Source organism: Paramisgurnus dabryanus, chromosome 8, assembly GCF_030506205.2.
Source record: "Paramisgurnus dabryanus chromosome 8, PD_genome_1.1, whole genome shotgun sequence".
In the NCBI taxonomy this organism is placed as follows: Eukaryota; Metazoa; Chordata; class Actinopteri; order Cypriniformes; family Cobitidae; genus Paramisgurnus; species Paramisgurnus dabryanus.
Genome location: NC_133344.1, coordinates 23781999 through 23888661, shown reverse-complemented (window position 1 = coordinate 23888661; position 106663 = coordinate 23781999). Strand labels below are relative to the sequence as shown.

General features: G+C 38.6%; 6 protein-coding genes across 10 annotated transcripts; 1 reads left to right on the top strand and 5 right to left on the bottom strand.

Annotated features, from left to right (window-relative positions):
• Positions 1–7785: 7785 nt before the first annotated feature.
• exo5 (exonuclease 5) lies at positions 7786–12059 on the bottom strand. Its single transcript, XM_065281081.2, has 6 exons — positions 11762–12059; positions 11543–11633; positions 11126–11370; positions 10920–11024; positions 10645–10817; positions 7786–10323 (listed from the first exon to the last, which is right to left on the bottom strand). Exons 1-6 carry the CDS (start codon positions 11874–11876, stop codon positions 9862–9864), a joined length of 1191 nt encoding a protein of 396 aa, XP_065137153.1. The 5' UTR covers positions 11877–12059; the 3' UTR covers positions 7786–9861.
• Positions 12060–13471: 1412 nt separating this feature from the next.
• On the bottom strand, positions 13472–15154 carry rflnb (refilin B). The gene is made up of 3 exons (XM_065281080.1): positions 14576–15154; positions 14388–14461; positions 13472–14301 (listed from the first exon to the last, which is right to left on the bottom strand). Exons 1-3 carry the CDS (start codon positions 14762–14764, stop codon positions 13986–13988), a joined length of 579 nt encoding a protein of 192 aa, XP_065137152.1. The 5' UTR covers positions 14765–15154; the 3' UTR covers positions 13472–13985.
• Positions 15155–16979: 1825 nt separating this feature from the next.
• Positions 16980–45453, bottom strand: vps53 (VPS53 subunit of GARP complex). 2 transcript variants are annotated; one of them, XM_065281078.1, is made up of 22 exons: positions 45294–45453; positions 44661–44741; positions 43076–43125; positions 42935–43001; positions 35971–36057; positions 35548–35663; positions 35314–35433; positions 31162–31240; positions 30935–31078; positions 30713–30855; positions 29643–29784; positions 28936–29034; positions 28206–28300; positions 26465–26707; positions 25933–26080; positions 25766–25848; positions 25582–25660; positions 25292–25440; positions 24862–24931; positions 24152–24289; positions 20437–20541; positions 16980–18617 (listed from the first exon to the last, which is right to left on the bottom strand). In XM_065281078.1, the coding sequence occupies exons 1-22, from the start codon at positions 45378–45380 to the stop codon at positions 18444–18446; spliced, it is 2499 nt and encodes an 832-aa protein (XP_065137150.1). In that variant the 5' UTR covers positions 45381–45453; the 3' UTR covers positions 16980–18443. The 2 variants fall into 2 exon arrangements, with proteins under 2 accessions (XP_065137150.1, XP_065137151.1); XM_065281079.1 differs by having other exon boundaries at positions 28936–29031.
• A 432-nt stretch (positions 45454–45885) lies between these two features.
• On the top strand, positions 45886–51051 carry slc35f2l (info solute carrier family 35 member F2, like). The gene is made up of 8 exons (XM_065279972.2): positions 45886–45986; positions 46089–46264; positions 46551–46678; positions 46776–46935; positions 47055–47211; positions 47301–47353; positions 50314–50468; positions 50598–51051. Exons 1-8 carry the CDS (start codon positions 45910–45912, stop codon positions 50838–50840), a joined length of 1149 nt encoding a protein of 382 aa, XP_065136044.1. The 5' UTR covers positions 45886–45909; the 3' UTR covers positions 50841–51051.
• Positions 51052–52089: 1038 nt separating this feature from the next.
• Positions 52090–74539, bottom strand: mnta (MAX network transcriptional repressor a). Its single transcript, XM_065281077.2, has 6 exons — positions 74258–74539; positions 69558–70116; positions 69392–69433; positions 69076–69187; positions 55332–55524; positions 52090–55243 (listed from the first exon to the last, which is right to left on the bottom strand). Exons 1-6 carry the CDS (start codon positions 74328–74330, stop codon positions 54465–54467), a joined length of 1758 nt encoding a protein of 585 aa, XP_065137149.1. The 5' UTR covers positions 74331–74539; the 3' UTR covers positions 52090–54464.
• A 3072-nt stretch (positions 74540–77611) lies between these two features.
• Positions 77612–106372, bottom strand: mettl16 (methyltransferase 16, N6-methyladenosine). 4 transcript variants are annotated; one of them, XM_065281074.2, is made up of 10 exons: positions 106244–106372; positions 105803–105943; positions 91904–92091; positions 87581–87721; positions 87346–87458; positions 87059–87201; positions 84812–84881; positions 83735–83824; positions 79197–79370; positions 77612–78286 (listed from the first exon to the last, which is right to left on the bottom strand). In XM_065281074.2, the coding sequence occupies exons 2-10, from the start codon at positions 105928–105930 to the stop codon at positions 77774–77776; spliced, it is 1560 nt and encodes a 519-aa protein (XP_065137146.1). In that variant the 5' UTR covers positions 105931–105943; positions 106244–106372; the 3' UTR covers positions 77612–77773. The 4 variants fall into 4 exon arrangements, with proteins under 4 accessions (XP_065137146.1, XP_065137147.1, XP_065137148.1 ...); XM_065281075.2 differs by having other exon boundaries at positions 106189–106363; XM_065281076.2 differs by having other exon boundaries at positions 106295–106362.
• Between the last annotated feature and the right edge of the window lie 291 nt (positions 106373–106663).

Here is a 106663-nt window from a genome sequence, read left to right as displayed (position 1 = left end):
CCGCTTCGTGAATACAACCAGTCAATCACGTGGACCACAGCTCCGCCAAATGTGTTTGCATGTCTTGTCCAAAGAAGTGGATTTTATTCAGAAGTAGAGTTTTTTGCTAAAAAAAAACCTTGCGTGCACTTTTTTGCAGCTGATGACAGTCAAGTTTGTTAATTAAGAATAAAATCGCTAAAGTGACATTTGTAAAAAGGCATTTCAATTACAGACAAATAACCTTTTCATTGGCTTAAAAATTACTTAATAATTTTTATCTTTAAATAGTTTCATTGTAACAGTTCAGTTTACATGCTTAGCTAAGGCCTAGCTGTTTATTCTGCAACTAGTTCAATTCACATTTGCTGGTACATCGATTTCAACCAGGAAAATTATATTTTGTTTCTGCTTTAAAGAATATTCACTCTGTGTAGTGTGTGCTGATATACAATCCAAGACTACAGAAGATCTCAGTTTATCTCAGACCGCAGTTATATTGAGGAGAAAAGCTTTTAACTTGATTTAACAGACTATCAAAGTTCAGTAGTTTCCCAGTGTTGTAGGAAGGAAGCTACAGGACTTACGTTAAACGGCATGGTGCCTGCCAAAAGAATAATCACTACATTCATCTCCCTGGCCTTTCTACCAAGAAACTGACGTCACTTCAAATATTCTATTCCCTCATTTGACAGTGAAGTGGATTTCTAAAAATACCCTCAACGAAGACATCCCCATGTATACAACACGTACAACACTGCATACGTGAAGCACAACACGCTTAGATTTCCAGTACAGTACATCCTAATCTCACTCTCCCTATCTGAGACAAAATCCTTTGTCTGCGTAATATGCTTGTCTACCTGAAGGTGTGACACAGTGAGCCTCTTATATTATTATGATTCTTACACAAACAGTGACATAAATATTGCTACACAATGTTAGAGGAAATCTAAAAAAAGTCCCACATAAAATCATCCTACAGATTGTAAAGAATATTCTGTGAAAATAACCCTATTTTTTTGTGTTGTCTGAGTAATGTCATCTTAAAGACTGAAGCAAACTTTAATGCTTCAAATAATTTGATTATAAGACTTTCCCTCTGAGTTCACAGATATGGTTACATATTTGTTTCGCTACATTTGACATGCTTAAAAAAATCTGGCCCTCACATATGTAACGAACCCCATACACACAAACACCACCTTCCGCTAAGAGTTGTTATGGGAAACTTTGCATGGCCATCTAAATATAAAATAGGACACATCTATGACATCATAGTACTGATGTTAAACAACTCTCACCAGGCCACTAATACCATCTGCCCGATCCCACTAATCAGAGCTGAGATACTAACAGGTGAATTCTGTAACAGAGCTCATTAGCACCGAACACCATCTGCTTCTCTTACTTCCTGTATATTCCTGATGCTCAGGGAATAAATAGCAACCCCTATACCCTTCAGGATAGGGTGACAGACAAAGGCTGCTTTGACAGAGACATGCTACGTGCACACTCATCCACATGTACTACCACATGATGAGAGATAAACGGGTCTTTTTGTTTTAATCACAGCTGAATGGAACATTATGTGTGATTACTGATATGGTATTTTTTGCTGCTAGACAGATGATAGCTAGATAGCTTGCTTTCTTCCACTCAGAGGGCACTATGGAGCAAGATAGTGCATTCGATCATGGCAGTAATTGCATAAGTGCTGGCTGCTGCCACGGACTCATGCTGTTATAATGGGATGGAAAGCAGCGCCTAATGCACTATAGAAAGACTATAAAACTGCATATGAGTCTCTATATGCAGACACTTCCCAACAACCTTAGATGAGGTGTTAATGTTTATATGCAGATGGTTACTGGGAATTGTTTTTGCCTCCTTTATTATTCCGTATAGGCCAACAGAAAAGAAACTGGGGACATGACCCAAGGGCCACAAGAGTGCCTGCATGCATGGGCAGGGGCAAATGCGTTACCCATTAAATTGCTTACCGTATATAAACCTTTGCACTCAATCATTTCACTGAAATTCATTAGCATTCCCAGAAACATTGTTGTCTTTGAAAGACACAAACACTATTTCACTGGGAAATAATGGCCATCTTTATGGTGTTTGAAAGGTCTGCATACTTGGCTCTTGTACTTGACTGAGACGTTTTTCCCCCCTTTACTGTTAAGTGCTATAGAAATTTATCCGTGATCTGTATCTTTAATGAAGAGTATTTGTGAAACTCAGATGCAAAATCCCCTTACTCAACCTCTGTCAAAATGATGATATTGACCGAATGCTCTTGTATCAAATACCTTCGCTTCAAATGTGCCTAATCCCGGCCTTGGTCCCTAATGAATGGTTACGTTTCTTTATTTTTAAACTTTGACTTTAAAGGATTAGTCCACTTTCTTAAAAAAATCCAGATAATTTACTTACCACCATGTCATCCAAAATGTTGATGTCGAGAAGAAATTATGTTTTTTGAGGAAAACATTTCAGGATTTTTTATTTTAATGGACTTTAATGGACCCCAACACTTAACAGTTTTAATGCAGTTTAAAATTGCAGTTTCAAAGGACTCTAAACGATTTTAAAAATGCACTTTTAAACCACAACTTCTCTTTTTCCTCCGGCTGTGTGACGAGCCAGCGCGACCTCACGTAAATGCGCAATGACGTCGAAAGGTCACATGTTACATATATGAAACGCACATTTGCAGACCATTTTAAACAATAAATTGATACAAAGACATTAATTAGTATCATTCGAAATACAACAACATCGGAACGGTCCTCTTTCTCTACACTTGTAAACACTGGGGGGTAGTTTCGCATAAGTCATCCATGACCTCTTGACGTGATGACGTATTACGTGAGGTAGAAGTTGTGCTTTAAAAGTGCATTTTTTTTCTTGCCAAAAATGACAATCATTTCGCTAGAAAAGACCCTTATGCCTCATTTGGGATCATTTAGAGTCCTTTGAAACGGCAATTTAAAACTGCATTAAAACTGTTAAGTGTTGGGGTCCATTAAAGTCCATTAAAATGAGAAAACTCCTGGAATGTTTTCCTCAAAAAACATAATTTCTTCTCGACATCAACATTTTGGATGATATGGTGGTGAGTAAATTATCTGGATTTTTTTAAGAAATTAGACTAATCCTTTAATTATTTGCAATGTTTCAAGTTACATCTTATAGTGATTTTAAATTGGTTACTATGTTTTGCAGCGAAAGACAATAAAATTTGTTAATAAATGACCAAATAAGAGACATTTGTGAAAATAAAACATTTCAAGACTAATAACCTTTTTATTGCCATTAAAGGGAAATTACTGAACCCAAACATAAGAGCCTGATTAAAAAAAACATTATTTACAAGAAAACATGTCAGAAGCAGGGTTTTGGCTGGCTTCATATGTTTTTTCTACCGTTGTTACATGAAATGCCAAATTTGTTGAATTGACAGAGCATGTGGATCGCTATACAAACAGCATGCTAAATATAGCAAATTAATTCATATCTTCTTATCTTGTGGGAATATGCAAATGCCAAAAAATATATGCGTGTGTGTGTGTGTGTGTGTGTGTGTGTGTGTGTGTGTGTGTGTGTGTGTGTGTGTGTGCGTTGACCTCAGGGTAAATTGCACTTGCCACTGCTAAAAGAAGAATTGTACAATAATATTGCTAAACATCGCACTAATAGCAAATATAAATGTATTTTTGCTCTTTAAATGAGAGATAAGCTGTTCATAAGGTGACTTAAATTTTTAATATTACGGTTCTGTCCTGGCTCTTTTATCATATTCTGCAGTGAGTGACCTACTTAATGAGCTACGCTGTACGTCTTTCTGTAGTGTGTATGTATGACTGAGATAAGGCCGTGTTACATGGCTTTCTGCCCAGCAGGTCACTGTCAACTGCCATTTCATTAACCAAGCGCATTCTGAACAGCTCAATGAATCACTTTGAAGCACATAAGCTTGCATCAGCACGCACACATGTGTGCACTAATGTGTGCATATTCACTTGCTTTCTCTTACCAAAACACACACAATCTGCTCTTTTCTCTGTTATTGCTTCCTACGCTGTTTAAATTGGACTTAATTCAGTTATATTTTACATTAGCAAAAAGATGCTTCAAAGCAGGCTGCTGTTTTTCTACAGGCTGCACTCTCTCTCCCTTATAGCACCATACAAAAAAAGTGATAACTCCCCTTTGCTTTTCACTTTACAGAAAGGGAGAAAAATTACTCTACAACATGTGCACACAATCAAATCTGCAGTGTTTAAAGAGCTCTTGCATGAACCTTAATGCCAGTAATGGCTCTTGCCTTCTGCCAAAAACTGTGAAATAGTGAATTAGGCCATTGTTTATATCCGGACACATTATAAAGGGCATATCAAATGACATGAATGCATTTAAAGCTCATCTTAGATAACTACATGTCCATGAATGGGTAGGATAGTGGAGATTTTTATTGCAGGTGTCGTTTTAACCTTTCTCAAAGTAACAATAAATGCATTTATGCTAATACTGATAAATAATTTTTACACATAATTCTGCACTTCATCTTCTCAACAGATGGGCTTTGAGGTAGGCTATTATTATAAGGTACAGCATGTGCTATTGGCTAGGCCTATTTAAAAAGGAGAAGGAGCTACTCAATATATCACACGGCATCTTCCTGTTTCAGTGGAAATTACGTCAATGCATTGAACAAAGCTATGCATTTGGGTCTTTTAACTTCATAAGAAAAGTAGCATTTGTAAACGTATGATGTTAGACTTATGGATTTTCTAAGTTTGACTGAACACTTTTGTCTTCATTTTATATTTAGGTATATGCGTTATCATGTCTTATGTATCTAATACAGACATTTGTATTTTTTTAAAGGTTGAATAACTATATTTTAACTTCAACTGGCCTGTGGCTTGATTAAAGGTTATGAATGATAAAGATAATGTATTACCACAGCAGTTTCGCAATGCTTGGCTCTGTTGAGATTATCTGTGACAACTTGGTATTGCTGCAGTTATTTGGTTTTGAAGCTGTTGCTTTAGTTCACAATAAAATCACATAATTGTTAAAAGATGAGAAATGGTTTGGTTTGCACAGACTTCATATTCCATAGCTACACTTGAATCATCACATAACACTCTGTAGCTGTAGAGGTGCACACATTTCCAAACACAGACCAATACTTTGCTATCAAAAAAAAAAAACCCGATGACGTCAGTGTTATTGGATCCTACCTCCCAGTATGGAGTGGGCCTCTGAGATCACGGCACATTCCAGAACTCTGAGTCCAGCCGCAGTGTAGCAGAGATCCATGGGATTAAAGAGTCAGAGCTTGAGACTTTTTGACTGATGATGACACTGATATTAGGGTTGTTGACAGCTGGTGGTAGTGTTGAAGAACTTTCTTCTGTTTTGCTTCGGTTTGGTAAAGGGGCCCATTTGTTCCAGACCACAATGGAAAGGGTGGAGACCCATGCTAGATCAGTTACACTCTTGCAGCAACGCTGTCGCTTGTACCTTATAATGTTTATTTATCATTTAGCCAATTTTTTTTATTTTGTACAAACCAGCAGTTCCTTACACTGTCAGAAAAAAATAGTCAAAAATGGTCCCACGGCTAGGGACCATTTATCACCATATTTCTGGCAATGTAAGAAAAAAGATGGTGTAGTGAACTTTGTTTACAGATAAAACTTAAAGGGGACGTGTCACAAGACTTTTTTAAGATATAAAAAAAATCTTTGGTTTCCACAGAGTACACATGTGAAGTTTTATCTCAAATACCATATAGATCATTTTTTGTAGCATGTTAAAATTGAAACTTTGTAGGTGTGAGCAAATGTGCTGTTTTGGGTGTGTCCTTTAAAGGGACAGTAAGTAGGATTTTAAGTGTTTTATTAATCAAAATCAATGTCTTTATTCATAAATATGTCCTCGTTGGTCTCAAATAACCTCTGCCAGTGATCTGACTTTTCTTTGTAAGCTTAGAATTTCTTCTCTTTACTTACAGGTAAGTCCAAGGAGGCATCCATATCATTCCGCCATACTGTTAAACTATAATAGCAGAGAGGGACAAAAATTCAAACACTGATCACAATGATGGTGGTTTGTGCTGTCAATTATCTCTCTTTCTCTCTGCACTAAATGGCTGTGCCATGGTTGGATAGTGCAGATTAATGGACGGTATTATTGTAATAGGTCTCCTTATGACATCATAAAGAAAGCCAAATTTCAATGACCTATTTTTTTTACATGCTTGTAGAGAATGGTTTACCAAAACTAAGTTACTGGGTTGATCTGTTTCACATTTTCTAAGTTGGTAGAAGACTGGGGACCCAATTATAGCACTTAAACATGGAAAAAGGCAGATTTTCATGCCATGGTCCCTTTAAGAACATGCCCATGTCATACTTTTTACAATATCTTAAAAAAATCATTATAATTTACTTACCCCAATGCCATCCAAAATGTTGATGTCTTTCTTTGTTCAGTTGAGAAGAAATTACGTTTTTTTGAGAAAACATTCCAGAATTTTTTACAATATAATAGACTTTATCGGACAGTTTACTGTTTAAATTCAGTTTAAAATTGCAGTTTCAACATAGCTTCAAAGGGCTCTAAACGAATTCAAACGAAGCATAAGGGTCTTATCTTGCAAAATGATTGTCATTCTTGGAAAGAAAAAGAAAAATATGCACTTTTAAATCACAACTTCTCGTCACCATGCGTGACGCGCCAGAGCGATCTCACGTAATTGCATACTCACGTCGAAAGGTCACGGGTCACTATGTGAAACGCACATTTGCAGACCATTTTAAACAAAAACAAAAATAACATGGAATAACAAGAATAACATCGGAACAGTCCTCTTTTGCCACACTTGTAAATAGTGGGGTGGTAGTTTCGCATACATCATGCGTATCATATGATGTCATGGTGCATTTACAGGGGTTGCGGTGGCGCCTCACACAGCTGGTGCAAGACGAGTAGTTGTGGTTTAAAAGTGTCTAGCCAAAAATCAAAATAATTTTGCTAAATAAGACCATTATGCCTTAGTTGGGATTGTTTAGAGCCTTTTGAATCTGCATTGAAAACGCTATTTTAAACTTTATTTAAAAATGTATACTGTTGGGGTCTAATATATGTGAGAAAAATCCTGGAATGTTTTTCTTAAAAGATGTAATTTCATCTCGACTGACCAAGAAAGACATCAACATTTTAAAAGACATTGGGGTACGTAAATTTTCTGGATATTTTTTTAAGAAAATGGAAAAATCCTTTAAACCTTTTTTTGCATTATTGTGACATTACTTATATAACAGTTGAAAGTAATATGAAAAAGCTTTTCATTAAAGTGGGGTTGTTTCGTGGAAAGGCTTTAGATTAATCCAGCACTAGGCCTTGGCTATATTTGGCCATTTAAATAGCTTTTAGAATCAAACCTTACAAAAACAATACTGGCGTGCAACTTGAGACAAAATAATGGCACTGAATAAGATATGTCAGTATAAGGTGTTTTTAAATAAAGGCAGGCCAAAAATGCATTTTAGTCTGGGACTAGGATAAGCCCTGTCCAGGAAACCGCCCCAGTATGTTTTGCATAATCCAAAAATCTCATAGAAAGGTTACATGCTTATTTGTCATAAAAATGCAAAAAAATTCTCACGACTTAAGGAGTAAAATGTAACCTGGACATGTTTTTGTGAGATTGAACTGCGTGTGATAATGCAAGAATGAATTACCTACCAATGTTGTCTAAAGTAATGACATTTATTAATATTTCCATTTGAAAATGATTCCAAAGACAATGTTGAAACAACGTATTATTATTTGCACTGGCTTTCGTGCTTTGTTTCCTCACACAATCTTCCTATAAGTTTACACACAATTTCACCCGTTTCCTCACCTGAAAGGTAAAGAACAAGGGCTTTTAACTTAATGTTTGCACCTTAATGCAACCACTGTGCAGGGCCCCTTTACTGTGCGTCTATTGATCAGGGCAAAGAGGAACTGAATTTGGAAACAAGCGAGCAAGACAAACAAAGCATAAGGCACATTACTATTGCATGGCCACTCTATCTTAGAGGTGAAAGTTTGCAGATGCTGAAGTTAAGTGCTGTAGCATTTTACCGGCTGTGTGGGAGTGCTTTTAAGAGCCTTGAATGAGGATCATTAGCGCCTGAGCGACATCATCAGACGGACTGGATTGCAGGTTTGTACGGTCATGCTGTTAAGATGGCACGCTTTAATGCAACAATGAGCAAATACAGTGGACAGCCCTTATCGACCCGCAGACCGGTGCAGACCTTTACAATCTAATAACAGTCTGCCTTCAGCCTCACTGGTTTATGATGCATGAATATGGGGGAAAACATTACAGCAGTTTTTTACAGTGAAGTTAACTTGATTATGAGGTGAGCAATAAGAAAAAGAAAATTTCCATCATGTTAATTCATTATTGAAATAAACATGCCTCTTACACCACAGAAACACATTTGCATACATAAGGGATAACTCTATCTAGCAGTATTAGAAGTTTAAACATTTGTGCATTGCAGAACTAAGTAAGCTGTATTTGTATGTGTGTGTGATATGACGTCAGATGGGAAGGACCCTGAGGGAGTGTGTGGTCTCTTTTAAATGCCAGATGTGTCATAGTCCCACACTGTACCATACTGATAACAAGAACATGTTTAAGAGGTCTGTGCCCATACTCCAGATTAAATGTAAAAGCCCAAATAAACAGGATATGGTTTTTGACTCTGTATATCAACACAAGCTAATCATAATGGAATATCAGCAAATCAAAACGTGTCATTTACAGCCTTGGCTAAACATTATAACTTTTATGATTTAATTTCAGTAATTCATGTTTGAAATAGTTTTAAGAAAGAGCAACGCTGATATTGTCTCTTTATATTTATTATACTGGTTAGCATATTAAGCCACGAGCCAAATGTGGCTCAATAGCGCCGTCTTATGGACAAATATTATAATGTACATCATTTTTAAACGATTATAAGACTTCCTATTAGCGAAGTAGCCTACACAGGTAGTGTATTAAAATTATGACCCTGTCTGTCTGTAAAATTCAGGCTCAATGTAATTTTACTGAGTATTAAAGTTGATTTTAGTCATTAAATTCACTTTAAATTCAGTGTGTGACATGACCTTGCTCAGTCAATATTAAATATATCAAGGTTATATTTTAACAAAATGTTCTTTACATGATGTAGAAAACAGTAATCACAAAAAATGTCTTTATACCTGCGCTTTCACAGACTGGATCATAATTGTGTATGCAATTATGAAGAAAACTTTTAACCTGGTTTTGGTCTAACCAACATTTCATAATATAAAAATATATAAAACTTTACAATGCTAATATATCACACATAAAAATATAAAAATTAGGGGAGCACCGATATATCAGCTGATGATCCTTGCTATGCTTCTCAACGGTGAAATGCCGCTACATCCAAAAGCCAGAGGGCGCTCTCGTGCAGAAACTCAATAATATGCACTGTAGACGAAGAACCATACACACGCAGCCCTAGGAAATGGCTCAAGGATATATTTATATTGCTGTTCTTCAAACTTTTTCAGGTATTTTCATGATAATAAAGAATATGTATGATTATGATGATTATGATTGGCGAGTGTTGCTTTCTCAAACGCATGTTATAAACGACTCAAACTAACAGTGATTTCAGATCAATAAGACTTACTGATCAAGAGCCATAGTAGATGAAATAGCTGTGAATAATATCAGCTGTGCGTTTTAGAATAGTTATCGCCCACGCATTATTAGTGTATATCGGCATTTATCGGTGCACCCCTAATAAAAATCAATCAAGAACATCAGTTAACCCCAGCTGCTTTTTGATTAGATATTTGTAATCTATTCTTTACCCAATCACAGGTCTGCTCATAAAGGCAGGATCTACATTTCCAGGCATCCTCTATGTCGACTCCTTTGGGTTCCCTCTGGCCTGTCCAGTATTCCAGATAACCCTTTAGATCCACCCGCAGTTGGGCTTCGTCAAAAGGAACGACTCTGATTCCGATGGATCCCTTAGAACCTTGATGATAGTATTCCAGCTGAAGCAAATCAATGCATGGAAGATCACAGCATGTCATAGTTAATAAAAAGGCATCCACCGCATCCTCAAAAGTAGCCACGTGATACCCAATCTTTTTAGCATGGGCCTGGACCCCTGCTCCGAGCACCTGGTGTGAACGTAGTTTAAGGTGATCTAGAATGTGGTCTTTCTTTACTTCTCCTCTGACCAATCCATCGAATAGTAATTTATACAGGGCAACCTGAATAACAAATATGCATTCATACGCATTAATATATATGTATAAAGAACATAAATGCACCTTTTTGGATACAATGTATACCCAAAGGTATGAGGACTGTTTTAATATTAGTAAAGACAAATCTAATGCAATGACCCTCATTACCAAACAATGGTTTCTGAATAAAAGAAATCTAACATCTAGTTAAGACGTGGAGCTGTTTTAGAAGCTACTACCGTTATGCATGTTGCTTTGAAAGTACCAAACACATGGGTGTTGTGATCAGATGACCACATAAATGTTAAAGAGAAAATAAATAAATCCAACCTATAAATAACTCACCTGAAAGCAGTTGACTTTATCTTGTGCTGAGCTAGGCATGGAATGCTGTTTGCGAGTTTTAAGCTCATTTAGGACGAGCTCCCCCTTCTGGTTATACATCAGCTCATCAATGACCCCCATTATAAAGACACCTTCCTGCACACCAAACACAGGGAACTCTCGCACACATTTTCCTGACAAGCAAAACAGGACAAAAATAATTACAAATGCATGTTTGTGAATGTTTATAGCTTATGTTAAGAAACCAAAATGTTTTTCATACTCGATCAACACACCTGTTTCTAATAGTGGAATCATGTTTAACATGTTGAGAAGTTTGAGAGCTTCTGCATCTTCTCTGGTCCGGATATCTACATGGATAACATCCTGTATCTCAAGTTCTGAGGAGTAGAATGGCATGAATTGTGGATTACTGAATATACACACATATATTATGTTGCAATATGCACCATTAAATAAAAAAAACAGTTTATTAATCTACCTCTTGACAAATGAATGTCTATTCCCATCTGGACCTCAGCACATTGCATTTCTTTTCTCTTTACATGTGGCTTCAAAATATTGTATACGGTCTTCATCTCACACCATGACTGGTCACAGAGGAGGGTCACACTTAGATGTCGTTTTGAGAAGCGTTGCATTGGATTCAAGCTGTCTTCATGAAGACTCTTTCTCTTTAAACCCCTCACATCACCAGTTTGATGCCCTGAAGACTCTTTAGTACAGCTAGAAAACACCAAAGTATGTGACAAAAGACATTTATAAATTGTGGCACTGGCAAAAGTTGTGGTGTCCAGACATACCATGCACAACTGTTCAATGAGACATTTATAAATGTCTCATTGAACAGTTGTGCATGGTATGTCTGGACACCACAACTTTTGCCTAAAGGACTTACTCGTGCATTGATGTGGAAGACTCACATGGGCTGTCAAAACCCACCATGGATTGTTTACCATCAGTTTTGTCAACAAGGGCCTGTTGAGAGTCTGAAGACATACAACATCTTACATGCTATATTGTGTCAGGAAGTACATAAATAAACACAACAAGCACACACAACTTCCGCTGAATTCTGTTGACAAAAACCAAACAATGAAAATAACACAATGTTTACCGATGCTTTGTAGCTCGGTTGAAATGTCAAGAAGTTCTGAGTCACTGAAATCATCCCAATCATCATCGAGCTGCTGCTGCTGCTGCTGCTGCTGCTGTGATCCAGACGCATCCATTTCGAAACGAAACTCACCACCAGAACCTTTCAACTCATTCTTATCTTCATGCCAATAATTCGGAAAATGCTGCCGTCGTGTTCATATCATAAACACGCCCGTAGTTTTATCAGCTGTTTACAGCACCCTTTAATGCATTCGTAATATTTCGTACGACATGCTCGAACATAACACAGCGATGCTCCGCCCCCTTTAACGTCTTAACTATGATGTATTCGATTGGCTGATGCTCACCAAAGACCCGCCTATTTTTACCTTTTTTTTCAACTTTATATTCCCATTTACACAAATTGTACATATTTAAAATTAGGAATATCATGTACATATTGCAATAAAGTTTTAAATAGTATTCTATACATTTTAAAATTTTCATAGTTTAAAAAAAAAAATTTCTTACGTCTCTACTATGTTTTAAATCTGTAAAGCTATATTGCAACAATGTTAAATTGTGAAAGCGCCCTTGAAATAAATTTGAATTAAACTGAACAATATAATTGTAAATTAAACTTAAATTTTCACAAATTATAATTAATTTAACAAATTCATTTATTCTACTACAACAATTTTACGATGACAGAAGAATAAAGACGAGTCCAATTGACAATGACGTACATTTTAGATAGCTTGTATCTGTTGTAGGAGCATCTTAAGCGCACCAAAAAATAAATGCTAAAATGTCTTATCTGTAGCCAAACCCAATAATCACTCAGTCAGATCCAAGAACAAGTTTCTTGTGGGTGTGTGGTAGTGCTGGCTCAGTAGAATATTTTTTTATTATCCGTGATCTCAGACAGTATTCACTTACACCTCTGAGGGGCGCTCGAGAACAATGAAAGTTTGTAGTTCATTTGGTTCAACACCTTAAAAGCGTACATGACTGTTTACAAAGACGCAAACATTAAACTCAATGCACACTAAAAATAAATCCAACACTTTAAATCCAATCACTTTAAAATGAATTTATTTCATTTTAACAGTTACTTGCTGTCTTAAAAGAATCGCAGTGAGAATAATTAAAACAATATAAAATAATTTAAATAATTATTCTATATTGTTTTAAAATTATTAAAACAACACCACAACTACAAAAACAGTTGCAATGATTATGCCTCTCTACCAATGACTGCGCAGATGAAAAATTAATAACAAATAAAAACCAACAGGAAATAAATAGTAGAATAAAAGTCCCACTGATAAACAGACATTTAGACTGAAGTGCTGTTTGAAAGTTATTTACATTATAATTTATTTCAAATACTGGTCTACAAAACCTCAGTCTGCAGTATTGGGTTCATTTCTAATGCAAACCCAACTATTTAGTTTTCCTTCACAAGTAAATGATAACGATGAAATCTTTACAACTTCCTAAAACCAAGTAAAGAAAAGCATAAATATGTCCAAAAGAAGACTTACAGTAGTAAAAATATGCAGATAAGGTTAGGTTCAGATGGAGTTAATGATTCAAATATTTCTACATGGATATACCCATTACCCTTGTGCAAACATACCCAAATACCCTGTCTGTTAAGAAAAATACATGTGAACTCTTTCATATACTGTAGGTCTCAGTGAAATACAAGCATGTCATTTGTGAAAAAAAAAAATTGTATTAAAGCTCCACCTTCGTAACTAAACCCAAATATGCTTTATTATTCTATAACTGAATTAATGAAGGGGTCTACTTTCCCCACATCCCTCTGTGACAAACTATGTGTGAGAAATAAATCTAACCTTTCAAAGCAGTGATGGTCCAAAATCAGCACAGAATATCAGAAACATCTAACCATTAAATAACCAACCACACTAGTACATACAATTAAAAACCATTCAATTAACCACGTTATACCACAACAGAGCATTGATGAAGCAAACCATGAAAACCTCTGCATGCCGCTCTTAAAAACAAAAGCAACACAGTTGCTTACTTTCTTCAACCTTAAAAAAACCCTTTAAAAAAAATGCAAGTCTTTCTTGGGAACCCCTTTCCAACTGGCAACAATTTAAGTCCAAGTTTCCTTTTTTGTCTCCTGGGACTCACAATGAATGCAGGCGGTGGTTTATAATTGGTACATATGGGCGTAATGTCAGGCACAAATACCCGTCTGTCTTTCAAAGACCAGCCTTGCAGTCAGACGCCTGCAGCTCTACAGCAGAAAAGAAGCGCTTGGCCAGCTTGTGCCCATCATAGTTGAGCTGGGTGGTGTAGAAGGTCCGGGTGTGTTTGGGGTACACAATAGTGGTGCTTTGGTAGCGTTGCACCCTCTGACGGGGCTGAAACTCGAGCTGGGTCTTGTAATGTCTCCAGGTGCTTTGAGGCAGGGCCAAAATTGTCTGGCTGCACATCTCCAACCCCAGACCTCTGGGTTGCAGGGTCACATCCTGGATGAAGTGTCGATCTGAGTCATAACGCACTGATGATGTATATCTGTTTAACAACACATGTAACATGTTAATAAATAACCCATGACCAAAAGCGAAACACTTAAATCATGTGGCAGAGTAAAATATCACCTTATTTCTTTTGATGGAAGAAGATCTAGTTCAATGCCCTCTCCATAGGACAATGCATGCAATTTAACAGGAACCTGCAATATATACAGTTAAGGCATAAATGTATTCCCAAAACAAGGACAGACCACAGTTATAGTTAAAAAGATGCATCAGTGTTTGAATAAATAGCATTAAAGATTTTCACATACCACAGCTGACTCTCTGCTTTCATCCTCAGTAATAGGGGTGACAGTCCCGGTGCCCTGCAGTAACCAAACACTTGGACTCGGGCTCGGAGGCAAACCAGAGTCCGGACTGTCAAGAGGCCGATCAGCTTTGAAATTCATATCCAGCGGATCGTCATCAGACACATGCTGTAAGTTAAGCCTCCCCACCATTGCTTTTTAAAGTCGCTCCACAAAAAACGCACGACAAACTTGATGCACGTTCCACACACAAATGTATCTAATAAAATGTAATAATGTACAAATCTTGAGGTCCAAAAGTGATCCAAATATTTTGTATAAAGCAAAACAGCTGTGAGGTGCTGTGTGGATAATCCGTGTCGTGGCGCTCCCGTTTCCTCCTCGAGACTTTGAAATGCAGACCTGAAGAAGCTGCTGAGTGTGATCGTTGTCTTCAAGTTCAAATAAGTTTATGAAAAGAAGAGGAAATCACCTTTACTTCACATTTCAGCGTTTTCAGTCATCGGAGAAGGAATGTGGGTCTCAACACTTGCCAGCCTACTTGCATTCACAACTGTTCACTCTCAAAGTCGTTCATTGTTTTACAAGCAACCGCACGTAGGGGAACGCCTACCAAACTGCCTCTCACTGCTGATTGGAGGACCAATTAGAGAGAACCACAAGCCCCTCCCTTTCAAGTGTCAAACACGTTTAAAATCAAACATATAATTACAGTCCCAGTATGTTAGTTTTTGGACTTTTTGTATGTTGGTTGGTGGTGTTAAGAATATAACCAGTGTGTTCAAAGCAAACCATTCAAAACTTACAGCCGCTCACTTACGCCAAATACTGATTGATGATTTTTATGACATCACTTTTGCACTTCAGCTTCTCATCAGACTCCAGGCTGACGCTCACCAATAAGGTTAGGAAATTGCTTATAAATTGGTTCATTACATTTATCCAGTGAAACAAGTAGTCTCAAAATTCTTTAAAGACATGGTTACTTTTATTTTTTGAAGTATAATGTATAAAACATTTATTTCATCAATGTATATTTACTCTTTTTGGATTGATGTGGAATACTTGATATTTAAACTCACAAAATAAAAAAATGGTTATCTGGTAAGGATATTTTTTGTATTATAAAAATCAACTGTGTGGAGGACTTGTTGATCAACTTATTGATTATATATATGTATACCTTTTTTTAAATATTTTATTTTATTGATTTATTATAAAATATCCCCATGTTGTTGTTTATTTATTTTTTATTCTTCCTTTGATTTGATCCATTGGTAGATATTTTGAATGTAATAATAAGTACATTGTGATCCTCTTATATGTATGCAATTTTCTTGTTCCTAAATAAATAAAAAGATTCCAGGCTGACAATGATGATTGTGTTATTACTTTCTAAGCATTTAATAAAAAAGGGTTAAGAAGTAAACTAATTGCTATTTTTAAGTCGGCTTTAAAGTCACAATAAAAATGTTATTAAAAACTTTTTTTTTTAATATTGTGGTATTTTTACAAATTACTTATCTGTGAGCTTCATTATTTTAAAAAAATTAAAGTACCCATAATCTTTAATGAAAAAAATTCTCCCCTCCTCGAAATGATCTCTCTTCAAATCACGAGGAACTGCGAGAGGATGGGGCTCAGGAAAAGATTGCAGCGATTAGCAAATAGCAATGACCCAACTTCCAACCATGCAATCAATTTTCAATAGACAAAAGTCCCACCCTACCTTTTTTCTCTTTTTTTTTCTACTTCTATTTTATTGTGATTTTAATAAAATATTGGCTATTTTGAATGGGGGACTTAATGTCCCAAATCAGTTTGAGTGGAAAGTCAGTAAAACTAAATGGTAATGCTGCGTTCCAGGCAACCTGCAACCCCCGTAAATCACGACTTCAAAACCACGACTCACGACTCTGAACTGGGAGTACATCGATCTAGTATCAGTTCACGGGTGGGAAGTCACGGGTTTGACTCCCGTTCCAGTGCACTTTCACAGGTAGAAGGTTGTAAAAACATGGGTTACAGGCTGCCTGGAACGCATACTCCCAGTTCAGAGTCATGGTTTTGAAGTAGTAATTCACGGGCTCAAAAACCTGCCTGGAACGCAGCATAACACTACAATAATGTTAAAGGCGGGGTGCATGATTTTTGAATAACACTTTGGAGAAGGGAGGCGGGCCGAGTACCAAAACACACTTGTAGCCAATCAGCAGTAAGGTGCGTGTCTACTAACCAACATCGTTGCCTGGGTTGCGTATGTGTGGGGCGGGTCTATCAAAAGAAGGTCCAGATTCATGCACCCCGCCTTTAACATTAATATGAACAAACAATGAGCAAAACTTCTATATATAATACATTTTTCATGTATTTCATCTTTATCAAATACCTGAAATAACCAACAAAATAGTTGTCAGACATTTATTGACAAGAATTTGTTTTTGCAGTGGTTTTAAAAAAAGTTACTTTTATATTAACATAAGGCAGGAATGTTTGCATTAAAAGCAGTTGAACACATTAATCATCAAACTTATTGTTAGTGATAGTTCACCCAAAAATGAATATACTGTCATCATTACTCACCCTCAAAACCTGAGATTTGTTCTGCTGATCACAAAGGAAGATTTATTTTTTAGCAATTCCTCGTAACCAGTTTTGGAGCACCACTGACTTCCATGTTTTTTCCTCCTAGGTTTTTCTTCAAACAAACATTCATTAAAATATCTACCTATGTGTTCAGCAGAACAAAAACTTTGAGACAACTTGAGGGTTAGTAGTGAATGATGACAGTTTTTATATTTGGGTGAACTATCCCTTTAATATAATTGCAATCTTATTAACCCATTCTCAACATATAAATCATACATTCATTCAATGTTCTGGCTGTGAAAAGCACAGCAGGTGAGGTCTGTTAACAAATACAAAAACAAGTGCAGAGCAATAATGATCAAGGACAAACTTATAAGAACAAAACCATAAAACGACCGTATAAAGATTCCAATATCCATTGAAATATGTTATTATATGCTATATAATAAATTAGCCAAACACTTATGACAAAACAAACAGCTGAACAGGAGATGACTTACAAAGAAATAAAAATGAATCATCATCTTATGCATTTCAATATTTTCCAATGAACTACAGTTATTGTTAGCAGAGAATATTCAGGAAAGTGCGACTGGTAAATATTTCTTTTTTTACAGCTCCTGCAGAGTTACAACATCTACCACATTACTTCTTTTGACGCAAACCTGGGAAAGTATTTTAAAAGCCAAAACAACTGGTTTGTCATTTTAGCGGGAGACAGGAAATCCCAAGCTCCTTGTTGTGAAGTCCCCAAGACTTAACCTGGAGACCTTGTAATATGTGAACTCCCATTTCGCACATAGTGAGTGGACAATTACACAACGTTGGTTTTAAATCACTTTTTAATGTTTGGAAATCCCTCTCCAGAAGACTTTGTGCTAGAGAACCAGCAGGTTATTTATCCGGCCCACCCTGTCCTTTGTATTTGCTTCAAGTGCAAACATAAAACAAAGTTATTGACATACACTGTGAAAGGCATAGCTTTTAGTGTTGTAAAATGGAGCAGAGAAAGCCATAATCACTCATTCATGCCACCAATATGCTGCAGTTATAGGAAATATCTTAATGCATTGAAGGCTCACAGTCACTCACTTCATAAAAATGTATACCTCCAAACTAAACACTGATCATCAGTAAGAGAACATAAATACAAACAGGTGATAGTAATATTTACACATTATTTTCATGTTTAGCATTAAAGTGTACACATTTTCTCACACCTTGATGTTTAGCAGAAATGCAGAAGGGTGTGTAAACTGAAGTGAATAAGGCTCACGCTGATTCATTGAATTCTATTTTTGATGAGCTTTTCCAGTCTGCGGATGCGTGAGGATTCTTGTTCAGGGGTTGGGGCACTGAAAGACATTGATGAACCACCATCCGGTCCTGAAGGAGGAGTGGGCAACCTCTGTCTGAAAAGCTCCAACATAGTACTCTGCTCGCTCCGTTTCAGACCCTTTACATAAAAGTAGAGAGATTAGATATGTGCTGCGTCCTAAATCGCATATTGTGACAGTATGTTCTGAATTAGATGAATTGCCAACTGTTTTATTATTAAAACTGTATGTTCTACAATCACCTAAAGGATTATTAGGAACACCATACTAATACTGTGTTTTACCCCCTTTCGCCTTCAGAACTGCCTTAATTCTACAAGGCATTGATTCAACAAGGTGCTGAACGCATTCTTTAGAAATGTTGGCCCATATTGATAGGATAGCATCTTGGAGTTAATGGAGATTTGTGGGATGCACATCCAGGGCACGAAGCTCCCGTTCCACCACATCCCAAAGATGCTCTTTTGGGTTGAGATCTGGTCACTGTGGGGGCCATTTTAGTACAGTGAACTCATTGTCATGTTCAAGAAACCAATTTGAAATGATTCGAGCTTTGTGACATGATGCATTATCCTGCTGGAAGTAGCCATCAGAGGATGGGTACATGGTGGTCATAAAGGGATGGACATGGTCAGAAACAATGCTCAGGTAGGCTGTGGCATTTAAACCATGCCCAATTGGCACAAAGGGGCCTAAAGTGTGCCAAGAAAACATCCTCCACACCATTGCACCACCACCACCAGCCTGAACAGTGGTCACAAGGCATGATCCATGTTCTTATTCTGTTTATGCCAAATTCTGACTTTTTCGAGACTCATCAGACCAGGCAACATTTTTCCAGTCTTCAACTGTCCAATTTTGGTAAGCAAATTATAGCCTCTTTTTCCTATTTGTAGTGGAGATGAGTGGTACCCGGTGGGGTCTTCTGCTCTTGTAGTCCATCCGCCTCAAGGTTGTGCGTGTTGTGGCTTCACAAATGCTTTGCTGCATACCTCGGTTGTAACGAGTGGTTATTTCAGTCAAAGTTGCTCTTCTGTTAAATCAGTCGGCCCATTCTCCTCTGACCTATAGCATCAACAAGGCATTTTCGCCCACAGGACTGCCGCATACTGGATGTTTTTTCCTTTTCACACCATTCTTTTCAAACCCTAGAAATGGTTGTGCGTGAAAATCCCAGTAACTGAGCAGATTGTGAAATAGTCAGACCGGCCCGTCTGGCACCAACAATGCCATGCTCAAAATTACCTTAATCACCTTTCTTTCCCATTCTGACATTCAGTTTGGAGTTCAGGAGATTGTCTTGACCAGGAACACTCCTAAATGCATTGAAGCATCTGCCATGTGATTGGTTGATTAGATAATTGCAGTAATGAAAAATTGAACAGATGTTCCTAATAATCCTTTATGTGAGTGTATATAGTAATTATATAGTATGTGTGAGTGCATTCGGACATATTACATCCGCCATGTTTTCACTTTGACCAATGACATAATCAAAACATCTGCAACCATAATTAACTTATGAGTTGTTTAACAAGTAAATCAAGAAGAATACATTTCTTGGTACCTACATCTCTTAAAGAGGCACCTAGTTCATAGATGTCTAGTATTTTTATCATCACTTTTTTTAAATTTGGCGTAGGTGATTTCGATTGCAGCTACTTTTATTAAGGTACCCACAATCCCCATCACACGCTGTCTGTGATCCCTGGAGGATTTAAACATTTTTAGTGATTTGGTTCAATCATACTGAACTAATTTAACCAATTCCTTGAAAATAACCTATTCAAAAGAACAATTCACTCCATTCTCGCAAACTTTGTCTCCACATGAAAGCATTATTTAGTCCATTCCATATTTTAGAGAAGAGCATAATTAGAAAAATTGGCTAAATTCTCTGAAAACTCCAAACGTCAAGAAAATGTAAACCAGGCTCACCTTCATATCTAAAATCTTCTGGAAAGTCTCAGGATTGCTGTCAGCAAGGAGCTTGATGTAGTTGTCCACGAAGACCACTGACGGCTCATGAGGGGCCATGACCACCTGAGAGGTGAAGTGAAATAAGTTTTGATAATCTATAATTGGGCTCTCTGAACATCAAAACATTCCCAAATGAGTCCCACTGTGGAACGCACCATAAACTAAGACCAAAACTTGAAGTGTCTATTTAAGGCTCACATTTAACAGGGCAATTACGCCAGGCTTGAATGAATCTGAATTAGCCTCACCGGTAATTTTTCGGGTCTATAATAAGAGAGTCTCGATTGAGCAGTAAAAAGAGGTTAAATGGGCTACAGGCCTGCGCTGTGAATCAATTTTGTTTCGCTCCAAGGGTGGGAGAATTGTGACTATTTAGATTTGTAACACAAGGCAGAGGAACACATGGTTGACAGATACGGTTGGGAAATTAAGAGTCAACCTAAACGGCATCTCTTCATACAATACTCATTAACCTTTCCTGTTTTCTCACTATGCTTATAAAGAGCCATGATATGCAAAGGCTAAAATGAAGATGGACGTGGAACACTTCGGATCGTCTTGAATTCTGAACGTTCCTTCCTTACCACAGACTGATTTATTTAGCGACTGTCCTGGAGACAGTCCAAAGAAAAACCTTGAAGAGGCTTGTTGCAGTTACCTCATAAATGAGAAAGAGAAAATATATAGAGAGAGGGAGACAGAGGGATATATAAGGGGAAGAAAGTCTGTCTTTCCGTTCATTTCCAAAAAAGAGCCACAATGGGGGTTGGGGGTTTAAGAGAGTGTGGAAAACAGCCACGTCTCACAGGCAGCAGCATGCTTGGCTAGCACTACCTCTTCCAGCTTCACATCTCTCTGAGGTTTGGGCCATAGATGGGCAGGAATCCATTCCCGGCAAAAATACAGCCATCTTTAACAAATTACGCTCCGTGTTTACCCTGTAACGAGCATCATGTGGACAACCAATCAGCCACCAGCAATGAAGGTCACATTTCGACCATAAACTTGCTATTCACTGATGTAACTCATCAAGCATTGAGAAAAAGCGATGACACAGCGGGACTGAGGTCGCAAACGACTATGCTTTTGTTCATGCTATGAATACTACCAAAAATAATATACCAATAATCAGAACACTTGACGAAATGTTAATTCCCTCCTCATTTTTTAAGTTGATTTGGACAAAATTGTCTCCTAAATAAATAATGATGTAAATGATGCTGAAGCAAAAGAACACGTTGAAATATAGCTGATTTGTCTTTGAACTGCTTTACCAAGAACTGCTGATATAGATGGAAGTAATTACCTTTGAGGCACCTGAAGCCCTAGAAACATTAAATGCTAACCAGATTTTGAAGACCCCATATATGCAGGTCAAGATCAAAGCCGGGTTCATGTTATGCAGCCCTTCAACTGTCCGAAAACAGGCAATGCATGTAAACATGCATTTTAGGTCATTGGCCATACGCTCATACTGCATTAAGATGCAAAACCCTCTAAGTGCGTCTGACATGTTTTGTTGTTTCGTAAATTAGCATTTTTTCAGGCTCTTATGTTTAGTTTTGGTAATTTCACTTTAAAGGTGCAAAGAATGCATTGAAATTATATATTAAATCTGTTCTCTGATACATACATACTGTAGTATGTGGCTTTATTAAGTGCCAAAAATTTTCAGAAATGTTTTAACATGTCCATTTACAACCCTGGGATTTGTCCCTAGAATGAAATCGTCTATTATTACCTTTTTTGAAAGGGTCATGAATAATAATGTTGGGCTCTGCTCTGATTGGCTGTTTCTCAGAGCAGCTCCTTTCAGTAGCTCTGTGTTGTTTGGAAATTGTTAATGGACGTTTCTGAGTGGTAAGTTCCTGTTTTTTTTAGTATGGACCTGCAAAACGTAACTGTAACGTCAATAGTAAAACTTCAGCCTAAACACAAACATAAAGCATTAACTAGCATAGCGCTAACTCAGCAGTCCCAACTTTGTAACAACATTGTACTTAATTCAATTTGTAATTTAATGTTGGGGCGTACATCTCAACTATAACATCACAATACATTATACGGCATCTGTTACTCTTTTCCCGCCAAGAGCAAACGCTTCCCTGCCAACGAGCAGTTTTTCCGACAATCCGTATTTCCACTATTATCTACCAGGTGGCGCTTTTTGCCCAGAAGTATTCCCTTAAGGCAGTGGTTTTCAAACTTTTTCAATGCGTGCCCCACCCTTGTGTACAGTGCATTCCTTCGCGGCCCCCCACAAAGAAAATTTATGACAAATGTGTTCTAAAACATAACATTTATATTAAACAAAACATATTAAATTATACCAAGTAGTGCTGCTGGCTAGTAGCCTTTTTTTTAAGGTTTCATCAAACAAAATTCATGATAAATTAATTTATTTCATAAAATGACAAAACTTGGGCCCCCCTGGCACCATCTTGCGGTGGCCCACAGTTTGAGAACCACTGCCTTAGGGCATACTAAGGGAATACGTTATAAGTTTACTGAATTTGAGGAATAAGTTTAAACTTCTGTCCACTTAGAAGAATTTGCTGAAAAATTGTTGTGGGGCTTAACAGATTCTGCCAACAAACCATTATTTCTCTTTGGCCTTAGGGTTAAGCAGATTTAAATGAAAGTATTTGATGAATGTATAAAATGTGCAGAACGTATTCAGTCAATATCAATATCTATTTTGACGCCGTTTAGTGGCTTTTGCATCTGAGCTCTACATGTCCAATGTCTCGTAATATTTAGCTGATGTATTTGTGAAAAGATCAACAAATGCCTATTTTGAGAGTCCACGTAGTGTAAAATGCATGAAAGATTGTATCACCTTAACTAATAAGACTGCATTGCTCAACGTGCTCCATAAATCAGGTCATGAGGTGTTACTGACTGGCCCCTGTTTTCCTATTGTGTTTTCTCTTGTTGTAAATGGTCCTTGCATGATCTTGCACAATTAGAACTGATCCCTGGTTAAACATTAGGGGGATTACAGAAGAATTCCAGGCAGTTAAAGACCAGGAGCAGGAAAGCCCTGGAGAGGCTAATAAAAGCCTGTGAAGCATGGGTAGGGCTGGAGACAAGGGTCAGGGAGAATAAGGTGGGTCTGGAGATCAGGGAGAGGAAGATTCACAAAGGCACACGCCATTGTCTTCTACATTCCTTACTGCTTAGTATCCGTCCAGTCATCACATTAAAGGGGACATATCATTAAACAGGATTTTCTCTCATAAAAGTTGCATGTAGACATACTCAGATTCTCAGTTCTCTCCAACTAGCCTGTATGTGGTCTTAAAATTTGGGATTTATTGAGAAAGTTTAATTTAAAGCAACACATATGTCACAATTCTAAATGCATATATAAAGCTGTTTGCAGGGAATATTAAAGTGTGGTTTCCATGTAAGCAGCATTACTCTGCTAGGGCTTCAGGCAGGACAGCCAAGGCATGTGAACACTTCCTGTCTCTGGGAGAACGCTCATTAAACCAGACGCACACAGCTCGGTAAATAACTCCAACCGAGCGCTGGACCATGCAAAGCTTTATGAGCAGATGATCATTAAAGACTTTCCTGTATTGAACTTCTCAACAGGCAAACCTGGTTAAAATATAATCCGAGAAAATTCTCTGACATTTAAGGCCCTGAATGCACATGAGGTTCCCACCTTGAGGATCATCTCTGCCCGAGTCATTCCCTTAACCACTATCTTGGTGTAACTTGCCGGGGCTTTACGGACCACCTGAGAGCCGATGGAAGGGAGGTCTAGCAAAACTGTCTTAAGTGAATGAGTGTCCAGTAAAAGCTATTTGGGACAACAAAAAAGGACATATATTAATACATTGCATATTTCATACAAAATTATCAATAGGCATGCAAGTCCTTAAAGGAACAAACCACTTTTGTGTAAAAAGTTATACATTCGATCGTTACAGTTTTGGAATCCATTCAGCTGATCTCCGGGTCTGGCGGTACCACTTTTAGCTTAGCTTAGCATAATCCATTGAATCGGATTAGACCATTAACATTGCACTCAAAAATGACCAAAGATATTCAATATTTTTCCTATTTAAAACTTGACTCTTCCGTATAGTTACATCGTGTACCAAGACCGACAGAAAATTATAAGTTTTAGTTTTAAATAGAAAAAATATTGAAACTCTTTCATTCTGTCATTTTTGAGTGCGATGCTAATGGTCTAATCAGATTCAATGGATTATGCTAAGCTATGCTAAAAAGTGGTACCACCAGACTCAGAGATTGGCTGAATGGATTCCAAAACAGTAAAAATCACATGTTTAACTCTAGGGGAGCTGGAAAATGAGCGTAAAAAAGTGGAGTGCCCCTTTAAGACCACCAAGATGAATCTCCAGGTACCTGCTCTGCTCCAACCATGCTTATGGGCTTACACCTAAACAGGTGGTTGATGAACTTTGGAATGAAGGAGCTGAAATGAATGAATGAAAAAAACAGTCAGCAAGAGTTTGAATAAAAAAAAATAATAATAGTACACAATGACTTGATAAAATAAATAGTGAACTCATTTATTTAAATACATTCATATGTAAGGCACAAGCAAAAGACTTTTCCCCCAACCCCACATTCACACTACACAGCATCACTTTAGAAAAATATGTCCTTCATATAAAATTTGATCAGATATTTCATAATATTAGCCTTATTATTTTATCATTTATTTCTCCTCATCAATTGTTTAAAGCACCACCTTGCTTGGAAACGCACCCGACAAACATCAAACACCAAACTATTTGCCTTATGCCGATGAGCTAGTAGCACAGATACTGACTTGGTAAATTTAATGCAGAACTGGGTGAAGTATTTGCGTGTGGAAGCCAGGTTGTCTCTGATGATGGGCACGTTTTGTTTGATGTGCATGATTACAGAGGTCACATAAGGGCTTTGGTCTCCCACATGTTCCACACTCTGCCACGGCATCTGCACAAACATACAAACGAAACCGAGTTCAAAGTCTGGTTGAAGCCAATGTATATTAAAAGACACATTCTCAAACACTTAGAGCTTCATGACAGTTTAATAGGATCATGTGTGCCTCTTCTGGGCAGTTTTAAAGGTTACCTTGCTCATAGCTGTGAGGGCTGGATCACACGCAGCATCCAGGTCCTGAACCAAGAGCTGGATACTGTTGGAGATAACGCTGCCAAACATACAGTGTCATGGGAAAATAACAAACAGACCAGTTTTTACTTCAGTAAATAGGTTTTAGCCTTTAGTTCATGATAAAGGTGCGACTGGTATTTACGTGCTAAAGGTATCCATCTCCCCAGTTAAGTTGATTCTTTCAATTAGAGATTTGTCCACCTTCTCTTTAAGTTTCTCCTCCAGCTGTGGACATAACATACAAATTTAGCAGCACTGAATACATTTACAGATTGATTTGTAAGATGTGAGTGCGTCTTTCATGCGAACCTGTTGCGTGGTAGCCAGGCAGTATTCAGCCGTGCTGAGGATACTGCAGATGAGGCAGAGCTCCTCTGTGGTGAACTTAGCCACTTCTGAGCCTTCTTTCTCCTTAAGCAAGCTGCTGATGGTCAGACCACCACTATTTGTGCTGGTCCTGCACGCAAACGAACACAAACACGGTTACCAAAGCACCCCGACTCACCCTGCGGCCCTCCACCACCCTCCCTGTTTAAAGAGTGCATGGAAACCACAAGACAACTTCTCCTAAACAAAGCCCCTTTTTTAAACTCCCAAAGACAATACTGAGTAAACTACACAAGGCGACGGGTGGGGATTTTTCTTCCTTTGAAGAGCGGCACGGAGAAACTTCACAAATGTTCATACAGAGACGACCACTCTCTCTCTCCTCTCCAGCAACACCACAGTTTTAACAACCCCAGCGTTTTGGGTGGATCAAAAATCCAACCATAACAAGGGAGGAAGAGGAAAAGAGCCACGTGAGACACAGTCAGGTGGCCCGCCGCAGGCCTCGACTTACTTGGGTAGGTTTCCAGAGAGGATCTTCCAGGCGTATTCACGCAGATACTTTTGAAAGATGGTGGTCAGAGCGATCATGGGTTCTCCGGTGCTCAGTTGTGAACACTGGACCATGCACTTCTTGTAGTACACAAACAGATCAGCGCAGCTGGGAAGCACAGCACCACCCTCATCTGTGCCCGATTTAGGGGGACCCTGCGACCGGAAATCTGCTACAAAACGATCTATCAGCTCTCCAAGATTCCTAAGATGGGAACAGAAACATTTAGGATAGTTTGTCTACCAGAGGGAGAAAAAAAGCATGGAGCTGATGATTCACAAATATAATATATTGCAACTTTTTCAAAATGGCTTCTACCATATAACTAAACGTGACTGGAATCATAAACTTTTTCACTAAACAGAATGACGGTAAACAGTCCCTCTCTCTCTCAGCGATGAGTAATCAGATAGACACTAAACCCAAGAGAAGAATGTGGACACTTTCGTGCCAGACAGGTCAGTCTGGAGTTTTATAATGGCAGTCATTGTTAACAGAAAGGTCACTCTGCTTTGGGCCGTGCCAACAGTGCATTACACGGGCCAGAGAAGGGCCTAAACAAAAAGAGAATTATTTGGGAGTCCCATGGGTGAGAGAGGAGGACAAGAGGAAAGACCTAGAAAATAAGAAACAAGTGTAAAGAAGGTGAAGAGCCCTTTGAAGTTGTCTGCTGCATCTGTGGTAAAAGCTATGCGAGGCATTTCTGCCTCAGTGGCGAGGAGAGACACAAGAGAACTGCTGAAAAGGGGGCACAGAAAAGGGAACATCATAAACCAAGTGCATCAGAGCATCACTATCCCGAGTATCTAAAGAGGGGTGGGTGTGGACTCCTCAAGGGCACTTAGAAAATTACCTTTAACTGAATGGGTTACCACATTGCTTTGTTCCAAAATCTAGTGAGCTACCTATACAGGATATTTTAAAAGCTTAAAGGAAAACACCACCGTTTTTCAAATTTTTACTATGTTCTTACCTCAACTTAGACTATGAATACATACCTATCTTTTATCAATGCGTGCACTTAATCTTTGTACAGCGCATCGTGAATGTGTTAGCATTTAGCCTAGCCCCATTCATTCCTTAGGATCCAAACAGGAATTTAGAAACCACCAAACACTTCCAGGTTTTCCCTATTTAAAGACTGTTACATGAGTAGTTACATGAGTAAGTATGGTGGCACAAAATAAAACGTGATGATTTAAGCTGATTAAAAATGAGAACTATATTGTATGGCGGAAGAGCACTTAGTTTACAGCAGTAACATCATCACTCCTGACTACTCCCCCTCTCGCTCAAACTTCCATCAATATTACTGCACCCAAGGTCGAAGTGCTGTAAACTAAGTGCTCTTCCACCATACAATATAGTTCTCATTTTTATATCCACTTGAAAACAACATTTTATTTTGTACCACCATACTTACTCGTGTAACTACTCACGTAACAGTCTTTAAATAGAGAAAACATGGAAGTGTTTGGTGGCTTATAAATTCATCTCTGTTTGGATCCTAAGGAAGGAATGGGGCTAGGCTAAATGCTAACACATTCACAACGCGCTGTACAAAGAATAAGTGCGTGCATTGAAACAAGATAGGCATGTATTAATAAGTTGAGGTAAGAACACAGTAAAATATTGAAAAATTGTGGTGTTTTCCTTTAAGAGGTTTTTAAATAAAGTGCGTGTGTTAATAGATTTCACTTACTTATCCTGCGACTCGATGTAAACATAAAGGTGAGGTTCAAAGCACTTGGACACAATGCCGTGGAATGGGTTATCTGGAGCCTTGGGCTTCTTTGGCTGTGAAGAGCAAAGCATTTAATTTAGGAATTTCTTTTACACATGTTACAACGGCAACAGGAAAAAGTGGAAGGAAATTCTGTTGCGAAAAAACTTCAACGTTATCACCACTGTGATAACAGTGAACTTCTGACGAACTTGAAAAGCACCAGAATGTTGCTTACGACACCTGATACCAAGAACGTCTTCTTTAGAAATGTAAAGAGATAAAAGCACACAATCTGCACGCAATAAATAAAGGAACCTAAGCAGAGACAAACTGTCATATTAGACTAAACTTAAAAAGGTAACACATTTTTTAAGCACCTGGAACCTTGAATGTTTTCATAACACATCAATTAGAGAAAATGTGCTTCTGACCCAGGCCAGAGTTCAAATGCAAGTCAAATCAAACCATATTAGAACAGAAATTTAAAGTGCACACTGGAATGGTAACAAATGCAATATTAAGTTTTATCAAACAATGGGTGGGGTAAGCTGCATATGGTCCAATGAGGTCATGAGCTGCAAAACACCAGCTTCCAATACTCCCAAGTACCTCGCTAGGAAATTAATGCTCCTTCTTACTAAAGAGGAAAATGACACATTGAAGTTAACTAGTATGGGTATTGACTAGTCATTTTGGTATTGCTCACTCTGTCCAAATCTCCATCTTTTTCTGACACGTTGTCCTCTCCAGACTCATCTTCCAGAAATGGGTTTGTTGGTTCTAGAGGTGTCTCTACTATTTTCTGCTGAAACGAAAAAAAAAATATGAAACACGTATGTATATATGTGTGTGTGTGTGTGTACCTGGTAATTATCACGTTGTGGGGACCAACAAAGATAGGAATACCAGTATTTTTGTGACCTTGTGGGGACATTTTGAGGTCCCCATGAGGAAACAAGCTTATAAATCAAACAAGATGATGTATCTTGAAAATGTGAAGTAGCAGAAGGGTTTCTGTGATGGTTGGGGTTAGGGAATGGGGTAGGTAAGGGGACTAGAATATACAGTTTGTATGGTATAAAATGCATTACATCTATGGAATGTCCCCACAAAACATGGAAACCAGAATATGTGTGTTATAAATATAAATAATTTGTATAATTTTATATATTATAAATGTAAGTACATATTTTTATTTATTCATTTATACATATTTATATATAAATATACATGTATGTATGCATTTATGTGTGTGTTTTATCTATATATACACATCTAGATACATAATAACTACACACAGTACACACACATTAATTATGCAAACAATATTTTTATTTTGTATGCAATAATCTCAACAGCTCTACTTGCAAACACGCACGTCCAAAACAAAGAACAAGCGGGAGATGGTCTTACCCCGGGCCCGTTGTTCAAGGTGCAGCCTGAGAAACGCTTAGCCAGCAGTCCTTCGAAATTGGTGGTCCTCTGAATAGCAAAGAGCAAAAGTTTGACCTCAATCTCCCTGGCGCGGGTTCTCATCAGCTTAGCCAGTTCGGTTCTGGTGGAACAAACGAAAAACAGACACACGGTAGTGAACGAAACATTACGGGCCAAGTAGGACTAAGACTTCAGGTCAGCGCTTTTATGGGCCGGCATGTGCAGATGCCTGGTTTGGCTGTTAAACGAAACCACAGCAGACCACTGTTGTATTCGAAGGACAGATCCAGTTACAGCGATCTTAAAAAGTGCTTCATTGCAAGAAAAAGTCGATCGAAATGGGCAAAATATATATTGGTGCGGTGTATCCGCTCTTATGTAAAGATTTGTCAAAAGGAGTAATATTTAGGATCGGATTACAATAGACCTCAAGCGTTCTTTCCAGACACTGAAGGTTTATAATGTCTCTCTTGAGAGGAATCTGACTGAAAACACACACACAGTCTACTTCAGACTCTGTTCAAAGACGTCTTTTGCTCAAAAACTACTGTATGTAGCTCTGTGTGTTATCTTAAAGTGTAACTAAACCCCTGGTCAGAGCCTGACTCCACCCACTGGCAATATTTGAAAAATGCAAGAAAAGTGGGCAGATCCCAACAGAGATAGAGGGGACAAACTAAGCTGGTACCAAGTGTGTGGTGAGATCGTAACAAGGGCGTGGTGATCTTGAACCTGCTTACGTCACAAGTCATTTTTTGGACCCAACATCCAATAGGAAAATTCAACTGCAGTAGCCACCGTTCAACCTGAAGAGGGCAGCACTCACTCGTTTTTACACCATATATTGTAGCTATTGTAGTATTGAAACACTTTATATCCAAATGTTAAAAAACTTACTAAAATCAATGAACAGCACTAATAAACCATCATTCTTACAGATCAGTAACTAAAAAAAGTTGGATTAGGGTTTAGTTACTCTTTAAGTCTAAATAGATACATTTAATCTTCTATACAGTGGTGCACACAAGCATTGTTGTGAGGTGCTGTACCTGGTTATATGACAGAACTCTACTGCGATGCGTTCTGTCATGCACCACTCCTCGGGAAACATCCGCCCATACTTCTCTTCATAGTCTACTAGCTGACGTTTAATCCATGCATAGCGGCGATCTATCTTGTCAAGCCATGCCACCTGTACCCAAGATAAACAGATAATACACATTCAGCATACAGAATACAAGATAGAGAATATGAAGTGAAAGGTCACACACATCCTGATTCTCCTGGAAGAGAACTAGATATTCGGAAAGGTGCTGTCTGATGAACTTTTTGATGATCTCTTGCTTAATACGTGGATCAAGGACATTCGCTACCAAGCAGGCATCTCGGAGAACAATGCTAGGACCTCCAGATTTCTGTAAACGACAAATCAAATAATTTACATTAAATCTGTGATCAAAGTATGCATTAATGTAAGGAATGCATTGCAGGGATGTACCTTTGACCCCTGTGCAGGAAAAGTCTCTTCAAAATCAGCCAGTATCTGTGTACCAAGCTCGCTTTGTGCTGCTTTAACCCTGAAGAGAGGCAAACAGATGTGTGAGATCGTTTACAAGACACCTGGTGGCAACAAAACGCCCTGATGCAAAGTGAGATTTTAAAAGCTACCCCATTGTGTTATTCCTAACATACCAGGTCTCAAAAATCTGAGACTTATCCCATAAAACCATTCCCAAGAGTTTGGATGACCCACAATTTGATGAGTAAAAGATGCTCTTTTCATTTCTGGATCAGTTGTTGGCTCAAACCAGACTGCATACACGTGCCATCCAAAGTAAACAAGGAGATAGAATAAGAGAGTGAAAGGGATGGAGACACATGCGCTTGCCAGTCAGCTACCAGTCTGTCTGAACCGCAGCACATCCTTCAGCTGCTGTCCTTGATCAAACATCTTTGCCACACCTTTTAACCATCCAGACATATCCATTTAGAGTCAGTTAGGCTTGGAACCTAAACGTCCCATTTTTCCATATTTGTCCAGAACTAATATCCAATTAGACTGTACCGTCCCTTCCTCACTCCATAAATGAATTAAGATCAAGGTATAATCCTTCATCAACTCTAATCTTTAATTAAGCTCTAAATTATTATTAATTATTAATCTAATTAATCTCTAAAATCTAATTTTTTTCTAAACAGCATTTGATCTACAAATGCATTATATGCATTATCAAACAAAGGTCTTATGATGTAAACTCCTTCAGTCCTGACTACAGAGGCATTTAAAAGCAACCACGGATACATGCTTTTCCAGATAAACATGGAAAATGAAACTGGAACAATCAGAGGAATCGTTTTTCCACATCAAACACACCCTTCCTTGCCATCTGCTTATGAACCAATAGCTTAACCAAAGCATCCAAAATAAACAAGCAATGGGAAGCAGAGAATCACAAGGACTAAAGAGGCCTTCTTTCCTAACAAAAGGGCCCAGTCTCCGGGCCAGCAGGGGACGGGGATCGCACCACCCAGCCAGAGAGAGCTCCACCTCCTAGAAGGGCCTGAAAGAAAGAGCTGCTTTCCTCTGGGAGAAAAGGCCAAAGTGGAAAAAGTAAATAAAGAGACACTGTGGAACAGATTTCCTTCCTGCGCTGCATCTCTGGTAAACATAAACAGGATCCAAAGAGACTCAGCGCCACTGAATTACAACAGGCATTCAGTCATATAAACAACAGTGTCTGTTTATCACTGGGTCGGGTGATCTGATTTTAAGTGGTCAGATCAGACGGATCGCTGGTAGTAACAGGAGTCTTAAATGTGACCACTCATAATCTGATGTTGTTAAGGAGTAGGGCTGGGTATCGATTCAGATGTTCCAGATCGATTCAATATCGATTCAGAAGCAATAAATCGATTTGATTTCGATTCTCGGTTTGATTTTCGGTTCCGCTTCTAGGCTCGATTTCCAATTCTGATTCTCGGGGCGGTTTTATACTCGATTCAACTCAATGAATATAGATACTATGTTAATAAAAAAGAACAGTGAACAGAAGTTTACAAGTTGGTAATTAAAAAAAAAAGAAATTAAAAGCCACAACACTATCGTCATCGCCCTGCTTGCGAATTCTAAAATGCTTCCATACCTCTGACTTTTTATGTGAAGGTGGCATCAACGTCGACGAAGCACCTGAAACCGGCATTTTAATCACTGAATGAATGAATGACAGGCTTGCCTCTCGCTCCTTGGTAACATTGCGCAATGCAAAAAAAGGGGGTAACATCTAGTGGAGAGGACAAGTAATTACATTAATGTTAATCTTATGTTCAATGTTTACGAACATAAGGAGGGGAAATATATTCCATTTTAAAAACACAAATGGTTTGTGAGGTCCAAATGGTTATTGTAGTTCAGTACTAATTGAATTCTTTCCCCGTCATTGAAGAGTTATCTCGTCAATTAAGAGAAAACGCTTCCCTGCCAATGACAAGTTATTACGGCAATCCATATTTCCACTATTATCCACTAAGTAGCACTTTTACCCAACTTTTAAAAACTAAATCATCTACAGATCCAAAAGCAGAGTAAATACTATTTATGTTTTAATCTTCGTTGGGGATGAGATCTCTTAACAAAACGCTTAACAAAAATGCAATTTTCACAGCTTTTTGTTAAAATGTGGTATTTTTAAAGAAACCCACCTATATTTGAGAGGTGATATAAAAGAACAAAAACTGAAAATCGTATGAAACTTTTTTGTTTAAAATAAGAGGGTCTGTTCTTTTGTTTGATAAGATGTTTCATTTGATGGAAAATTTTCTGAAAAGCATTAAAGGCGCTCTAAGCGAATCTATAAGACGTCACTTTCTGTTGATGTTTGAACTGTTTTCAAACAAATGGAGCGTAGCTAACTCCTCCTCCTCCCCCTCCCTTCCTTGCTTTCATTAACGCGCCCAACCCCCACCCCCAAATCCTTCTTGTCGTTTATTGGCTGGAACACTTTGTTTTGTTTCGTGGTGCTAGGTTTGGCCACTGTGTGTTTATTGCAGTTTGTGGAGCCTGGGCTGTCTACAGAGACCGCGTTTTTTTTACAGTTTGATCAGCGGACAGGCAGCAAGCAGATAGTGAGGAGATGTTTGCTGCATGTAACAAAAAATGTTTTATGGTCTAAAACGCGTGAATTCGCTTAGAGCACCTTTAAACTTTTGTGAAAATCATAAAAGAGCGCTGGCTGGCAACTTTTTTTTAAACGTTGTCGGTGAAAGAGTTAAAGGCATAGTTCACCAAAAAATAAAAGCTCTGTCATTTACTCACCCTCAAGTTGTTACAAACCTGTATGCATGTCTTTAATCTGCTGAACACAAAGAATGATATTTCTAATCAAGCAGGAGCGCCACTGACTTTCATAGTAGGAAAAATTAATACTATGGAACTCAATGGTGCTCCAAAACTCGTTGGTTACAAACATTGCATAAAATGTCTTCCTTTGTTTTCAGCAGAACAAAGACATTTATAAAGGTTTATAATAACACAAGGGTGATTAAATTTTGACAGTCTTCATTTTTGGGTGAACTATCGCTTTAAAAGGCACAATAAGTAAATTTTCACATTAAAGTATATAAAACTACTAGCACAGTGTTATTTTTTTCATGTGTACTTGCGTTACGCTTTTTAAAAAATTCTACCCGTTTATAAAGTCGCCTGTCAATGGTGTTATGTCCGGTTATGCCTGGTTTTCAGCTATAGAAACCATATGTGTGTTTGACCTCATGTGGGACAAAGACATCAAGTATCGCAAAAGAAATTCGAAACCAGTACTCTGCCAATCATTAAAAAAAATAAGCTGATCAATCTAGACCGTGCCACATGCGAAAGTAGTAACGTCTAGCAAGCCGCTTTGTAGTGGCTTCACAGTGGGCTTACCAAGCGTGCCGCACAAGCCCTGAAAAGTGAAGCCAAAACGTCTCGATCGCCCCCCAGTGACTGGTCCCAGTATAGGTCATAAACCCCGCCTCCCCATGTTATTCAATGGGACTTGAGACCAACAAAAAATCTTTTTTCAGAAGCTGGTTTCTGTCATTTACTGTAGTTTTTATCACACTGATGTAAATTCAAGTGTTTGTTTTTAAAATAGGTTTGTGTTTAGTTAGTTATTTAATGATATAAAAACGGTGGGGTCACGTCATGATTAACAGCTGTGATATCGTGTGATATGCGCATTCTGCGAGAGCGAGGGCGGGGTCTTGATTTCGCAGCTTCACTTCCTGCTCACTACTGCGCATGACTGGTCCCGAAAACGCTACTGCGCAGACACAAGACCCAAGATGTCAGGGACCCAAGGACACTGGCGGCTTCACTTTTCACCAATGAAGAGAGCGAACAGGCGTCGTCCATCTTTTTTTACAGTCTATGGGGCTGTTTAGCAACCTCTAGTGGCAAAAATTATATAATGTGGCTTTAAACTGATTTTCAGATGTGTGTGCTTCACATATTAACTGCATGCTGTTATCAGATATTAACAAATTCACATGTATGTACAGAAGCACTGTAAGTTTGTTATTTTTGTTTAAGGCTACATGTAGTACCTGCAAAGTTAATTTTTTTTGTCTTAACACAAAGGTGGATTGATAGGATGAGTCAATGAGTCCTCACCTCTCTGAAAGTTGCCGTATCTGTGGGATGCCCATGTACTTTTGAAAGTGCTCCAGTACATTGACCACACCCTGAAGGAGGTTGGCCACCTCCCCATACTGCCTCTTTCGAGTCATAGCTCTGCAAAGAAACAAACAAATAAACAAACAAGGTGCACGACTACTACTAACCAAAAGCACTTAACCAGCAGCAACTACTGATTACGCTTGGGTCATAAATCTAGTCTACACATACTCGAGAGAGTCCACACCGCCGGCCAGCATGTGCAGGTGATTGAGGGTAGTTATAGAGGTTGTCAGGTGACGCTTTGCATGGTCCAACTGCTTGATGTCCCGTGTGATCTCCTTGACCTGGAGGAGAGCAACGTTTTAGTTACCTTGTTATGTTTAGAATGAGGACAAAGTTTCGCTATTGTTCCCCATCTCATACTGCAAGCCAATCCCTGCCCTTCCTCTGACCTGCACTGCATTACTTTCACAGATGGCCACTACATTAGCATGGACTCCAAGAGAGCTGTGGATAAAACCACAGGATGTCACAGTGCCTTAGTTACCCACCCTGCTAGGTTTAGGGTGGGGGTGAACGGTTATTTACTGTGGGTCGACTTTCAGGCCTTAAACGACTAGGCTCCTGTCTGGAGGGCTTATTTTTACTCACCATTTGCTCCGATTTCTCCGCTTTGTCTTTGATGTCTTTGATTTTGCCAAAGAGCTGCTGGATGGCTTTCTGCGCCTCCTCCAGCGCCTGGAAGAAAAGACAAAGATCTAAAATGACCCAAAAGGCACGGCAGTAGCATTACAGCTGGCTGTCAGGGCCAATGTTTTCCGAGTCTGCTGTATCAGCAACCCGAAGTTCACTGGCATGAGTTGAGTTTATGTTGGGTTAGGTTCATATCTTTTAAACTTGTTGATTAGAAAAACATACTCTTTACCTAAATCCCTGCTCCACATCAAAAGCAATTATTAATTGAGCTCATATTTAATAGAAAAACACAAGCCGGATCCAAGGTTGAACTGAGATGAAGATTTAATGTACATGCTAACTGCCTGGCCTCCTGACCCTATATTATTTTTAGTGGGAAGATGTATGTGCTTCAGATGGGTGGGGACCTAACCGCACAGCCTGTTGAAACCATTGCATTTTACTCTACATTCTTGTTGGCCAATCGGATGCACTCTTGGCCCTTTCACATGTTCCCCACCTGATCCCACCACTTCACAAGGTTCCTGATGGGGTCCGATTTTCCCGGTCAGAGAGTCACAGCCAATGGCATATCTCTCAAACAGGCAGTGTATGGACTACGACTATGCATAATTGCTACCATGCAGTTTTATTGCACTAGATGAGTGGGAACACTGGCTGCTGCCAATGTAAGAAAGATGTGCCTGTGCGAAAAGTGAAGAGACTTTGGACGACTCCCTTCCTTCTCTCTTTCACAGGCAGATGGAATGCTAACAGCCGGCACCAGCTGCCCCCTGGAATTTACCACTTTTACAAGTCTCCTCAAAAACACAGAGACACTCTCTAAGTTTCACACACAGACACAGTGTTGAAAACGACGCATCCCTCTTTGAAAAGGTAATCTTCGAATTGCACTATTGTGAGAATTGTCCAAGGTCATGCCAAGACTTCGGATCAGGAAGTCCTCGATCTCAGGCCACATCTTCTCAGGCTGGCCTCCAGCTGAAAGATTCACTTTAAATGAGAGGAAGCAGGTTTCTGAGGTTGTAAGTACTGCTTGTTGGAGGACGGTCCTGGATCTCCTTATCTCCTGATACTCTCTGATCGGAGAGTTTATTTGGCTCTGGCAGGAAGCGGAGCAGCTGCCACGCATGTGGACTCTATTTGCAGTTTGGGATGTTTTTCCCCACATGGTTTAGGACGACGCATCTTGGAATGCCTGCTACATTTCCCTACAGTGTAAAAAAATCAACTACACAATGCTGTAGAAGCTTTGAGAAAGATGGTGAATGAAAACATGTCGATCATAAGGACAGTTAAATGGCTGTTGACAGGCAGGAATGAGACTGTATGATTATTTCCTCTGTGATTATGATGTCAATCACGTACAGCATTCCACACGTGCACAATTGCTGATTATCCTACTGATTATCTTGGATATAATTGTTTCCTAAAAGGCAGGAGAGAGATAGTGAAGTTAAAAGCCTGGTTGTCCCCTTCTAAACTTAACCCTTTGTTGCACAGTGTTCACTCAGGGTTACCAATTTTCTTGAATTTGTACATACTGGACACATCATTAATGTCACTGAGGCAGTACCCTTTAAAAAGGTACTAATATTAGGTACAGATATGTATAGATTTGGTACCAATATGTGCCATTAAGAATAAAATACTAATATGAACTGGGTGGTTTCCCAGACAGGGTGTAGATTAATCCAGGACTAGCCCTAGTTATATTAGGACATTAAAGTCGTTTTTAAAAACAACCCTTAAAAAAACAATACTGGTGTGCATCTTAAGACAAAAAAAATGGCACTGATATATTTTAAGATACTGTATGTCAGGACAAGGTGTTTTAAAATATAAAGGCAGCTCAAACATGCATTTTAGTCTGGGTAAGGCCTGTCCAGGAAACCGCCCCATATGTGCAAAAATCTACTTTTTGAAAAAGGGGACAGTCAATGGGTACATATCCTGACTAGGGGTGCTGCGATATATCGGCCGATGATGCTTGCTATGCTTCTCAATGAATTACGGTGAAATGACGCTACATCCAAAAGCCAGAGGGCGCTCTCTCGTGCAAAAACTCAATATGCACTGCAGACAAAGAACCATAAACATGCAGCTATGACACGCAGCTCCAGGAAATGGCTTAAGGATATATTTATACTGCTGTTCTTCAAACCTTTTCAGGTATTTTCATGATAATAAAGAATATGTAGAATCAGAGGGCGGCTGGTGCTAAAAAAAACTTGAAATTAAACTTTTAGTGTAGCAATGCAGGACTGTAAATAGTCGTTTATCAAGTGATGAATATCATTACTGCTTAGCTAAAATGCTGAAAATGTTACTGTTGAAGTCAACTAAAGCATGAAATAAATGTACTATAAATCTATTAAATCTGAGTATAATGTGAGTTTATTATCTGTAATGAACTAATCAAGGTACAGTAATCATTCACACACACACACACACACACACACACACACACACACACACCAGAGTTTGTGTTAGACTTTTTCACTTTAAAGCAACACTATGTAGTTTTTTTACCTTTAAATAATGTCTCTAAAATTATTTCAGTGATAGAACAACTTTTAACTGGACAAATTGTACCGTTGCTGCAACCTGAGCAGCCTCCTAGCTGCTACAAGCACACTCTGAAAGTGGCGGTGGAGGGTAGGAAACACAGCCCTGCCCCCCCCCCCCCCCCCTGCCTGCAGAAGAGTGTCTGATACCAGGCACTGTTGCGTTTTTCAACCACATGGGGGAGCTGTAAGTCATTTTTACATGGAATCTACATAGTGTTGCTTTAAAAAAAATCCCGTCATAGTCAATTATCCATCATGTTTTAATGATAATAATTGTTTTTGTTCACCTGTTTATTACAAGATGAGCATTCAATTTTAAATGTGTTTATTAATTTGTGAAGAGAACAAATAAACAGAGACCATGCATCACTTTTCATGTTTAACATCATATGAAGCAGATTATGAATATTTTTTTTTTTGCAGTGATAGACAGCTATAAAACGCACAAACTGTGTGCTGAAAAGGCAAATATGAACAAATCAAGCAACAGACGTGTAAAAATCTGAATTGAATTAACCTCACAACACTGTGTATCTGAAACCATCTTTTGTAATAAACGCATGAAGGCAGATAAATGCAGACTCTTGTCATTAGATTTTGTGTTTTTACCTCAGATAGACGACGACTTACAGTTTTTGTTCTGGAGGATGATCTCGTGCATTACACTTCGGTTAATCCTTTATTTATTCTTCTACTAAACGTCTTGTAAAGGTTGATTTTGTAAGCATAAAATCATATTTTCTTTCATCTCAAGGTATTTTCCTTGCTTTCACTGATCAGTACTGTATCTAGCAGTTACATGTCAATCTGCAACGCGGTTATGAGACTTTGAGAACGATGCAATCACATGAGGTCAAAGACATAAAAACAATATTGATTTGCTTACAACATAAGTGGGAGGGTTTGGGGCACACAGTCCTGCGCCCCAGCGCGGATCCAAAACTAGCCAATTAGAGCTCAGCCTCAGGTCACATGTTTTTACCCTTTTTACAAACCTACATAGACACTTGTTAGGGGTGCGCCCCAGACACACAAACATGACACACACACAATAAACTCAGTTTTGATTTTTACTTTTTTTTAAATAAATGATAACATGACTAACAGTCAAATAGTACCACTTAACAATTTTATGTTGTATTAATTTTAGGGCTGTCAAAAGATTAATCGCGATTAATCGCATCCAAAATAAAAGTTTGTGTTTACATAACATATGTGTGTGTACTGTGTATAATTATTATTTATATATAAAAACACACCCAATCATGTATATATTTAAGAAAAAATTGTTATATTTATATATAATATAAATTATAGAAATTTATATACAGTACACACACATATGCTATGTAAACACAAACTTTTATGTTGGATGCGATTAATCGCGATTTATCTTTTGACAGCCCTAATTAATTTGCATTATATATTTAACTTTTTGTAACGTGTTAAAGTAGCTTTCTTCTCTGGCCACTTTAAGGGGGGCAGCGCCCCCTATTGTCCAGCCGCCACTGTCTATAATGATTTTGTTTGCAGAGTGTTGCGTTTTCAAATGCATGTTATAAACGACTCAAACTAACAGTGATTTCAGATCGATAAGGACCTACTGATTAAAAGCTGTAGTACATGAAATAGCTGTGAATAATATCGGCTGTGCGTTTCAGAATAGTTATCGTATTTTTAGTGTATTATTAGTGTATATCTGCATTTATCGGAGCACCCCTAATTCTGACCATATTTTCTGACAGTGTAAAGCATTTAAGAAAGTTTTTTAAGTTCTTTGTACGCATTTCCTGTGCATATGACATGACTTTTATATTACATGACAATAAAGTGGTTCATTATGACAAGAAGACTTTAATTTAAGAAATGTGAACCAGACTGTGAATTATTATACTCTTATTATGAGATTAGGAGCATCAAAGTTTGATGTCACTTATTGCCTTCACTTTAAATCCAGTCTTTGACATGACCTTACTTAGTCAATTTTAAAGATATCAAGGTTATTTTTTTCACAGAATGTTCTTTATGTAAGATGATTTTATGTAGAAAACAGTAAGTCACAAAAAAGACTGCAGCAAAAGATTAAAACATCTCTAAAGAGAAAGACAAATGTAATGAATCAATCTATAAGGACTGATACATGCAGTAAACCTTCCATCCTGTGTTTAGATTAAATATTTATACTACATTCTTAAGGAGGATCCTTCTTGGCATTCCTAATAAGCAACTCCAGACGCCAAAAACTACATGAGACATCCTGATCCCATCTGGCTCCCTGACAGCTATAAACTCTCATCTGAATGCTCCGTCTTGGATCACAACACGGCAAAGTTTTTATATGGAACTTTCTGCGGCATATATGGAAAATATACATTTATGCGAGACGTAAGGAATAGCGAAGGGAGAGACTCACCAAATCTGCACTAAATGCTTTGACCTATTAATGACTTTCCTTTCAAGTTTCCCTGCATTGTGAAGTGCTTTCCACTTCAGAAAAAATATATAATAGGTTGTTGTCAGTGAGTTAACAATGTTGTGGAATAGCCATTTCCTCACACTGTAATTGATCTGATAAGCCGAAATTTTTTCCTTTTAGGAAAATTGAATACTTGACTATATTTTCTAGCTGACAAACCACGCCGTATATATAAACAGTGATGAGCAAATCTGATTTTTAGAGCAAAAGAGTAAATATACGCAGCAGGCCAAAAGAGGAGTTTTTGGACCAAAGGGATTTAAACAGCGTGAACATCTGTCGATTGTCTGGCCTTAAAAAACTACATATCAGGTCCTTAGCTTCATCCACACTTCAAAGGCTCAGTCTTAGATAAGACTTACTGAAATGCCCAGTTTAACTTTGGCAATTTCTGCATCAGACGAGTACCTGAAAATACTCTCAGGACATACGCACATCCTTCCACACGACTCGTCCAGACAGCTAGAAATGTCATCAAGCAGACCCCAGAGATCCCGTTCCAGACGGGGATGTCTCCATCTCGCTGATAAATACTGCACAGACTAAACAAAAAATTGCTGCAGTGGGTCTTTCCAGTCCACTCCCCCCATCTCCACCATCACTCCCAGCCTGGAGATACATGTGTAATCCACACCTTCCAGTCGTTCCATCTGTTGAACGGATTTTCCTCTACTCCGTGGAAACATCTTAAAAGGTTACAGCCATAAGACTCGCGACCCCGCGTTCATGGCGATCGGTTCATGCACAATCACTTTCCATGTGAAGTGCATGATGGGTAATTCAGGGCCAGCTGACCCTACTCGCAGGTCTGAGCCATGCTCCCCGCTCTACATCTCAATCAAGGGTCGCATTTCACCTCAAGCCTGCCGTGCTGATTAGGAACAGATCTGTGTTGAATCAATGTTTCCAAACCTAATCCAAGGAATAGCAAAACACCAAACCACAACGTGGAATGGAATTGCTGCTGAGAAAAGGAAAATTCGGGGGAAAAAGGCACCTTCTTTTCCAGGAAGTGACAGCATTTGGGACTGGAAATGTGATGGCTGTTACTTCCAGATTTGTGAGGTGGAAGAGATGCACAGGCTGGCCGAAGTGTTAAATGTCAAATTAAAGTGAAGACCGGTTTACCTCAGGAAAACAGTCAAGTGCTAATGTTGCACTTACAACTATAATTATTTAGTCATAGAGTACCAAAACTCAAAATAACCGAGGAAACACACTGAGACCAAAAGGAATCCCCCTTCATAGCTTTTGGGTCGGCGTGAAGCTTGTTTCACAAAAATGCTTGTACACGCTGGATCCAAAGACTCCCAAAAAGCCAAATACGAAAAAAATATTGAACCCACTTTGATTTACTTTAAAGCAATTATAGGGCCACACAATAAATAATTTTTTTTATTAATTGTCAGTGTATTACTGTAACTAGATCTTAATAAACTAAAGGACAACTTTAAATAACTTGTAGGATGCCATATGGATGGACTGGACTGAAATTCCTAAAGTTTATGAAAAAAAGAGCTGTTGTGTGTATTAAACTAGACTTGAAGGATTCACTTGAGTTATGATTCATTTATTAAGGGCGGAGTGCACGATTTCTGAAAAACGCTTTGGAAAAGGGAGTCGGGCCGACTACCAAAACACACTTCCAATCAGCAGTAAGGTGCGTGTCTACTAAACAACATCGTTGCCTGGGTTGCATATGTGTGAGTCGGGTCTATCAAAAGAAGGTCCAGATTCTATTGGGGTAGGGGCGTGTTTGTTTAGGTGATTTCAATGTGAACATTGGCTTTCAGAGATCATGGCCTGTAAGTCTTAACAGAACAGGTGATCACGCATCGATATAACGCAGTAAATAATTAACTTAATGACTTACCTGTCTGCCATCCTGTCCCACATTAGTCTGCCCCCTCACCACTGTCCTGATGTTGTCATCCAACCGTCTACAAAAACCAACAACAATTAAAGGAACTATTAGCATCTCTTATGTAAAAACAGTATACAGTCTAAAACTCACCTGATTTTAAGCCGTATGTTATTCACCACATCATCTATATTCGCCAATGACTATAAAAAAACATAAAAATCATAATTCTTATTACACAATCATTCTTCTCAATCATTACAACTTTATATTCTCAATATGAAATGAGTAACTCTGATTACAGAGAGAAAGTAGCGCTCTCTAGTGGTCAACAGAGAGCAAAGACATTGGATCACTTATATTATATTATATTATATTATATTATATTCATAATTATTATATTTCTGCATTTTAGAATAACATATACATATATAAAGCATAATAAAATATAGATGAGTATTTAATAAACTCGTTGAAACTAATAAATGCATTGCAAAAAAATGATTTTCAAGGAGAAAATGTGTGTGTTTTTGTCTTGTTTTCAATAAAAATATCAGTATAAAGATTGTTGCCAGATTGGCATCAGAAGCATGCTACAGACATGATTGGCTTTGTTTGGAGTAATTTTCAGTGCCGTAATACAGCTGCTTGAAAATTAAGATTTATTCTATATAAGAAATCTGTGAGAAAATGCCCAACACTGGATAAAATGATTTTCAAGAAAAAAAAATTCTTAGTATTTTTGTCTTGTTTTCAGTAAAAATATCTAAAAATTCTTAAATTAAGATGCTTTTTCTTGTTGAGCAAAATGACCCAAGAAAATAAGTCTAGTTTTTAGACCAAAAATATCAAATTTAAGTGATTTTTATGCATAAAACAAGCAAAAAAATCTGCAAATGGGGTAAGCTAATTTTTCTTGAATTTAGTGTTTAAGAAAAATATTCAATTTTTTTTGCAGATTTCTTATATAGAATAAATTTTAATTTGCAAGCAGCTGTATCACGGCACTGAAAATTACTCAACTGGCAACAATCTTTATACTGATATTTTTACTAAAAATAAGACAAACACACTAAAAATGTTTTTTTCTTGAAAATCATTTTTTTGCAATGCAAGTATTAGTTTCAACGAGTTTATTAAATAGTCATCTTTATTTTATTATGCTTTATATATGTATGTGTTATTCTAAAATGCAGAAATATAATAATTAAGAATATATAATATAATATAATATAATATAATATAATATAATATAATATAATATAATATAATATTGAGCAAGTGATCCTATGTCTTTGCTCTCTGTGATAATTATTGTAATTATGTTATGACTAAAAAAAATCTAAAATAAATAAAGGTAAACTGTTTTCTGTTAGCAGCTCTATTAGCCACCTCTTGCCTAGAATTGCAATAATTTTCTATAGGCATTTTATTAAGCAGCTTGTAGATGTATTACCCTAGGATGTTTTTCAAACAGTGCAAACTTTATTTTTGATATAAGAAACATCTCAGTTAATTAATCCTTATCATTTAAATGATATATTTCCCCAAACATCATCACTCTATCAATGTGCACTGGCTTTGTTATGGTGACCTACAGATAAAGACACAGACCATCTGTAACATAAATGGCCACACTATTAATGCTCAGCACTTTCTCAAATGCACAAAATGACTCAGAAAAACTGCTTTTTGTTTTGATCATTATGCATACAGTATCATTTAGTTCAAAATTCACCTGTTCTGTTGGGAACAAGGTATTAATGTATTCAACAGCATTGAAATCAGCTCGATCCAAGGGGTCTTGGCTGGGGAAAACCTGAAAAAAAAACAGAAGGCTCAGGTACTTCAAGGTTTTTAAATGTCTGTCTGTCTGTCAACACCTGAATAAATGAATCAAGATTATCAGCTGTATTATAAATTAGCAAGATTATAGAAGACATAACCATTACAAATACATTTGCACATCCCCTGTTTCTTTACAGTATTCTGTCCCTGGGCTCTCAGGATAACACTCGGGCGTTTAAATGTTATGATGACTAACATAGCGATAATTAATTAAAATTGTATGTCTTCATGTACGTCAAGGTGTTTTTTTACCTGTCCAGACACCTTCCTATCACATAGCAAGCTAGCAATAACAAATCTGCATTTTCTGTTCAGAACTGCCTGTTTAATCGCGATGCGTTTTGACAACAACCATTCACAAAAAATGAAAATAAATAAATAAGCAAAACATAAATAAAACATTTTATTCGCGATCTGTCAAACTGCTGTTAGGATCTGAGGAGGGGACGACAGCAACAGCTGATAGCTTGTCTGCGCTGACTGGCCATTACAAATGGACTTAAAACTAAATAAACATCGTTACCTGCTCAATTGCCAACTGCACTTCTGGAGTAAGGTGTAATATCGCCTCCAAATCTTCCACAAACTCTAATTCTTCATCTTCCATCATTATGGACGGTAAAGAGTTGATTTATTTCCCTGTATCCGGTGCTGCTGACGTGAATACTTCTTTACCTGTGACGATGTGCAGGGACATGTGATTTATTAGCGCCCTCTATCGCACTGGAGAGTCAGTCAACACAAGCATTGAATGATCTTAGTCGTTGGGTTTGATTATGGCAATCATTAGCATAAAGAGTTTGTCTGATTACGAAGAAGTATGATAATTTACATTCTTAAAATAAGATCAGTTTTTAAAAGCTTTTTTTATTGCTTATATCTTCGTTGCCCATACATCTGTGCTACATTTGTTTGTGTTTGTATGGCCATTTGGAGTACACACATTTATTCTAGACATGGTTTGAAATGTGACCTCTGTTCGCTAGCACTTCAGCTTAAAGATCAAGATTATCATAACTGTCAGGGCACCAAGACCCTGGCTGCTTTGTACTTTGTTTCTCAGATTGTAAATTATTAATCTTGTTACTCACTGAAATTACTTCTCAAAGCTCTCAGAAATAAATGACACGGGACAGAAGATGCCTCAAGGGTGCTTAAACACTCTCTGGTCTGAAATGAGAGAGGGGTTGCCAAAGGCGAAAGATATTTTCACATGGTGAGTGAATGCAACATTACATACCGCATGTCACATCTTACACTGTATGTACCACAAGTCAAACCGTATACAGCCAATGTTCACAGTCTGTCTTAATCACAGGCAACTTTTCAAGATTCTGCTTATGGGACAAAGCCTCTCAGCAATGATTTGTGGAACTGCGGTAACATCTCAGTATCTGGCTACCATTTACTACATGAATGCACCCATGCTCCAGAGCTTTATCAACTACACCCTTCTTTGCATCACATATACCGTAGCATTGATGTTCAGGAAAGGTATGTTTAAAAAAGAACTAAAAGTTTATATTTTCTGTGAACACATTTGTCTGCCTCTCTCTCACTCATTATGTAATTGCCTCTCTAAGATTAATCGCTTTGTTATTCACTTTTGGATAACTATCTTTGGATAAAAATGTAGGCCTAAATGTATGTGAATGAATTCATCAGAATTGTCATTTACTTATCTCAGTAGTATCTGTAACCAATTCTGTTCTTTGTGTATTATATGATTTAAAAAAAAACTGTGGCATGTAATTTTCTGAATATCTCTCTTTTAATGTAGGTGATGGCAATATTTTGCAGATATTAAAGACTAAATGGTGGAAATATTTATTGTTGGGACTCATAGATGTGGAGGCAAATTATGCAGTTGTGAAAGCATACCAGTACACTACATTAACCAGCATACAGGTGGCCACTCTTTATCACTAAATAAATGTCTGTATTAACTTGCAAGTATATTTTGTTGCAAGTATATATCTAACTGTTCTTATTCACTGTATTTCAGCTTCTGGACTGCTTTGTTATCCCAGTTCTGATGATCTTATCCTGGTTCATTTTAAAGACCCGCTATAAGGCCATTCACTATGTGTCTGTGTGCGTTTGTCTGGCTGGTGTGGGAGCCATGGTCGGAGCTGACATCCTCAGTGGTCAGGACCAGGGATCTTGTAAGCAAGCAGCTTGAAAGGCCAGCATCATATCAAATAATGTTTTTTTAGCACTGCTGTCTTTAGAGCATAGCATGTAATGTGTAAAACCACAACATTATTCATTTCTGTCTTAACAGCAAGTCACATTCTTCTTGGAGACGGTCTGATTCTTATCAGTTCTACTCTGTATGCCATTTCGAATGTGTGCCAGGAGTACACAGTGAAGAATTTGAGCAGGGTTGAGTTTCTGGGCATGGTGGGTCTCTTTGGAACCATCATCAGTGGAATTCAGCTGTAAGATGTGTTGGGTTGTTAATCACAGCAGGTGTATTTATCTGCAGTACACTCAGTATATGGTATATAATGCTCTTCTTCTTTTGCAGAGGCATTGTTGAACATATAAACGTGTCTAAAATTCAATGGACATGGGAAATCGGTAAAGTATGCCAAATTATTTATTTGCAGTTATTACATGGCTCATTGGAATGCTTGACTTTAATTGGCCAGTAGTGACATTTGTAGGTTTATTATGCCCAGATAACAAACGCTCAAAAAAATTAATAACACACGGTAACCCGGATGCTGCAAATCATTTAGACAGGTACAGTTTAATATCACACAAAATTTTATATAAATATGTATTTTAATAACAAACAGTATATGACATTACAAATGATTAAACCAAATAGTGTGTTTGTGACATTTGAACATCTTGTCTTATTTTAAAACTGAAAATAAACGTGTTTTCCTGGCAGAAGGTCTGCATTTGTTAAAAGTGAGCAAATAAAACATTTAAATCAAATTTTAACGTTCCTTACCCTACTTATGAGGTTTTAGCCATGTAATAAGCGGGATAATGTACAGGCAGCAGGTTCCCAAATAGCATGCCATCATTATAACTATGTTAAAAAGTTTGATTTTTAAACGTTAATCCCATTTAATTAATATCATGTTTGCACCCTCAATTAATATTATGGTGATCAGTGTTTGCCTTAGTGGGCTCCTTGACTCTTGTGTTTTAATGTTAAAGAGCACCTAGGGTCCGATTCACGATTTTAAATTTCCTTTGTTGTGTAAGTGTGTATTAGTATGTTAACGATATGCAAAAGGTACAAACACCGAAGTAAACCATGAAGGAGATATCGTCTCCAACATAAATCTCTTGTCTTTGACTACAACAAACACACAGATTGTAGGCAACAGTTTACTTCCTGGGCCTGTTGACATGGACAAGACCGACATTATCATAATTCTGCCGTTTTGGAGTCAGCCTGTAAGTTAACTTCTAGCATTGCATTGTGAGCAAATCTTTCAAACATGGTAAGGAGTGTCACATTTCCGGATGACGTGAGAGGTATTCAGACCAAACAAAATGTACAGATAAGTTGGCCACTCAGGGAAACAGCACTATTCAGATCAATGAGCTTTGTACAAAATCAGTGCGTTTCAGGAATACAGAGAAATCTGGAGCTACAAAAATTTAAGATATGTGGAAAATAATGTTTTTTTTAACCATTAACCACACAAACATATTGCATTATACCAAATACACAAAATAACATTGTTTTTAGCAATGAAATAGGTGCACTTTAAGTTTTCTTTGGCTGTTGAAGCAGTGTTTTAAAATACATCTGCTTTTGCAAAGAAAACTAAGATTCAACATGGTGCCAAAGCCATCTGACATCATAAATCAGTCTATGAAACTCATCAGTAGTGACAATTAAAGGAACAGTATGTAAGAAATGTATATCAATTAATCATAAAATGGCCCTGATATGTCACTAGACATTAAGAAATCATTTTCATTTCAAATACTTATATCACTCACAATAGTGGTCTGGATAGGATATTGTCATTTAAAAAGTGGAGTTGCAGCCCTCAACTGATGTTTATGTTGTCATTTTGTGTATTGGCCACCAGCTGTGTGATTGCAGTACCAGTTTTAGCCACAAGTTTTGTGATTGCAATACCAGTTTTGGCCACAATTCTACATACTGTTCCTTTAATAAAAGAAAGCTTCATGCTGCAATGCATGCTGGGTATCAACATAGTACCATAGACAGTAAAAGAAATGGACACAGCGACCCCATTGGATTCAACGGAGACAAGTGAAGTCAATTAGAAGCACGCACTTCCTGGGTGTCGAGCGTACTGCGCAGACTCAAACTGAGCTCAATGACGTGGATGTCACGTGAGCAACCTGCCTGACAATTGTAAGTCTTCTAATAGCCGTGCGACGGGAAATCTGAATCACCTACTGAATCTTGCAGAGACGGCGAGCGGGAACAGGAGCACATTTTGGTTAGTATTTTGATTAATAATCTCCCTTGACTTTATGCCTTCACGTCCACCCGATTGCCTCATAGTCAGTAAAAGATTGCCTGTGAGCTTCTCTCCCAGTCCATACGGTAATTTCTCTACTGTGCGACAGAAAGTCGCAGGTTATGACGCAATCGTTAGCCTATTTTTACAAAAACTGCTTCTACTGGGACATAACGTAAGATACATGGTAATGGAGCCTTTTATACATTTTCATGTTTCTTTAGAAATAATTAATGGACAAATGGAGTCTTTAAACGCCTCAGATGTAAAGTTATTCGCTGTCAAAGTGACGCCAAAATGAATGGGAGTCAATGGGATGCTAACAGCAGATGGGTGTTCGCTAAGCAATGGCGGCGTCCAGGGAAGCTTCAATAAAATATGAAACCCTGCCCCCCTGCATAGTACTAAACTAATCCATGACTCCCAGTGTGCATTGCAGTTGAATTAGTTTGATGTTTTTCACCAATGTTGAGATTTGTAGGATGAGTGATGATGTCTGAATGTGTCAGTTATGTTTCGGTTTTCTTTGTCAGTGCATTTACAAACCAGAACAATTATAACAGTTACAAAATGATCAAATTTAGCATGTCAAGCAGCTTAATTTTACCTCATCTTGACGTTTTCGTAAAAAAACAGCAAACTTCAACTTAACTTTGAAACACATTTTTCTTTTTCAATGCACACGTGTTTCTACTTAAACACATGAAGAAAGAAAAGAAAGATTTAACTTTGCAAAAATCAAGAGTCAAGCACCTAACTAAAGCAAACATTGATCACCATAATGGTGGTTTATTGAATTCTCAATATTTTTTCAATATTTATGAAGGGTGCAAACGTGATATTAATTCACTGGGATTAATGTTGACAAATTAACCATTTTTAACATAATTTCAATGGTTGCTTGCTATCTGGGTGGTTATAACGAAACAAGCAAGACTGCTTTGGGGCATATTTATGCAATAACAACCGGCTGCCTACACGTTATCCCTTACTTAAACAGGTCAGTGACATACAGAAGTTGTACTCATCAAACATTTTAAAACTTTATAAAGATGTGCTTCTTCCTCTCCTCAGCTCTTGTCTTGGCTGGATACTCACTATGCATGTATGGCTTTTATAGCATGATGCCTGTGGCAATAGAGCTGTCCAGCGCCACAGCGGTCAATCTCTCCCTGCTCACTGGAGACATCTTCAGCCTCTTTTTTGGAATCTTTTTGTTTCAATATAATGTAAGTAAAACTTTATTTACATAGCCTACTAGATAGAAAGTGAGGACAGTTATTTCAACATAGGTCTCTCGAATGTGCTGCCTAACTCATGATGTGCATCTTCTCACCTTCTGTTTTCATCTTCCTCAGTTTTCCGGACTATATGTTGTATCACTGGTGGTGATCCTATTTGGTTTCATAGCGTTCAATGTTGTCCCAGTGTCTTATCTGGAAGGATCTGACAATCCCTCCACTGGGCCTGATAATGGAAACACTCGGGACTGTGTGGATGAGATGACCTGTGAACAAACAGATCTTGAGAGAGATCAGATCAAAAACAGGCCTGATGAAATACAATCAGCGTGTGTCGTTATAAACAGTTCTAAAATGTAGTATAGCTTTAAAAAATTCTGTACATAAACCTGAAAACAGGCCATAGAGATTTTTTTTTTATAGTTTATTTATCCTTATAAATTACCAGCGGTCTTTTACGATCTAACAATGGTGTTTTGTTTCGAGGATGGATTGTTTCACTGCATTTTGTTTTATTAGCTAAATTACATCATTAGTGTTATTCATCTAACATTATTGTTATAGTAGATGTGTGGATGCCAACTGATATAGCTACTGATAGTAGAGTGAAATGTTTGGTGAAATCTAATCCCTAATAAAACACAATTTGTTGTTCTATTTTAAACTGATAAGTAAAGTAGACTTTCCCATACAAGATTACGTATCGTGATGTTTGTTTGAGGCGAGTGTCATTGGTCTTGAAGATACAAAATCATTCACTGAAATGTTCTTTATTATCATCACATTTATAAACATCATCAATATATAATCAATATATCTCCTTTTCTTAGATGTGAAGTATTACACACATAAACATTTGGTGACCTAATATCCATGCGTGATACTTACCAAACACTCTCTGTTGAATACAGCCCTACACTCAGAAATAAAGGTAAAAAAGTTGTCATTAGGACGGTACCATTTTGGTATGTACCACATGCATGTACCTCTTACAAACCAATTTGTACTTTTATGATAGCAATACGCACCTTTTATGTACAAAAGTGTACTTTTTGAAAAGGTACCGCCCCAGTGACAATTTTGTACCTTTTTTATGAGAGGGTACATGGTACCATTAAGGACCATTTATTTTTAAGACTCTAATAAGGCCTGTGGCCGGTTGCAAAAACATAGCCGCGTCTTAAGAATGATTTTGACTAACTAGCAGTTAGTTAGTGCTAATCAGTCTTATTATTTGGATTTTAAATTCTATGTAACATGCTTAAAACAGTTATGATCAGTCTTGAAGAAAAAAATTCATGACCAACTTTCAAGACTAAAATTTTATGCAACCGGCCACTGGTTTCACAGACAAGGCTTAGCTAAAGCCAGGACTAGGCCAGTTAAATTAAGATGATTAAGCATTTTCTATTAACATGCCTTGGATGAAGATGTTACTTGTGTTTATCTTGAGACAAATCAATGGCACTGACATATTTTAAGATTTATCAGAGCAAGTTATTGTCAGTTCAGACAGCTCAAACATGTTTTTTAACCTAGGCTTAGCCTTAAGCCTTGTCTGTGAAAATGAGGGTAAAATAACCACAAGACAATGTGTAAAGGTATTAAGATTTATTTTTATTTAGCATTTGTCTTCTTATTTACTTTAATCTCCTTTATAATATATTGGACAGTTATTGTCAGACCTATATGCAGCCCCAAATTTACAGGCTATATACACAACTTTCTCCATAGGGAAAAACACTAAATATATATATGCAAATATATATTCGTAATATCAGTGTGGAAAGAGGTCTGAAAAGTTGCCCCGACATGGTACTGTACATGGTCCCATAGATCTAAAAGAACATATATTAAAAGTTAGCACTAAAAGAGAAATCATCCATCTACATGCGAAAACATACATCTAAGAATTCATCTAAAGACGTTTACAGTCTAGTGTGTAAATACACGAAAATAAAATCTCTCAAACAAAATAACTTTTATGTTTTCACTTACACATACTACACACACTCGTGAACGCAAAACAAATGCACTATAAAACACTAGGTGGATGTGTAAACCTGATTCGCTCATAAGGGACAGCTGAACTACATCACAGTGTTGTTCATCTTAAATCTCTTTGTACACACAGTATGCTCTACCTAGACATGTGTAGCAGCCTGTCAGTTTGATTAAAAAGTCTGCCTTTGTAACCCAAAAATATTCAAGGTGACATACATCCACCTTCCAGCTCCAAAGAAACATTAGTCAAATGCTGAGAGAGAGAGAGAGAGAGAGAGAGAGAGAGAGAGAGAGAGAGAGAGAGAGAGAGAGAGAGAGAGAGAGAGAGAGAGAGAGAGAGAGAGAGAGATCTGCTACATGTATCCTAAAGAAAACAAACTGCCCAGAACAAACCAACATTTATCTCCAGTGACAAGATGAGACATTGAAGTCTCACTTCTGAATGCTGGAATACATTCGTATTGACATCGAGAAATTCTTTTCAACATTTGCTTGCAACTAATGGTTTCCACTTCTACACAATTCACATACCATTTATTTAGATTTAAATAGATTTGTTACGAAATAACTTAGAAATCAGAACGTGTTCTGAATGAGTGCAGTTCCAAACGGAGAACACAAGGGGGCGGTGCAGCATTAAACAGGACTGCTGATTGAAATCGTCAAAGGCACAGCTGTCAGACTCCCTCTCAATTACACAGCATGGCTCAACATCAGCTGAAGTACTACAACCAAATGATGTAAACTTTGCAAAATAATCATTTCACAAAGAAGCAGACTACTGATAATGATGCTGTATAGTTTGGTATCGAGTACATAGTTTTCAAACATGGTGAAGGCCGAACAGGTGCGTTGATATCAAAGAAACGGTTCATTAAAACAGTGGTTCTCAAACATTTTTGCTGTGCGGCCCACCCTGTGTACGGTGTATAACTTCGTGGACCCCCAAAGAAGATGTATGACATAAAACATTCCAAAACGTATAAATTGAATTAAACAAAACATATTAAATGACACAATGTAGTGGTGTTGGTAAGCAGCCTAATTTTTCTGAGGTTTAAACCACAGAATTTATGATAAATGAAGTTTGAGAACCACTGCATTAAAAAGTGCTTTTTGTAACGCACTAAACTAAACTAAAAATAGTCTTCACATTGATCTTTTTTCTACAAGAACAGGTAATAGTGACCACAGTGAACTCCAAAAAGCACTACGGAGGTATCATGTATGTGATCCATAAATGTAGTGCACTACATTTAGCATCTTCTGAAGCCATGTGATACTTTGTGTAGAAAACACAAATCATTCACCGATATTCATCACTGGACATCACAAGCATGGTTCTTGAATACATCGTATCTTCACCATTTTCATATTTGACAGCAATATTAGGGGATGTGAAAAGTTTGGCTATTTTTACTGGAAGGCGGGACTTTGGCTGCCATCTCCCCCATTCAAAGCAAAAGCAGTGACGCATCTTGAGTAAAATATCTCTGTTTATGCTAGACAACATTTTACACCTGCTTTACCGGTTTAGCAGACTCTGAGAAAGATGTACGAGGTGTCCTGTTAGCTGAGAAGTTCATTGTGAGGTATTATTTAGTCATTTAAACCAGCAGTCAGACCGTTAAGTCGCTTTAAACTGGGATCGGACCATGAAATATTCTTCATAATTCACCCTACTAGTCTAATACGTACACCAAGCAGCACACAAGCACTGTAGACATCAAGCTCTGGCTTAATCCACACATAAAGATAGTAATTCTTTTTGTCTTTTATTATATATATCATTATATAGCAATAGACATTCAATAAATTTCTTTGTTTTGAGTCTTTATAGAGTCTTTATATACTTTGTTGTCATTTGGAATGTACTGAGTCCTGTAAGTTTATAGTTCATTTGATTGCAATGCAGCTTGTGGCTGCATAAGGGAGGGGGGCATCGCCTTTCGACCACAAGTGTCGATAATCCAATTCGCTTCAGGCCAGCTTTAGCGTGCCGACTGGGAATGAGGGCATGGTCACCATGGTGACCGGGTTAAGGACAGTTTGGCCGACCAATTGAGGATGATGCGTAACCACTTGAGCACCCACCGCCGTCTGCTTGCTAACCATGGCGGCCGGCGTGCTGGGGGCAGACGTGCCGTTCATCTGGCCGTGAGAGAACGTGTGTGCGATGTGGCCCATGACGGTGGGCTGTGTGACTGCCACGGGCTGAGGGTAGATGGCAGGTAGGTGGGCCACAGGGTGTACTGTGATGTGGCTTATAGTCTGAGGTCCAGGTGTCAGCTGCACAGAACTGGAGGTGGAGGGGGCAATATGAGCCACATGCTTGGAGCCCGGCTGAAGGACATGGTTGACAGTCTGTATGACAGAGGCGTGCGATGCCGATCCCGCGTGGGTGATTACGGTAGGCTGGAGGCTGGGCGCTGTCATGATGTGGGTGTGGGCCGCAGGTATGGTCACCGCATGTGGCTGCTGGATGGCCGGAATGGAGGTTGGACCGTTGGCGGCCTGCGCTGGTGTTGGGGACAAAGCAGGAGCCGTGATTGGGCCGGCAGGGGACAGCTGAGCTGGAGAAATGGGGGGTAATGTCAAAGACGGCTTTTGTTGGATTGAAATGTGCTGTGTTAGGAAGGAAGAGGCAGGCCGGGGCTTTTTTAACTCTGGCTGGAATGCAGAAGGCACTTTGGGTAAGGCATTGGGCGTGGTTGACAAGCTGTCGTCTTCGATGTCATCATCAAAGTTGTCTTCACCTTCTGCAGAGATGAAGATATTAAATGGTGATGACTTGCATTACAAGTTTATTTCTGTTTGCAAACTACGCAAGGTGTATGAAGTACTCACCTGAAGCAGTGGAGGTAGAGGCCTGGTCATCATCAGGTTGGACAGTCTGTCGAAGGACACGGTCGATCTCAATCACATCCAATCTCTGACTCAGCTCATTTTTCAATTCGGCCAATCTCTGCTGCAGTGCGATCTTCTCCCGTGCCAGCCGCTCCATCTCATGCTCGTAATCTTTCTCCTTCCTTTTCAGAGTCTACAGAAGAGAAGTTAACACATCAGCATTCTGATAAGCAACCAACAGGACCATGTGCATCAAGCACTTACAGTGGATGTTTCCTAGTAATGTTTTTAAATATGTGGCAGGATTTTTTGCTATTAATAGCTTTATTAGATATCATAAGCCAGGCAATTATATGTAGTGAGGGAGAGGATAACAGGTGTAGGTTAAGTATCACAAACTCTGGTCTCCCGAAGCGCTTTATGTACACACTATATGCTGCTGACGTGTTTGGCTATTGGTGCTATTCTGTTAGGTTGAATATTACTGGTCAATTGTGTCATATTTGTCTAATAACCTTTAAAAAAATGGACTGAAATCCACAGTAACATTTTTGACAACCAATTTCATTCAAGGATATAATCATTCGCTAGCTGAGTCTTCGGTTAAGCGAAGAAAATCTAAATTCTGTTCAGAAAAATATTGAAGGTGAACACAAATGGCAAAAAAATTCACGGAAAGCATTCGCAGAAACAATGCCGTAAGAGGCGTATCGTAGTGTGGGCGCACGTGTCATCGCAACACAAATTATGGTTCAGTTCCTTGACACAGAGATTTTAATGCAGATCGAACAAAGTGTCGAAAAACTGGACTGAAGCAGAGATCAGGGAGCTTGTCACTATCCACCCTGAATCTAAAATCATTCACCAAAATGACAGAAAAGCACATCACGCGCTCCTTATGATTGTCATAAACAAAAATGCACACGTTAGGTTTCTCGAGAATGATATCATGGATAATTAGCAAACATCAGAAGCTGTGGAAAACGCTACCAAGTGCAGGACCTTAAATGGGCCAATGACATAAGGTTAATTATTTTGTGTCCGTATGGTACAATTAAATGTAAGTTAAAATATCAAAATAAATTTGCAGATTACTTACATACGTTCCCTTTTTTTGAGGATCAAGTCAAAAAAAATTTCATTTTGAAAAAATATTTGGGGGATAATGGCAAAAATGTCAATGTGTTGTAACCGGTCTGTGTCAATTGGTGTAACCATTATTTTTTTATGAAAATATAAATATATTCATAAAAATGTGGAATAAAATATAATCATCTAGTGTAGTGTAATATGATTTTTTATATAAATTTTTACATCATTTGTCAAAGATAATTTAGAAAACAGAGCTGTTTTCAGCATATGTCAGGAAAATATTACAAAAGCGCATTAAAATAACATTTAGAAATAACTAATAAAATGATATTTTAAAATTATTTTTTGATGCTTATGCTTGCATGCCATCAAGGTGGATAAAATATTTAATATTTCTTATTCTTTGGCGCAATTTGTGGTTCCACCATTTGACATTTTTCAGGTCCTTTCAGTCTTAACTTTCATAAAAATGGTGCAAATGTAATTTTGTATTGCATAAAATCAACGTAAATACACTATGTGCATTGAAATAAACCTGATGCATGCTTTTAAAACAAGTTTTTTAAAAAGATTTTTGAATTTCTCATCTTGCAAAACTGACCCAAATACGTTACGTGTCTATGGGATCTTAACAGTATGTGTGTGAAGGCAAAACAACCCCAATCGCAATTTCCTTGTATTTTCCGTAATATCTGTCTGAAAAGGGCTATAGAGGAGAATGTGTTACATTGTATCTAAACATGTATGTTAACTAGTCAACATAAATGCAACCTGGATTGCAGAGTAATGCTACGTACACACCAAACGCGGGTCATCGCGTTACTCGCTCTAGATTACTCGTCGTATTTAACTTCGTGTAATGCAAATTTTTTGCTCGAGTTGAATATTTTCAACTTGGGTGAAGAGGCGTGTGAGGCGAATAGCGCGTGTTTTCGTGTCTTTGCATTGACTTTGTTTGTAATCTACTCGTGCAAATCATTGAACTTGTGTCTGGTGTGAACCCACAGTAACAATAAATGAATATTGATGTAGTGTTTGTCTAGTCTTACGATTTTAAATTTTGACCAATAGTGAGTTGCTGTAACTTAAAAATTAAAATAAGTTGAGAACATATTCTGATGAGTTAAAGTAATGTAAAAACAAAAAAAATGAAATAGTAGGTTGAAAATGGCAATTTTATTGTACCAAAAACATTTAAGGCAGCAAAACATTTTTTTTATTCAAATCAGAGAAATAATCAAGAGTAAAGATTGCCATTATTAATGTAATACAGAAGCAACCTGTTTCCCAGACAGGTAGATGTCATGTGCTTCTGCGTAAGTGTGCATGTATTCTCATAAACATCCTCTATAGGCGTAGACACAGGTTCCTGTTTCTTCCTGGATTTCAGTCCAGAGTTCACCTCCCCCACGGTCTGTTTTGCTTTCAACAAATTGCCGCCCTCTTACTAGCACATAAACATGTGGATTACCCAAGGCATGGCAGCCCCTCCCAATTCTGGGAAGGCATACGCTTGGTGTGCACGTGTGCACAAGATCGGAGGGAGGAGCCTATGACAGTGAAGCTCGGCCAATCACCAGTTGACATTTGGGTTGAGTGAGACTTTCCATGGCAAATGAGGGACCACATTTCAATCTACACACATAAACACACACATGCTTGTCCGATTTCACAAACATGAGCCATACAGCAGATTAAAAGCCATAGTGAGAGAGGAGGCAAGAGGAGCAAGATAGTGCAGACACTGGGCCGGGCCTAAGCGACCCAGTTTCTCATCTCTGTCAGCTGACGCAGGAGAAAAGAACGGGCACAAGGACACAACAGCAGCTAAGACCCTTAAGTGGATGGATAGAGAAAGATTCAAGTGTCTGTATAGAGAGTTGAACTCCATGAAACTCGAACCTCATGCTGCGCTGTCATATGCATGAGAACAGATGGGATCTATTATGCCAAATACACACAGACTGTGCATGGAGCGAAATGAACTCATTTGACCTTCAGTGAATGTTTCTGAGGTTTTTTAAGGCAAAGCCTAAATTATATTAATAAAAAAGTAGAGTAGCTTGGATATAATCTTGAAAAGATAACGAATGTATTTAAAGCCATGGAAAATTATCATAACAACATTTTAATTGTGTTCCTGTAGCTTAATTGGTAAAACATTACGCTTGCACTAGAAATGGGCTGGTATGATGATAAAGCAAACAAAAATTATGGTTACGGTGTTGCGATATTGCCACTGCAACAAATTTTTTTAAAATATAATATATATTAAATGTAAACATCAATAATTAGGCTGTCTGATTTAATGATTTAATTAAATGTGTCTAAACACAGCTCATACCTTGGAAACGGCATCACAGAAACATTTTCTGTAAATTTTCTGTTTTTGAAACCTTGACTCTTTAAAATCTTGGAATACCTTGAAACCGACAAATGCCTAGCTAGCATTCATTAAGAAATGTACAGATTGAATGCACTGTATGTTGCTTCGGTTAACAGCATCTAACAAAATACATTAATGTAAAGCCTTCTGGCAGTGATGTTTATTTTAAACTGTACCTGTGCCAGCAATACACTACTATGCATTACAATTTTTACAGTCTGAGACGAATTTATGCAACAATCCACAAATTCACTTTTCATGCAGTCACGACACAATGAACTCAACAAACAGTGTCACAATTAGCACAAAGGACTTGTTCGAGTTTGTGCAAAACCCTTTACATTTTGTGTGTAAATGACTGTACATCAAATGTGTCTTTAGGGAAATCACACCACTAGATGCCATGTTTGCAATGCTTCTCGGCAGATATTTCAGTCATGCAAGACTAAAGTCCTATCTGCTAGAATGAGGAACGGCACGGGTTTCTCTAAAATCATGTGATTAATTCACAATTAAACAACATTTTTCTGACCAACAATTAAACCTGTTAACAACTGCACCTTGACTTTTGTTTCTTAAGCTCAAATTGTGCTAAAAACACCCGTTTCAGGGTAGTTTATCTACTGCGCATAGATTGTCAAGTGCAACTCGTGCAACCCTGTTAAAGTCCCGCCCCTAGACAAGCCTCAGTATTTTACCTATTGATGATTGGTTTGTTTAACTGAAAGGCAGTACTTTTGTCGCCAAAGTGGTCCTATAAAGTGCTGCAAGGATAACATATTTTTGTAGGACAACCCCGAAGTTAGTGGAACACTGGTGCACCTGCTAAAAAGCCCATTCATTCATAGACTTTTGAATTATTGCAAAAAATAAGCTCTGTGTTTTACATAAGTTTATGATACTTGCATGTTTTGTCCAATAAGAGAATCTTTACAGATAAACAAAACTTATGAATTTTGAAGTCGAAATATGCTTACAAAAAATTGTAGTCTTCAAAATTCATAAAAGTTGTGTTAATCTCTGAAGTTTTTATAAAAATTTTTTTTTGATAAAACGTGTCAAACTTTTGTTACAAACATAGCTTATTTTTTGTGATCATTCAAAAGTGGGACAAATGAATGGACGTACCATTAACCTACTGTGAAATTCCTACATTCTTGTGACGTAACGACATGTTGCCTTATAAACTTGCTACCCCGGTAATATTTTCTGCTTCAGTGCTATTATTTATAAACAATACACAAGATGTGTACACAGACTAAATACACAATCAACATTTATAATTACACCAAAAATATGATTAACATCAATTAGCTTCTGACCCAATTCTTTAATGCTGAATTAATAAACTGAAACTGACGTGATTAAATAGAAAATCAAAGTTTTCCACTAGTAAACAAGAGAATGTGGGGACATTCATCTCATAACTACAATTATTTTGATTTGACATGAGTTTTTGGGATTTAAGATTCGCTGAATGAGGATGAGCTGAGGCCTGTACACAACTCACTACAATAGGGGTGATCTACTTTCCTCCAGGGGTCAGACGCAACTAGGGCAGGCTATTGGTAAGGGCCTCACGATACGATACATATCACGGTACATGTGTCTTGGTACAATGTGTCATGATACGATACAGTACGTTGCATATTGCGATACATTGCAATACTTTCTTTTCCCATATCAAAAATGCAAAAAAATAGAGCTAACTTTTTAGTGCTTCAACACATCGCCTTTGAAAGCTGCAGGTGTTTTAAAATTTTCTGCCATTTTCTCACTCCCGTTTACTTCTGAGACATTGCCCGAATGGCCGTATATGACAACTGGACAGCGACAACCACAGCAGTGGCGGAGTAGGTCGTTTGATGCACACAGAGGGATTTGACTGGGGTTTTAAATATCGACAGTAGAGATTGAAATATCGATACACTATCATGGATATTCACCAGATATTAAAGGCCTTCGGGTTCAATAGAGAAAATCATGGGCAGGTGTGTTAGAAGAGCAGCATGGCATGTGTCCCTTTAACTCAACTGGTTGAGCATGATGATAACAGAGCAAAGGTCATGGGTTTGATCCTGAGGAAACACACATACTGATAAAATGTGTTGGATAAAAACCATCTGACAAATTAATAAAACGTAAAGGTTTAGGTTTGAAGCTTATAAAAACAAACAGACCCTGATTTAAATGCTTTCGGTCCTCGTCTAGTAATGTAACTACAAACTCAGAAATTTTTCACAGATTGTTGTGATTTATTCTTTAGGCTGAGCACTATTTGTTAAAAATATATTTTTTCTATAATCTATAAATATCTATAAAGACACACTGTGGCCCTTAAATCACAAAGAGGACACATTTATACAGACTCACAACTCTACTGGCATACTAACCCTCGAACAATGAGCCCCAATGCTGCACACACACACACACAGCTTATAGACCTCTCACACCACGTGCGCTGGACAAGCATGGCCCTGAAGAAACAATAACAGCGTAGAGAGCAGATCTGGGCTGGTCATTTGATATGGGTGCAGGTGTGCGTAGACTGGAGATTAAGAGGAACGTGCAGCTTGGGGTCGATAAGGAGAACTGCATCTCGTGTGGTGTTGTGGATAGTGGCGGTTCACATAACCAATCAATACCCGACACTTCTTTTGTCTTAACAAATCAGATGCTGGGGTACTCTATCGTTGTCAAGGCAACAGTGGGAAACAGGCACTGTTACCATGGTAACTGGAATGGAGAGTGGGCAGCAGGGTGCGACAGTGTGTGCTGCCTGCATTGGGCAGTAGTATAAAAGGTTGTTTGATTGAGCACCTCTCCGAGGCTGTATACATACACATAAACATGTACAACAACATGTATACTTATTTACAAACAAACATTTCAAATAACAAATCCTTACATCTTTATAAAGTGTATTATAAATAGAACTGTGCATAGGTCTGGTCCTGGATGCTAACTGGTCAATACTGTATTTCAGCTGTGCTAAACCGCACAATATCGTGGCAAGTTTACAGCAAAACTAACATACAAACTGTTGGCTTCAGCAAAACAAACTTTAGCTTGCCACAGATCTAATCCTGAATTTCAATAGAAACATTCCCTTTCCTCTGCCTATAAAAGACAATTACAAGAGAGTGGTGAGACCTCCTCTCCCTGGAGGGCAGGCACATTCCTTCCTGACTGTCTTTACCAGACCCTGGTCGACCCAACCCCCTTCACTGATGGGACCTGATGACAGCTCTTCTGGTCTGTGCGTTACACCAGGCTCAGCTCCAGCCCACACCTTTGCATGCCTACCACTGACAGTCACACACAGAGCCGGGTCTGCACCACAAACGCCCAAACCCAGTGAACCCCTGCCCTGCACAGCACGGGCTCTAACTAACCAACTAGTTGTTTTTTACAACAGGGACTATCACATTTTAATGTCGCATGACATATCAGAATATCCGAACTGTCCGCTTACATTGCGGATGCAAATGCATGTATCCGATTTATTTCCACATATGAATGAGGCCTAAAACCGGTCTGGAGAATATCGGAATCTATGCGCTTCTTTTACTGCGTTCGTGGGTCATATCCGATCTGTGCCACGATGGAAAAAAACAGGAATTGAGTCACTTCAAACATGTCATGTAAATGCAGCCTAAGGGTCAAGTAAAGAAAATCATCCTCTAAAGTCAGTGTCTCAAAACCAAACACATCCTGCACTGTCCCAGTTTGTCTTCTTTAAACCTCACCACAAGGTCTGTGCACATGTAAGTGTGCAAGTGTGTTGTTGTCATGTGTGGGTATACAATTTTTTCCTATGCACAGTGTTTCCGCTAAAAACATTCCTGTCAGTGGCTGTGAATAAAGGGGATATGGCAAACAAAATCTCGCCAGATGAGCACTGTTTTATCCTAACCCTACCCTAAACCTAACCCTAAACACAATATTTCATGGGATTTAGGTTGTAGCTGTATCCCATCTAGCCAGGAGCGCTGTTTCATCCTAATCCTACCTCCAAATCTAATTCTAAACTTTTCGGCGTTTGCTGTATTCCTTCTAGACAAAAACCACGGCTACAGCTACGCAGGCTACTCTGTCTTAAATAGAGAAATAAAGTCCTTCACTGATTCGCGTTATTCACGCATTTATAAATAAATCTCCTAAAATATAGAATTTTCATTTGCAAACAGCATTAAATCGACAAAACATTGATTAGAGAAAAAATAATAAACTAAATAAGCCTACGCAAAATATGTTTTACCTAAATAATTAACAGATTAACAAATAACATTCGACCGTTGCGACATTGGTAATATTAAACTTAAAGGAACAGTATGTAAGAAATTTATTTAAATTAATCATAAAATTGCCCTAATATGTCACTAGACATTAAGAAATCATTTTCATTTCAAATACTTATATCACTCACAATAGTGGTCTGGATAGGATATTGTCATTTAAAAAGTGGAGTTGCAGCCCTCAACTGATGTTTATGTTGTCATTTTGTGTATTGGCCACCAGTTGTGTGATTGCAGTACCAGTTTTAGCCACAAGTTTTGTGATTGCAATACCAGTTTTGGCCACAATCCTACATACTGTTCCTTTAAGGCAGACGGTAAGATTGTGTTTCATATGTTTATAGGCAAAACAGCAGGGCCGAGTCCTGCACGCAGGCAGGTACCCGCAGGTGAACCGAATCATATTTGATGTAATGGGTGGAATAATATTAACGCATCAATTGCAGTGCGTGTGCGAGTCGAGAGTCATTGCATGAGTGTTGTTTGTGTTCACACGCTGTCTGAAAACCATTAAAGGTTTCTACTTACTGCACAATTGCGGTGCAGCAGGTCTGCAGTCTTCATGTCAAAAGGACCAGGTATGAAATTAAATTGATGCTGATGTCAGATAACGGGTCAGGTGTTGTGTTAGTCACTGCGGATGCGGGTGCATGACTCTGCAATAGGGAACTGTAGCCTAACGCTAAACATGAGCACGAACTTGCACACAACAACATTAAAATTACAATGAAAAAAAATTGAACGAAGCTATGCAGTGAAACATATTTTAGAACAAACATAGAAAAGCAATAGGCTATAAATATAAGGAAATGGAAATGATGGTCTGACTAGTGTCTAAATGGAACTATGGAACAAATACCTCGACAAAAATACATTTTTGATTTCCTAAAGATGAGGGGAGAAGGTGATCTATATGAAGGGAGGTTTGGCAGCCAATCTGTAGTTAACATTGTATAGTACACATTTTACACAGTAACTTGTTTATTTAGTTTGTTATCAGAAATAAACTTCTCTAAAAGGACTCTTGTTGTTATTGATTCTTTGCGGAGTTTACCGGAATTAGGTTTATTCCACAAAAGCCGTTTGTTTATGTTGTTATTGCTGAAAGCGTCTATATTCATTTCAGTTAAAAACTTCTGAACATTTAACCACCATGGGCACCCCCTGCCGCCACAACTGAAAAAAGTAACACTGTATGCATATCTATATCTCTATGTACATGAGTCCTGAAATGGGACAATGTCACATTCAGTGTAAATGGAGGAGGGGCAGTTCTGCTGAACAAAGAAGGGGGGAGAGCCACGTTGCACCCATGCGCTTGCTCATAAACAAGACTGCTGTGAAGGATATCCCGTGACTCCAGTTTGAGGCATTTGGTCTATTCAAGCACAGCTGGGTCTCTGGTTTGTCATGGGTCTGAGAAAGAGGAACTCTTTCACTTCAGTGAATATTTGTTTAAGGGCAGAGATAACTCAACCAACAATATGCATTTCCTTTAACTGCCAACCTTTGTGATTCACCTTTTTAACTCTCCACCCTGTTTTTGTCAAATGCCAAATATGCGCCTATGAAAGTGATATGGTTAAAATATTAAACTATGATGAAATTCATGATGAGTCTGCCAAAGAGAAATTCAGGATGAGTTCACTGAAATATTAAACTTAGTTAACATTATAAAATAACAATATCGCATATATTTTTTGGAAGGGGACAGTATGGTGGAAGTACTGGCGTTGATGCCCTATAGACAAGATAAGACATGACCAAACGGAAAACACAGAGTAACAACTTCCTTTAACAGCAACATACATGGGCAATGATAAGAAAGCCTTTAGTCTACCACTTTAGCATGAAATTTTGTTTAGCATGCATGATTGACAGGATTCGGACGGCAATATGAATTATATTAATATTTACTTTACCATGTATAAAAAAAGAACAGCATTAACATTTTGATTACAACTCATGGGAAAGTCATATACCTCAAAAATTAATGGCCATGATGCTTCTCTTAAATTAAATTAAAACATTACTTTACATTTTGGAAACTAAGGCTGTGTTACAGACACCTCAGATTTAGGATATTTCCCACCTCAACCCATAAATAATGTCTGAAATGGAGCTCTTATAGGGACACCTCCTATAAGGTTTTAGATTAACTCTTTCCCCACAAGCGTTTTTTTTTTAAAGTTGCAAGGTAGCGTCTGCATTTTTTATGATTTTCACAAAAGTTTAATGCCTTCCAGAAAATGTTCTTCTCTAAATATATAAACATAATTTATACCAAATGAAAGATCAGACCCGTTGCTATAAAAAAAATAAAAAAAGGTTTATCCTACCCTTATTTGTTCTTTGTATCACCTCTCAAATATGGGTAGGTTTCTTCAGAAAGACCAAATTTTGAGCAAAAGGCTGAGATAATTTTGTGAAGACTTCTGATAAAGATCAGTTTTAGAGTGATCATCAAAACATACACAGAATTTGAACTGTTTGCCCTAAGGGGATACTTCTGAGTTTTATACGTTGGGTAATAGATAATATCGACAATACAGATTGCCGGAAAAACTTGTCACTGGGAGGGAAGAGGTTTCTCTTAATTGACTCAATGGTGGGGAAAGAGTTAATCCAGGAATAGTACTTAGTTAAATTAAGACATTTAAGTAGTTTATACAAACATACCTTACAAAAAACATTACTGGTGTACATCTTCTTAAGACAAAACAATGGTACTGAATGATATATGTTAAGATATGTCAGTGCAAGGTGTTTTAAATTGAGGCAGCTCAAACATGCATTTTAATCTGGGACTAGGATAAACCCTGTCTGGGAAACTGCCCCTTAATGTTACTAAATACTTAATCCAGACATCATTTCTGTTTTTGAATTGGGAAAAATCCTAAATCTGAGTTATCTGGGCAACATTAGTCCACACAGGTAAAGCAGTTTAGCCAAACATCCACGCTAAACCTCAAATCTACTGGCCCTGCGTAAGGAAACAACAAACTGTCAGAAAGCACATACCGCTTTAAAGGCAGCTGGGATGAGACTAACATTAAATAATTTATGTTGAAATAGCATGGCAAAAAAGCCTTTTCCAAACCACTAGGAACCACATGATGACCAACTGACCCACATTGGCCATGTCTCTGCTGCTGACACACAACAATGCAAAAAGAAAGGACATGAATCAGGACTTTATTAATGTGACTCTGCTCATCTCTCAGGAATGATTCTGAAGATCTTGATTGAATCATAATCTTGTTGATAGTGAGTGATACACAGGACTAATGGCAACTAAAGTCTAACGGATATTGGATAAATAATTGTATTAGTTTATTTCTGTACAGTGATATTTACGCTGTGGCTAACTTCATAAAATATCCTGCATATTATTGTGTAGCTCAATGGGTAGTGCATTGTGTTAGCAGCACAAACGCCATGCGTTTGATTCCCAGTGAACACACACATATTGATCAAATATGCACTGTAAAGTAAATGTTAAATGTAAAGCATTCACATTAGACACATAACCCTGTTACCTAAAACAAATAACCCCAAAATATAAACTTACAATACACCTTACAAATAGCATAATCCCATCAGCTGGTTTATACAAAACACAAGTTTTGCATCACAATTCGGTTTATTAGGCAATAACAGGTTCTTCAAGGTTTCTTTATAAAAAGGCAGCAGCTATTTCACGGTTTTAAGGAAGTGGCTAAGCTAAGATTGAGCTGTAGTACGAGCGTGCCGAGCTGTGATAGGAACAGCAACAAGGGCAGCGGGCCAAGAAAGGGGGGGCAGTCACGGGGGGTGACGTCACGAGGCTCTGTGTAGCCATGTGCTCGCTACTCATGTGGCAGGGAACAGGAACGAGCGGAGAGACAGGGAGGCAGCAGGAAACTAGCACAGGAGGAGGAGCTTTAACTGCAAGAAATGACACAGCCAGTATTGCAGGGAAACTCCTGAGAGAGTTTTTTCATGCTTTACAGAAACTGTGGTACAAGAACTATGGTGGAATGAGTTTCCTTGGCAATCAAACATCTCTGAATAGTCAGGGAAATGAAACAAAGAGCTTTTCTCAGTCGCACTGAACAACTGGAGTAAACGCTGCAATAACAAATCAATTGGGCACAACAGCACTGACTTCCCAGGTAAATCAGGTGCCATAAAGAGGAAGAAAATGAAAGCACTCAGATAATCAAATAATCACTCAAATAATCCTCTTATTTTAAAAAACTGATTGATTGGTAAGTGAATAGTGGGAGGAGCTACAGGCCGATGTATGCAAAAGCTGGCGTGTGGAGGTGAGGGGCGCGTGCCTGCTTTCGCCCATGGACCAGCAAACCCGGACACACGCTGGGCTCATCGCAAAAGACACATACAAACAAACATAGCTCTAATCATTAGGAGAAGCCTCGTGACCTACAAGCACATGCACTAATCTCTGAGCAGGAACACAAAGATAAGACAGAAAAAAAGTTACTGATGGGATACAGCTGGAATCAATGACTAACTGTTTTCTATATACATTTAATGGTAACTACACGAGCGTCCACAAACCCATCCTACAAGATAAACAAATAAATGGAAATTGATAGTGTCTAGCATAGAGAATAGGAACAACACATTTTTCTCTAGCGTGACAGTTTTTTTCCAATGGTGCATCTGTTCCAGTAACAATCTACTTATTCCAACAAATGTTGCGTAATTTACACTTGCGTAAAAATGTATTTTAGTCAGTTACTTGGATGTTTTAATAAAATTATCCCAGTCAAACTTAAGGTTTCACAAATGTATTTGAAATAACAAAGAATTTTGCTGTCTGTATTCTTGTCAAATTTTTTCACTATATTTTCTTAGGTAAGCTTTTTTTACTAAAAGAAGCATTAAAGTCGCAGTAACATTTAAATAAAAACTTTTATTGTTTTGAAATATTCTGGTATTTTTTACAAATGACGGTGAGCTTCATTATTAAAAAAAAAATTTATGTGGTCTCATAATCTTTCATCAAAATCTTTAATCTCTTTACTTCCGGTCACGAGGAATGGCGAGAGGGCAGGGCCCGGGAAAAGATCACAGCGATAAGCAGCATGACCCAACTTGCAACAATCCAATCAGTTCTTGATGAACAAATTTTTCTCATTTCAGATGCCGTTTCACTTGGATAATCGTCAAGGCATAGAAAATACGACAATCGCTACTTTCATTTCATTGTGACATTTTATATTTATATTTTATACATTTGGAAGATGCTTTGTAACTTACAGTGCATTTAAGGTTTTCATTTTAATAGTATGCATGAATCAAATCCATGATGTTTGGATTTCCAACGCAGTTGGGCTACAGGAAATAATCTCTTAAAGTAAAAAATTTTTTTTTATCACACTGGCATCCTAATCACATCCTATCACAAATACAACAAATTCAATGCAGAAGTGCATATTCAATACAAATCTTGCACGTCTCAGTACGCTATTGACTGTCTGCAAACCAAAGCAAAGCTGTTTTTGACAGGCCATGTGCTTTAAATAAATAAGCCACAGTAAGCCTGGTTGAGCAACAGGGTGGCCAATAGAGGAAAAAACAGATAATGTTGTGAGCTGGACCGCTTTGTCAAATCTAGCAAGCTGCTTAAATCATAGGAGGGGGAAGAGAGGTGGGAGCGTAATGGCGATTAGAGATCCCGTGACACGGGCTCCGTTTCCACACTGCCCCAGATCCCTGCATGTCTCGCACCTCGGCACAAATCCTTTGATTTGATTGGACTTTTTTCTGCTATATAGGCGTGCACATGTACGCTCGCTTTTATCAGATAGAGCACGGCTTATGATCTCAGTTTACACGAGCCGAATGAGGGCGATGGTTCAGAGAAGGTGCTCTGCTTATACTGAAGGGGAGCAACTATGATCAAGCAATGCGATCAAATCAGATACATATCTAGCCCAAAAAGACTCGCTGATCTTACCTGAATGTATCTCAGAGCACTTCTCAGAACGCTTAGGTTAGACGTCTTCTTTTCATCAACATTTGGGATATTCTTCTTAAGGGTTTCAAAACACTCCTTTAAATGAGCCCGTCTGAGAAAAAGAGGGAGTTTTGCTAAGTCTTACTTTTTGTTGAGTAAAAATAAGGTATAAACCTGCCTATGCGCTATAATAAATCTCTTTAAGACTGTACTTTTTTTTTACGTGTACAAACTTTTAAACATCTATAAGGGGCCTGTATGTAAAATCTTCCCACAGAGCAAATAAAGCAACCAATGAGATAAAAGATCAACTTACCTATTCTTTTCAAGTTTGTTATGTACTTCTCTTGTTCCTGCCCTGTAAACATAGGTCACAAGGTCTTATATACTTAAACATAATAACTAACAAACATGCAGCCATAAACCAGCTATAAAACATTAGTTCACATGCTCATATAAAATAGCTTCCAGTCTTGACTCACCCTCCAGGTCTTTTTTTCCCATCCAAATTACGATGGTCATCGGGTGAGCTGCCACTGGCTGTAGGGCTGGGTTGGGCTGAAGGGGGTCCAGGCTGGGGGAGAAGTGCATGCTGGGAAGCATTGATGAAAGAGCCGGGATAGGTTTGAAGCGGTTGGGGTGGGGAATGTTTGGTGCCATTGGACTGACAGGGTGATGTGGGCTCTGCCTTCACCTGAGACGAGATGAGGTTGTGCTGGTGAAGTGTCTGCTGGTTTAGGAGTGTGTGGACATCTTTTCTAGGTGGAGTCAGGTGGGACGCTGTGGTGGGGCTGATAGCTGTGGTGGGGGGCGTGGGGAGGGCCGAGGGTGTGGAGGATACCACTGTGATGGGGATGACGGTGAAAGGCATGGTAGGGGGAGGAGGAGGGGCCGGTGCTGTTACAAGGCGATGCTCTGGACCCGAGTCCTCCACTCGGGTCATGTGGTTAATTCGTACTGGTTGACCATAAGAGTTCACTTCTACTTTTCGTTTCTCCGCCTCCTGTTCACAACGCCGCTTTTCCTGAAGCTCATTTTCTTCTATTAAATAAAAAAAAAAAAATGTGTTTACTAGTGATCAACTGATATGTCTTTGAAAATGGCCGATACAATGCATTATATTAAAGGCGCACTCCACTTTTTTTGAAAATATTCTCATTTTCCAGCTCCCCTAGAGTTAAGCATTTGATTTTTACAGTTTTGGAATCCATTCAGCTGATCTCCGGGTCTGTCGGTAGCACTTTTAGCATAGCTTAGCATAATTCATTGAATCTGATTAGACCATTAGCATCGCGCTAAAAATAACCAAAGAGTTTCAATATTTTTCCTATTTAAAATTTGACTCTTCTGTAGTTACATCGTGTACGAAGACCGACCGAAAATTAAAAGTTGTGATTTTCTAGGCAAATATGGTTAGGAACTATACTCTCATTCTGGCGTAATAATCAAGGACTTTGCTGCTGTAACATGGCTGGAGCAGGCGCAATGATATTACACAACACCTGAAAATAGTTCCCTGCTATTGACAGTAACCAAGGGGACTATTTTGGGGCATTATCAGCAGACTTTTAAACACAGAAGGAAGCTTTCTGTTAATGGGCGTATACCTAGATTCAGCTGTTGGCTAATACATTGGCTAATTAATGAGCAGCTGATTTTCAGTATAATAAAAATGGTCAAATACCAGCTGATCAATACACGTACTGCTTGTTGAAATGCATATTGGGTGTGCATATGTCAATTTAAGCCTCAAATGTATGAGTATGACATGATAACACCTCATTGAAACTGGGGCATATGATGAAGTTAGGACAACCACAGATCAATGTGGGTCAAAGGCCCAGTCTAGGAGCAGAATAGATTATATTCACCTTAGAGTGAAATCCCATATTGTGTGCTTACAGACAAATGCGTGTTACTGGTTACCATTTATTTAGGAATAAATTGTACTCTGAACAGCGAGCACATCATGTACAAACCACCACTATGTCGCCGACTTCTGCAGGGCAATTTCAAAACATCAAGAGGACCACCTGATGGACCTTTGCCAAACCCTCAGCATCAACTGCATCCTATTCAATACAGTTTTAACAGCAAAAGTTTACTGACAGTTCTAGACATGAATATTGATCTGCGTTTAACCCCCAATTTCCACCGACTGCGGAAAGGCTGCGGATCCATGACTTTATCACGTGATCATACCTGAATTCACGAGATCTCGTGTTGTGATCTGGGCTAGTAATATCCCAAAATGTCTTCTATTGAAACTACTGTTAACTTTTTATTTTATATGCTAAATTCTTCTTCCACAAACAAAAATCCCCTCTGTAATAAGATCCATTGTCTCATCTTATAAAAAATAAAAAAGATTATGCTATTTTTGAAATGTTATGATGATTTATTCAAAGATGTGGCTTAAATTATGCACTTTTTGCCCATGTATAGAATTTACGACGGTATAGCTTAACCTCATGCAAACAAATTACTGATTGTGATGTTTATTTATCTTTTATATTTTTGCATTGTTACTCAAATTGTCTGTAATCTAATAATAAAAAAAAAAATCTGGGCTGGTCCAGCAAAACGTCATAATTTAACGTCATAATGGGGAGAGACAGAACTAGATATCGCGCGATCATCATGTGAATTTGCGAGACCTCATGGGTCCTCGTCACTTCAGCACGCAGCCGCTCTGCAAAAAATACGGAACTGGTGGGTATTGGCGGACAGCGGAGTGCAGAGCCGTAACGCAGCGGAGACGATCTGCAGCCGCTCCGCAGTTGGTGGAAATCCGGCGAAATTCCCTGTGTCAAAGAGCTGAACTTCTGGTTGCGATGACACGTGCGTCCTCACTACGACACACCCCTTACGGCATTGTTTCTGTGTCTTGTTCACACAGAATGCTTTCCGTGTACGTTATGGCAATGTTACTAGGTCCGCTTTAAGGAAGCGATCCCAGAACATTTACAGACGCATTTGCGTTCACGCAGAAGCCTCTCTGCCAATTTAACGGTAATGTTCTGGGACCAAAGAGCTGTGTAAATGAGAATAGATTGTCACATCGCTGTGCTTGTTTAAAGAGCTTCAAAAAACAAATCTCAACAAACAGCTTAAGTTGGGGGTGAATACTCATTTGTCTGAAATTAAGAGGGGAGTGCTTGGGAAATCTTTGGGTAAGGCTAACCCAAAACTGTTTATGGGTGCAGTACTAACAAGACAAAATTAAATTGCTTCCTCATAATATTTAATTACTGTCATGAAGCAACCAAGACAGCAATTAATTACTATTCCTACATAGTCTAATGTGACCCCATAAACACACTACAATAGGTATTAAAGAGGGCATGTGTGTGTGGTGACCTAGTAATAAAATACAGTGAAAAACACATAAGCGTGCCTTTGTATGTGCTTGGAATGTCATGAATCTCATTAGAGGTAAAAGCCGGCTAGCGTCACGTCATGTGCACACGGGGAATAACGAGACTTTTATCATGTGTGTCTGCAAAGGGGGTAGTTAGAGTCTTTCGCCTCCACCGACTTAATCTTAACCAATAGCAGTACAGAAATCCTCCCCCAATCAGTCTCCATCGTGCTCGAACAACGCTAGCATCATACTGCTGTGAAGACCAGGTGCAGTGGGGGGTAGATGTGTGTACTTACTATTGAATTAACAACCAATTACAAGAGTACACAAGAAACGGTGGTCAACATGACTGAAATGTGCAAGTTCAATTCCTTTAAAAACACGTTTCCTTTCAACATTACGGCTAGATAATAGGCAAGACGTTATAAAACTTCACATACTAAAAAAAATTATCTATGCATTGCTTCCTATATTTGTGTTTAAGTGTCTCTGTTATGTATGTGTGTGTGTGTAAAGGTGAAGAAAATCAAACTTGAAACAATAATTTCAAGTTGTGCTAAGTTTAATAGGTAAGCACTACAGAAGTAAGTTTCTATTAACCAACATTATACTTAAAACATCAGTCGTGTCTATATTATACTAATTACACTGGTTGACACCATATTGTCCAATAACTTTTACAGATAAAAAACGTATGGGTTATGAGAATTGCTGTACATAAAATGAGAATTATTATGCACCAAAGTGCAGTGCACTTTATAACCGCACTGCAAAACATGCTGCCTAAATGCTATTACAGAGTCACATGCTGCTGAGTAATAACCACAAAGTCAGCAAACAGGGAAAATAGAGTAAAACTGATTGTGAACACAATGCAATTATTTAATCATGAGCCTCAATATAATATAAATTTTCATATCAAGTATGTAGCTCTTTTCATGGATTATTGCTAAATTATGAAAATGGTGATCCAAAAATGTGTTATATAACTGTAGTACATTTTGGAAAAGCAAGCAGGGGGTTACTGTCCTACTTTTACTCTGGTTGTAAGCTCCCTCCCCACACAGAGCAGCGCTCTGGCGCGCACATGGACAAATGGGGTTGGGTTTAGTTCACGCGGATTCTATAAGAAGGCGTGGTTGAGACAGAGACGTCACGGGGCGTATCTAAAACGGACACGTCACTGCTCGAGAAAGCGCCAGTCGTGGAAGCGTGTAGCGCGGGAGGGAAAAACAATAGTCGATACTGCTTATCTGAAATAAATAAACTATTAAATCACTTCATTTAAGAACCCTCCGAGAGTGTGAATAAAGACTTATATTCATTCACACTATAGAAAGAATGCAGATGTGAGTGCGTACTGCGATATTCCGGTAATGTTAGCTCATTATGTACAGAGCAACTGGCACTCGAGCACGTACTTGTAAGCCACCGCCCTTGCAAGCAAGCAGGTATGTTTTACATAGACACCATAGCAATAGAGAGTTCAGTCACGAACTATCACAACACTCAACGAAAATTACACAACCTTTATTTCCAAGCACGGCTGTCACTTCGGGAAATACTAATTTAGTATAACTTACTGCTGCAAATAGGCGAAAGATACATTTCTGCAGTCATGTGTTATGATCAGGTTTATCGTTAATATAATTCGTGCCACTTAGACAGATTTTACGTAGGCTACAAACGTTATTGAATCAAATGCAACATAAGTATCACATTTAACGGACAGGACATTAGAAAAAGGATCGATTCATGTTGACAAGTCATCTTCTGACACTCAAAAAGGTTTGTGTCCCAAATCGTTCATTTTCTTACCACGTGTTTTCTGTTGTTGCTGGGCTTGCAATTCCAAAAACTTCGCCGCCTCTAACAGCGTTTCGATGCTCATCTCTGTTCCTTGTATCGTCGAGTCCAGAAACAACGGCTGAGATTAATAAAAAAAAATACGAACAAGCCAGATTTAACTTGGGATCCAACCTTCTCACTTATATATAAAAAAAAATAATAAAAGAAAGAAAATACGTGACTGGATCCCCTTTGAAGTCACTCTTCCACGCACGTAGAGGAGTTACTACAAGATGGCGGGTTATGCTATTCAGTCAACATATCGGGCCATTGTACATGCAACCGGACCCCGCCCCTTCACCGTAGCCACGCCCACGCGTTGGGCTTTTTTAAAGACACGGAGATAGCCCGTTATTAATATTCGTGTTTGTTTGACTAATTACGTTACAGCCGTAATGTAAGAACATAACATACATTTCTAAAGTCAAGATTATGTATGGTGGTTAAACACGCTTACCACAAACCTTAAAAACATACTAGTTGCAATATCCAGGTTTTACGCAATACAGCTAGACAAAGCAACGCCCATCCTTAATTATTAAAACATGAGATTAGAGTAGCCAATAGGAAAGCGGAAACAGAAGGCATGGTGTCTGCTCACATGGGTGTCATTCTGCGCGTGTTGCACGCCAACTCAAAACGAAAATGCAACGTGCAGATCGACCTGCTGTCACTGTTCAAACAGACTTCACAAACAGTGTTATTGAAGCGCATTGTCACCATGCGCCCAAATATTTATTATTTCTGGGGCATAATGTAATGTGAGGATAAGCTAACGTACGCAATATTAATCAGGTTTTTCGACCTAAACAATAGGGCTATTTATCATACAACTTTTTTGATTGTTGTATCCACGACATGAATACGTCAAATAAAAAATAACCTCGTTGGAGACCCTACAGTATTTTTTCCCTTGCTGCTATGATACATGCACTGACTGAATAAAGGGGTGTCATGTGACTGTTACCATGGAAACTTGTGAGGCAGTGTCCTGCAGGACAGTAGGGAGTCTTGAGGAGTGGAGTCAGAGGAGGGTCTGCTCTGGTGACAAAACGGAAGGAAGAGAATTGACAGCTGCAATGATTTGATATAATATGTCATATACTTGATATATCATAATTTATCTCAAGTGTAAAGTTGTAAATGTCTATAAATATACGTTTTATTACTTTTAAAACAAGGGTTTTAGAAAACTTCCAGAAAGGTGAGCAAAAGTGACCTCTTATAATAGGTAAACAAAAGTCACATGACCAACAACTGCCACGTGATACAACTGAGACGTTGAAGAAATGGATTCTTATTTTAAAATGAAATCTAAGTAAAAAATAATTTTAGTTAGTCTTTCAGTGTGTCAGATCAATGATCTAATTATTATTAAACATTCATAGCTAAGGTACAGTATGATGGGTTCTTAGCTGTTGTGGGTTGACAGGAAGCTCCCTCTAGCTGAGGTGGGTGGATAAGACAGCTACTGGTAAAAAAATAAGTTCCCATTCCACCCACTAAGCATAATTTGAATTTCTAAACATATTCTTTTTCAGTAACTTGCCATCTATCCTACAATGCTTTGTATATTAAAAAAAAATGCATATGAAAACAGAACGCATTACATAAACATGTGGAGTGGCATGATGCTAATTTCTACATGGAGTAACTTTTTGTTTAATTCTGGTAGAATACATAGCCTTAAGATTCAAATGTGACCCTGCCTTAAATTGAAACTTAAAATTTTTTAATCTTTGACATGGCCTTAGTTATATTTTCACAGAATGTTCTTTAGATTATGTAAGATGATTTTCTAGAAAACAGTGAATCACAAAAAATGACTTTAGCTGGGTTTTTACAAGCATGGTCACAAATAGTAAGATTAAAATATTCTTCCTTGTTGCCAGTGGTGGAAATGTCCGTGATTCACTGGCGGGACTCTAGTTGTATTTATATTTTAAAAACCAATAAATCCCACTATATATATATGTTTGCAATTTGCATACTGTTTAGAGCAGTGGTTCTCAAACTTTTTTGACTTGCGGCCCCCCTGTGTACAATGTTTTTATAAAATGTCATCAAACTGGGGCCCCCCTGACACAATCTCAGGGCCCCCAGTTTGAGAACAACTGGTTTAGAGCATGGGTCTTCAACAAGGGGTCCGGAAACCCTTGGGGGTCCGTGGTGGTATTACTGGGGGTCCTCAAAATAATGTTTGAATGCAAATGTATTTAATTTTAAATATAAGGTTAATAATAAAATAAACATTTCAATAAAGGGCATAACTTTCTTATAATAAAATCTATTGAGTTAAATTAAAATGTTATGTATGCCATTTTTTAAATAACTTTGTAACGTAACCATCATAACAAACTATGTGTTATAAATAATAAATACAGTCTTAATTTGATACATGTACTAGGGGTCCCTGCAGAGTTCCTTGGCCTGAAAAAGGTTGAAGACCTTGTGGTTAAGAGTCTATAATGGGGATAAAAGATGGAAATCCTCTTCAGTTTGAACTGGAACTTCATCCCCCCCTTGCATTTCCTGGATCCCTAAATTCCCCCTATTTCCAGTCTTGCTTGTAGCTGTCTATACTATGCATGATTCTTAATTTCCTTTTAATCACTTTAAAAAGTCAAAGCAAAGTGCATGCAAACACTTATAAACCTGCTCTATCGTCATACCTTTATGACTCTTACATGCAGATAGTGAATAAAATCCTGTGAATTGCTTCAGTGCAATTAAAGTGCAACAGGAGCCTGTTTACCCTTAGGAAATTTCACGTGATTGTCCACACGTTATCTCCTCGTGCGCTGCCATCGCCTTCCTGTTATAAAGTCCAGCTCCACACAGGACACAAGATGTTTGTACTCAAACTCAAAAGGCTCACACTTCCTGCGAAACATCCAAAAAGAAATTTCAAAGAGAGGAAATGCAAAAAAACAACAACTCTTTTTGGACTACTATTTCTGGATGCAGACGGCTTTCCAAATATTTTTTGTCTGGGGAGTCAAAGAGGACCATTTTTGTCCTGTATGTGTAAAAGCAGGAAGCCATTTTCTCATTTTTAGGCTCAAAAGCCAAAAAAGTTCAAGCAAATTTTTAAAATGCAAAAGGTACTTGAGAATGCAATGCATAAAAAAACTTTAGCAAAGTTGCAGTAAGGTTATGCAAACTCATAATAAGTTGTAATTAAACACATTCTTATTTTAATAAAAAAAAAATCTACTGATTATCATTCAAAAAGTAAAATATCTAAATAGTGGACTGACTTTTAGGCAAAAAAAGACACTAAACAGACATACTTAAAACATTTTTATTACAAACATAGTAAATTTTAAACTTGGCTGAAAACAGCATTGATCGGTGGCAAATAAAAAAATATCTGTGGGTTTTGTAACTTAGCAGCTTCAGCAGTAATATTGTTCACAGCAGAATGTCTGGGGTTATATGTGGTAAAGTCTCTAAAGGTTTAAAAGAACAAAGCCCATATGGAGGTTAGGTGGGCTTGGCTACCTGTCTGAAGAGAGAGTTCTTCAAGCATGTGCAGAGCTGATTCATCAGATCTTTATTTTGGCCCTCAACCCAATGCATCTCCACCACCACATCGTTCTCCTCCACCTTCACGTTCACCAAGCACTTAAAGAGGAACTGCTGAACTGCCTCAGTGTTTTGAGGACAGCTAATGGGCGCCTGTTTCGCGGGTGATACCATTGGGACACCAGCATGTTTCTCCGGTTGGAGCTGTTCATCCGTTTCTTTCCCGTTGCTGTGTTGAGGATCAGTGCTGTTCTCTGCTGATGTTTCCTCTGGGGTTGGTGGCAGAGTGTCTGTGCTGGAGGCAGATGGAGCGATGGCATCCCTGTCAGAGGGAGGTTGCGCTCTGGGGAGCTCTCGGAGGTGCCGACCCTGTTCTCGTCTCTTCTGCCGTGCGTGGACCCAGGTGTTCTCCACCGCTGTCAGGAAGAGGCTAAGCTCCGCCTCTCCGCAAGGTACACGCTTATGAAGCACCTGAAAACAGGAGCACAAAAGATGGTCGGTTGCATTTTTTTTATGTTCTTAACTCTTTCCCCGCCACTGACGAGTTATCTCATCAATTAAGAGAAAACATTTGCATAAAAAAAGTGTTCCTCATGAATTTTTATGTAAATCTGCAATACTGCACTTACCCAATTTATGAAAAAAACTGAAGCCAAAACGTTATTTACTCATTTTAAACTCCACGAATGTTTTCATAATCGTTCTGAAATTCCTTCACAAAAATGCAATTATTTCAGCTTTTTGCAAAAAAAAAAAAGTTTTTTAAGTGTTTATAAGCAAAGAAAAAAATATAGATAGGATGAAAGTTTTTTTCCCGGTTTTTTTTTGTATGTTTGTTTAAAATCAGAGGGTCTGTTCTTTCATTTAATATATTTGTAGGCTATGTTTATATATTTTTAGAAGAGCATTTTCCTGGAAGACATTTTGTGAAACTTTTGTGAAAATCACAAAAAATGCTGGAGGGCAACTTTTCAAAAAATGGCTGGCGGCGAATGAGTTAAAGGGATAGGTAACAAAAAATTTTTTGTATGAGTTTCTTTAAAAGAAAATATTTTGATAATTGATTGTAAGCACACAGTTAATGGTACCAACTGACTTTCATAGTATTTGTTTTTATCTACCATGGGTACCATCAACTGAATGGTTACCATCATATAACAAAATGTCTTCTTTTATGTTCAATAGAATAAAGTCTCACAACAGGGTGAATTAATGACAGAATTTTCATTTTTGGGTAAACCTTTAACCCCAGATCTGACTACTTGCATGTGCTGTGTGCCATTTAGGATAAAAAGCTTTTTTTAAAGAACTGTTTCGATTTTACTTGACCAAGCGGTGTGAAACTATATATAACAACAGTCAATTTTTATATTCTGCTCACCTTCAGGTCTGTCAATATCTTTTCCAGCCAGGCACAGATACTTTCTGTGGGGCTGGGGTCTGTGCAGCCAATACTGGATGCCTGGGTCTGCAGCTCTGCCAAAGTGGGCTTCAGCACAGTGAAGGTGAGGGGCTTACGAGCCTTCTCCAGCTTCCTCTTTTTACATGGGGGAGACTAAAAGAGATCCAGCAAGTGATTACATTCTATGGAGTGAAAACATTTCTTAGGTTGCAATACTGCACGTTACGAGTCTTTGTGTATACTTAAAAATTAAACATAATAAAATTGTTACAAAACAATGGTTACCCAAAATGGGCAATAGAGGGCAGCAACGCATACAGCAAGCAGATGCTGTCTATCATTCTATGACAAAGCATCTGTTGTTAGGCCAGATAAACATAAGTCATCAAGAACCAACGGATTGAAAAACACAACACATTCAAATCCATTTTTGCACCCCAGCAGTCTAATAGAACAAGGCTTAGTCTAATATAAACCACTTAGTCTAATGTAAAGCATTAAAATAACCGCTCTCTATGGGTAACTAGGCCAAGTAATTTGATTTAACCATGCATAGTTATCGTGTCTGAATAACTGCTTCTTTGAATGTGTCATGTCTGAGCAGCAAGGGATAAATTAACAGATGTAACATTAAGGCAGCTCCATGTGCATCTGATTCTGCTCCAACACAAGAGGGCACCATTTTCTAACTTTGAGCTCCACATAATTGCCCAACACATTTCATTTACATTTATTCATTTGGCAGATGCTTTTATCCAAAGAAATGTACAGTGCATTTTAATACATTTTATCATCGTGTGTTCCCTTTGATCTAACTCATGACCTTTTGTGCTCTTACTCACGTTGAGTTGAATAGTACAGAATATTGTGGTTGTGACAAACAATGTAATGAATTGGCGAAACTATAGTGTATTGTCTCAGTGTTTATCAGATCAAGTAGTGCTACAACAAGGCTCAAAGCACTTCTGCCCATTGTGTGTATTTGTGTTGAGCACATAATGAGTAAAGACAGACAGGTGGGGATCAGTACTCTCAATTAATTACTATTAGTTTTAATTAGATAAATGCATTGCTGCCAGCCCCTCCCTCACACTGAATTATAACCCTCTCCTCTGTCCATTATTTATCGAAGACACATTTGCTCGAAAACAGCTTCTGGTTTTCTCTCTTCGTGCATCTAGAGTGTCCTGCTTTTAAACACTTAAATCAAGAGGGATTTTCACCACACCGAGACTAAGCTGAAAGGTCATTATTCAATTATTGAACACAAGCAGATGAGTGGGAGAATGTTCAGCGGTTGTCCTTGGATGCTGGGCTTATTCCGTTCCCCAGTTCTGCTTCCTGTCAGCACTGCAGCCTCCTGACTTTTGACCTTTCTGTCTCCGCCCCCTACTGTAAATCCAGTTTCATGTCTCAGACGTGCTTTTGATACAGTAGTCCATTTTCAAAAGCCTTTTTTCCTTTGAGAGCTCTCGTCTACCCCCCGCCTCTCCTGCAACACGTTTCATGTCTAGATTGAAGACCTAACTGTCAAAAAGATTGATCTGGCTTCTGTGCGCTCTGTTAATGGGGCTCAGCTGGCTTCAGGGGGACAAAATGGACACACAAAGCAGGAGAAAAGCCTGGGTAGTACAGAGACAGCAAAATAGAGTAAATAGAAAAGCTAAAGCAATATGAGGATGCGGACATGCGCTAATACCAGCCCATCCTAGACATGTTCACACAGCTCCAGACCTGCATGTGAGATATCTGCTGCATGCTGGCAGAGGGGTGGAAGGGAGGTGGAGTGGCTCGCAGACAGATATGTAGGCCAATCTTTCTGCTCAAGTGCTTGTTAGGAGAAAAGCATCAGGGACCTGGGGATTTCCCCTAAAAGACCTAAACAAATCATCTGACCTCCCCATTTTCTATCCCACAAACCAATTTTCTATCCCACAAACCTATCATCCTTCTCACCTCTTTTGCTTTTGCTCAGTTTTCTTTATGCCTTTAAAATGCCTGACTATGTCTCACTTTTACCCTGCCCGGGCAACTGTTGCTACGAAACGCCATCTGAAGGAGGTGCCTGTGCCTCTGGAAGCAGGTCAACCGAGTCTAATGGAATGAGTTGAAGATGCATTATTTACAAGAGGCCAAAGCCCAGTGAATATTCAGCAGGTGTTGCTTTCCCTGTGTGAATCCATACAAAAACACATCAAACAGACTCTCTCTGCTGCCAAAGGTGCATGGGTTACAGGATTTACTAACTGTAAATTAAGGCAGACGCTCTCCTCTGACTGTTAACTAAGCCAGGCACTCTCCTACGACTGTAAACTAAAGCAGACACTCTCCTCTGACTGTAAACTAGAGCAGACACTCTCCTCTGACTACAAACCAAGGCAGAGACTCCCCTCCAACTGTAAACCCAGACAGATGCTCTTTCTGACTGTAAACCAAATCAGACACTTTACTCCAACTGTAAACCTAAACAGACACTCTCCTCCGACTGTAAACCCAGATAGACACTCTCCTCCGACTGTAAACCTAGACAGACGCTCTCTTTCGACTGTAAACATAGATAGACACTTTCCTCGACTATAAACCCAGACAGATGCTCAATTCTGTTTGTAAACCAAATGAGACACTTTCCTCCAACTGTAAACCAAGATAGACACTCTTATCCGACTGTAAATCTACACAGACACTCTCCTTCGACTGTAAACCCAGACAATGATCTCTTCTGACTGTAAACTAAGACCGACACTTTCCTCCAACTGTAAACTCAGGCAGACACTCTATTCTCACTGTAAACTCAAGAAGATGCTCTTCTTCGACTGTAAACCCAGGCAGACGCTCTTCTCCGACTGTCAACCCAGACAGACGCTCTTCTCCGACTGTCAACCCAGGCAGACGCTCTTCTCCGACTGTCAACCCAGACAGACGCTCTTCTTCGCCTGTCAAGCCAGACAGACGCTCTCCTCCGACTGTCAACCCAGACAGACGCTCTCCTCCGCCTGTCAACCCAGGCAGACGCTCTCCTCCGCCTGTTAATCCAGAGAGACGCTCTCCTCCGCCTGTAAACCCAGGCAGACGCTCTTCTCCGACTGTCAACCCAGGCAGACGCTCTTCTCCGCCTGTCAACCCAGGCAGACGCTCTTCTCCGACTGTCAACCCAGGCAGATGCTCTTCTCCGACTGTCAACCCAGGCAGACGCTCTTCTCCGACTGTCAACCCAGGCAGACGCTCTCCTCCGCCTGTCAACCCAGGCAGACGCTCTCCTCCGCCTGTCAACCCAGGCAGACGCTCTCCTCCGCCTGTCAACCCAGGCAGACGCTCTTCTCCGACTGTAAACCCAGACAGACGCTCTCCTCCGCCTGTCAACCCAGACAGACGCTCTCCTCCGCCTGTCAACCCAGACAGACGCTCTCCTCCGCCTGTCAACCCAGACAGACGCTCTCCTCCGCCTGTCAACCCAGACAGACGCTCTCCTCCGCCTGTCAACCCAGACAGACGCTCTCCTCCGCCTGTCAACCCAGACAGACGCTCTCCTCCGCCTGTCAACCCAGACAGACGCTCTCCTCCGCCTGTCAACCCAGACAGACGCTCTCCTCCGACTGTCAACCCAGACAGACGCTCTTCTCCGACTGTCAACCCAGACAGACGCCCTCCTCCGACTGTCAACCCAGACAGACGCTCTCCTCCGACTGTCAACCCAGACAGACGCTCTCCTCCGACTGTCAACCCAGACAGACGCTCTCCTCCGACTGTCAACCCAGACAGACGCTCTCCTCCGACTGTCAACCCAGACAGACGCTCTCCTCCGACTGTCAACCCAGACAGACGCTCTCCTCTGACTGTCAACCCAGACAGACGCTCTCCTCCGACTGTCAACCCAGACAGACGCTCTCCTCCGCCTGTCAACCCAGACAGACGCTCTCCTCCGACTGTCAACCCAGACAGACGCTCTCCTCCGACTGTCAACCCAGACAGACGCTCTCCTCCGACTGTCAACCCAGACAGACGCTCTCCTCCGACTGTCAACCCAGACAGACGCTCTTCTCCGACTGTAAACCCAGGCAGACGCTCTTCTCCGACTGTAAACCCAGGCAGATGCTGTTGTCTGACTGTAAACCTAGACAGACTCTCCTCCGACTGTAAGACAAGACAGACGCTCTTCTCCGACTGTTAACCCAGACAGACACTCTTCTCCGACTGTTAACCCAGACAGATGCTCTTCTCCGACTGTAAACCCAGACAGACGCTCTTCTCCGACTGTGAACCCAGACAGACGCTCTTCTCCGACTGTGAACCCAGACAGACGCTCTTCTCCGACTGTTAACCCAGACAGACACTCTCCTCTGACTGTAAACTCAGGCAGACACTCACAGTCATTTAGTAATAACTCTAAACTAAAGTGGAAACTCTATTAGCTGTAATATAAATTAGACACTTTGTATTGCCTAAACTAGGGCAGGCAAACTTTACTCCCTCTAAGGCAGATCACATCTTAGTTTGGTCACACCATGGTCATAGCTTACAGGCACAGGTACGTCATCATAGAAACTCCATGCCAGGGCCCAGCGCATGGTCCGACCTTGACAAAACTCTGTGTGTGTGACTTTGGACACCTACAAGAGAGCAAAAGATAAACAAATGTGTGAGGTGATTCAAAATGCCATATAAAAATATTAAAATTAGTATTTAAATATTCAAAGCACAACAAATGCTACTATAATGAATATTTGACACAAGTAAGCTACTGTATAAATTATCTTTATAATGCTTTTAATCTATAGAGGCTACAAAAAATAAGGGAGTAAGGGTTTAAGAAAATAATGGCAGATTACATAGATACGATGTAAAACGGTATATGTGCACAGTCTATTACCGTCATGTGACCCTCCCTGGGGTCTAAACAGAGTGTTATTGACACAAACCTGCCATTCACACAGCAGGATGTGTGTCTTAACATAGAAACATCATACATTTGCATTAGAGGTGAACAACTCATAACCACCAATGCACTGCTCCTCAAATAAATAACTTAAGTTTGACCTCTGCAGCCTCAGGGCAGTCAAACAACAGATGAAAGGAGAGAAAACACGAGGGAAAAGTGAGAGGACGGATGCAAATGAGAATGTAAGAATCTCATTAGCATAATAATTACAACCGTAGTGGTGAGAAGAGGAAGGAGCCCTTTGTGCTGATCATAAGCCAAGAGCACAATGAATCTAATGAGGGGTGACAGCACTCCGACACCTTCAGATTAGAAGAGCGACACATCGGGACTGAGACTGACATCAGACTAATAACCTGTGAGCAAAGCGAATGTCTTTCATTCACAGAAATCACAGAGTTTTGACTGTCCAGATGCAGGCGAAGGTAATCGAGATGGGCCGAGGGAAAATCACAAGCTGGATGGGTTATGGTAAGCTAATGATGTCTAATGAGCTAATGAAATCTTCTCCATTAGCGCTCCCTGTCGTGGTGCATTTTTTAGGCAATGCTAGTGAAACTAGTTAGGACCAATTAACAGGGAGTCTCAGGGCAACGCCCACTCATTTATCTGGCAGGACACACAATCACACACACACAATGGTGCAAGCAAAACTCACCCCTTGTTTCCGCAGCTCGTCTTTCAAAGGCGCCAGGCTGCACTTCTTTCCCAGCATGCAACTGTACCACCTATAATCGTGATAAAAGTGCTTATGAAACCAAATTTATGAGAAAACATCAAATAAGCTGCAGGATTTAGACCTATGAACTGAATAAGGCCACTGTCTGTGAAAACAGCCGGTTTGGTTTTTGCTTTTCAATATTTTTTTAAGGCTGAATGTTTGATTTAAAACCCACTTTGACAGGGAGCGTTGAAGTTACACTTGATACAAAAATCAATGCCTATCCACCATCATAAAAAAAGATGAGCCCTCATTAGGCAGCGAGAACACAGCAAGAGGAAAATCTATAATTGATTGGTGCACAATTTTATAGTCCTGGATTTTTAGATATAATCTTTAAAGTCAACATGAAACTCCATTTGCAACCCATTTTAATTCCGTGATGTCCTTCCAAATTAAACAGAATATTCAACAATCAAGTATTAAATGACGTTTTGACAGGGATGTGGTCAATTTAAACGCACCCCAGTCGTACCACAGGAGAAAAGAAGTGCAGAAGAACACACATCTGAAGCATATGGAGCCTCAGGGGCCTGACAATCATTTCCTTTTGTAATATAAAATATTAAAGAACCCAATATCCACACATGTTCTCTAATGCTCAGTCTGTACAGCCCAGCACATGGCACGTTCAGCTAATACCGGGGTGCTCCAGTACCCATCAAACCTAAAAGGGGGTCTTCACACATTCTTTTTATTCATCAGGCCCTTACTTGGGAGGAAGTTGTAACAATTAGGATTTCAATAGCGCAGACTGTTTGGCACAAAGAGAAATCAGAGTTGTATTTAGGATGAGTGTGAGAAAGGAGGGGCCGGAGGAAGACTGGCACTAATTACAGATCTGGAGAGGAAAAGAGTATCTCAGAGGACCAATCAGAATGCCTGGCTGACTCTGCAGGCACCTGCCGAATCATACACACAGTAAAACTGCTTTTGGGACGGTCTGCTTGCATAGACTAAACCCACGAGAGACGGAGGAGCTGGTAACACAGCGAGATGGAACAGTGCCCAGCTTCCCCTGTGGAAACCAGTCAATTCTCAACACAAGCAGTAGAGACACAAACCCCCTCAAAGGTTTAACAATACATCTGTAATGCAGGCAGTGAAAAAATGAAAATCTTCCAAACTTGCCCCATTACCCTTTTCTATCCACATGTACACACACACACACACACACACACACACACACACACACACACACAGAGACCACCAAGCAGTCCTTCCTCTTGGGATTTATCGCATGACATGGTTAATCAGGCTTAATGTTGGCTGCTTTGTTGCCCCTCCCACACGACTCACTCCAGTGCTCTCCTGACAGTCCTGGCACGGGGGGCTTACCGTCTGCCCGACACATACACAGCTGCTCCCGTCGGGCGGCCCGGATACTGCCCGGGGTAATTATTTACATTGCCTGTCAATTCATTACAAAAACTATGGGTGATAGATCCATCGTAGCATCCATCTGCCCTGCCCCTTTCATTAGGGTGGCCATTTTACACCACGTGGCTCTCAGCACCAAACACTTCCAGCAAACATGGACACACAGATCTGTGTATTCCTTTCTCATTAGAATGATCAGAGATTCTGAAGTGGCCAACCAATAAATTGGCCAATTTACAGTTTTGAGATTTACAGTAATGGCCCATAACTGTGCTTGACTGGCTAAACTTCCAAATTTCCTGTGAATACATTGAGGTTTAACAGCTGTTCATAACTCCAACACTAGAGGCACTATCTCAAAACGACGACGACTTCTGTAGTCAACTTCGTGTTCACATGTGGTCAATTCTGACGTTAGCTAAATTTTATTTTTTGGTTTAAAAAGTAAAAAAATTGCAATTTAAATTTAATTTAATACAACTTTCTTGGATATGAGTGTTAAAAATTATTGCACAAAATGGAGGAGACAATAACGTGTCTTTTGATTCGTTAGCTGACTTGCTATGTTAAGCTAACCCTCAGATTTAGCCAACATTACCACACGTCAGTTGGGGCAAGTTGTCTCAATGACTTTGGGGCAAGTCGTCACATGCATTCACACTGGAAATTTTTGGTTAATCTAAACCCCAGTTTAACGGAATCCTGGGTTATCATAAACGATGACAAACTTACTAACACTATTCCTAAAAAATACTGCATAAAAATACATTTGCATGGTCTTTAATGCATTTGTGCGTGTATTACCGGAGTCTTTTCTTTAGCTGCAGACTGTCATGAATGATCCTTTTCACAAACTCCAATTCTCCACCCTCAGCCATGATCTCAGTCACCCCCCCTGTGTTGACAGAGCTGGGCGGTGGTCTGCGGGAGTTTCTCGAATTCACCCCCTGATGGAGGAACCAGAAAAGATTGGAGAAAACAAATAATGGCTATTGTCATGTGCACAAAGACACAGATATTGCTGGAAAACAGCCCGGGGGCTTTATAGCTCCTGTTTAGACTGTCTGTTTAAAGACTAGCTCTCACTATACCTTTGCTTCCAACTGGTTAGCGAAGAAAGGAGGGTTGCACATGCAGAAATCATAGACGATGCACTCTTCCTTTAGTGCATCCATTAGCAGAGTCTTCTGGGGCACCTTCACCACTGCAACACACACACATATACTTTTATGTTACATTAATGGGTTAAATATAGCATATATATTAAATTACTGTCAAGCTATCTACCTGTATTGCATAAATGCACAAACAGACACACGTACGCACCTTTAATGAGCTCAGCCAGGTGGTTTTGCTCAACGTTTTTCTTTGCATAATTGAAGCAGATGTCATCTACCTCTGTGGCGAGGAAGAACCAGCCATTCATAGTGGCTCCCAAGAGGGGGTAAATACAGGAGGCGCCGGTACCTGCACACAGCCAAAACCTGTCACATCACACCACATCAGTGTTTAAATACAAATGAAATACAATCCGCCTTCATTACCAAAACGAGCCTTTATATCAACATATGCATTACGCAGTGAGGAACATCATTTTAGGTCTACAGGGTTTTGGAATTGGGTTAAAAGAATCATCAATATGTAAGGGATAATGTATAGGCAGCAGGTTGTTATTGCAGAAATAAGCCCCGACAGTGTGATCAGGACCCGACACAAAGCGGAGGATCTTGTATTACACTGAAGGGTCATTATCTTGCTTATTACACAGCTATTTACCTCATAAGTAAGGTAAGGAACATTAAATATGGATTTTAAATATTTTATTTGCTCATTAATAAAGAATGGAGATATTCTGCGAGAAAAACACATTTAGTTTCGGTTTTAAGACAAGGCGTTCAAATGTCACAAACACACTATTTGGTTTAATCATTTGTAAATGTAATGTTACATATGTTGTAAATTTTTAGATAACATTTTTGTTTAATATCAAACTATACTATACCTGTCAAAATAATGTGTAGCATCTGGGTTACCGTGTGCTATTAGTTTCAGGCGGTTATTATCTCGCAGTAACATACAATTCCAGTCAGAATGTCGCAACTGACCAATCAGAATCAAGCATGTTAGAGTGCCATGTAATAAGGTGTTTTACGATATATTTATCAATTAAAGGTTCATCTTTATCCAAATAATGTATGTGGTTTCTACATTAGCAATTGCATGATATTGCTGGGCGGTATGAAGGTATATATCATTGTGATGTAATTACATCGAAAGTGGCAGATTTTTCTATTCTGTGTATATCAAGTAGGGGTGCACAGATTTATCGGGCGATGATGCTTGCTATGCTTCTCAATGAATTACTGTGAAATGCCGCTACAACCAAAAGCCAGGGGGCGCTCTCGTGCAGAAACTCAATATGGGCTATAGAAGAAGAACCATTTACACACGGATGTCCAGGAAATGGCTTAAAGGGATAGTTCGGTCAAAACTTATATTATACCCATGATTTACTCACCCCCAAGCCGTCCGAGATGCATATTTCCATCTTTTTTCATACTAACACATTTTCAGTTATTTTAGAAAATGTTTTAGATCTTTCAGTTAACCAATTGTAAAGTTACCGAACTATCCCTTTAAGGATATATTTATATAGCTGTTTTTCAAACCTTTTCAGGGATTTTTATGATTAATAAAGAATATGTGTAATGATTATGTTTGACGAGTGTTGCTTTTTTAAATGCATGTTATAAACGACTCAAACTAACAGTGATTTAGATCGATATGGACTTACTGATCATAATTCATGAAATAGCTGTGGATAATACCGGCTATTATTAGTGTACATCGGCATTTATCGTTGCATCCCTAATACCAAGGTAACTCACTGAATGTGAAGAAACAACACACAGAAAGACAAACAAAGATCAAAAGGACCAACAAACAAATCCCGAGAAGGTGGGGCACCTGTGGTGTGGACATGGTTTTGGTTTCAATATACCTATATCATTGAATATACAGTATATAATCAACATTAAAAAGAATTACTTATGAAAACATGTTTTTGGTCATACCGCCAACCCCTTCCTAATGTACAGACACCGTGTTAAGTAAAATTTATTTTTGTTTCATTCTGTCAACTACTTACAACATTTCTGCCAAATTCATAATAAAAATGATATATACTAGTCAACATTTGAAGTGGATCAAAAATGTCTGTCAAAGTTGTCCTACGACAAGAATGGGTATTAGGTATTGGTTTTATGTAGGGCTGCACGATTTGGGTAATTTTTCCCATTGCGGTTGTTGATGCTAATATTGCGATGTGCGATTATAATAAATGGTATCATGAGTCAACTTGATGGGTTTTAAGGAAAATCCACACACAGTTTAGTGATAATGCTAAAATGTGTATTTGTAAAACTAGAAATGTTTTCGTATTGCCACGTGATGTAGCAACTGCTCAGTGTCAGTAATCCTAAATCCAAAATACTGCCATACAACAGACTTAGAGGTTTTTTTTAGCTACCAGATCACTATCAATCTCCTCTGCATCCATCTTCGCTCTGGTATTTCCGCGCTGCGCACACACAAGTGACGACGCACGCCACACACGTGCATGCACGTGCACTGCCTTTTCTGTTCGTTTTTCTTTCTTTTTTTAAACAGCAAGGAAAATCATTAAACTGTTATCAGAAAGTTTGTGTTAACAAGTCCAAACATTTATTTATTTAATATAATTGCAACATTTTGCTGTCATATAATTGCACAGGCTGATATTGCGATTGCGATGCGTTTAATTGTGCAGCACTAGTTTTATGTAAACTTTTATTAAACGTTTTGATCCACTTCGAATGTTGACTAGTGTATATTAAATGTGTGTGTGTGCAGAACATAGTTTGGCGGGTCCTGGAACTTATAGTCAGGTGCGACTGATATGTCAAAATAATTTCATATGAACCAAAAGAGACAATTACCGTCTACAGCTGCGAGAGTCTGCTCTATGCTGCTCCTGTATTTATGTAATTCAATGGATTCAGTGATGCGGAATGACTTCGGGACTTTTTTTTACTTGATTTGGCTTATTGTGTTAATTTAGCGTATTAAGCCTCCCAGGTATGTTCTGTATGCTATTGTATATCGTGTAAATAACTGTTAATAAGTGTGTTTACATGCACAGAACAAGCGGATAACTATCAAAAATCTGCTTATTATAGAAAACTGTTTTCATGCGTTGACATGCAAATCAATAAACTGGCTATGCAGACAACTGCTTTTACATGGGATCCGGAGAATTGTCAGGTTTCTCGCAGGCATTGACGTCACTGCCAATAGTACATAACAGTCGTTCAAAAAGCAGACGGCATATCGGTCTTAAACTATACTGTTGTATCTCTTTTCATGTCTGCAGAACCTGTAAATATAACATCAGCTTTTATTTTCGCAGTTTCTCTGCCCACTGCTTCAGTCGAGGGGAGACTTTTATTTGTTACTTTGCACTTACTTCCGCGTGTGATGTTTATCTTTCACATGCAGAGACATGCGCACATAGACAAAACCAGGAGAAAGCCCTGCAAAATTGGGGTAATGAGCAAAAAACTACCTGTGCCAATCGGTTTTGCTTACGCCGTTTATGGGTTTCCACGATAAAAGAAAACCATTTTACGTGTTTACATGACCCCACGTGTTATCAGTTTATTAAGCATAATCGGCATAAGACTGTGCATGTAAACGCACTCAATGTTACTTCAACATGTATGGACACCTATTCAGTCTGCTGTTCTGTGCTATTGTTCAGTTGAATAACTTGCCTGTTTAGATTAAATGTCTGTTCTTTGGCTTGGATTTTGTGAAATAATTTTCTAAATAAACGCGACATATAGTCCAGTGCTTAAATATGCGTTTTCCTTTTCAAAACGCATTTTTGACTGATGTGACTTATACTGCGGAGCGACTTATAGTCCAGAAAATACGGTACATATTATTTGCAAAAAAGATTAAATAACATTGTATTTCATTTATAAACAGAATTGGTTTACTAACATAACATTTCAAGCAAACACTGTGACACTATAAGCAAATATTAATATGATAATCTGAAGTGCAGCTGACTGCTTGAAAGAGTGACGTACAGCTTTTATAATGCGTTTAGACTGAAGCAAGACAGCTACGCTCATCCATCATCCAGTCAGTCAGCCAGCCTTATAACCGGCCGAAAATTTAGCAGAACTAAACAAAGATGATCCCCACGCGTACTGAATGAAAGAGAAGATTTAAAGCTATTTATCATGCGTGTGACACTAACACAGTTAATCTCATCCCGAAACTGGCAAAGGTCTTCAATCTATGATCTAACCCAATCAGAAGGAGCACAACTATATCAGTCACACACTCTGGTAACAACAGTAAACATGGACAGTTTTTTGAGTTCCCTTTGAAACAGGACAAACAACCATCTGCATTCATGGAAGGATTCCTACATGATGGTGCTCGAATCTCAAGGATTTGGTGGTTATGACAGCCAACACTATCCTAACGGTCTACCAGTCTGTGTGTATATGTAAAGCACAATGAAGCTCTGCCAAGCACTGTGCCACCGGCCCTAAACGGCTTTAACAGGATAATACCATCAAGTCTTATCTGGCATACCAATGTCGATGCCTCTCCGTGGGTTCCCCTGGCCCCCAATCAGGTCCTCCACCCAGTGGATATAGTTAAGGCGAAGCGGGACGGTAGGAATGAGCCGTTCCAAAGGGATCTCAATGGTCAAGCCGAAGTCCTCTTTTAGCAAGGTGCAGGTGAGGGCTCGCACCGCCTCTGGGTCCTTGAAGTTCAACCTGTAGGAGGGATGAGGTTTAGATGGTAGGAAGATAACAGTGAAAGAATGAATAGGAGGGGTCGGCTAATATTCAACACACCACATACCCTCTCTCAATTCATTAGGGCTCATCGTAATAAAAGTCCATGCCGAGACACACAATAAAGGACCAGCTGTCACTTTGCAAAGGTCTATTAAATAGAAGCCTCATTTTCAATGGCGAAAAATCTTTCCCACCACCAATGTGAACCTTAAAGCATCTTGCAGCACAAATGTCACGTTTCTGCTATTAGAAAAAAGGGAAGCGGGCGAGATGGGTGTAATTAGGGTGTCTTTGTATGTTCACACTTCTATAGATGTAATTAAACGCTCTGTGCTGCAGATCGTGTCTGGCACCTCCGAAGGAAAGCAAGGTGTGCAAGTGAGACACAAGGCTATGGTGCCATGGAATGAAGCCATGGTGTGTAAAATGCTATTTGCGAGGTGCATAAAAACACCTGCACCCCACCCCAAGCCTAAGAGCCCTACACTACAAAAGGGCTTTCTGACATTAGCGAGAGCATGTGCTCTCTAAATAATGAGCATAATGGGTTGAAATGGTCATGTATACATAACCGGATGAAGGAGAAAGTACTTCAAACTAGACTTTCATTTTTTGTGATATTCAATTTGAAGACATAAGCGATACATTTTGATATCAATGCACATTGATGTTTGGTCTTTCCCATAAAGACGCTAGTGAATGCTAATGAATTACAGAAACTGAAATGCATTGCCACAGCAGGACAGATTTTTTTTTTTACAAATTGTCTATATTATAGCTCTTTTAGCTCTTTATTCAATATTTTATTAACAATGCATTCAAAATTTGATGTTGCATCAGGGTGTGTTTAGGTTATAAATTGAAGCTCAGGCTTTGAGAAGAAATTAAGGAGGCTTGGAAAAAAATTAAACACAACACATGTGCAAAGTTTATAGAGACACAGCCCAGAGAAATGAATACAAAATATTACCAGAAAAGAGGATCAACAAATAATAATAACTTTAAAATAAAATGCTTTGTTACCTGTTAGCTTTTTTGTTTTTCTATACATTTATTTTGGTATATTCAAATAAAACATGAATTAATACACTTTGGTTTGCCTTTTTCTCACATTATTTTGTCCAATAAATACCCTAAAAATAGTGTTTTGTCCATTTTGCACCATACACCTCATATTTTGATGGTTTAATTTAACCTGAGAGGGCATGAAAAAGCTAATATTTTCTTTTAAAGTGCACTCATTTCATTGCTAAAAACAACATTATTTTGTGTATTTGGTATAATACAATGTGTTTGCATGGTTTAAGATTTATTTTCCACATTACCTGAAACGCACGGATTTGAAAAGCTCTATGTCCCTGATTGGCCAACTAATCTGTACATTGTGATTGGCCTGAATACCTCTGACGTCAGCAGGAAATGTGACGCTCCTTACCATGTTTGAAAGATTCGCTCATAATGCAATGCTAACAGGAGTTAACTTACATGCTGTGAGTCCAAAGCGGGAGGAATTATGATAATGTCGGTCTTGTCTACATCACCAATCCCAGGAAGTAAACTGTTGCCTACAATCTGTGTGTTTGTTGTAGTCCAAAAAAACAGCACAATAGGTGCTCTTTAATATATTACTTTTTGCTACTACTGTATGTGACATTTACCAGGAGCGGTAGCAGCGAGTCTATGTAGTAATAATACCACATCTATACAAGTATAATTCTAAACCTTCCAGTAGTATTGTGGTTGCTCTCAAGGGAATGTATGGCAGATAGTGGTGGGCCGTAGGGAGTTCATAGTCCATGGTCAAGCTGAGCAGTGCCTTAGAAAGAGCAATCCTCATAATGTTTGAGGAAAAGAGATGTCGGTGGATGCTAAGAACACACCGTGTCCTTGTCATGCTCTTCAGGAATCATCTAAAGACATGTGGGACAACGTGAAACTACTGACAGACTAATATATCATGCATATATCATACTCAATCTAACAAATGTTGTGTCAAAAGTGTCAAAAATCTGAAGAATTGACAAAAACCAGAGTCATTATTCACAAATCTTACCCTGTCATAGCACCCAGATCAGAATATGTATATGTATGTCAAGTAAGGGATAATGTACAGGAAGCCCATTGTTATAGCAAAACAGTGTGATCAGGACACATTAGTTGTTTGCGAAGCAAAGGGTCTGTATCACACTGTCTGGAGGGGCTTATTTCATGATAACAATGGCCTGTCTATACATTATTCAGCTTATTACACAGCTATTTACCTCATCAGTAAGGTAAGGAGAAATAATTAACAAATGAAGACCTTTGGCGAGAAAAACCTACCACTACAAAATTTATAAAAAAAGTTTTATTTAAATCTTCTGAAGTGTTATATACATAAAAACTATAATCTATAAACTATAACTATAAACTATAACATAAATACACACACATAAAGTACATACAATAACCTTTTCTATTCCATCTACATTGACTAATGCTTGCTGACAACAGAAGACTGGGCCCAACAACACAAGACAGAAAACATTTTTGTGATATCACTCATGTGAAAAATCCAATTTAACTCTATTACTATATAATTTATTAACACATTATCTCAAATTAATCAAATGTTTCGATGCGGTCTATTAATCTTGAAAATGTGACCTTGGGCATTAAATATGAATATGGATGTAATGGACGGTTCCCATAGCAACCACTTAAAAGGATTACCTGATAAAGCCCACACACAAAAGTAGCTAGTAAATACACAGAGCTCCCTAAAGAGTATAGTGTGGACTTTACGAAGAGGAGAAAATGTCACACAATGGAGACCCAGCAGTTTATCCTCTCTTTACAGTGCGTGTAAATGATGCCGGGTGACCTTGCACCCGTCAGGCCATAATCGGTGTGCAGAGGACAAAGCAGCGAGCTGTTATCCTGCACTCTATTTTTAGCCTTACATTTGAATCACTCAACTCACAGAACGAAGCCCGAGAGCTGCAGCCCGGAGTTACGCCCGCCGTCTCCACGGCAACGGCTCTCATGCATGTGGGTGTGATCGTGGAGCATCAGTGATGGGGATGTATGTGTTAGTGGACATGGATTCGGGAATAAGATGTGTCTATAGGGATTGGATTTTTTGCAAGCCAAGGACATACATTTATGCATTTGGCAGACGCTTTTATTCAAGCGAGTAACAGTGCGTACAAGGTAAACATCCCTGTTCATAGGGATCCTAACGCAATGCTCTACCACAGAGTTTTAAAGAAGCACTGCATAGCAAATTAACAAAATCCAGCCAGGTTGAAGAGATTCATAGCAAAATAGCTCCAACCGGTCAAAAAAAAAAAAAAAAAAAAAAAAAAAAAAAACGAACAGCACAGCATGAGTCTACCCATCATCAGCATTACAAGGTCACCTCTACAGCACTGTTTAACCACGTTTTAATCCCTGAACTCAGACCAAGCCATTATCAAGCAATGCATGGATGCTCAACACACTCCACGGCTGTTTTTATGTGCACAAAGAATGCAGCAATGGAGTTTTAATAAGATAACAAAGAGCACTTATGAGAATTGATGTTTTATCAAACAGTCAGGGTTTTTTGCTATTTTGTCAGCTCATCAAATCTCTAGTCGTCCCAAGATCTCAACCGCAGTGAACACGAGCGCAAGAAATATCCTAAGGACCTACGCCTTGGAGATTTGAGATTCTGAGCATTTTAGTGCTTCTGAAAGTGGAAATAAAAGCAAACTGCAGTCAGTTGAAAAAGGTCAGCATGCTGCACTCCTCCATACAATGACAGTGAATGGGGACCATAGGCATAATAAAAGCAGACCATGTGACATGATATGAAGCTATAGAAGAATTTTATGTGAGGAACAGACTATAAAAACCAAAAAATTTAAACTTGGACATTCTGCATTCCTTTTATCCATTAAATAAAGAACTACCATATCAGATACATTTTAAACCTGCGAGAAACACTGATAACATATTGGGGCAGTTTCCCGGACAGGGATTAAACTAGTCCTAGACTAAAATAAATGTAAGAAGAGCTGTCCAAACTGAAACAACTTGCACTGACATACAGAGTTGTATAGTACTTAAGTATTTGTACTTTCTGCATAAAAGTAAATTTTCATTTAATCATATTTTATTAGTGTTTTTCTTTGGAAAACATACATTCCAAAACACATTATCATACATTTTTTTTCATATTTTCAAGTTTTTGGTTTATATTTAATATTCAAGTACATTAAACATCTAGTAATTTTTTGTACTTTTACTTAAGTAAAAAAAAATCGTACTTTTACTCAAAGTAAAAGTACACAATTTTTATGTAATTAGGCATTAAATCAATTTTAATATGTAATATATAATGAATACACAGTATGATTCTATGCTTTAGAATGTTGTGAAAAAATTTTTGTAAAAAAAAGGAAATTTTTTCCCAAGACAAACACTCTGATAAAGCACAGATGCTTGGAAAATGTAACTAAAATACTTAAGTATTATACACCTCTGCTGACATATCTTAAAATACATCAGTGCCCTTTGTTTTGCCTCAATATGCACACTGGTAATGTTTTTAGTAAGGCATGTTTGTTATATTTCCTAATTAAACTAAGGACTAGTCCTGTTTTAAGCTATTCCCTGTCCGGCAAACCACTCAATAATGTGTTTTATGTTAACTTTTTGAAACAAACCAATGGAAAATACTACAAAGCTATATATGACACATAGTAATAACAGGGAAAGTGTGATCTTAAAATTAGGATTTGTCCTATAGCAGGTGATGTGAGATGTCCTTGCATCTCATTTGCAAGTAAGGTGAGGCTGAACCCCCAATTACACCCATCATTTAGGTACAGAGCTTTCACCAAGGACAGCCCCTCCATCGCATCAATAATGCAACTCACTGCCAGCCAGATTAATGCTAGCTCTTACTGCATCAAGAAACATCTTAAAGATCCTATTCATTCATCCTCTCACCACAAAATCAACACTGAACGTCACACTGTAGCCTAATTTTTAATGCTTCTCAGTTCCTTCCCAGGTCGTCTGCAAACCACTGATGTATGTCATTTCTCTGGTTCATGCCTTCTAATCCAATCTCTCTCTCTGGATGACATCTGAGCCCCAAATCTTTCCTCTTTTTTAATATCTTTTTCTCCAGTGGCAGTAGAGGAAGAAGGACGGCAGTGATCATACCCAAAACTCTTTCCAGATTAACCCTGTCTTTCATACTGTAGCATGACAGACTTAGAAAAAACACAGAAGCTTATCTAACAAGCTGGGGAATGTGCCTAAAATCTGTAAAGACGAAAAGAGAAACGAATGGTAATTTTGTATATGAAAAGATGTAACATTTTGCCAAATCCAACGTTTAATAATTCAACTTATGAGTTATGGTTAAATACCGGATCAGTTACAGTTTGAGCAAATATTTCTGTACAGCTCTAAAATATGACAAATAAACAAGAGATAATGTCCTCTTCTTGATTTCTTAGTTTATTGTTCTGCTGAGAGAGAGTGTGAGAGAGAGAGAGAGAGAGAGAGAGAGAGAGAGAGAGAGAGAGAGAGAGAGAGAGAGAGAGAGAGAGAGAGAGAGAGAGAGAGAGAGAGAGAGAGAGAGAGAGAGAGAGAGAGAGAGAGAGAGAGAGAGAGAGAGAGAGAGAGAGAGAGAGAGAGAGAGAGAGAGAGAGAGAGAGAGAGAGAGAGAGAGAGAGCATATGTGGTCTTGGACAGTGGCTGATGGTAACTGTGCTATAACTCACACCTGCTGCAGATGGCAAGAGGATTTACATACTTCTTAAAAAAAACTTAAAATATGCCAAAAATGCAAATATGTGTGATACACTAACACCTGCTGCAGAATTCATCTACATTTACACAATGCAATTTACTCCACTCACAGGAAGCAATTGTCAGACCACATACGAGACACATGCACGTACAAAATCTCTGAAAACTTCCTACTGGCCACAAAATCCTGTTTAGTAATACTCACAATACATGAAAAATGAAGGAGAAAAACATACATGCTGCTGCAGCTGAGTATCATTTTATAGTTCTGTCATCATCTCATTCTCATGTTGCTCTGAACCCAATTGAAATACTTGAATGGATAGCAAAAGGTGCTGTACAGGTGGTGTTGTCCTTCGAAATACATTTTTAGATATTTTTGATGAAAACCGGGAGACTGTCCAGTAACTGCTTTTCAAAAGTTACTATTTAAGCCCAGAAAATAATGAAAGACATCGTCAAAATAAGTCCATGTGCCATCAGTGGTTCAATGAGAATATTATGAAGCAACTAGGGTTGTAACGGTATGGCGGTATACCATGATATTAACTTTCATGATTATCATACTGTAAACATTTGCTTATCCACGGTTTTGGGAAAAAAATAATAAAGCAGATCTCACCTACGCTACTGCACACACGCAACTTAATTCGGCTCGACTGCTAGACTCCTCCACTCGTTTTATGTACAGCAGAGAAAATGTCAGAGCCAGAGACTATCGGCCGATATTCTTTATGTGTATATTATAGTACAGTAAACAATTACTACAGTATATTATACTACAGCAGGCTACTGTACATATAATACCCTATATACATTAACAGAATATACTATATATAAATACTTTTTTTGCAATGATCACTCACAAATGTGGTGATCAAACACTTAAAATGACGTGACAAAGATATGTAATATAGGCAGGTGTGTTTTACAAGTTAACAATAAACTTTATTATCCAAAATGATTCTGATATAAGTGCACAAAACAGTAAACTTGACTTATTATAAATAACTTTAAAACACAAACAAAACAAAATACATATAACTTAAATGATTGTCAGTTTTGACCAGAATATTGGGCTTATTTTGAAAATAGAAACTTACAAAGTCATTGTTTATTTGCTTTAAAATAAGTTATGTACTTAACAAATTAATTAGAAACTTACCGTTAAGACGACAATGCTTGACTTGCTGACAACATAATGATGTAGGCTTATGTTTAATGTACTGCACAACGTTTTTATAACACGAACCCACAGTGTTCTGCCGGGACTTTAAACTTTTATAAAACTAAAGCGTCTGCTCTCCGCCTCTTTTATTTAGCGAGGGTGTAAAGTTGCGCAAGCTTATTTAATCAATTGCTTTGAAATGAGCATGTTCAGTAACATCACAAGCAGCTGTACTCCCACAGACTGCGCGGCAGTTAAAGCACGTCCTTTCTCCGCCTCGCGTCATTTCTTCCGCTTGCGTTTTAAACAACTCGCAAGTGGACAAAAGAGACGGATTAAAAACACTAAATGTAAACCGGAATGTGTCTTTCTCGCCCACTTATAATCCAATCGACCACAGCGCGTCTTAATACCAGGTGTAAAATGTTGTGAAGAAACCGCGTGGCTGCCTCCACATGAACTGAGAGACTGACTGAAGGGGGGTTGGCTGGTGTCACTACAGTGAGTGACCTGGGTCACCATTAGCAACCAGTAGGGCGCACTCTGCTGGACAAACAAGTACTTACATCTTTCAAAAGCATTTAATGTCTTCTGTAAGGAACGTTCATATCGGCTTCATATCTGCGGCTTATACGCCGATACAGATATATCTGCGACAGGCTCATATCGGCCGATAAAATCGGCAAAACGATAAATCGGTCGGGCTCTAAATGACTTTATTCAACAATTTGTTATTCTAGTTGGCACTTCTTGTTCTTGTTTCTTCCTAATATTCGGATTAAAGGGACGCTCCACCTTTTTTGAAAATAGGCTCATTTTCCAGCTCCCCTAAAGGAAAACATTTGATTTTTGGATTTTTGGAATCCATTTAGCTATCTCAGGGTCTGCCGATACTAGGGCTGTGCAAAAAATCGACTGCGATTATCATCTGCGTATTATCAGTAAAGCCGGTTCGGTGATTAGTATTAAATCGCCATCAGCTGCTTTCAGATGGAGCGGCATTTACTGCACAGACCCGTAGTTCATCGAGAAGCTAGGCAAAATCGGGTTCATAATCGAGGAAAATCGACTCCGATTATCTATACGATTTTGCCTAGCTTCTCGATGAACTACGGATCTGTGTAATAAATGCCGCTCCATCTGAAAGCAGCTGATGGCGATTTACTTCTAATCACCGAACCTGCTTTACTGATGATACGCGCATGATAACCGCAGTCGATTTTTTGCACAGCCCTAGCCGATACCACTTTTAGCATAGCTTAGCACAATCCGTTGAATCTGATTAGACCATTAGAATCGTGCTAAAAAATAACCATCAAATAGTCCATCTTTTTTTTACAGTCTATGGTTGCAACATGTACTAATACAGATCGAAAATTAAACGTAAAAAAAAAGCTTTTCTAGGTCGATATGGCTAGTAACTATACTCTCATTCTGACGTAATAATAAAGGACTGTGCTGCTGTGACATGGCTGCAGCAGAGTGGAGTGTCCCTTTAAACCACTGAAGGCACATGGACTTTTTTGGAACAACATGGGGGTGATTATGATTAAAAATGTTCATTTTGGAGTGAACTAGAACTCCCTTTAACTATCCCTATAAAATCAGTGTGGGGATTTCAAATGTCCCTGTAATGGTGCATCTGACATGACCCAGATCTGGGTTAACTAAATCGATCTGGACTTCAAACCTGGCCAAGGTTGGTGTTATCTGAATTTAGTCATGCATAAGTCACCGGGAACAAATGAGGACTTTGAGATGATCAAGTGCTTATGCTGACTTTGGTACTTTTCTCATTGGCTCAATCACTAACCCACAGCTGTGTCATCATGTCCAAGACAGTAAAACAAAGGACAGATTCACAGAACAGACTAAGAAAAGATGCTAACAGAAAAATTCAAGAGTCTGTGCTGGCCAACCCTCCTGATTAAACCACAGAGCCAGCAAGCTACAGGGGCGTTGTTTGAATTTTCAGGACCATCATTAGGATTCAAAAGATGAGGAATCATGGGTCTCTTTTCAACCTGCATCAAAAAGACCTTCCACGGCCAGAGCTGACAGCGCACCTGAGAAGAAAGATGGCTTGAAGATGGACACAATAATGCTATCAGCTGAGCCTCTCCAGGTGCACAGACGTCAATAGAGTCTGGGTTTGTGAAATCAGGCCCCCATAGCGCAGCTTTCTTTTGTTCTGCTGGTAGCTCTGAAGCATAGATCTCTTCCTCTGTCATGCTATAATGACTTATCCTGCTGATGAAATGTGATGGGACCAGACAGGATCAGCAATGAGGGACACACAAGCTACAATTCCCTTTGTGATATTATGAGACATCACATACAGGACATTCCACAATTCAGACAAAATGCATAAAGCTGCGTCTCACACATCATTTAAAGATATTAAATGAAAAGTTGAAATCTTAAAAAAAATTCAATTTTCAGTCAATAATCAGAGACGATACAACTAAAAAAAACTGACACTTGGCCCACACACCGTCTGACATGTTTTTTTTTTTTTAAGTTTCCCATCACAAGCTCCTGCCCTCAGCTTTCAAACACTTCAAGCAATCTGCCACTCCAGGATATTTTTGCCCCTTTCACATCTGCAGCGCTTTCCAACAGATACCGGCAGGAAATCTGAAAATCCTCCCTTCTTTCATGCATGCATAATGAGCTGCTTCTTTCCCCTGCCAAACCAGAGCCGAAACATCCAAAAATAATGATGAAGGCTGAGCCTGCAAAAACTGTTGGTTGGAGGAGAGACACAAACCCTTAGGCTTTATTAATACCAAATCTTGTGAAGGACCGTGGAGTTCCATAGACATGAACCTGGAAAGTAGAAACGCCCCTGTGAATTCAAACATTGCCTTCGGGCACCTTAACATCTAAAATCCCAGAGGCTGAGATCTTTGCTCTAGACAGGATTCGATCAAGCCAAAAATGAAAAACACTGTAGGCATGGGTTGATTTGCATGATCTCAAAAACCATCAAGAGTTTTCCCTGTACAGTGAAACGATATGCACCTCTTGGCAAGGTCAACAGAACCCATGCACAACTAAGCAAGACTCACTGGAAATATTCAAACTCGCTCAGCCTTAGACGTTACTTTAAGGCATTTGCACAAGATGAATCCCATTAGAAGAAAAACTAATTCTGCATCCAAGAAAAGAAAAATGGAGATGAAAAATTTCAGACGTTTTTCTAGAGAAAAGCATTGCTTGTCAAGTTAATGTTTTGACAAGAGCCTGAAATACTCCCCTCCCCTGGAGCTCTTACTGTTCTGCTGGGTATCGACAGTCACAGCGGGAAGCTCATCCAGTCATAGCAGCCGTTTCAATAGTTCACAGTAGACTCAAAATACAGTTCCAGTTTGATTATTGATCGCCCAAACTCATCAAGTCAAACTAGAAATCAGAAAAAAACGTTTTATAGTAGGCTTCTGACTGTAATACCAGATGTAAGAATTAATATAATGATTAATAGTGTGTTCAATATAGGAATGATCCAGCACAGCTAGACAGATGTTGTCTCTATGTGACAGGTGGCTGGTGAGAAAAATAGGGTTGAGTGTACAGATGCCACCCATCTCATAAAATATTTATTAACGAAATTATGCATCCCATATCTAATCAACACAAACTGTCCTGTATTTTATTTACACATAATTTAAAGGTGCCGTAGAATGTAATACTGTATTTATTTAGGCATGAATATTATGAGTTCTGTACATGGTAATGACATACCGTGATACTCAAACACGATTATTTCCGCCTTTTTACGTAAACCTCATGAATGCAAAACATTGTTGGAAAACAGGTCAATCTCAACATAACACCCACTGTGACGTTACAGTCAAGACCCCCAACATTTAATTACACATTAAATTAAGTACAATGTTGTTACAATGCTAAAAACAAAGTTGTGACTGTTGCACTTTGTGCTATATGTGAGTAGTTAATGCTATATGCTAGTAAGGGTGTCACAATTTTTATTTAAAATTAAAAATCAAAATTAAGTCACAACTTCCAATTAAAAAATGGAATCGTCGATGCTGCCACTCCCTCATGTCACGTCCAGTTGGCTTGCCCAGTGGAAAAAAACATGCGTGTTGAGGGCAGCGGGTCGACCTCCTTTAACTTCGCTAGCTACAGCCAGTTAAAAGACACCACGCGAGCTGCTCTTTACATGGGAAACAAAAAACAGCAAGCGCCGCTGAACTCAATAATAACAGAGCAGAACGGCGTCTGTGACAGGACCGGTCCTTTCTCTGAACTGAGATCCGTTTAAATTTTACAACAACTTATTTCAGTTGCTTAAGAGTTATGAAAACAGCATTTAAACATGACTTATTGGGGTATAGTCTCACAATCTCATCTGACGATAATAAAAGCGCGTTTTTAAGGTGCAAAGTACTGACAGATGTTCATCTGACAGGAAGTTTTGTTTCATCAGGTATGTGCGTGTAACATATTTTTCCACTGGCAGCACGACTAACATAGCAGGGCATCTCCAGGTTCAAGGTCAGATATTATATTTCATAAAAGTCTAGTCTAAAAATGGCATAGCAACCTGTTCTTAAAAAGAAAAAAATCGAGAATCGAACCGTTACCTTAGAATCGAAAAAAAAAAAAGTAACCGAACTGAAGATTTGCAGAATCGTGACACCCCTATATAATACTAGCGTTCAGGCTGCCAAGTTCTACTATTAACGTAACAGTTTTGTTTTGCAGGTCTATACTGGAAAAACACATACTTACTACTCAGAAACTTCCATTGACAATCTCTGAATAATAGATTGTCCCTCAAATTCAGTTTTTTATCTCAAGGTCAAAGTTTATTTATAAAGCACTTAAAAAAAAACATGTGCCCTATCATACAACCAGCGCAATGCGCAAAGCAAGTGTTTTTGCTAGTTTAAGCTCGGTGCAGTTATCATTTTCATGTTCAGCACCACGCTGTTTAAAAGATAATTCCAGTATTTAACACTTTGAGTCTCATTTCTGGTTTGTTTTGGATGAACTACAGTGATGGACACTGAAATTTTGACAATGGGTCTTGACTTTTTGACTCATTTAGAAGCGTCTTTTGACTGCTTCAGAATGGAAGTCAATGGCCATGCACAAACATATCATTAAAACAACACTTAACGTTCATTTTCAAAACTGTACTACTCACCGAGTGGTTTGTGGTGTTCGTTGATGATTAAAAAACAAGTTGTGTAGCGAAATACAGTTTCTGTCGTGTTTTATTTGGCATTTTGTAAAATTCCATTGACTTCTCTTGGAAGACTCATTGCTTGCTGACATATCACTCCGCCGCCGGGAAACAGAAAAGGGTCTGTTCCGTTTCTCTCAGAAGTTCGGTTTCTCTCAGAAGAATTTTTTCCCATATTTGATGGCTCAGTGACCAGCTTTAGGTTTGAAATTGAGCTCGATTGTGACTGTTTATAAGCTAGACACCGAGCGTACTTGTATGGCAAAGTGGTTGTCGCCATCAAGTGGTCGGGAGTGTGCTAACGCTTCAGACTCAAATATAGAGCGGAAGTATATACGCGGTTGTGAGGTATCTGAAAAAATAGTTCCACTATATCAAATAACACGGATTGAAATCATACATTGCGCCAATATATTTGTTTGTAATCATCAACGAACACCACGAACCACTCGGTGAGTAGTACAGTTTTGAAAATGAACGTTAAGTGTTGTTTTAATGACATGTTTGTGCATGATCATTGACTTCCATTCTGAAGCAGTCAAGAAACGCTTCTAAACGAGTCAAAAAGTCAAGACACGAACCATTGTCAAAATTTCTATGTCCATCACTGTAGTTCATCCAAAACATACCAGAAATGAGACTCAAAGTGTTAAATACCGGAATTATCCTTTAAATAGCAAATGCATTTGCACACATTTTTTGCACCCATGGGCGTTCTGGTGTGAAAAAGAGGTGTGTTCAGCCGCATGTTGGCGCATTGATATTTTGAGGCAACTAAAATAGACTATGCCATTGACCAACTAAAACCTGGTCTAAAGTTAATGGCGCAATATTGTTTTTGTTATTTAAAAAGCATGTTGGTAATATGCACTTATAAACAAGATGACAACGCACGTTTGCTTATCACAAACATGGATGCGCAGCGGCACACAAACTCAAGCACTTAAACATAAGGTCTATTTACACAAACAGACCTACTCAAATGAACTGCTCTGAGAAACAGCCAATCAAAGCAGAGCTCAAAATTATTATTCATGACCCTTTCAAATTAGGTAATACAGATCATTTCACTCTAGGGACAAATCCTAGGGTTGTAAATGGACATGTAAAACCATCTCTGGATATTTTTTTGCACTTAATAAAGCCACATACCTTCTATGTAGATATCAGAGAACAGATTTAACATATTATTTCAAGGCATTCTTTGGCACCTTAAATAAACACATATACATAAGGACCTTATTTTTAGGATTAGCATGCTGAAATGAATCATGCACATCAAATCCAGCAACATGCATTCAAAATTTAAACTTTAAAAGTAAAACTTATGGTTGAAAAGAAAATAAAGGCAAATCTAAGTCAATGCAACAGTGGCAACTGCAACTTACAGCGGGGTGTTTAAAATCCACATTGTATCATTTGAGACCAACAAGACAAGAACAAAACAACACTTTACCAACGCATCTAAAATGCAACTCATGAAACGTTAAATGTAAACACATAATGTTACTTACGTAACTCTGCCGGTCAACGTAGTTTCCACGTGCTTTTGGAATTCTGGATATTTTGAGGCTAGATAGACAAAGTCTGGAGGTTTATCCTTATAACGGTTTCGGGGATGCATGGATTTATTCAGCGCCATCTTTTCAACTACACTGCAAATGGAAATTACAGACGCCATTAAAACTATCAAAAGATTTGAATTGTTTATTATAAATTGTAGAACTATTTATTGGGTCTTATTATCTACGTGTATGCATTAAACGCGTTCTATTTATAGATTAATCATATTACAAGTGTATATAACGTTAGTTGAGATATATAACGACTCTTTTTATATGTTTACGTCTGACTGTCCTGAGATGTGCTAAGACAACATCCAAACACCTAACACATTTACCATATAACACATTGCCAACATGCAACCGTAGCGATTACAGGACGTGACACTTTACCGTTTCAATAGATCGTTAAATTAAACGAATGACGATGAGTAAAAACTTTACTAGTATCTCAGTGTTCAGCAGAATCTGCTGTCAGACACATATCACGTTGTCCCAACGTTCAATTGTTGCTTCCGCTTTAGTCACAAAATGTGCGCCGGCACACAAATATGACGTCAGCTGTATGTTTGTTTACTGTATTTTCTATCTACAATATCATCTCAAATGAAAGCGCTTACATAGAAGCTATTCTTTTTAATCCTATATGTAGCCTATAGTTCTTTGTAACTACATCTTCCTTAATATTTTATTGAAATTTAATGTATTTATTTTATTAATGTATATTTAATTTCCTTATAATCTTATATTTGAAATATGGCTGTTGATAATACAATAGGTTTGCCTTCGATCAATTTAATTTTATATCTGTTC

What these genes read in the sequence shown, in the direction of transcription:
- exo5 (XM_065281081.2), bottom strand. Translation starts at nt 11,876, where the DNA reads ATGGATGCGTCTGGATCACAGCAGCAGCAGCAGCAGCAGCAGCAGCTC. An exon ending in TCTTCCACATCAATGCACGA is followed by an intron (nt 11,371 to 11,542) that starts GTAAGTCCTTTA and finishes GGTGTTTTCTAG; the next exon opens with CTGTACTAAAGAGTCTTCAG. An exon ending in ATAAAGTCAACTGCTTTCAG is followed by an intron (nt 10,324 to 10,644) that starts GTGAGTTATTTA and finishes TTTGTTATTCAG; the next exon opens with GTTGCCCTGTATAAATTACT.
- rflnb (XM_065281080.1), bottom strand. Translation starts at nt 14,764, where the DNA reads ATGGTGGGGAGGCTTAACTTACAGCATGTGTCTGATGACGATCCGCTG. An exon ending in AAAGCAGAGAGTCAGCTGTG is followed by an intron (nt 14,462 to 14,575) that starts GTATGTGAAAAT and finishes TATATATTGCAG; the next exon opens with GTTCCTGTTAAATTGCATGC. An exon ending in CTTCCATCAAAAGAAATAAG is followed by an intron (nt 14,302 to 14,387) that starts GTGATATTTTAC and finishes GTTGTTAAACAG; the next exon opens with ATATACATCATCAGTGCGTT.
- vps53 (XM_065281078.1), bottom strand. Translation starts at nt 45,380, where the DNA reads ATGATGGAAGATGAAGAATTAGAGTTTGTGGAAGATTTGGAGGCGATA. An exon ending in CGGAGAAATCGGAGCAAATG is followed by an intron (nt 35,664 to 35,970) that starts GTGAGTAAAAAT and finishes GCTCTCCTCCAG; the next exon opens with GTCAAGGAGATCACACGGGA. An exon ending in GCATGGTTGGAGCAGAGCAG is followed by an intron (nt 24,290 to 24,861) that starts GTACCTGGAGAT and finishes TGTCCCAAATAG; the next exon opens with CTTTTACTGGACACTCATTC.
- slc35f2l (XM_065279972.2), top strand. Translation starts at nt 45,910, where the DNA reads ATGCCTCAAGGGTGCTTAAACACTCTCTGGTCTGAAATGAGAGAGGGG. An exon ending in TGGTCAGGACCAGGGATCTT is followed by an intron (nt 46,936 to 47,054) that starts GTAAGCAAGCAG and finishes CTGTCTTAACAG; the next exon opens with CAAGTCACATTCTTCTTGGA. An exon ending in TCAATGGACATGGGAAATCG is followed by an intron (nt 47,354 to 50,313) that starts GTAAAGTATGCC and finishes TCCTCTCCTCAG; the next exon opens with CTCTTGTCTTGGCTGGATAC.
- mnta (XM_065281077.2), bottom strand. Translation starts at nt 74,330, where the DNA reads ATGAGCATCGAAACGCTGTTAGAGGCGGCGAAGTTTTTGGAATTGCAA. An exon ending in GCAACAACAGAAAACACGTG is followed by an intron (nt 70,117 to 74,257) that starts GTAAGAAAATGA and finishes TTTATTTAATAG; the next exon opens with AAGAAAATGAGCTTCAGGAA. An exon ending in AACAAACTTGAAAAGAATAG is followed by an intron (nt 69,188 to 69,391) that starts GTAAGTTGATCT and finishes TCTTTTTCTCAG; the next exon opens with ACGGGCTCATTTAAAGGAGT.
- mettl16 (XM_065281073.2), bottom strand. Translation starts at nt 105,969, where the DNA reads ATGGCGTCTGTAATTTCCATTTGCAGTGTAGTTGAAAAGATGGCGCTG. An exon ending in ACGGAGAGGCATCGACATTG is followed by an intron (nt 87,722 to 91,903) that starts GTATGCCAGATA and finishes GGCTGTGTGCAG; the next exon opens with GTACCGGCGCCTCCTGTATT. An exon ending in ATGATGACGTACCTGTGCCT is followed by an intron (nt 79,371 to 83,734) that starts GTAAGCTATGAC and finishes GATCTCTTTTAG; the next exon opens with TCTCCCCCATGTAAAAAGAG.